At 41.4% G+C, this 122,658-nt stretch overlaps 1 protein-coding gene across 1 annotated transcript; it reads right to left on the bottom strand.

The window, feature by feature from the left end:
- Positions 1-3,111: 3,111 nt before the first annotated feature.
- gbe1b (glucan (1,4-alpha-), branching enzyme 1b) lies at positions 3,112-121,111 on the bottom strand. The gene is made up of 16 exons (XM_034207095.1): positions 120,827-121,111; positions 99,003-99,172; positions 96,473-96,588; positions 94,211-94,336; positions 92,788-92,923; positions 82,541-82,631; positions 80,213-80,422; positions 69,825-69,940; positions 68,768-68,895; positions 68,374-68,472; positions 58,662-58,772; positions 58,410-58,581; positions 40,754-40,938; positions 37,741-37,871; positions 25,729-25,846; positions 3,112-4,837 (listed from the first exon to the last, which is right to left on the bottom strand). The coding sequence occupies exons 1-16, from the start codon at positions 120,922-120,924 to the stop codon at positions 4,775-4,777; spliced, it is 2,070 nt and encodes a 689-aa protein (XP_034062986.1). The 5' UTR covers positions 120,925-121,111; the 3' UTR covers positions 3,112-4,774.
- Between the last annotated feature and the right edge of the window lie 1,547 nt (positions 121,112-122,658).

The following is a 122,658-nucleotide window of genomic DNA, read 5'->3' as shown; positions in this document are numbered from 1 at the left end:
GCAGTCCCTTCTCCTTTGCCTCCTGCCAGAGTGCTCCACTTAGACGCCCTGGCACAAATTATATCAATCACAATAAAAGTAAAGATTCAAATCGGTTTGACCCAGGAGGGACACGCATTCCTCCTTAAGCATTTGATACTAACACTCCAAAGAGAAGATTGATATCAGTTTTCATCTTGCTTTCAGAAAGTTGCGTTTGTGCCTCTCATGTATTACATTTGCAATCCAGACAGGGATAAGATCCTTCCTCCAGAAAAATAAATAGTAAATACATACTGATACTGTATTGATATTTGAAAACACTCTATCCTCAAATACTCCTAACCATAGATAACATATCATAAACCATAAAGAAGATTTTTAACCCTTTTCCCAAGGTGCTGCACTTTGAATACAAACAAAGATAGCCAAAATGGAAATGCCTATCATGCTCTATCTCTAGTGGTGTTACAATATATATTTGTACATGTATATAAAATAACTTTTTATATTTTTCTCATAAAAAGAGCAAGGAAATTCGGTTTGGGCTGAATAATTGTGAATTATGTGTTAAATAAAAATGTATGGTTGACTTAGCTCCTTGACTCCAATGTTATGGTAATACATGATGCTGGTTGCATGCAACACAATCAAATAACCATTGGGCCCTCATTGGCTCAATTTGCCATTGTGACTGGTGTGACCCCATTGCAAGATGGTCTCTAGTTTCATTGAGTGCTTAGTGTCACTAACGCAACGTTTAAACCACAATGTTGAGATGCTCGAGTCTTCAAAAATGGTCCCATCTCAATGTCTAACAAACAACCCAATAAATACTATCTTTAACCATATTATAGGAGGCTTGAATATGGATTGTTTTGCTATTCTAGAAAAAACAAATAGCTGTTTTGAAAAAGCACCAGCTTCCATAATGCGTGCCCCAGGTGCTCAAACCTGCAGGAGGTGATTGTTCTCTAAAACCACAGGCATTCCTCTACACAAACAACGATGAAGAGTACAACTGCTTTTCTTGACTATTCACAAGAGGAAAGAACAAGCACCTGTATGTATGATCTGAAATACAATACTCAGAATGAGCTCAAAGCACAGGTGAATAATAAATTAATTATATATATATTTGAACAGGGAATTTAAACACTTCACATGTATGCAATTTCTGTCATTCTAATAAAAAAGTTTATAAAATGTGTCATTCAAATCCAAGTGTCTGATAGCCTACTTGAATTCAGATTTCAACACCAAATGGCCCTGTGTTTTTTCCTGTAATGGTTTATTTGTTATTTTCCCCCAAAATGTCACGTGACCTAACAAACCCACTTATCCCAGACATTTTACTTGTTACTACCCTTTTTTTTTTAATACTGTTTTTACTATTCATTCTACCATGTTCTGTGCTGTTTTATATTGTTCTATGCTTACTGCTTGTAGCACTTCGGGATTTGTCTTCAAATATGAAGTGGGTTACAAATAAAACATATTATTATTATCTTACGGTGCAATGTCATTTATTGTACATTTATTTCTAATTTCTAGTCAGTATTTCTTTGGAAAGCTAAAGTCACAGAATAGAACATAATCACATTGTATTTTATATTGTATTAAAGCTGAAGCAGCGTGCATGGAATCCCTTACCGACTCGTGCAGTCTCCTGGGTCAGACCCCCAATTCTGATGTCGACATTGTCTCGTTCTCCAGGATTTCCCCTGAAGGCATCTCTACTTGTGAGCTCATAACAAAAAACCAAGCGTGTTTAAACAGAGGATGTCCTCCCATGGTTACCTCTAAAGCACATTATTTGTGTCAGTTATCTCATGGCAGGTATATCTACAGGGATGCACTCACCAAATAAACACTTGTAAAATTCAGTGCAATATTGAAAATGGTGAGGCTTGCAGTTGAGTTTGCTGTACCGTCAGAGAGGTGTTGATACAGTGGTGTTGCGTTTTGCTTTAGTGTTTCTGTAACTTTTTGTACAGTGTGAACACATTTGCATGGTAATTGGATTGAAATGCATTATATTGTATAAGCCATGTGCCATCACAACCCTATTATCTATTCATTATTATCAGTGACAATGATTGTTAAATGGCTGAGAGGAGACATATAATTACTGCAGAATTATGAACCCGAATAAAAATAGCATGTAAATACAATATGATATATATAACTAAATCATATACGTTTACATTGCAGCAGCCTTATACCATTTTAAATTGATTACTGAATTAACAAACTATAGCTTTTAAAATAGCATCATATGATGAAATGAACAATACACATACTATATGTGCCCCTGTGTACCATACACTCATGGACACAACCACACGGTAAATATAGATAATGGGAATATTGCAGTATTAAGTATAATGGTATACCTTAAAGCTGTTTCAGCCCTAGAGAAAAAGCCTGAGTGGCAAATTAGTGATTAAAGCATTTGCCTTTATTTGATTATTAATAGAGACCGGAAACATTGCAGAAATGTACCATACCTGTAACCCAACCAAGTGAGCTGCAAAATATAGGTAAATCAAATGTAAAAGCTGCTGACAAGTTTCAGACAACCCAGGCCAAAAAATGATCAAAAATAATATTCCAACCACTCCAAAAATGCAGCCTAAAGAATGACCAACGTATTGAATCACCACCTTTGTTAAACAGCTACACTGAGAATTTTTCAAACTGCATTTCATGTTGCAGCTGATATTCAAAAAAACTACTGGTATCAATGCCAGTGTATGAAGTAGCACAAAAGTGAGGATGCCTGGGAAATGGAAGTATTATGGTCTGATGAGTTGTCTTGCATACCCCTTACATCATGTTGTTGGACCCATTGAGGCGGTTACTCTGTATGGTCCCCTAACAACATTTCACAGCTTGCTTGGTCACCAAATGGAAACTGAAACTTTATGTTCAGTGTGCAGAAGGCAAGGTAGACTCTTTCTTTTTTTGTCCCAAAGATTTCCTTTTTTAAAGTCTGGTCCAGTATTCTCTTGTAGTTCACAGGATCCGTTCATGACCAAAAAAAAACTATGTATCAAATGCTTGGTGTCAGAGAACAATACATCAGCAGAAGAAAGCGATAGGAGAGGATTAGTAGTCAGACGGCACATCCAGATTTTCCTCGTGGCCTGACAGCCACTGATTTATTATCATTAGTCATAATGGAAGAAATATGCAGCAATAGTTACTGTGTATCAGACATCAATTTTCACTTCTGAGAACAAATGCATTTTAGCAGTAGTAAAACGACAATGACATTAGGTCAGATGAGGGATGATTTAACACTCCACTTCAGTCTCACAACTTCGGTGCTTGAAATGTATTCAGACGCATTCTGTCTGTACTTTTTGAGAGGTGGAGAAAAAGCATTTTTGAATGCTTTGGTGCACACACACAAAAATAAATGACATGTTCATGATACTTTTGGCTAAACACAGAATGATGGCCCTGCATATCAATGTGTTTCTTTCAGCTGCAGGGAAGGCAGATCAAAACCTGCCATATGCTACAATACACAGCTTAAATGGCTGAGAATCTGTATTAATGCAATAGGTGTGGATCACAGAATTACAATATCCATGGCAGTAAATCAAGGCATTAGCTTTATCTGGGTCGCCCAAACTCAGGGCAGTTCACAGTATTGCTTTGATAAAACGTGCAGAGAATGATGAAAGTTGGCCAAAAGACATCCATTCACGTGGCAACAAGGGAATTTTAGAAAAAGAACATTAATTATAACAGTAATTTGAAAAACATAACTTCAAGAAATGAAATCTCATGTGGACGGCCATTTTAATGAAATGTGTTGATTTCAGCAGTCACAGTATTATTTGAGTATAAGTCTTCCAACTGTAAAACACATGACGTATACTTTAATGGATAAACAGTAGGAGAACACCATTCATAACCCTTTCGTTAGGTGGACAAGAAACTGTAATTCAGTTAAACATGTAACTAGTACATTATGAAACACACTGTGATAATATTAGGTGATTTTATCACTTTGTTTTAGCTGCAAATGACTGGCTTCATAACAGGGCCGTAAATAACCACATAAATGCTCCCAGTAGCTGAATTCAAACATTACAACACAACTGGTTTGGATACACATTCAAAGTATAATTATTCAAAGCAGCTCATTACTTTGTGCAAATTGCAATATTTTAATACGTACAAGGTCCCAAAATGCAAATTAACAAAGATGGATCACCAATTATATGAGACTTTCTGATTTTCAAGAGCTGGTAATACTTTAAATCTCTTTGTGTCTTTGACACAATAATATCATCTTTATTAAAATATAAAATGATTGAACCAAATGAAATACATTTCCACATACAGAATATTCAAAAAGATTCAATTTTGTCTGAGCTTTTGAAATGTTTGAATGCTTGCTGCATTGCTTCCCACTACCACACTCGCCAGTCATGTGTTTCAGATGACACGCCAAATTCAGCAGAGCCTATAAATGGCTGCTGGCTTGTGGTGGATGGACTCGGCAGGGTTTTAAGTTTTAGCATCTAGCTGCTGGTTAGGTTGGCCGCTACCCAAATGGACCAATCTGTAGTAAATGGGGTTACACTGCTTCTATGGTTGCAGATGGTGTTTGAAAGCACCCAAAGCTTTTTTTACAATTTGGAAAAAAAGAGTTGGACACAAAAAGTGGGTTTGGGTGGTGTGCAAGGTTGACACTTTAAAATGAAGGTGATTGTTAACACTCAGTTTGAGGTTGGAATCCATTCTCCATCCTGGTCTCTGCGGAGACAATCATCCTCTAATAACTGTAATCTATCTCCTCGTTGGCCAGGACAATAGCTGTTCTGCAGGGGATGTAGACCTGAGAGAGAAAGAGAGACAAAGGGAGAGAAGAAGGGAGGGAGAAAAGTGAGTTGACAATTGAAGATTAATGACGTTAACGAGATCACCAATTTCGCTGATTATTGAATCTTCACGTTTATCCTTCCTTAGAAGTCAGACGTGGAGACACTCGGTGGTGCCTTCATGATCATTGCTTCTCACAATCAAGGTCGACATGACGGCTTTGTGAAGGGGAGGAGAAGGAGTGAAGAAGAAGAAGAGGAGAATGGGGATGGTGGGGTGTAATCAGAGAAATATTCAGATCTGAACAGAAAAATAACTCTTCAGAGGAGACAGTAGACAAACACCTTAGCTTTGATCCAAGAGGATTGTCAAGGTTAGAGAGGTGTATAATCAAAGTGTGACAGAGACCTCTGGGTGGCAGTGGAGTCAGCACATCTGTAGCTTGTGCCCGTGAGCTCATTCTGTAGCTTCTCATTTCAAGCTCTGCACTGTGGAGAATATGCATCCTGCTGTAGCTGGTGCTGAACATTTCTTGATCAGTGACTTAAACTGTCTGAAATTCATTAAACACTGCATTCAAAGCACGTGCATGCAAATGAGCAATCCCACTTTAAGTGGGGGCAGAGAAATAATCATAATTTTCAATTCTGAACTCTGCAATCAATGCAATTACTGTGCATTTCATCCTCTCCATATATTGGCCGTGCTTCATCTGTAAACTATGGATTCTGTGAAGATACATCTGCCAGTGGGCATAAGCCGAGCTAAAAGAATCTCCAGAGTTTTGGTGGACTGAAGAAACCAAAAAATATGTCAGCAAAAAAAAATAAGCACACCATGAAAAAAAAAGAAAAGAAACCGAGCCTGGAAATGTCAGATTCCATATATATATATATACACAGTACAAAGAAATCCTAGTGAGGGTGTTCGTTTGGAGCGGTGTAGCTAATAAAGTCTTTGATCAATCCTTTTGTTATTCACAGTGTCGCAAGGAGCCACTGTGTGCCATTACTCATTTCAGAGTTATGCCAAAGGAAAAGCCAAGCAGACATAAATGATGCTATATTTCCCAACAGAAAAGTGAAAAAGAGCGCAGGACTGTAAACAATTCAATCACCCCCTGAACTCGTCAAGACGCCCCTTGGCATCAGAGGATCTGAGCTCGCTGTGGATGTGTTTCTTTGGCAACAGTTTGTCACCGAGGGAGTCGGGCAGCGCGGTGCAGAAACACTGACACAGGCATTGGTGACTAATTAAACAGTCACAGTGGGAGAGTCTCATGCAGGAGCACTTCAGAGAGAGGCGAAGGCAGAATGAATCACTGCACCTGTTAAGACAAAAGCTACCACTGCGCCTAACCTGGAATATGTCAACAGCTTTTAATTCCAACAAATAGATAGCAATAGTGACACATTCCAAATCATTCTGCGAACAAAGCACAGCGGATAGTCCCAAATGTTGGCACTGTAATTAGTCGAAGAAGTTCTAATTAACATGTTAATCCTTACAACGTGAAGGTGTTATAAATTACAAACATTCATGCTCTAATACTGAAGGACCTGCTACGCATTCACACTTATAATTCAGGTTAATCAAAGAGGAAAAAAAAAGGGTGATATATTTCTTATCATATCAAATGTAGTCTTAATTATTCGAGGTTCCTGGTGTATCATATACGTAAATGTAAGAGCTGTACCAGTGACTTTGTAGATGTTAGCCCATCTACTGCAAATATTTTGACTTTATTTAGAGCTGACAATTTTGCTGCTGTGACCTAGACTTTTTAATGCATGCTTTTCAATTCTCCAGAAGAGCATACAACATTTAAATCTGTTGGCGGACCCCTGACACGTTTTTTGCTGATCATGATGACTATCAAGGGTTGGACCAGTTTTTAGTTTATGCCTTCTAATTTCGAGCTCCCTTCCATTCATCCTATATTCAATTAAAGTTTCTCAGGCATAATGTCACACAATTCCCACCAGTTTAGCGCAATTTCTGCTGCTTAAAAACAACCCAGTTTTTATAGCTTTGTCTGATTACAGTTTGTCCAAGCATTTTGTCCGAGTCATTTGGTAGGTAGGTGTTTATCAATTCTCCGACAGACATATATGCATGAAGCAGATTGCAGATCTAAGCACCAGCAGTTACTACCAGCAGCCAGATCCAAGAGCAGTAACAGTACAACAAAAACATTGTGTTCAAATCAGAGCTGAAACCCAACAAAAATTGGGGGAAGAGAAAGTGAAATAGTTTGTTTTCAAAGTACATGTATTGTATTAGTAGAAAGTAAGCCAAGGCCATGTTTTTTTTAAAACTTATTCTGTTTTACGGATGTTCTTGCGTTGCCTTGTATCACACTCTCATGTGAGAATTTCTACTCACTTCAAGAGCAGAGTCTAGCCCTGGGGCTAATACTCAATATGATCAATGTTCAAACACACTGACGAAGGATTCATGAGGTGCTTCTCAGGAATATATCATCCACTTGGTGCCTGAATCCTGACCCGGGCTGCTGGCAGGAGCACAGCTCGACTATCTGTGAGCTTTGAGTCTCCAGAGGCCTGGGGCCTATACTACGAAGTACGAATCAAGATTTTCGTTTAGCAAGCTAACTTCTGGGATCTCCGGTCCTACGAAGCTGGTTCACTTTTTAGCGGGCTAGATAACTTATTCTGAACGGCTAGCCTGCGCCGGAGCAGGATAGGTTCCAGGATAAGAGATCAACTGTGGAGTTCTTCTTCTTTGCTTTAATGGCGAATCACTTCCACTTGGAGCATATCGCCACTATACTGTTGATTTATTTAATGTATAAACTGCCCTGTGTTCACGTAAGCCTGCACATTGATTTTATTTTTCATTGAATGTAACCGTTTCAATAAGGATAAATCTATTCAACCCAGTCTCATGGCATTTCGTGTTCACCAACACGATTTTTAATCTATTGATTCGTGTTCACCAACACGATTTCCCCCTTTTTTTCGTGTTGCACAGCACGATTTTAAAAGCAATGTATTTCTACTGGTAATGTGTTTTGTGCCTGCAGCACGTCTTTTTCTCCGGTCGGGTCGTGGAAGACCGGAAGCTGTGTGGTTCATAAAAACATGTTCTTACTCAATATCAAGCCACAATTATTGCTTTTATTTTAAATCGTATAATTTCGGACCTTTGTTGCCGTCTGTGAGGAAAATAAATGGGGCTCAGAGCCTCAGAATACTGAAATCTGTATTTTTTAAATCTTTTTTTCCTTCTAATTTGTTATTCTTTTCAAAATAACACACTGTTATTTACTCACCAATAACCAGTGTTGTGCTAGTTACTGAAAACCAGTAACTAGTTACCATTACTAGTTACTTCATGTCAAAAGTAACGCGGTTACTTTACTAGTTACTTACACCCAAAAGTAATGCGTTACTTGGGAAAATGTCTCCCATTAATGCCCTTATAGCCTTCATTTCAGTACTGTTATTGCATTGGAGAATAATACAATCTGTTGATCAACTTGACATGCATTATATGCAATCTGGATTGCATCGATATTAGCTGGCTTTCCATTTTTGTATATTCTTTCTCCAGGTAGTTGGAAAAAGTTTTCCGTCCCATATGCCGTGTGCCGCCCGGACATGCTATCATGCTAACTAGCTCCCTGAAAGCGGGTGACTCCACTGTAGCAATAGCCTGCATGTGTTCTACAACATACCGTGCAATATGGGGTCAGAACAGTCTCATAATACACACATGCGCACAGAAGGATTCACACTTGTATTTCATGATCCGCAAAAGGATTCACACTTGTATTTCCGGATCCACACTTGTGTTTTTCAATGCACACACAAATGTATTCCGTTTCATATACATGTAAATACAATCCAAATACAGAAAAAAGTTTTACATGTGTATTTTTGATCCTCACATATTTGTTTTCCGTTTAAATCTCCTGGACCTGCAAACACAAACAGCTTTCTGTGCACGGATCGCTTTGCATTCGTGTGTGGATTTTTTGAGACTCCCCTGACGGTCAGCCGATTCGTACTTGTAATTATTTCTATCTATAGCCAATCAGATGTCTCCTCAATTCTAAGCCAATCACATGAGCGCACCCCCACGAGGGTAGATTTCTTGCGTTCATGACGTAGCGCTTCATGTACGCATTTTGCGCAGTCCGGCTAATCTCAGGACACCCTCCACTCTCAATACAGCGCCACTTTCCGAACAGGAAATGCACGCAAATACAAGCCTTTATATTATTAAGGTACAGCGCCACTTTCCAAACCATTGATGAATGCTTGTGTACACAAAAACGGCAGGCAAAACCGTTTTAAATGTGTGTTTCCTGTATGGCGAATACAGCTGCTTTATTTATGTCTGTATGAAGTTGTTGTGAGTGTGGAGGGAGCAGCTACAGGTTAGTTTAGCCTAATCGATCAGTGCACTACGAAGCCAGTGCTAGACAGTGACCTGTTAACGGGGGGGAGCCCCGCCGGTCATTATCGGCCGATATTCACTCTTAATAGTTTGATCGGTGCTCTCTATAAAGGCCGATCAGGAGAGCTGGATCTGATCGATATGGACATAAACGCGAGTGAAGTATAACCGGACGAAAGAGAGAGATCAGCTCAGCTGCTGAGTCTGATGGAGACACGCTGCTCTGCATGATCACCTGATGCTCCGCCCTCTGTTTAGCGAGCTGACCGGACTGCGCAAAATGCGTATATGAAGTAATCTTACCCTCGTGGGGGCGCGCTCATGTGATTGGCTTAGAATGAAGGAGACATCTGATTGGCTATAGATAGAAAAAATTACAAGTGCGAATCGGCTGACCGTCAGGGGAGTCTCAAAAAACCCACACACGAATGCAAAGCGATCCGTGCACAGAAAGCTGTTTGTGTTTGCAGGTTCAGGGGATTTAAACGGGAAACTAATAAGTGAGGATCAAAAATACATATGTAAAACTTTTTTCTGTATTTGGATTTTATTTACATGTATATGAAACGGAATACATTTGTGTGTGCATTGAAAAACACAAGTATGGATCCGGAAATACAAGTTTGAATCCTTCTGTGTGCATGTGTGTATTATGAGACTGTTCTGAGCCCATAGTGCAATGGCTTTATCGACTTTTCCCTGGCCAGCAGTCCCTTGGTTAAAATCCAGCCGCTGTTGCTTAGGTGGAGGTGGAGTGGCGTCGGCTGAGGCTCTGTGGTCTTAGCTACTAGCTTCGTCCCAGCATGTTGTTTTTGCAGATGTTTTAAGATATTTGAATTACTGGTTTGGGCAGTAGATATGATCTTTGACCCGCCAAGACACAACTTACATGTAACTAAAACGTTCTTTTCTTTGTGCTCGACAAAAGTGAAATAGTGAGAATATCTCCAGGTGGAGAAACTAGACTTGAGCTCCGCCGCCGCCATGATAGTCTTGTTAGTAAACAACACAAACACGCCCACAGCCCGTCTCCGCATGTGACACAGGAAGTATCTAAGTACATTTACTCAAGTACTTAAGTACAGTTCTCATCTCTGTTCGCCTGGCTGTTGACTATATAAAAAAACTAACGCAGTAACGGAGTAACGCACCATGTAGTAACGGTAACTGAGTTACTGAATATAAAAAGTAATGCGTTAGCGTACTAGTTACTGCCAAAAGTAACGGCGACTAACGCGTTACTTGTAACGCGTTAGTCCCAACCCTGCCAATAACACACAATTATCCTTGCTTTTATTTATTGGTTTAATTCCATAATCTCTGGCTTTTTTGGCGTCCGTCAGGAACTGAATTTCAAAATAAAAATAACCGGAAACAGACGTAGGCATTTCGAGCGATTACCCAAGATCCTCAGCTATGGTTTAATGCATGCTAGGATTTGGTGTTTATATGATATGAAATCCGGAAAACATTTTAAAAGAATCAAATAATACTTAATTCCGAGTGTTCTTGCTTTTCTCTTTGAAAGTCATCACATAACGGCATTGTAATACACGGTTAGGCTGCATTACATATTACAGATCTGCCGTAGTTCTTTATTTATAGAGCCCTGATTAGAAGACCTTTGGAAAAACTGGAAGAAATGCCGCCGAAACTGAATACTTGACGTGGATCATAAATATATCAACAATTAAACATCTTCAATTTCTCTTCACACAATACGTCTCATTGCAGTATCAACACTAATTCGGCTGACTTTTACATTTGATCTAATTCATAGATAGGTTATATTTACACCGTAACGGTGCACAGCTGATATAAAAGGACTTGTAGTTTTTAAAGATATTACTGATTTTCTTTGAATATAAGAATGTAAATACTTTGTCTGAAATAGTATAGCAATATGCTGTAAAATGATGTGAAAGCATGAATAAAGTAAAAAAAAGAAAAAAGTAAATGTAACAACTACTACAGTGCAACAAAACAGGAATATTAAATGTGGTCTCTTAAACATAAGATCTCTAGCATCTAAAGCAATATTGGTAAATGATTTAATATCAGATTATAATATTGATATATGCTGTCTCACTGAAACTTGGTTGAGACATGAAGAATATGTCAGCATAAATGAGGCCACTCCACCCAGCCATATCAATACTCATATTGCCCGAGGCACGGGCCGAGGAGGTGGAGTTGCAGCAATCTTTGACTCAAGTTTACTTATCAATACTAAACCAAAATTAAATTATACCTCCTTTGAAAGTCTCGTTTTTAGTCTTACGCATCCGACCTGGAAAACTTTGCAGCCAATCTTATTTGTTACAGTGTACCGTGCACCAGGTCCCTATTCAGAATTCTTATCTGAATTCTCTGAGTTTTTATCAACTTTGGTTCTTAAAACAGATAAAGTAATTATCGTAGGTGACTTTAATATTCATGTTGACGATGATAAAAATAGCCTTACTGTTGCATTTAACTCTATATTAGATTCTGTTGGTTTTTGTCAGAGTGTAAATAAACCAACCCACTGCTATAATCACACTCTCGACCTTGTTCTGACTTATGGTATTGAAATTGAGCAACTATTAGTCGAACCGCATAATCCTGCTTTATCCGACCATTTCTCAGTAACTTTTGAAGTACTGTTACGAGACTACAAAGCATTAGTCAAAAGCTCCTGCAGCAGAAACCTATCTGTTAGTGCTATAGCCAAATGTAAGGAAGAGATTCCACCAATACTTAACTCGATAGCATGTCTGCATGTAAGGGAGGAAACGTATACACAATGTACACCACCCCAAATTGATCATGTTGTTGATAGTGCTACAGATGCGCTGCGAAATAAATTAGACTCTGTTGCTCCTTTGAAAAAGAAGAAAATAAAACAACATAGATTAGCTCCATGGCATAATGCCGAAACCCGCAAAATAAAGCAAAAGTCGAGACAACTTGAAAGGATATGGCGTTCCACTAAACTTGAAGAATCTCGTTTAATTTGGCATATTACTCTCAATGAATATAAGAAAGCACTGCGTAAAGCGAGAGCAGCCTACTACTCTTCATTAATAGATGAGAATAAGAATAATGCAAGATTTCTTTTCAGCACTGTAGCCAGGCTGACAGAAAGCCACAGCTCGATTGAGCCTTCTATTCCCATAGCACTCAGTAGTAATGATTTTATGTGCTTTTTTAACGATAAAATTGTTACTCTTAGAAACAAAATTAATGACCTCTTGCCTTTGACCAGTATAGTGTTATCAACAGCTCCCGGAAACGTAAGTTCTAATATTACACTAGATAGTAAACTAGAATGCTTTTCAGCCATAAACCTTGAACAATTAAATTCAATGATTCTCTCTTCTAAACCATCAACGTGCATGTTAGACCCAATTCCAACTAAGCTGTTGAAGGAAGTTTTTCCATTAATTAGCACTTATTTATTAAATATTATGAATATGTCTTTATTATCAGGCTATGTTCCACAATCATTCAAAGTAGCAGTGATAAAACCGCTTCTTAAAAAGCACAACCTCGATCCAGAGGTTTTAGCCAATTATAGACCTATTTCCAATCTTCCGTTCCTCTCAAAAATTCTTGAGAAAGCGGTCGCAAAACAGTTGTGTGATTACTTAAAAAACAATGATTTATTTGAAGATTTTCAGTCTGGCTTTAGAACACATCATAGCACAGACAGCTCTGGTTAAAGTCACAAATGACATTCTAATAGCCTCTGACAAGGGACGTGTCTCTATTCTTGTTTTGCTCGATCTCAGTGCTGCATTTGATACTATCGACCATGATATCTTATTGCAAAGACTAGAGCACTTAGTTGGCATACAGGGAACTGCTTTAGACTGGTTTAGGTCCCATCTATCTGAACGCTCTCAGTTTGTACGTGTCAATTCTTCCACGCAAACCAAAGTTAGCCATGGAGTGCCACAGGGCTCAGTGCTCGGACCTATTTTGTTCACATTATATATGCTTCCGTTAGGCAATATTATAAGGAATCATTCTGTAAACTTTCATTGTTATGCAGATGATACTCAACTATATTTATCAATCAAGCCTGATGAAATGAATCATCTAAATACAATTCAAGACGGCCTTAAGGACTTAAAAACGGGGATGACCTTAAACTTTTTGATGTTAAACACGACCAAAACTGAAGTTATTGTACTTGGCCCGAAGAATCTACGAAACAAATTATCTAAGGATATACTAACTATGGATGGCATTCATTTGGCCTCCAGTGAGACTGTAAGGAATCTTGGTGTTATATTTGATCAGGATTTATCCTTTAACGCCCACATAAAATCAATTTCAAGGACCGCCTACTTCCATCTACGTAACATTGCAAAAATCAGGCATATCTTGCCTCAAAACGATGCAGAGAAACTAGTCCATGCATTTGTTACTTCAAGGCTGGATTATTGTAACTCTTTATTATCAGGGTGTACCAAGAAGTCAGTCAAGTCGCTTCAGCTGATTCAAAATGCTGCGGCTCGTGTACTAACCAGAGTTAGGAAAAGGGACCACATTACTCCTGTTCTGGCTGCCTTACACTGGCTCCCTATAGAACACAGGATAGAATTTAAAATTCTTCTTCTCGCCTACAAAGCCCTTAATGGGCAGGCGCCATCTTACCTTAAAGAACTCATTATACCCTACTGTCCTACTAGGGCATTGCGTTCCAAGAATGCAGGGTTGTTGGTTGTTCCTAGAGTCTCTAAAAGTACAATGGGAGCCAGAGCCTTTTCTTATCAAGCTCCACATTTATGGAATCAGCTTCCAGTTTGTGTTCGGGCGGCAGACACCCTATCCGTTTTTAAGAGTGCGCTTAAGACCTTCCTTTTTGATAAAGCTTATAGTTAGGGCTGATTAGATTCAGCCCCTAGTTTTGCTGATATAGGCTTAGTTTGTCGGGGGACATCTTATTTCTTCCTTCTCTCTGTCTATACCTGTGTACTCTCATGTTCCGATTAACCCAGCTTCCCCAAATGTCTTTCTTTTTGGTGTCTATATACGCCGGGATCCGGAGTCATGGATGATCTTGCGCTCCTCTGTCCTGGATCGCGAGCCCTGGATCTTGAGTCGTGGCTGTGGTCCTGGATGATAGGTCCTGGATGGATATTCTCGTGGATTCATCTTCCTATTATACACACATGCATTTCCAAACATTTGGACTACCTATGTTGCAAATGTATTATCTTTTCAATTTACACACGGCATCTATTGCACGTCTGTCCGTCCTGGGAGAGGGATCCCTCCTCTGTTGCTCTTCCTGAGGTTTCTCCAATTTTTCCCTTTAAACTGTGGGTTTTCTTCGGAAGTTTTTCCTTGTACGATGTGAGGGTCTAAGGACAGAGGGTGTCGTATTGTCATACTGATATTTTGTACAAACTGTAAAGTCCACTGAGACAAATGTAACATTTGTGATATTGGGCTATATAAATAAACATTGATTGATTGATTGATTGATTGAATAAAACTACACATCTTCAGATGTTGTACATACATAAGTGTCCTACACTAATAATACAAAGTTATTATGGCTGTGTGTACCTTGTGTGCACCGCCTAGTGGTTAAAGCACGTTATTGAATTATTGTTTTTATGTGTTATATTTGATTAAAAAAATATTAAGAGTACATACTTTCATAGGGGGAAAGTAGAAGGTCTGTGATAGAAATATAGAATATAAAAAATCAAGAAGATACTATAAGTGATCTCTACAATAAAACAGTTTAGTGCAGGATGTACAAAGATATTAATAGGAGGAGGTGCAAAACAGAAAAACAAATTAACCTTTATTTAAACATTAAATAATACTTTAGATTAAGGTCTTCTTTTAAATAAGAAAAAAGCTTTGGGGGTATCTACAGATAAATATTAAGCCTGACAAAGTACTTAACACAATTGCTTTCCTGCAATGTTAACTACGTTGAAGCACTTATTTTAACTGATATTATACATATGAATTATACTCTTATGTATGTAGATAGTATAAGAAATGTGCAGAATATGACAGTTTAATGGTAGAGGTACACACATATTGATAGATGTCTTGTAATACACTGTTGAGGAACCTGTGACCTAAGATTTTCATTCATTGCATACACCGTAGTTATGTATATGATTATGTCAATAAACCTTTGAAAATCTTGAAATCTTGAAAGGGATGTGCAAAATAGCCATAATATACAGTCTTTAATTAACTATTAGTAGAGAATAACGAGTAATGAATATACTTTATTACTCGTTTCCATTCATGTCAATTAAAGATAAATGTTTAGTCTTCTCAAGCACCAACTATCAAATATCTCTCCTGATTGTTGGCACTTGACAATCACCTTACCTGAATTTTACTGTAACTAAAGTCTGATTTAAGGGTTGTTTATATTTCACATCATTAATCAGAATCTGCAAAGTAACTCAAATAAGTGTAGTGGAGTAAAAATACCAGGTTAACCTCTGAATTGTAGTGGAGTAGAACTACAAAGTAACAATGAGCTGTCATGTGGGTATATGTTAATGACAGGGGCGGACTGGCCATTGGGAATAGCGGGAGTTTCCCCGGTGGGCCAAAAAAAAAAAAAAAAAAGTTTATACAAAAAAAAAATTCTTTTTATTTTGCCTTAATCCTACCGGCCCACATTTGTAAGTGTTCCGGCCCAGCCCAGTGGGGTGTGGCCAGGGTTGGGTTGTAACGGAATACATGTAACGGTGTTACGTAATCAGAATACAAAAATCAAGTAACTGTATTCAGCTCGTGTTACATTTGAAAAACGAGTAATCTGATTACAGTTACTTTCGTAAACCTGAAGTGAATACATTTTGGATTACTTATTGGAATTATTGGTGGAAAGATTTCCTCACAACATTTAATATTCATTACTAAAGGTACAGCCGAATCATCACAGCGCACAAACACTTTTACCGCCGCAGATGGACCAAAAAAGGGAGCGTTTGAAAAAAAGGGGCGGGTCCGCTCAGTGAAACAATAACAACGAAACATGGAGGAACAAAAGTTTGCTTTTAAGTCGTGTGTGTGTAGAGGTGTGTGTGGTTAAAACACATCAGCCTGTGGTCGCTCTTTAGCCTTTCTAATGATTCTGAAGGTAAACACAGTGAAGGCGGTGCGTGCCCTCCCGCTGCCTCCTGGTGCTACAGAGATTTCATGAAGTGAAGGAGGTTTTCCTTCTATAAAACAGTTGTGGGCAGCAGATACTGTGAGAGTCACAGACATGAATACATAGATCAAGGCAGACTGGTGCACACACTCTTCTGTTTTGCCAATCCGGTGCTTAAACAAATATAGCTCTACACCCCTGGCCGAAATGTCCTTAAAATGAAGTCCGAGTTCGACATTTTAATTCATGTCCTGCCAACACTGGCAGGACAGAAGGTGACACGCCTTTTCTAAGCCATATCCTCACATCCCAAGCTGCATCCCCAAAAAGTGTATTATGTTGTTACAACAGGGTTCAGGGGGAGTGGCTGTACGGCTGTACCCGTAGGATAAAAAAGGGGGAAGTGACGTCTGACTCAGAGGTCGCGCGGCTGTGGAGAAGAACGTGTTGCCCACATTCTGCTACTGAGTTTAGGCTAGTTAGCTAGCAGGTTTATTGTTTTGGGTGCAGTCACTTTTGCCTCCACTTGCTGTTCAAATACATGTTGAAAGAAAAAGTAAATCTGTTTACAGTGAAGAAGAAGAAGAAGAAGAAGAAGAAGAAGAAGAAGAAGAACAGTGACATGTGTTCTCTGCTTTTAACCCATCCTAGTGTCAGGAGTCTAGTACTAGGTGGGTAGCTATTGTACAGCGCCCGGGGAGCAATGAGAGTGAGGGGGGAAGGGGGATGTCTGGTGCCTTGCTCAAGGGCACCACGGCAGGAGGTGAACTGGGAACTCTCCAAGTAGACGTCCACACTCCAAATAGGTCTGGTCGGGGACTTGAACCGGCGACCCTACGGCTCACAGTCCAAGCCCCTACTGACTGCCATAGATTTAGTCCCTAATTTTGCTCTCAAAATGGACCAGATTGATGCATTTAACTTCAACATTAAAAAAAAAAATCTTCCCGGAGGAGCTTGCCCCCGGACCCCCCTAGAGGAGGTGCGGTCCACCACCTGCCCACACCCCCTGTTAAATTGTCTCACCCACATTGAGGATGCTTCCTACGCCCATGTTTTATTCCATGTGTCAAGTCAGGCAAATTGGGTCCAAATGTTATTGCATCAATGATCTGTTAACATTAAAATCACTAAATATATGCCATAACTATTTTGCTCTAGGCAACTCAAGGGCTCAGGTAATGTGATTACTATATGAATAATTGTCCAAAATAACATTAAATGCATAGGGGTTTTTGTTAAGTTACATACTTTCCTCGCCGGCCGGCCGATACATGCCGCGCATTAAGTGGGCCTGTCTGTCAATTAATCCCCGGGCCACTTTTTCCCCCCAGTCCGCCCCCGATTAATGCTGCGCATTATGGACACAAGCGATTTTCACCCATTTATTAATTATATGTTTTACATTTGATAACACCAATGTGTTTAATACTGGCAACTTCTAATTGTGGGAAAAACGAAAACGTTCAGTAGAGATGTCCCATAGAACATTTTGCGAAACACAAAAGGTTGTAACCTTGGCGCACTGCCACTCCAACATCCAATCCCAGAGTTTGAAGATTAATCACGGGGACTGTAGTCCTAAACGATAGCTGGGGATTATGGGTAGTGTAGTGTCTTCGGCCATCCTAAACTCAGAAATGTTGACAATCGCAATGATGCTCGAAATGTCCCTTACAGGCCTACGTCTGTTTCCGGTTATTTTTATTTTGAAATTCAGTTCCTGACGGACGCCAAAAAAGCCCGAGATTATGGAATTAAACCAATAAATAAAAGCAAGGATAATTGTGTGTTATTGGTGAGTAAATAACAGTGTGTTATTTTGAAAAGAATAACAAATTAGGACTTTTTTTTTTATTTTTTTTTTATAAATACAGATTTCAGAATTCGGAGGCTCTGAGCCCCATTTATTTTCCTCACAGACGGCAACAAAAGTCCGAAATTATATGATTTAAAATAAAAGCAATAATTGTGGCTTGATATTGAGTAAGAACGTGTTTTTATGAACCACACAGCTTCCGGTCTTCCACGACCCGACCGGAGAAAAAGACGTGCTGCAGGCACGAAACACATTACCAGTAGAAATACATTGCTTTTAAAATCGTGCTGTGCAAAACGAAAAAAAGGGGGAAATCGTGTTGGTGAACACGAATCAATAGAATAAAAATCGTGTTGGTGAACACGAAATTCCATGAGACTGGGTTGATCTATTACAGGTTGAGGTAGAAACCATGGTGGAACAGCTGATAACAACAGTGTGCAAAGTTTAAAGCGATCAAGTCCTATTACAGGATAAAGGAAATACAGTTTAAACTGCCGTTGCAGTTCAAATCACCGTCTGTGTGAAAATGAATAGAATATCCCCTCCCATCTTCAGAGCAATCTGACTATTATAATATTAGCGTTAAGAAAGCTTACTTAAATATCTGACACAACATAAGTAACCGGATCAGAGTAACATTACGTACAGTCCGCGGCACTGTGAGTGCAGACGTCGATGTGTCCCATTATCATTCATATCACATCATAATGTATCATATATTTCCTTATCTGAGTCAGCTGAGCCGTATCTGGCCGTGCAACACTTACAGTGTCACATACTGTATGCAGAAGTATTATTTTAAGCAACACATTAAGTTGACGAAACAGTCGAGTCAAATGTAGGCTAATTAAAGTCAGATCCACTCGTGTCTTGGACGGGGCAGTGATATCATAAACCTGTTAATGTACGCATTCAAACACTTTTTCTTTTGCCAGCTGTATTCACCTTGCACCTCACCTATGTGGCTTTTATCCTGGATAAAGTGTTTAAGTCATGGATGTTTAAAGTTTAACTTCTTCATATTTGACTAATATTATAGTTGACTTTTCATTCAGGAAGTAGACGCTGCGCTGTCAGTACGCTTCTCCATGTTTGTGATTGGTCGAATGCTCCAGATACCACCCCTTCTATGTGAACGCGCACCTAACTAGATAGGGCACGGCTGGCTTGAGCGAACGAGTTGATAGCCAGCGTTGTAGGACAGTTTAGCGAGAGCGGCTTTGTTTTGGATTAAGTCAACCGGATAACTCAAAACATATCCAGGATAGGTTGAACTAGATTCGTAGTATAGGCCCCTGTACTACGAAGCAGGATTTTCGCTTAGCCGGCTAACTTCAGGGAAAACTCGGGTTTTCCGGTTTTACGAAGCTGGTTCTCTTTTTAGCAGGCGAGATCTCCATGGTAACTTATGCTGAGCGGCTAACCTGCCCCGGAGCAGGTTAGGTTGCAGGCTAAGAGCTCAACTCAGTGAAAGCACTGCCTGCTGACCAATCAGAGCTCAGTGTGCGGAGTTTAAAGCGATCAAGTCATATTACAGGAGAAAGGAAATACAGAAAAGCTGCCGTTGCAGGAAAGACGGCCGGCAAAAATCACCGACTGTGAACGTGAACATTAATAGAATATCACCTCCCATCTTCAGAGCAATCTGACTATTATAACATTAGCGTTAAGAAAGCTTACTTAAATATCTGCCACAACATAACGGATCAGAGTAACATTAAGTACAGTCTGCGGCATATCACATCATAATGTATCATATATTTCCTTATCTGAGTCAGCTGAGCCGTATCTGGCCGTGCAACACTCACAGTGTCACATAGCCTACTGTATGCAGAAGTATTATTTTAAGCAACACATTAAGTTGACGAAACACTCGATTCAAATGTAATTAAAGTCAGATCTACTCGTGTTTTAGACGGGGCAGTGATATAAACCTGTTAATGTACGCATTCAAACACTTTTTCTTTTACCAGCTGTATTCACCTTGCAGATGCAGCTATGTGGCTTTTATCCTGGATAAAGAGTTTAAGTCATGGATGTTTAAAGTTTAATTTCTTCATATGTCTAATATTATAGTTGACTTTTCATTCAGGAAGTATGACGCTGCGCTGTCAGTACGCTTGTACATGTTTGTGATAATCTTGGTCGAATGCTCCAGATACCACCCCTTTCATGTGAACGCGCACCTAACTAGATAGGACACGGCTGGCTTGAGCGATCCACTTGGTAACCCGCGTCGTGTTTTGGATTAGGCCAACCGGCTAACTCAAACATATCCAGGTTAGGTTGAACCAGCTTCGTAGTACAGGCCTCAGGCATGTCTCTGTTTGGATCCATCAATCGCTTAACAAGGATCAACCCCCGTAAGGACTCGTGTGCATGCATCTAAGACTCAAGGTAATAACATGACCCAGACTTGGTAGGTTAACAGAGTCACCAACTGATTAAAGGATATTATCGGTTTCCGTTTACAATTTGTATTATGTAGTTTTAGTTGTTTTGTCACCATGTTCAGTGATCAACACTTAATTTATTGTTTTTTTTTGTCCTCCATAGTCACAATAAACAAACATTAAGCTCCTGAACGAAGGAACATTTTTTTCTAAAGATAAGGACGTAACAGAATTGTAACTTTCTGAGCCAACAGTATCTCAGTTTACAATACAGCTATTGAATAGAAAACTTTTAAATTGCGTTTCTATATCCCGACACACAATAGATAAATGCAAATACATTGAAATGCATTGTGATCTCCTTGGAACACTTTAAATGTATACTCAGTGTTTATTGTTCCATACAGTATACACAGTAGGATCTATCAGTACTGTATATTTGTACGTGCAGGTCCTGTCACAGTTTTATTCTATAAGTTCACACTTCAACATCCACCCTTAGATGTTTCTGATGGGAATGTACATCTTTTGATCATTTTCTACAAGCCTGCTTCGTTTCCCTCACTTTCTTCCTCACTTCAGCTTAATTTCTTTTTGTGAAACTGTCAGAAGAGACAACCCCTTTGATGCATGCAAAGTTTATCAAAAGGTTTTGAAGCGGCTAATTATTCATCAGTGTTTCTTAGCGTAACGTATTTGACATTATAACACTCCAATAAAACTATAAATGTGACAAATACCAGCACGTTTTTTTTCACTCGGAGAGTTTGATTCTCTGACTACACTACTTTTTCGCCTTGCTAAATTAATAAATGGTAATCGCTCAATCGCTGTAATCCTAGTTGTTGATGTGTGAGATTCTCATGAAATGCCCTGCTGAGTATATCAAGCTGTCAGTTCACTCACATGAACGCTTACAGTAGCTGCAACATCTTTTTATTTACACAAAGGGAAGAGTGCATTTTCCATACTTGTATTCGGCTTCATTGCAAGCTGTTCAAACATCTACACTCTTCATATTGCTAGGGATGAAATGAAATAAACCCTGATTCTTTTGTTATAACTAACAAACCCTACTTTAAAAGAAAAAACGATTAAAGGACGGTAAGAGTGAGTTTAAACTGTACATTAACTGACAAAGACAAAATAATAAGCTATACTGTAACTCACCATGAATCTCAGGAAAGCTGAGATTAGGAGGACCATACTCTGTAGGTTCATCGTCATGCAACTCTCTCACATTTCATACATGTTATTTTAAGTTATAAGCCATTTTGAGCTCAATAATATAGACCCCTACTCAATCCCTCAGAATAAAAGATAAAATAATTATATTACAATGAGCTTGTATTTAATGCAAAGAAGGATAAACAAGTAAATAAAGCCTACAGGCATTTTAATGGGACATGTGTGCCTACTGTTTATGTGATGAGTGCAAAGCCCCGGGTCTGACTGCACTGACAGGCTGTTCCTTGTTTTATTGGACACTGGGGATGAGAGTCAGCTAAAACACACATACTGTAAATGATGTTAACACTGAGAATTGATAGCTGTCTTCAACAAGCCGCCAAAGCTGTCCGTTAAGTTGTTAGCCAAGAAGGGTTGGGTCTGATTTGAGTTCTGTCGGGTTCAGACTCAGGCCTCAGACTGGGTTTAGGCTACAGATGGATCAGCATTTCTTTGAGCTCGGTTTACTGAGCTAAATCTTTCCATCGCTAACTCTGACAGTCACTGTTTATCGGAAAGTGTTTATTTTTTGTCTCTATCTTCACTTTTGCTGAAACAATGTCAATTTCCCCTCTGTGGGAGGAATAAAGGCATTCTGATTTGATGCGTTTCAATTTGTCTACTAAATATCCCTTCCCACTGTGCTTGAACTCAACCCAAACTCATCATTTTAACACATTCATCAATTATCTCAGCATCTACAATAAATGCAGATTATTTCATTTGACATTTGCGTGATACTTTAACTACTTATTAACCTAATAGCAACCAATAAACAAATGTGAAATTTGAATTATTTGCGACAATTTTGTATACTACTTCTAATAAGGCACTTTCTATTAACTAATGTTTTATTAAGCATATCAAAACCATTAGTTACAGCTCATACTACATTTGTAAAGGTTGACTTAGACTTTTGAAGTGGGAAATCAAATAAATCTAAATATGTTTTATAGCAAGCCATGTAACAGAAGAAGCATTTCATGTAGTATACTTTAACATCTTGTACATTTATTCATTTGTTATCAATTGAAATATTATTATTTTAGTTTGTTTTGAAGAAGATTTTTGTCTTCATTGATTTGTTTAATAATGGAGAAAAGAATTGAAAAAGCTAAGAGATGTAACACAACAACAGTTCAGCAGCACATTGGTAAACACGGTTCTGTTACATGATGTCAGCCTCCCGGGCCACGGGGATGCTCTCGGCTTCTTCCAATTATGTGCAGTCTGAGGAGTGTTGCATTCTTGGAGGGTAGAAAAGTTTGTTATTGCTCAAAAACGGGGAAGCTGGAGAACGGACGGACCCATTAAAAAGACAAAAGAGAGGAAGTTTTGCGGAGACTTTGAAGCAACAGTTGTTAAATAAAACATTGACGATGTGGGCAACTTGCGCTGCCCCCACAAAGGCCTTCTCTGATTATTCTTATCATAACCAGGTAGGTGTGAGGAGGAGGAGGAGGAGGAGGAGGAGGAGGTGGTGAAGCATTTTTATGCAAGACTACAGTCTCTATTTGCAATCAGGGTGCCTGTGAAGGAGATACAGTATCCACAGAAGGGTCCCCACCCTGCCGACTCCTTCCACTGCCTTTCATTCCCCATTAGTCCATTAGGGTGCCAACATTTGCAGATGACTTGTTAACTAAACTTCACATTTTGGCCAAGAGGGACGTGGGTGAAGCAGTGGTGTTTGAATTAATAAGAGATTTAAGAGAATGTAGAATTTGAGTCCTTATCTGATGAAACCTAAGCTAATACGATGGAGGATAAGTGTCTGTGTGAAAGAGGCAAAGGCTTTTTAAGGTTAAATAATGTTGAAACGATGCTCTAAATAATTAGAGATTTTCCAAGCAAATTCTTTAGGCTTCAAAGTGCTCGGTCCGACTCCTAATATGCAGTTAATGTAGAGTGATAACATTCATCCATTAACTGCAACACTTTAAGTATTGATCTGAGGAGGTTCAAGTTGAGTTCAGGTAAACAAACACCTTATCAGGTGCTGTGTCAACTCTTGTAATAACTGGAGCAGCTTAAGTGCACTGCATGGAGATATTTATTATTTGACTTAACAACCTAAAAAAAACAGCAGGGGAGACGAAGGCTTTCAGACCACTTCCCAGACATCACTGTCCCCACACACTAATCGGATTCATTAACATAAGATCTAACACATGCAATCAGCCCAGTTACAGTTGGAGTGTCTGGGTATCAGTGCCGATCCTCACTAATTCATTCCTGACCTTATTCATAAACATCTTAGGGCTTTTCAGCATTTAATCAAGGAAACAAATGACATCAGGAGGCAAAGATGAGGAAGATTTTCGAGCACTCTGCTTAACATGCACATCAGTGTGTCTTTCTATATCTCAAGTACCGACCTATTTCATGCTATTAGCCTAAAGCAGTCCCCATGATTGAAGCCCAGTGGTCTGTTCTCCGAGATATGTCTCTCCCCTCTGTGGGGCCTTGTGAGTTTAAGAGGCATTCACATAAAAATGTAAGTTCTAACACAATGAATAATGCACATTGTTTGCTGGAAAATCTGAAAGGGCTGTAGATATCAGACTCCCATAATACCTCAATGACTCCAGGATAACTGCCAACATGAGTAGGAATGCAGATATCATATTCATAAACAATGGATACCATCCCCCGATAGCCTTTTCTTTTAGAGATGCAGCCACATTTGCTCATTTTCTGGATTCCGCATTAAAGGCTGACCATATTAATGAGGAAGATACTAAATGATAGAGCAGTGGTTTTGCTGAGAGGCCCAGACCAGGGAGATGTTGGCTGTTTGCCAGAACAGCTCTCTTTCATGACAGCACACTTAAACCTTATTAGAATGGCTTCGAAAGGATCCTCTCACTACAAACTCCATTTCAAGCTAATTCAATTGATTTGTGAAATCAAACACGAAACATAAAAGGACAAAACATTAAAACACTGACAACCATTTTGTCATATTTTGTAATTGCTACAAGCAGGTTGAGTGTACACCTCTTATCCTGCTCAAAGAAAAACACTAAACCACTGCAAACCAACAAAACAATATCCACCTATCAATGAATAGAATAACTGGCAAGTTTGAGGGCATTACTTGTTATAAACTAATGGCAGTGCAGCAAGGAAAATGTTATGATATTTGATGTGAAGTACAGTAAGCTCACTAAAGTACATTTCAAATGGTTAGTAATGTTTATAATGTGTGAGACTTTCGGCTTCCTATACATATTTATCCTAAAGATACACACTTGTATTTGTAGCTCTTATAATGAGCATTTTGTGTAACATTAATTAAGGAATTATATTAAAGTGTACCAGTGTCAGGATCCAGGTTCTCATTGGTTAATGGCCTACATCGAAACAGTCTGCAAATACCACACGTTTCAATGCAGCTAGCACAAATTAAATGCACCTTTCATCCAATTTGTAACAATACGAATGAATGCCAGACATACGAGTTGGTAAAGCTATTGGCAGAATACATAAGAGAACAAAATGCTTGTCCACAGTTTTAATCCATCTTTTTTTTCTCCAGAGATACTCATGAAGCTGTCTCCTCACCACCCACTGCTGCTTTTGATACTTTTCAGCTGTGAGCAACTCCTTCATATGGGTACTGAGTTGAGGGAAAATGGCGTCAATCAACAGCACACTCCAAAATCATTTAGTATGCACACTGACATTTTTGAGTACACTTCATTTTGTCACTTTTTGCGGTGTGAATGTGCAACATCCTCCACTGTTAGAATTAGTATGCAGAATGGGATGGTGATACAGCATAGGTTATTAGAAAAGTGGCAGAGAGAAGGTAGTCGACAACAATGGCCCAGGACTTCTGATTGGAGTGCACTCCATAACAGTGAGGATAACAAGAGATGACCTTTGATAAGTCAAAAAAGATGTACCTTTATGGAGTTTTGGCGTCCATTGAATCCGTGGGCCTCTGTGAAGAACTCTGTGTTGTGGTTCAGCCGTCCGTGACCTCCATACAGAAGCTCATCCGAATCCAGCTTGATTTTGTATCTGACAGAGATTGACGTTAAGGTGCAATAGCAGTGGGAAACTAGATTATAAGATCTAAGACATAGGAAGCACAATAGAAGGTTTTTATCACCGGCACGTTTGCCGTTCAGATTTGGTTTAGCAGTGTTCAGCAGGTTTATATTCATTGAAGTCTTCGCATCCATCAGCATTCTTCTCCCCTCCGCAGCACCACAGAGTGACGGAGCGGAGCCCAAAGAGACGAAGAGAACGCTGCCTAAAATGAACATAAATACAAAAGTGATTCAGCCATGACCTAGACATCCTGCCTGCCTTCATGCCTGCATAATCGATCTAATGTACTGCATACATAATGAAATGCATCAAGTGTTCAATAGGAAAGCAGAAAATACACTGTCCTTAAAACATTCATTCTTCAAGGACTCTTTTCATGTTTTGTTTTTTTAACAGTGTAATCATTTTGCTTTTTCACATGGTTTTAGATATTGACACATTTCCATACTTTTATTATACTCACATTGATATTTAGTGGAGGCACCCAAAGGCTCTTCTGCATTCAGGTCCGATGTTTACTTCTCAAAATGCATCAGCTCTTTGCATCCACTGTATGTTTGTGTGGAATCTTTCTATGATGGTAAAACAATGAACCATGCCAGCAGTGTGTGGGAAAGAATCAGAATCAAGTTTATTGCCAGGTACGTTTACACATGCAAGGAATTTGCGTTGCTATCTGGTGGTGCGAACATAAACCATCCAAAAAAACAAGTTGCAAAGAAGGTAGAAAAAAAAAAGAAGGATAATACAAGATAAGTATTTTTAAGAAACAATTTAGCATTAAAAAAGTATTTACACCAAATGTAAATGTAACTATACAAATAACCTAAACAAATAAAAAACAAAAAATCTTAGGACAATGAGTATGGCAAACTACATTGTATTATATTATATATGTATTCTATTGTAAAGGGGTGGAGGTGTGAGCGAATGTCCCTTGCTTTTCGCTGTGCTTTTGAACAAGGATGCTCAGACAATGAAGAGCTGTTTGATGGCAGTTTCCATAATAAGGTTGCCAGAGTTTCATAAAATATGTGCGTTCTTGAAGAGCAACCAAGATGGAAAGACAGTGCATGAAATAAAATATGTAAATCAAGCCATATGCTCCAGTGAGCGCTTTAGCATATATGCACCTTTTACAGAATGACATATATCACATAAGGAATTATGCCCTTAGGTAAGGGATTCATAGAGTGCTGATTATTGTGATATCTGAATTGTTAGGAAAGAGCTCCCAAAGTCTGTCTAAATAAAATATGTCCATGCTCACTTTTGGAAAACCCCTCCTGCTTCTTTAAACTGCTTGACATTATTATAGTGCCCATAGTTGCTTGATTTAAAAACATAAAAGACAGATGTCAGAATCAGTTACAAAGACGTTATTAATGTCAGAGGAAATATTGAAGACATTTTAAAAGCCTGATTTAAAATGCAAGAAAGTGCATTCATATATCGTTCAATGTGAAAACTTCTCTCCAGCCAAATCATTTCAGATCTCATGCCAGTCAGAAATGCTTAGCAAAGCCTACACGTGCACCCTGATGTCTAATATAGAAAGACTTCTGAGCAGGAGCGCAATGCATTATTTACTCTACGAGTACTGTAACAAACACAAGGGAAGATGAGCAGACATGTAAACAGCCTTTTTATTGGCTGGCAGAATAATCATCGTATCTCCCCAAAGGCATCACGGCGACGTGTGATGGGACCCTCAAACACTACGGCGCCCCAGAGCTGGGGAAACTCTGCTTTGCTGCCTGCTTGTCTTCTTTGATAGCGATGATTAAAAAGAAGCTGCTCTGTGCATTGTTCCTCCTGAGGAAGAAGACCCCCCCCCCCCCCTTCACACCTCCACTGTGCTACTCCCCACTAGGGTGTTTTTTTGACAGAACAAAGTCCCTCTGCTCCAAAGGCTTTACAACAAGCATCAGAAGAATGTGGAGATATTCTCTCAGGGGTTTACCTTGCTTCTGGGAAACTGAAGATATGTCATCTCAAAGGTTAATCCTCCTAATACAAACAATACAATCCTTGACATTAAACATTCAGAAGGTGCTTGGAATGCCAATAACATGTTTCAGACGGGATGTGAGTGTAGTGGTGTTCCACTCTGCTTGTTGTGCTTTTCCAGTCTTGTGGATAGCATAATGTAAGTGTTCAAGTCTGTTGCACGCACAGAGCATTCTGGAAATAAGGCATAGTTATAGTCATTCAGATTCCCTGGCAAACTTCTCAGTAAAGGAAGCGAGGACCAGCATCAATTGGTAGTTGAAAGCTTTGAGCGATTACGTCTTTGTTAGTGGCTGCAACAACAGCTTGCAGGTCAGCTGTAAAGTATTGTAATCCATACAGCCTTTGTGAATAAAGGGGAAGGATTTAAGAACACAATCAATTTTGCCCAATGAGCAGGACAACAAAAGGCAGTCCGCAGCTTGATCATTAGAGCCATCGGTGAAAACAATCTGGCCACGACCATGATTGCGTGCAGGCTGTGCCACTTAACAGCACCCTGATGTGGGGGAGCAGGAGCCGAGCCAACTGCCAATACAAGTCTGAGGAATGTGGCATGGCCTTGCAATCGTTCCAAACATTATCCTGCCTTTCCAGGTTTGACTTTTCCCTGCCTTCCGCTCAGTCGGTGCAAGTCACATCAGAGAGGAAGAAGTGGCAAAACAGTTTCTGTCACAGTGGAAAACAGACCCGCTCACAAGTAGCTGCAACTCAAAGAAACTGTGGTAAAGTGAACCCTTAAAGACTTTTGCTTTCAAAATAAAGATATGTCCATCATTTGGTGGAAAGAGCATGGCAGCTTAAAGTTCTGTTTAACAGCCTTCAGTACACATGTATCATGGTAACTTTGTTGTACTGAATTGTTGCTAGAAGCTTATAAAAAAAGATAAGCATCATTTAAGGTAGTACATATGAAATGAAAGTGTACCTATTAAATATAACTAGCTATACATTTGAACAAAAAACCCCATTCTTGTTGGGAAGGGCTCACTGCTACAGTATGTATGGCTGAGTATAGGCAGCGGTCAAACCAATAGTTGAATACCATATTGGTCTTTTATCATAGAGCTAATCATCAAATGGACCAAAAATTGGTAAAATAGTTATTAAATAATGAAACACGTTTTCCAAAAAACCCTCATCCGCCAAATGTATTTGGAGGATTAAAAAAAAAAAAAGGTAAATGAATCAGTCAGTAGTCCTTTGAAGAAATACATCACGGTTTATATTCTGATGTATTGGACCATCTTCGACCTAACGCTGTAGTTGTGACCAATAGTTTCCCTGTGGAATGAGGGATTAATACCAACAGTTTTGCACATTTCCAATTTTTTTCCCAATTATTTTAAGAAGAGGGATTTCATTGATCAAGGGTTGTTGCTGATGATTTGTGGATGTCAGATTACAATCCTTTTGGGCATTCATTGTCTGATCCATTGAACCACACCAATTATTTCAGTTTAGAAAGGGAGCATGATTGTGTTGATCTCTGGTTGGTGGAGTTTGTACTTCTATGGAGATGTTATTGTTGTTGACGAGCATGCTTGTTTTTGGTGTGGTTTATGCTCTAAATTCAATTATTCATTGAGGAGTTTTGAGTGTAGCTGCAGATAATATTCGGGGCATCAGATATCTGCTTCATTTACTGGAAATGAAGCCTTAATGCTTAAAAAACACTCAACCCTCACTGAATGAATGGACTCACTCCATGGAAATGAAGAAGAGGGCTATTCTTCTCAAGTAGGACTCTTATAGATTTTACAAAGCTGTGCCGTCGTGTGGTTTATTTAACCTTCAATACAACTTTTCTATAACATACATAACATAACATAACCATGTCTGCAAATGAATGAATTACCTTAAAGCAGGGGTTTTCAAAGTGTGGGAAGGTGAGCCTCCCCTCAGAGAACATAAGAACAGCCGCGCCCCCCCCCCCAATTATTATTATTATTGTTGTTGCTATAATGCAGTAAGAGAACATGTCATTAAATGCTCTGTTTTCGCTGTCTACCTTTCTCTTTTTTGAGCACGCCATTTGAAATGACTTACTGTATGCACCGATTTTATTGGCTGAGTAGCGTCACCTCCTTAAAACATTAAACAACAACTTTTAAAAAACTTTTTATCTTTATGTTTTAAACTTTTTTTTAAACATTTTTAACATTTTCAACATCGTGGATGAATCCTTATATGCTCCCGGCAACACACTGAACGTCAACTTTGCCTCCTTATTACACTCACCCCTACTTTAGTGGGAACAATGAGTCTGCGTCTTTGATGCGCACAGGCGGATGACGCGGGGATGAAATGTAGACAGGAATAAACGCAGATCATCCTCTGGCTTCAGCCTTGACCGGTACTTGCTTTTGATCAAAGTAAGTATTATTACAATTTAAATAAAGGGCGGTGCCGGCCGTCAGCAGACCGGCCGTTCTGTGATTCTCCAGAACACACAGATGGCCGGTCCGCCCCTGCCAGGACTGGTCCATGAAAATCCTAGCTTCAAATAATCGTGGTCATACTTCCTCCGTTTTCTGCCAGACGCTGTCTCCTTTCTCACTTTAGGTAACTTCGCTAAAAATCGATCCATGTTGTCGCTCGCATAAAGTTAGCTGAAGTTAACTAGCTAGATTTCACTGTTTCTCGTTATTCTTTTCTCACGCTGCGCCTCCCCTGAAGCTCTCTGGCGCACCTCACACTTGGAAAACCGCTGCTTTAAAGTATTGTATGTGTTCTTATATATTGTGCAGTTTCAAAAATAGCTAAACAGGCGTATTTACAGAAATATATGTACAACATCTCTGTTATTATAAGGACTACAAAGAATTAGCTCTGGAGAAATGTTGGTAAAAACTACAAAAATAAGACTGAAGTTATAACAACATGGAGTGTCCCTTAATTCCTTAAAAAAATGCTTCTCCTATTTTTGTCATTTCAAACAGACAAAATGTGTATTTCAGATTAAGCCCCGGATTGATGAGGATGCTTGTGGATGATATCTGGTAGAGTTACAACCCACTGAGAAAATAAATGCTACTTTGTTTATGCAATCCATCTTGATGCATCATAAAGAAGGCTGTGGTTAAAGAAAATAGATGCATATTTGCCATTTTGTAAAATAACATATCCTGTATATTCTGGATAATCAGATTACATTATTGTCACCTACAGTATGCACGACTGCTACTTTATTCCAGTTAGTTAGTGTCACGGCACCTGTGATGAATGATTCAAAACGGCATTCGTGGAACGACACAGACAGAGGAGAGAAAGATGACCTGACATAATCTCACCTGCCTATTGGCACAGTGTAAATCAAAGAGCAATCTGCCCTGACAGCTACAGCTTTCATGACGGGATCCAACTGGGATTTCAGATACTCTAACCAGTCAGATAAAGCCTAGTGCCTGAAGAATGTGTCCACCATGAGAGACAGAAAATATTTTAAAAAACATTGACGGTTAGAATGCCTGTCGGAAAGCTGATGCATTTTAATGGCCAACATTTTGGGTGAGGTGCTCTGCTTCACTTTCTCTCGTTTCTCATGGCGGGAGGAAAAACAACTAGGGGTGCACCGAATGGGAAATTCTTGGCCGAAACCGATACCGAAAATAGGAAACAGTTGGCCGAAAACCGAATGCCGAAAATGATTAATAGAAATATATATATATATAATGTATACATTTTTTACCAATGTTGTTCAGCTACCTGATTATGGAAATAGACATGATTATGGCAAAACTTAACTTAAAATAATAATCACTATTATGGGTCCATAAAACATTTATTCAGCACTTTTGAATGCATACAGTACATTTATATATGTCATGTATTATTGCTAAAAAACATTATATCGCAGTCTTAGTGTCGCCAACTCGTTTCTAATATGCAAAGACAACAAATGCGTCTATGATGTATTTTCGATCAGACGAGATCTCTCTCCCCCGTCTGTGTGCGAGGGGGCGGGGCAGTTTACACACACGCAGCTGCTACATGCAGCGGAGCACACTGCGGAGATGGCGGAGAGAACGCGCTCCGAGGTGTGGTTAAACTTTACCCGTCTCGATGTGGAGAATACTTGTTACCATAAGTGCAATAAGAGTTTAGCATGTAAGCACGAGCAATTTGTCTAAACATTTAGCAAAAGTGCACCGCATGCAGACGGAGGAATGTACCGGGTTCGACCGTCTTTCTAGCAGCTCTGTAGCCCCATCCACGAGTAACGTTTCCACGTCAGGTGTTATGTATGCTAGCAGCAACACACGGAGTTAACTACATTATACAAACATGGGTTAATGATTAGAGGAAACTGAGTTATTTAGTTTGTTAAAATTTCAGCTATTCTGTTTACAGTCTGTCATCAGATTATTTAATACGATTTGTTAAAGGCTCAGGGCAATCTCGATGACAAAGGTCAATGTCCCCCCCCCCCCGTGAGCCAGCCGCGAGCATGGTCGCCGCGTCTTTATTACGTCATCACAACAACACGTTAGGTTACCAACGTAAGCCTGTTCTGACATTCGGTGATATTTTTTCGGCCGAAAGCCGAAAGGGCCTTTTTAACCATTTTCGGCCGAATATTCGGTGCATCCCTAATAACAACCCATTCAAAAGAGGACTAAAGCTAAATAAATTCTTGTCACTGTGCATCAAACTAAGGAATGGTGAGGAAGGACTGTGTTGAATTTTTATTTATTAATCTTAAAGAGGCCCTATTATGCTTTTTGCTGTTGCCCCCTCCTGTGTCAAATAGGTTTTTGTGAATGTATATGGGGTGCAAAGGCTAACATCCCAAATGAGATCAGTATGAGAAAAATAAAGACAATAGGCCGTACAATTCGAATTTCGAAGTAGTTCCACGAGGAACTCTTCTATGAACGTGCCGCTTTGTTCATCTTTACGGCCCGTCTACACTACAGGCATCAACAAATCTTGAAGCTGGGCGTGTCTGAAGCTTGGCGATTTATTGCGAGCAACGCGACCAACAACCAATCACATGAATCTCCCGCCCCCGACATACAAAGCAATAGCAATGTTAAAACGAAGTACACTGGATATAAAATCGCCAAACAGGCGAAAACCTACCAGTTTCACCCACTGTCTATGCCACCTCCCTCCATGCCTGGTTCCTCCGGTTTGTATCCCGGTAAATAGTTCTGGTCGGAAAGAACCGGGTGATTTGCTACCGTAATTTCTCGTTTGGAATATGAGGAAATGAACTGCGGTCTGGCTCTCCCAGCTTGCAGGCGGTTTGATTGGCTAGCGCTTGTACTGGCGGGAATTGCAAAAACGGGATTTGATTGGCTGACGCCAGCTTCGAGCAAGCATCGAGCCTCAAAAGTTGAACATTGTTCAACTTTTTGAACATTGTTCAACTTTTGACGCCGATAGACGCTCGTGATGCTTGCAACGCCTTGCCATGCTACCCACAATGCAGTTCGGCGAAGTTTGAAAGCGTTGAAAGCATTTTTTGACGCCTGTAGTGTAGACGGGCCGTTAGTTGTGTTCTCACTGTTCTGTATATCGCCAATAAATCAATCGCACGTGTGACGGAGAGGGGGTTTAGGGGGGGGAGGGGGTTTAGGGGGGGCGGGGTCGGTGTGTAGCAGGCTGCAGCAGGCAGCAGCAGTCTGCACTCTGCGCAGCCTGCGCTGCTGGCTTCCTCCAAGTTTACAGTAAAACAAACTGGTGGTGTGACCAATGGCCATTTACAATTATTAATACTATGACTATTAATAGCATTAGTCTATATTTTGGTTGAAACTAAGCCAGGACAAAAAAGAAAAACATAAATAATAATAACAAAATATATAAATTAAATGGAATTTTAAAAATAATTTTCGTTTATGGAGACTGTAACGAATATTCGAAAAATCGAATAATCGCTGGCATCCCTAGTTTCTATGTATGATTAAAACAACAAAACTATGCAAACTGCATGCCTTTTTAACAGGGCTCCAACCGGGCAACATTCTGCCAACCTCAGATGTATCCACACCGACAAGCAGTCCACAAAAGCATAGGCGGATTTTGCGGGGGGGCAGGGGGGGTATTGCCCCCTCCTAGTGGCTGAAATATGTTACAGCATTACTACGTCTAACACTGTTGTAAATATAGATGTAATATAATGATTGTTACAATACAAATCTGAATATATCATGTTTTGTTTGAAATCATTTCATTTTTGAGCAGTCGCATGTTGTGACGTGTGTGTGTGACGTATGAGGTTAAGGACACAAGTTCCCTCGCTTTTTTTTGCATACAAGTGATTCAGCTATTGTATTACAATAATTAGCAGTAATGGTTATGCGGCGATCTTTAAAACGTCCAATGTCTGGGACGTTTAATGGCGTCTACTTCTACACTAAGTAGGACACTGGTTAATAATATTGTAGCGTGTGCAAGTAACCAAGGGATATAGTAGTTATCAAATAAGTATAAGATGTGCACAGTTATACGTTGTACAGATGTAATGCACTGTGGTTGGGGGGAGAGACCGCCCCTTCCATATGAGTGTGTGTGTACGGCGGGCATGAGGCGTGCATGACGGGACGAATTGTGTTCGTATATGGAAAAGTCATACTCAGTGCGGTGAGCGCTGGCTTTATTGCTACTGTATCCGTAGCACCCCACGCAATAGTTGGGACTGTGTACTGACGTCAGTAAAAAAGGTTTGCCCCCCCAAGCGCAAATGTCAAACTCCGCCTATGCACAAAAGGTAACTTATATCCATAGGCGGAGTGGGCAAACTTTTTTTACTGACGTCAGTACACAGCAATAAAGCCAGCGTTCACCGCACTGAGTATGACTTTTCCACATACGAACACAACTCGTCCCGTCATGCATGCCTCATGCCCGCCGTACACACACATACACACACTCATATGGAAGGGGCGGTCTCTCCCCCCAACAACAGTGCATTACATAACTGTAAAACTTATCATAACTACTATATCCCTTGGTTACTTGAACACGCTACAATATTATTAACCAGTGTCCTACCTTATTAAAATATTGATATACAAAATATTTGTATTGGAACAGTTTTAGACGCAGTAATGCTGTAACATATTTCAGCCACTAGGGGGGGCAATGCTCCCGCAAAATCCGCCTATGGTTATATCCGTTCTTTGCTGCAGAAGGACATCCTCTGATATGAAATCCGTCTTGCCACATTGCCAAAGCAAATAACACCCTGTATTGGATCCATTTTCAGCGGTACCCAGCATGGTCAGCTGCATCCAGCTATTATTTCTAGATGGAGCAGTGGTGTGTGGCTCCACTGTGACATTCCTGACCCTTGCAGGTAGTAGAAAGTGTAAGTATATGACAGCTGAGTGTAATGAAAAACCACTTTTGGACTCTTTGAGCTCATCTTGTTTACCTTCTCTGCCTCTGAGTGGCACTTTCATCTGTCTTCGCCCCTAATTGGATCCTCTGCACACATTCCCATCGGAGAATCTGCATCTCCTCATGCACACGGCGCATTTACCTTCCTCACACACACACAGCAGATTTGCCTTTATGTGTTTACTGCTTCTCTGTATAATGACAGCCAGAGCTTTGCCCTCACATTTATTTGCATTTCCTCTCAACCCACCCAGTGTCTGAGACCGCTTCTTAGACATCAAAAGAGGCACCAGGAGGAAAAGATGTGGTTCCATCTAAATGAAAATAAACCCTCAAAAACAGTGTTACAGACAATGTGCAGAAAGGCTATTAGTGGTGTGCCCGGGATTCACCCCATCAAGGCAGAGCCGGCAACACGAGGCAGAAAGAACAATTACTGCACATCAAACAAGCTTATAATTAACGCATGATGTTAAGGGGGTTGCTACTGTTATATTTTAATCATTAAATTAACTTGATTATTGTTCAGGGTCACTATTTACAATCAACAACATGTTTTTGTTGCTTTTTGTGGATGGTGATTAACACTAGCAAAATATATTTCTATATTGTTCTTCCGTCAGTGACATTATAATCTAAATATCTATGTAATAATTGCCAGATAATGTAATTGAAGCAAAATGCAATATAATTCCCCTTAACTGATGTCAATGTTATAAAGCATACCGCTTGTTAATATAATGATATCATCTTGCTGATACTTAAATTAGGGCTATTTCATTTATTTTAATTATAAGAAATACTTAACTTATCTTAGCCTTAACATTTAAATGACACAAAGAAACTAATGTTGGAATCAAAAGGAACCACTGCTGCTTAACAGCCTTATTGTCAGCCAATCGAATCATCATCATTTGAGAGTAATTGCTCATGTGTAGAGCTTTCCACCACAGGCATCCAGAGGAAACTAACAAACTCACCATCATATTATTTTAGTCATAGCTGAAAAAGCATTGTATCCAGCCGGGAAACTGTTGGCGGTGTCCGTTATAATAAATACAAATCTGTCAGCTTCCTGTCCCCCCTTCACATCCCTGATCATGAAGCCTACTGCAATCAAAACTGTGGGACTCATTAAATTCCTCCGCGCTGCTCGCTGCGAAGACAGACGCCAAATACCGCTAAAGAAGCCGCTTTCTGAATCACTGGGCTCTGCTATTATTTCCCTCTGATAGCATTACCACACTAGTTCAAACCACTGACCTGTTCCATACCACAGTGACTGCTTAGAATATATCGCTAAAGTATTGGCTTCAAAAATAATACCGCCATTACAATTCCTTGTGTTCACAAGTCATATTTAGTTGAAATAAGTCAGACATATTGTTTAGATCCCTGGTCCACATGTCAGTGCAGAGCAATGCATATTCTCAGAGATTGTTAGCATCTTCAATGCCCTTTCAAATGTATTAGTAGATTCACTTTGAACCATGTCGAGCGTTCAAACTCATATCAGCAATTACAAGTGAAGATGACTGGTGAAACTATATAAGGGAAAACTCATGTACAGTATATGTTACTGCCTCAGGGACCAGTTAAAGTGCAGCTAAACTCCAGTGTCTGACGGACAGCTATGTATTCAAGTAATATTATTTTATTGCAACTCATCTTACTCTAGTATGTAATACTAAAATAGGAGTTAAACACACTTGCTACGTCCTAATGGTTTGTTTTTTAGATCATTGTTGGATTACATTATGTTTGTATTGTTGCTAAAGTTGTGGACTTAAACTAAAATAAATGATGACTTTTGGTTTCACACAGGAAAGGATAAGTTGTCTCCTACTGTAGGTTATAGCTTGACCTGCAAATGTGTTATACTGCAGATCAAAATTTAATACAAATATATATGTTTATGGGAGCATTCTGTATGCCTTTTCCCTTGGCTTTTTTGTAGACGTTAAATACAGAATATTGCTACTCTTATCATTTAAATGTCTGTGCAGCCACAGTAGTGGCATTGTAATGTTAGCAAATGCCGATCTGATGAGAATGTGGCCACTGGCTTTGGTGCTGGAAGAACGTAAAAGAAGAGCTAGAGTTGATAAGATATATCCAGTGGGGACTATTAATGTATTTACTAAAAAGTTGTTGACCTACTTCATCTCACTCTGGCCCAAAGCTCTGCACATTCCCAAAAACGTTAACAACTTTTTCTTAAGCTTTGAAAGTGTTAGTGTGCACACTGCACATAAATCATACTTCCCACCTTACCATTGCTGCCCTTCTGGAGTTTTTAAAGGACATTTACTGCCTCTGTTGAAATATTTAGCAGTTAGCGATTTTGTCAACCCTAAAATATTAGTCACGTTGTTGTATAGAAATAAATAACAAAGCCCTCTTTACTTTAAGAGGCCTTGAAAGTGTGATAGAAGAATGCCAATTCCTGAATATTTAAAGGAAAACAAGCTTTGCCATGACAGACGAAAGCTAAAGGATACGTTCCTGGAGTTTCTACAGCCACCCTGTAGTCCTGGAAGCTCTTACTGGCGTTGAAGTTGAAGATAAAAAGCACACGTCCCCTCTCAAACACAATGACCTTGTCCTCTTCATGCTTGGCGCTGACAAAGGCCTGGAGGGAAAAAAGAGAAAAAAAAGGCTCATAAATTAGTTTGTCATGAATAGTAACCCCCTTCCCCATCTTGAATTTGGAAAATTGACACGTGGACTATCCTGAAATAGGCTGAGTAACATTCCTACATCACATTTCAGGTGGCACTCCTCAGCAGAACATGGCAGTTCAGGACAGTGCGAGACACACACTGTCAGCTCTAGACAGCTGCACATTATGAAGCCACCACTCTCCTGTGGAGCGGGCTACTGTTAACGTGTCATTAGCAGAGATTATCAATGTCACCCAACCTCCTATTTTTAGTGCCTTGTTCCTCGAGCCAATTTCAGGGCAGCATATTCACGGCTGAACGAGAAGATAAGCACCCCAGCAAGGTTAGGGATGAGCTGAGGAAAATATGCATTCTCACCTTTATAATTGTGATTACATTTGGAATCTGTTAATGCTTGTTAGTTTCTATTGTTTTAATTACCCTGCCTCCAGCATAAGTCTGACCTGAAACAGCACCTTTGGGTAAAATCTTGGCCAATCAGAGAAAGGTAAATGCTTACAGCAGCACCATTTGTGACCTTGGCACTGAAATCCTTTTGCAAAACCACAGTTGGAATGTAATATTTCTACAACCCTCCTTCCTGGCTCTTTTTTTCCCACTGGAATGTAGGTTAAGACCGTTGCCGGTAGAAACAGCACAGTTGGTGGAAACATGGTGATGAAGTCTCTGCACTAACAGGAGCTGCAGTTCATGTCCAGAGTTTGGCCTTTTGAAGCTCACAGCTGCACATCTTCAATGAGGCGTTCACAAAAAACACTTTTAAGCAAAGTCCCTGCATGTTTTAAAAGCTCTAAATGGTTTGGGACTGGCCAACATTACAGGCTCTCTCTGTCATTTTATAATCCGGCAAAAACTCTCAGATCTTATGCTGCTGGGTTTTTAAATACACACAATTATACACACAGGAAAAAAGCAGCAGATCTTTTTAAAATATTTTTTTTTATCTATGCTCCAAAGCTATGGAACACCCTACCAAAAGCTAATAGAGAAACTGGCTCTATTAACTTTTTTTTAAAGATAAAAGCCTCTTGATTTATTTGGCTCATAATTAATATAATTCTTATTCCTTTATAAAAACATTTAAATCAAAATGTGTTTTTAATAAAAATAAACTTGACATTTTTTAATATTATTATTATTAATGTTCCCTCTTCTCTCACCTGAAAAAATAGACCCTCATCTGCTGCTCATTTCAACTACATAACGCCCTTGGGTCCTCCCACCTCAGTGTATTATTGAACCGAGCTTAAAAATATTCCCACTAAGCATGAAATCCCTGGCAACGTCATTGAGAAGCAGAACAGAGGACTCAGACTTATCTGGTTATTACAGCAAAATGTCTGAGCAGTTATTACCGTAATCTGTAAGTGATGTTCTACAAAGTATTTTGTGATATTTTATCAATTCCTGAATAAGCCATTTTTGTCTCCACTGTCAGATACCGGAGCACAGGGTCAGCCACAGAAACAGATGTATTATGTATTACTTCACACTGCTTAGGTTTTACAAAATACGTATATTAATATTTGCGCTTACCTCACCCCCGATTGTACCTTCCAATATAGGATTTTAAAAACATATTTCAACTCCAGCTGGTCTTTTGGCACCAACAGTTTACAGTGCTATAAGCTGATTATTACATTAACAATACAAGTATGTCAAAAACATTGTTACCAAAATCTTTACTTTATGATCATAGTAAAACACTAAATGTATGCAGATCCTCTCTGGCCTCCCTAATCTCTAACTGCCCTAATTTGGTTTTATGCTCAAGGACTGTTCAAAAGATTGGCCTCTTGCTATGGTCATAAACAACAATAATACTCAAAATAAAAATCTAAGAATAATAAATCAATCAAAAATCTAAATAACATGAAATCTTAAGAATATGGTGTAATCCTCTATATGATTTCACATATTGAAGGCATATAAACACCACCCTATGTGTAGCAGGTCAGCACTGCTGCCAAATGTATGCGTCTTCCCTGCCAGTAGCATCCTTTGGGATCTGCCTTTCCTTTCATTCCCCCAACAGGGAGCTCAGAAACCAGCCAGGTTCTGCTTTCCCTTTGCCTTACCTCCAACACTCTGTTTAATCCACTTGTAAAGGGTGTTAGTAAGTTAGAACACATTTGTCATTGATGTACCAAGGTACAGAAATTAAACATGTGAAAAATACTAATTATGCTCTGTGATACATTTCCTTCTGGGCAGCATTCGTGTGTCTGGCAAATGAGAAATACGCAGGTCAGAGTGTAACGCAGCAAGGGGAAGTATAGCTCTGATCTGAGGACTCATTTCCAGGTTTTGAGGGAGGGTATTTTTTTGAATCAATTACACAGACTCACTTCTAATCCCTGTCAATTTAGCCACACTCCCCATTTGCATTATCCCATTACTTTGCAACCAGCCCCTGAAGAGAAAAACACTTATTTTTGTATTCCATAGACTTCAAATCTAGGCAAAGAGAGAGGCTGCAGGATGAGAGAGAAATCTATTACTGTTCACCTTGACAGCAGCCACAGAAACGGGGACATCTACAAAATGAAGTCTTTATGGAGCATATATCTCCACCTGAGTACTCTCCAATATGAGAAATTGTAAAGGTGTGTAAAGATGGGGGACAGAAAATACATTTATCCTAAAAAGAAATAATCATATATAGGTTTAATCATTCATAAACAATTGGCTTAGACACCAGAAGTGTTTACAAGGAATACATATCCTGTAAGAGACTGAAGAATGGTGCCTTGCCAATATATTTGTATGGGGTTTTGTCACTGAGAGTGTCAGCACAAAGCCTACTGTACGGAGTGTGTGATGTCCTTACCGGGGGGGCAGCCAGCCAGCCGTACTTGTCTTCAGTTAGGTTCATGTCTCGGTCAAAGACGAAAAGCTGATGGTAGCGCAGGTTACCCATATCCAATAGGTTAAACTGCCGTCGGGCATAGTGGTAACTCTGATCGTTCCCCTCTCTTGGGAAATCCAGCCACTCAGGATGGCCGAACTCATTCCCTGCAACACAGAGAAGGTTATTAAAGAATGTACATAATGAGGGGGAAGGTGCACAGTCTGTGAATTTGAAGACTCTATCATGCCATGTTATGTGAGGTTCTTTTCAGATTTTGTGCAATTTTTAACAAGATAAAAAGAGAACGATCAAGAGACAGGAGTCTGCGACAGTTTCCGACCTTCTTGTAACCCCAGCAGAGGTTAGTGATTTCCATATTAAAACAGAACCACGATGCTTCTGCCACTGCAGCGTGCCAACCTTCCTGTCACCCAGGATCATGAATAAAACTTGCAAACAAGTGAAAACATTGCAAATAAATCCCATAGCTTTCATTTAGGTCTCGTATATTCAACAAATATATGCAAACATTATTCATCAGGATATATTTATATATTATTTCTGCATAACAGAGAGCAAACTAAAAAGCAAATGGGTAGAATTTCCAGAGAACTATTCATATGTCCGACACAAAGAAGGACTCTCTCTAGACATCTCCAAACTGTTGTGTAATTAATATCTATTAAAGCATTTACTTATTTCTTAAATATTCGGTCACCTCAGAACTACTGACTACTCAGAAAGATCTTAGCTAAACATGTTTGTATTTCAAAGGGAAACAGGAAGTGTTACAGTAAAGACTTCAGACGGGCAGCTTGGAGCAGAAAGGGTTACACAGTCCAGATGTAAAGCTGAATGCGTACTGCTGTGGGAAACAGCGGTCCTGTTTCTACAACGCCGTCACGCTGGGAGATGAGATGATGAATCCGTCATCGGATGTCACCACAACATCAGAAAACAACAGCCAGGATAATTGAATTCCCGGCAGAGGAAGAAACACACAGACGAGAAGCAGAGGAAGATGCATGACAAAAAGAAGAAGAAGAAGAAGAAAAAATACAGGCTAGTTTTTTTTATTTGCTGCTAAGAGCCCCCGACCATTAAAAAAAAAAAAGAGTGATGGGATGAAGTGGAACAGACAGGGTCTGACAGCGGATTCTAATGAAATACATTATGTAGGTGTTAAAGAAGTAGCAAACAATAAGGCATGGACTGCCAACTGAACAAGCCCACTGCAGCACTGAATTAGGGCAGCAAAGACAGGCAGAAAGAGAGGAGAGAAGGAGAGAGCCTTTTCTTGTGACATCTGCATGAATAACAAGCCTCCCACGCAGCTGAACTTCAAATGCAAAGGAGAAAATTACACCTCAGACTTGCAACACTTTCAGTCAGAGGCAGGTTTTCTTCCCTGCACTCCAACAAGAACAATGTGTACACTACACATTCATTGTGCATTGGAAATGACTGTTTTCAACAAGCCTCATCGTGCACAGGACCCATATTTTTTTCTAGATTTGTGAAAACAAATTAAAATTGTACGCCTCACACATTTAATTACTGAGTGGATATGTCAAGCGGTTTCTTCAGAGATCTACCTAAAACACAGAGGCCAAGTCCATAACATTTTAACGTTAAACATTCTTAAATATAAAACGTTGATTAACTTTCCTTATTTTTTAAGTTGTAGTCACCACTATTTTTCTAAAATAAAGTAGAAGACCAAAGTTGAAGGAGATGAGTCATACATTACATTTTGCAATCGAAAAAAACAATTACAAATGACTGTTATTAAATAAGGGCAATACAGCATGTATACAACACAAATGAAAAAAGCTTAGAAAACAACATGTGTGGCTATGTTAGTACCAGACCATTAGATGAGAATGTTTTCTTCATAGGTCATAAAGTCAGAAAAATAAACAATATACTTGTCAAAAGTAAAATCGGATATATTTGTGAGACCATTAAAGGTTTAGCCTTACTGAAGTGCAAGAGAGAAGGTCAAAAGATCAAAACCATTCGGTGTGGTTCTTTGTGGGAGTTTGAAATCGATACTGTATATTATCATTTACACCATGTGACCATTCATTTTGAGTGAGATGACGGTTGCACATTGCACATGGATGTGTCTCGAAGTGAGAACAAATATATTTTAAAGCACACCATGGTGTTTTATGGATAATAATAATGCTGCTTTGGATAGCTCTGGATCATTTGGTGTGACTATCTTAATAGTTTCATGTTGCCTAAAAAAGAAATTAGAGGATGTAATGTAGTTCCGTTTCCAGAGGGCTGTATTCCCAATTCCTAGAAATAACCACAGACTGTAATTAGCCTGCACTGCATTGGTTCAGCCAATCACAATGGGTCTTTCGAACACTATTGGACAGACCCATTTCCAACACTATTGAATAGACCCATTGTGATCCTATACAGGTTATCTAACCAGTGTCATCTCAGTGCCGAGCACACTGCAATTAGGACCGAAAACACGCTCGTGAACTATCAGCCGGAGGGCGGGGGGAGCAGTGTGTGGACCTGTCAACGAAACTTACATGATGCCGAATTTAACAACCACATTTAAATAATTGGTTTAAACGGCATAATAATAATAAGGACGATCGTCCGTTCTGTGATTCTCCAGAACACACATGTTATGATATTAGGGTCATGCAGAGTGAGATGAGATCGCTGTCCCTTCAAAAGAGAGAGGAGAGAGAGAGAGAGAGAGAGAGAAGAGAGAGATATAATCTAGAGATATCCTCGATATATCTCTATATCTCGTACTATGCTCCATTCTCTCTTTCGTCATCTCACTGGCTCTCTTCCTTCTCTCTTCTCTCTCTCTCTAGATCTCTCTATCTATATCTCTGCTCTCTCTCTCTCTGGCTCTCTCTCTCTCTCTCTGCTCTCTATTCTCTGGTATCTCTCTCAATTATGTGTGGCTTGTGCCATGTGTGTGTGTGGATGGCAGAGTGACAGTTGAGGGAACGTGTGTATGTTTCTGGAAGTGAAACGAAGGAAGCAGAAAAACAGAGGTCTGTGGTGATTTTTGTGAAACAGAAGAACAGCTAAATAAATGCAACGGCCTCCCAAGAAGAGCTCGCCTCTCTCCAATCATTTAGAGCTAAAGTGGGTTATTGAACCTGAAGCTTGTTGCTTCTGCCCTCCTCGACCACGGTCTGGGAGCCGACAGGAAAATTCAACACACAGATGGGCCAGTCCGCCCCTTTGTAGCATATTATTTCGATGAGAGATGAGCAGATCGCCACTGGGCTTTCAACTAAAGACACAGCCACGCAAAAAACTATAGGTTACTTGCGTAACCCCAGTTCTCAGAGTAACACGAAGTGAGATGTCTCACTATGGGATGCGCCTCATCGCGGAGCAAACAGAAGCATCAATCTCATTACGCCAATCCTGATTGGCTGGAGATCTTGACGTCAGCGTCAGGGAAATCACCCCCCTATAAGTAGCTTGCGCCACAACGCATGCGCCCATTCAAAATAAGCACCTCTTCTCGCTTCACCATAGCAAGGAGGGCCGTCTGGTGAGACATCTCACTTCATGTTACTCTGAGAACTGGGGTTACGCAAGTAACCTATAGTTCTCATTCATAACACTCCGTTCGATGTCTCACTATGGGAAATTGTAGCTCCCGTATTGCCAGACGAGCTTATCTCGAAAATCACCAAACCAACCAGAACTTAACAGGTAGAGCTCTGACTCAACCAGGTGCCCAGCACTGCTTGAGTCACACTGGGAGCAGAACGTCCAGCCTGTTAGGAGGCAGACAAAAGTGAGCGGCGAGGACCAGCTCGCCGCTGCACCAATGTCTTTGATGGAGACATCCTGGACAGAGTCCAGAATGCAGCCAGACTCTGAGTCGAAAGCGCTCGCGGACCCGAGGGGTGCCTGCGAACTCTGACTCGTATGAGCCCCCAAAGCAATTTGCTTCCACAGACCAGTGGGAGAGCCGTTGCTTAGTAACAGGCTTGCCCTTATAAGGGTTAGCCCAGGACAACAAGGGGTTGGTCATTATGACAAAGCACCTTGATCTGTCCCTGTACGTGCGTGAAGCACGGGCTGGACACGGCAAATCCGGCCGCTGTACCCCGGAGGAATACAGTGGCGGGGAGGATGCCTTAATGTCAAATGTGGTATCCGAACGACCGCCTTAAGATAAAGGCAGGGTTAGCTTCAACCACACTCTGTTTTGCCCTGGGGCAAACTGAGTGCATGTAAACTGTACAGATAGTGCTATGAGTGCCACTGGCTCGCTTGGCAGCTGCCAGGGTCAGCGTCATGTCACACTGCATTTTAGATTGTACCACTCACGGGCCAGGCCCATAGAGCCAAGCGCTCTGGGTGTGGGTTGAATAGATCGCCCCCCCCCGCTTGGGACAGTATGTCCCTGCGTAGTGGGAGCTGCCATGGCTGCCCGCCACAGCAGCTGATTATATCTCCGCTAGCCAGTACATAGCTGGCCAGTGCGGAGCTATCAGGATGAGTGTGTGGCGTTGCTCTCTCACTCTGGCCAGAGTTGGGGGTATCAGAGCCAGGGGGGGGAACGCGTACAGAAGGCCCGGGGGCCAATTGTGCGCGAGTGCATCCACGCCTAACGGTTTGCATTTAGATCGCGCATCGAAAAGAACAGCTGACACTGAGCGTTGACTTTCGATGCGAACAGATCCACCAGCGGCTCTGCCGTAACGCACCCACAGCTGGCTCACAATCCTTGGATGTAGAGTCCAGTCTGCATAAAGTGGTATACCTCTGGCCAGTAGATCTGCCCCGAAGTTCCTCACTCCCGGTACGTGCGTCGCTCTCAGAGAGAGGAGACGCCCTACCGCTCCATAGGATAAGTTTGCGCGCCAGTGTGTGTAACTGGAGAGAACGCAAACCCCCTTGGCGGTTAATATACGATATTGTGGTCGTATTGTCTGTCCTCACGAGGACGTGATGTCCCCTGAGGAAAGGCAGAAAGAAGCGTTTTAGGGTGAGAAACACCGCTAAAAGCTCCAGGTAATTTATGTGCGCCCGCTGGAGGGTCTCTGCTCCAGAGACCCCTCACCGGGCGACCTTCATAAATACCTCCCCATCCTGTCAGACATGCGTCCGTGGTGACCACTTTCCGTGAAAGGACAGCACCCATAGGCACACCTCGTACTAGAAAAGTCGGGTTGCAGCCAGTGGCGCAGTGCCATTACGCATTTCACAGTAACCATCACTCTCCGCGCGCCATGGCGCGCAGGGTTTAGTTTTAGGGCGGCCACCCAGCGCTGAAACTCCCTCATGTGTAAGCGTCCCAGTCGTACGACCAGGATGGCTGACGCCATGAGCCCCAGCAATCGCAGGCATGATATGAAGAGAACATGTTTGCGCAGCTGGAAAAGAGCGAGACAAGCTCTGAAAGCTTTCACTCTATCCGCTGACAAGCGAGCTGAAAAGGGCACCGAGTTCAGGTGTAAACCCAGGAAGAGTATAGTCTGCGCGGGGCACAACATGCTCTTCTCTGTGTTTATTATGAAACCCAGGTTGAGGCAGGTGCTTTACGAGGACATTTGTCTGCGTAACAGCCTCCTGCTCCGACTGTGCGAGAAGCAGCCAGTCGTCCAGGTAGGTCGCCAGGCGAATACCCTGTTGTCTTAACGGGGCTATCGCGGCCTTCCGTACATCGTACAAACACCCTTGGACTGAGAGACAGACCGAAGGGGAGTACTCTGTATTCATAACAGATCCCCTGAAATGCGAATCTCAGATATTTCCTGTGTGGGTAATATACTGGGATGTGAAAATACGCATCTTTCAGGTCGACTGATGTGAACCAGTCGTCTTGTCGCACGAGCCGCAGCAGAGATGTGTGAGTGAGCATTCTGAACTTATATCTTCTTAGATATTTGTTCAGAGCCCTCAAATCAAGTATTGGCCGAATCCGTTCCTCCCCGTTTGGGAACGAGGAAGTACTTGGAATAGAAGCCGCCCTGACTCTGCTCGGCGGGTACAATATATATAGCCCTCTTTTCTAGGAGAGAGAGAATCTCTTTCTCCAGAATATGGGCTGACTCTCCTCGGGCCTGCGAATGCAGAATGCCCGAGAAGTGAGGGGGGGGTGACAGCGGAATTGGAGTCTGTAGCCCCGTGTTACTGTCTTGAAAAACCTCTTGGCGGGCTTGTTTATTGGTTTTATTGTTTTTCTTATCATTTTTTTTAGCTGCGGCCCTCGGCCTGAAGCCTGGATGCGTCAGCGGCAAATGTTTAATGACAGAGGAACAAATAGATTTGTGACATTGTGTTTTTGCGGACTTGAGGATGGTGTTGAGGCATCTCTCGAGGCGGCGGGGAACACATTTAGAGCTGGGGAACCGTGGACTTCCAGCTCTGTCACGGAGGGGAGAAGGAGGGGCTGTCACGCCGCTCGCTTCTTCTTCCTCGCCTGCTGGCCGAAATTCTCTGGGTTGGCTGCGCCTGAGCTGCAGCCGGACCGGAGATTTTCTGGGCCAGCTCGCCCTCGTCTCCAGCCTGGGCTGGGGACTCGGGGCGGGCTGCGACCTCTGCGTTTTCGGTGTTTTAAACCGAGCAGGGTCAAGGCAGCTTGGGCGAAGGACTGCTGCTGCGAAGGCAGCGGCTGGACCCTTCGAGGGAGGCAGAGGTGGAGTGCCTCGTCCTCCCTCTTTTTCGACTCACACCTCCTTTGCATGGAAGCAAGAGCGGAGCCGAAAATTCCCTCGGGAACGATGGGCATATCCAGCACATCCTCCTTTTCCCGGTCTGGGAGGTTTGTGAGGTTGAGCCATCTCGCTCTTTCCTGCACCACCATGATCCCCATTGCCTTACCCGTGGCCTGGACGCGCAGCGTTGGACACGGAGACAGATGGTCTGTGGCCGCCGCCATCTCGTCCAGAGTGGCTGCACCCGGGTTACCCGACAGGTCCTCGCAGAGCTCCGCTTGGTAAGCGGTTAGCAGCGAGGCCACATTCAGGGCCCTGGCGGACAACGCTGCGGCTTTGTAGGACCGTTCAGTCATTGTCGACTGAAATCGGTCCGACTTTGCCGGCAGCGTGGGGTTCCTGCTTGGTGACGGGCCCATCCTCGGTAGGAGGTGGGCTGCTACCAGCGGTTCCATGGGCGGTATGCGGAGCAGGCCGAGCTTCTCCATTCGTCACAGTCTAAGGAGGAGGCACCCTGGATTGGGACCTTGTTGCTGAAGGGCCGGTCTCTCCACGAGACCGACACCTCATCCAACATCTCCGGGAAGACCGGAAGGAGTTGTTTCTTTGTCCGCGCTGCTTGGGGAAAATGTTTCCCTTCGTAGCGGGACCTGGAGGGTCTCCTTGGCCATTTCAGGCCACGGGATGTCGAGTCTGGCCGCAGCGCGTTTTGCACACGGCCTGCAGGTCCATACTCAGACAGGGCGAAGCTGGTATGCTATCGTCTGGGAGAGCAGCCCTCGCTCCAGGCTTTTGCAGCCTGAGCCGATGACATGAAGATGTCTCTCTTCATGTTCATACCGACTCGGACAGGAGGAACACCGAGGCGTCCTCTTCGTCCTCGTCGTAATTCAGCTCGAGGACATCCTCCGCGGGTGAGACCATGGTGAGGTCTAACTGGGAGCCCCAGCTCGGTAAAGCGTGGGGTCACCGTTCCCGCGTGTCTTGCCGCCACCGGGTCCCGGCCTGCCAGGGCGCGGGAATCCGGTTCTGCGGCCATCGCAGATACTGAGCCCCAGACCGGACATGGAGAGGGGTTCACTCTCTGTGGCAGATGCCCCCCGCGTCTTGACTGCACGGCCGGCAGGTCAGAGGACATGGGGGGTTCCTGCTCCGACAGGCTAGCTTGGCGTGCTAGGCCGTCGGCGGAGGCTCTTTACGGTGAAGCGGACACAATGTGCGCACGAGCCGGGGTTGTCGATAGCGCCTCGGGCGGTGTTCCAGCCCGAGGCAGGACGAGCAGACCTGGTGTGTGTCTGTGCCCGAGATCTTCAACCCGCAGCCGCAGAGTCGAGCCACCGAGTCCCTGACTCCTCTGGTTGTGAGGGAGAGGGGCGTCCATCTTGTTCGCCCCGTGGCGTGGAGAGGACCCGCTCTCAACAGGTAGGTTGGGAGAAAAAGAGGTAACCACCCTGTCCTTAATCCGGAGAAAAGGACGGTGTGGGTCTTTTATTCCCAGAGAATACTGACTGGTGGTGGCAGTATGCTCCTTTTAATCCTTTCCTCCTCCGTGGGGAAGAGAAAAGAAAAGACTTCCTCGCTACCGTGGTGTCGGTAGTGAGGGAGCAAGCTAACGCTAGCTTGAAAAAATCAGACCTAGCTTACTTTCCGGGGAAAGAGAGCGGCGAGGTCGATTTCAACAATAACTAGCGTTAGTAATTACCGTCTTCCTGCGAAGCAGAAGGAGTAGCCGGCAAGCGCCCGTCGACCGAAATGGTTATTTGGGTTCAGTCTGTGGACCGTGAAGCTTGTCCGGCTACCATAGAGATGTGCTCTGAAGCGAGAAGAGGTGTTTGAATGGCGCATGCGTTGTGGCGCAAGCTACTTATAGGGGGTGATTTCCCTGACGCTGACGTCAAGATCTCCAGCCAATCAGGATTGGCGTAATGAGATTGATGCTTCTGTTTGCTCCGCGATGAGGCGCATCCCATAGTGAGACATCGAACGGAGTGTTATGAATGAGAACTGCGGCATGTGTACAGCTCCTTATCTACTGCAATTAGTGAAGTGCTTTCCTCTGTGGTGAAACTATCAACACTGCACCACAGAGGAAAGCGGCAGAAAGTCACCTGGAGTTAAAGAGAGCGGGGCTGCGGGGTTGCGTTGCGTGCATGGCTTCCTTCTGCAGGTAACGGGGAGACGCCTGTGCTATGTCATCAGATGACAAGAAGAAAGTTTGCGATTATAGCTTCCAACACCTCATATAAAGCTCAAGAGCTCTCACAAACAGGATGGACAGGAAAGAGGGATGTTATACTGTAGTGTGGCAGCAGTTATGCAAGGCAGCACAGAACCTTAGCGCTGTGTTAGCAGATGAAGACAACTCCTTGATACTTGGCAGGACTGAAGACAATGCCCTTCTGAAATGTCGGTGAGAGTTTCACAGTGTTCTGAAGTCTAAGAACATCCGCAGTAAGCTGCAGCATTGTTGGTAGAATCATGGCAGGAGTCCCTTAAAAGGTTAAAGCTGCCAGATTAGACCGAGTTGTTTTTGTTCCTGCCGTAGCAACACAAATGAGCAATTTCACCACGGATGTTACAGCCGCTGTGGGCTGTGTCACGGCCCTGACCACCAGTCAGCAGTTTATATGTCTAGTAGGCATGGCTGCCCTCAAGCAAAAAGACAATGAAGTTCTCATGAGTGTTCTTCCGTCCCCAGAGGGTGTCAAATATCAATCTCCCTGTTGTCCTCAGAGCCCAGAGGATGAAGAAGCTTCCTCAGCTGTCTGAATCATCCTCTTTCAATAACAACAACACCACTGTGCGGAATCGTTTGGTTACTAATGTGTATTGACCTGAATGTCTTGTATTGAACAATTCAACGCCCTTTTAGACAGTGAAGGAAAGTAACAAAGTACCTTTACTCAATAATTGTACCAAACGAATGTAAGATACTTCTACTTACTTAAGGGTTTAATTAAATAATGATTTCTATTTTAATCTGCTCCATTTCAGAGGTAGTACTCTGTGCTTTTTACATCAACACTTTTGCATCCCATATATTACTAGATAATTTGCGAAAGAAAGATCCTACATTATAATGAGCATTTGCAATACAATGTGTTGTTCTACAGTATAATCAACCACACACAGTAGATAACTAGTAAGCCTTTTTGCAACCAGTTACATCAAAATGCATCTTCCATGGTTCTGCATGGATAATAAACTAAAATATGAATGAGTTATTTTACTCTCATACTTTAAGTAGATTTCCTTAATTTTACCTGGGGGTTTTTCTCCACGGGTGCTAGGAGTTTGAACACTTGTAAGATGTCAAAGTTTGACAGTCTTTGTTGAGAGTTTTCTTCTATACAACCTCCTTATTTTGGCCGTTGCAGGCTTTCAAATATATAGTATGGCTAAGGACATGCTACAATTTGACAACCTTCCTTCAAGAAAAAACAAACACATTTTCTTGATTTTCCTTCCTTTTTTACAAAGGCAGTCGTAGTAAGCTGCTATTCTCTGGATTCAGTTGCTTTCTCATGATATCAGGATCTCAAGAGGGAGCAATGGCATACAAGAATACTCTCAAACACAGTGCTAGAGGCTCCTCCCTTTAAATAGCACCTAAGGAATAAGCCTCATTATTACCTCGGGGAACACAATCTCAAGGAGAATATAAATCCACATTCAGATACTCTTTCACTGCCAGGCATCAATATGAGATGCTCGATGCATAATTTACTGTTTTGGTGTATCTGCCCCCAGTCTGACTCGACAACATCTACAGTACGTTTGAGTTCCTTCATTTCCCAGAATGACTTTCGACACGCCCTAGGGAAATGGTCTCTGTGTTGCACTGTGTTGCATGTAGCAGGTGAAAGAGAGCTCACTCACACTAGTAATAAACATTTAATGATGAAGTAAAAGTGAGAGATGGATCAATGTGTGTAATGCACTGTTAAGACTGCAAATGATATGGTTGTAATTCACACGACTGACAACACAAACATGAAGGTGTAAGGGCTGCGTCCCATTTCCATGCAGGTTTTGAGGACGCATCGTATTGATATAAGAATGCTAAAACTACTTTGTCAATGTGCTGTTCATAGACAAAGGAACCTGTGGAGTAACTCGCAGCTGCAAAAACTAATTTGGGATGGTGATAAAAAGTCTCAGAGAAAACTTCACAAAACAAACTAACAAAAAACTGGAGAAGCTGTTTGCTTTCTCTTGAAGTTTAACGAGCTGCAGTTTTCCAAAGCGGAAGCTTGATTGACATCTGTCTGCACACGTTGTTTCGCCTCTGGGAAAGGATCTGTAAAGTACTTTGATTTCTTATCATGAAAATTGAAAAAAAGGATACTATGAAAGTTTATATAAAGTGCGCACTGTATACAATTAGTGTGAGATTTGGCGTTTGCTTCTGGGAGCTTTGTTTATCCAGCCAAATAATGCAGCGTGTAATTTTGCCAATTTACTACAGTCTCTACTTTCTGGTTGAAGATTCTCGTCATTAGTAATTGGGCTCAATTGAACTAAAACTAGCATTTAACTCTCAATGACACATGATAACCGAGCAGGCGAGGCATTGGTTCCCTTGCACTACAATGGCCTGTGGTGTGTCACCCTCTGATATGTTAGAAAGGTGAGAACGCTGGCTTTTATTTTATTGCTCTTCTGATTATGGTTCGCAATTGTATCCAATGAAATAATGGCTCCCTTCTCTCTGCTCTCTCCAGCCTTCTTTCTAGTTATATTCTGAACTGCTGCTCATGACCTTTCTCTTTCTGTCAGCTTTTTTTGTGACCACCGGGAAATAATTAAAGACTTCAAGCACGCATGAACACAGCGTCTCTTGCTGTCGGCACTGAAATACATCTTGTTGAAATTTTCCCATGGGCCCACGTAGCGCTGATGATGCAGAATAGGTCACCGAAACTGTCCGAGTAATGAGAGTTACTGTACTTGTCAGTGTACGTGATTTTATGTTCACAACTCTTGCCTTGTTTGTAAAAAGTCGGTGTGAACAAAGAACCAAAAAGCTGCAATGGATCTTTTTTTTTCTTTGGTTTAGAAACCGAACAACAGGGATGAACAAAAAATAATGAGCATTTTAAGAAACTGTTACTGTTATATGATACATTTTGATCTGGTCCAAACTTGACCGGCGCAAATAACAACACAAACACATGACAAACTGTTTCATGCCAACAGTGTGAAAACTGTGTTTCCATTAATGGGCTTTTCCTTATTAACCAAACTCTCTGCGAGTGTGTGTGCGGCACATCGAGGCAGGGAGGCCATGTTGCTACATACACAAATGAATCTGAGTGTAAGTTAAATCAGGATGACTATCTTTGCACTTCATTCTCTCTCTCTCAACTGCCACTCTACAAATCAGCCGATTAAGGGCAATTCATTATTTTACTTAGAATACCCGTAATTTCAACCAGCCAATCATATTGCTTCTGTCAAACTCTGAATATGTTCTCCTCCCTTCAGTCACCTGCCATTTTGGGGTAAAATGGCTGCACCCCATTAACTTCACCACCTCCAGTGAACAGGTGGAGGTCCTCAGAAGTCATTCATAATCATTTCCAGATTTTCAATATTCCCATTATCCTACTACTACCACCACCAATGTTTTTCCCGATGAGGGAAAAGGTGTCCTTTAAAACATAAGGCGATGTGGTCTAATCTCCCAAAACATAATCTTTATATGTTTGTTCACATAGCGATACATCAGATATGTTCAATGAATTACCTTACGATTGAAATGAACATAGCAATAAGTGTTGGAAAGAAATCAAAACAATGTCCAAAACAGTGTGGCCAGATAAGCTGAAGCTTTGATAAAAGCCCTCAAAAGAGCTACACTTCATTAACCATGCAAGTGCATCAGCGTCTTTCCTCTGTATTTACTTTGAGTTTCCTAATGTTATTATTTTATAAAGTCTAGCGGAGATGATTGATTTCCTGTACAAGTTCATTCAGTGCCCGTGGAAGACTTTGACTCTTCTTTTCATTTCAGCTTTAAAGAAACACATTGGACACACCTCCATTAGGTGATCATTTCCCTCTACGATAACACGGCAATGTCTCTCCCATATGCCTGCATTAATCACCATAATAATAATAATAACCTTCCTCTGCCTCCTCGCAGCTTAAATAAACCAGATAGCACATTCTGTAACAAGGATGAAATATGATGGATGCTCACCATAATACACACATGAATAAAAGCATGATTTGTGTCATATCTTGGGCACTGTTATCTATGATAAAGTACTGTTAGGAGTTCTACTCAGAAATATACAAGGATAGTTTTATAAAATCAATCATTAAAGGCTTATTGCATTTTTTTTTTACAATGTTTGACTACAAAAAAGTCAGACAGGTCAAGAAAAACTAGTCAAGATAATGAGGTTGTAAACAAACCTACTGTAAGCCAGAAACAGCTATAGACTACAGTTAGTAGTGTAAGTAAGTGTTTTACCCTATAGCCACATGGCTTTGTGGTTGGCAATGTGGGTAGGTCAATCTAAATGACTATTGGATGTATTTCCATGATATGTAGTTATGGTCTCCAGAGGATCAGAGACTTGGGTGATCCTCTGGATTTCCCTTTACTACCACCAGCTGGTTTACATTTATGTTTTTAAATTAAATGTTTCATTAACAAAAAGTTAGCATTGAGCTCAAATCACATTTGTGCCTCTATCTCACACAGCAGCTAGGATTGGCTTTTTCTTTGTTTAATAAATAAATACAATTAAAATACAAATTGGTTATTACTAGAGAAAATAAGCACTTTTCTCAATAGTAGAGATTATATACTGTATAAGGGATTGATAAAAGGAGCATTCATAATATATAATAATAACCTGTATGATCTTTAAAATGCATGTTGCCCCGTTGGTCTCTGTCCTTAAGATGTGACCACATTTCCTGATTTCAGTAATTAAGGTGTCAAATTGATTTATATCATAACCAATGATAAAGGCTATCTGAAATACAAAAAAAAGGTTATGGCATTTATTTTAATTTTGTTGCACTTTCTAGATTGATCATCCATGGTAAAGGGTGAAACAGTAACTAAACGTGTGTTGGAAAATATTGATGCTTAAATGTATGGTGCTTCCAATAAAGATATGATTAATGGGGGGAAACCATGTTTACACAAGGTTATGTCAGACAGATTTTCAGCAGGCACATCCCATTACTCTCTACACAGCCCTGCATCAGATAAGGGCCTGACAGTGACACAGTCCCCTCAGTAATTAGCTGCACAAGAAGGAGCCAAGGATCAATTTGTTTTCCATTGAAGGGATTTTGGCAAAAGAAGATCAATGACGGAATCAGAGGGGAAGGGAAGGAGAGAGTAACAGGTTTTAGGGGAGTGCAAGGAAGAAAAAACACATAAAGCTGCAATCGTGATGCAATGATTATTTGCACTTGCTTGATTGATTTCTTGTTACTGTGTTAATGTACTCTCCCGCTCACATTTGCACATTAAATAAGCATTACTGGTCAAACAGCAGTGGTGGGAATGCCTTTTTCATCTAACACCACAAGCCTGAAAGCACAGTAAGCTCTCTGTGAAATTATCCATTTGAAATGTATGAGGACGAAGCGCTGGTTTTCAATTCATTGGCCAAGGCTGCAGCATAATGGCTGCCTGTTGCATTGTAGCAAACATGAATACAGAGTGCAGGGAGAAGTTTTTTAGCTCAATGATTTAGACTGTAAAACTGCAAGGTTATCTTAAGTCTCTGTGAGCCCTGAAAGTCAGGAAGTGCGAGCGCTTCCATTCTGTCCCTGCTGATGTAATGATAAAACCACTGAGGCGTTTCATTACTGCCACGCCACTTGGTGCTTTAATGTCATTGACACTCCAACATCCTTCCATCTCTCAGCAACTCAAATAAGGATGCTCCCTCTGTCCTCTCACTTGGTGGTGGTCATGAGTAAATAATGGGTTTTTCTAGGCAAGGCACTTCAAATTGAACGATTTGCTCTTGCTCAGCACTGACTAAATGACTCCGTCGTCATTGATCCATTGACACGGCATGTCATCTCAGATCGCCTTGATTGTCCATTTCCCTAATGCTTGCCCAATGGCCTGGACACAGGGATGAACTCCAGGGCGCTGCGACTTTGTCGATTTTGAAACTTTTTTTCCAGCTCCCCGATTTTGTGTTATTCAGAGAAAAGCTTTTAACTTTCATCCTTTATTACCGTTATCAAAAGATGATAGCGCCATTCTCTTTGTCAGCTAGACAGCGATTCTCGAAAAAGAACAATATTCCTCCTTAATAATAATACCGGTCTCCTGTACATAGCTGCTGTTCAAACCACTGAGAATAACCTGAAAGAACCAGACAAACTCGCAATTCAACTTTAATTTAAACACTGATTTGCGAGTTAATTTGTCTGAGTAATTCTGACAGCTTTGATTTGAGGTAATGGAGCACAATTAGGTGTAATTGTTAAGTAATTATTTTTAAAAGGCTTTTTAAAAAAAAGGATTTAATTGTATTTCTTTGAGTTCTTTTAATGTGCTCTGTTCATACTACAGAGAACTTTGAATTGACTATGATACAAACAGCTACAAACAATAACTGACAGACTTGATGCATGAGAGGTTTCTACTAAAGTAAAAATGGAAAGTTGTAATTGTCTGTTTGAATCAAAATCATAATTGAATTAAATAATTATTTACATCGCCACTTTAAATAAATGAAAATAACAGAGGGAGTGGAGGAAGAAGCATGTGTCATAGTATCTTGAAATACAAATTGGTAATAAAAGGCTTGCTGTTCAGACTGGGGAAACTGCATGACGCAGGATCATTAACATCTTCCTGTGTTTCATTTTAACCTCTCTATTTGTACTTAATTTACAGGATAATAATACACATAAAGGTCTGATTAAAAAAAATGCAAATGAAAGTATTTACAAATTTGATGCCAATGAGAAGTTTGAACAAATGTACTACTACTTAGACAATACTTTGACTATAATTATTCTGGTTACAAATCTGATGTAGCCTTGCAAGAGAAAATGCTACTACTGAACATTAAGCAACTGAACCTCAGCTAAGCTTAATAAATTCATTGAGGTTTTACAATGAGTTAAGTACCTTTATCACGCTCTATTATTATTGCCTTATATAGCCATATTGAAGCATTTGAATATGTTATTGACAGGTTCAGGGCCCTTTCTAATGTGTCTCTCTCTAAGTAAGTCATCAATTCAGACCATTGATTGATACTATATACATGTATGTTGATTGACTACATGTAATAATACTGATTGGCTGCGAGTCAATGTGGCTCCGAATCCATGAGACACGAACCACCAAGATTACAGCTTAAGCTATACACCAGCCAGAGAATCAGATATAATTAGGATCGACTGTCCAACTGCCCACATGGGGTCTCTGACATCCTGTTCATTATGAGCTTCCCTGTTATGATTGTCCATCGAGTACATCTGCTTTGATTGTATCCCTCCTACCCACACACACACTGAGCAGAAATTCAAAGCGTGCTTCATACTCTTTCATCAAATAAGGCTGGACATTTGTGAATACTGAATAATAATGAATCCAAAGAGGCAGCACAGGCACTGTAGAACATATTGAATTGTTTGGACTCAGATCACCTAGTCACCAGGTGGAGCTAAAATGCTGTATATCAGAGTGGCTCCTCCGAGGAAATACGTTCCATCAACCAAAGTCAACTTAATTAATTATTATTTTATTATCTTTACCGGCAGGCCACCATAAAGCATAGCACAGATGATGTGTTGAAAATGAGAAGCATCTCAACAGAAACTGAGAATAGGGATCAATTTAAGGAGACAAATAAAATGAACACATCAGATCTTTGACTTAGCCGTCTGTATTTCACCATCAGCTCTGGAAAGTGAGTAGCCTACTAATGTCAACCTCACTTCAAATGGTTCCGTTGATGCTTAAAATCAGCCTTGACTCATTGGTCGCAAGCTACTCTAGAGATATATCCATTAAATAAAAATATAACAACTGAACCAAAAAGAAAATTAGTGACAAGGTGTATTCAAGCCTTTTTGAATGAGGATACATTTATTATTGCAGAGTCTTACCCTGAAGCTGATATGAATAAAGATACACGTCAACATAGCACAAAAGATAACACCACTAACAGTAGTGCAAATGAACACAGTAGGGATAGCTCATCAATTCAACATTTAAAGTGAAGCCTGTTCCTGCCGGTTGCCTGTGGAGGACGTGGATGGACAGGAGAATAAATGCGCATTTATATCTGTTCTGTGAACACTTAGGTTTATTTTTGTTTCTGCCTGAGGGGAGAGGATCCAATTCAGGAAGAATATATTACACTTAACAAAAATGCACCGAACAGGAAGATCATACCTGTTTCTAAACCGCTCAATGTCACGCACAATTATATATTATCACTTGACCACAACATTTGAATATACATGGCATATGTATATAATATATACATACATATGACACACGATGTGACACACAATGTGAGAGCTGAATCAACAAACACAGTATGTATATTGTAAGATAAATTGGAATTGGAATGTCTGTTAATAAAATTCCTCAATGCAAAAACCTAGTTACAGTATATAATGTATACGGTATATTTTTACTACAGGCTTATCTTCTAATCATTATTTAAAATAATATATTTGTTTTTTTAAAACATAAAATTACATAATTTACAATTACAAACAAGAGTGAAAAGAAGCAATTCGTCACATTTTTGCTTTCCATGTAATTAAAATAAGTAATACATTGTTATGGATTCTTTTTTGTCAATGGATTAATTGTCTTAACACAAAAATGTCCCTCAGGACTTCTTTACCTGCACTGGAGAAGGAACATTATATGTTTCTAATAGACTGCTAAATATTATGTATTCTATATGGTATACTTTTAGGTGTGTGTTTCCATGATCACTCACCTATGAAGTTGAGGTAGCCTTCTCCTCCCAGACCATGAGTGAGGAGGCGGATCATTTTGTGCAGCTGTATGCCGCGGTCGATGACGGGTGTCATGGGAGTCAGGGAGCTCATGTTGGTGTACATCTCCTTGTCCATCAACCAGAAGGCCAGAGTCTTATCCCCAACCAGAGCCTGGAGAGGAGGGACATGTTTTATGACCCACAGCAAGATAATCCACACTATGAAATGGGATCTTGTAGAAAATACCTTACCTGATCATGACTTTCTGCGTAGGCTATGCATTTCTCTCCATGGCGCCTGTTGGTCAGTGTGTGGACGATATTGCCAATATCCCAGTCCTCATCCTTACACTCCTTCAGGATCTACACAGTGACAGAGAGGGTTTATTGAAAAGGCCATGATAGATGTGTAGCTGAGAGATCCATCCAGGCTCTGACGGATGTCTAAAGCTTAGTATTTCAGTTCTGGCACTCTTTCTACCCGTCTTAAGTTTACTCTGGGTTACACTTCTGTCTCAGATCAATCTCTGCTGTGACATCTCTACATCCGCACTATGAGTTATGTCTACCTTTGAATGGTGGTAATGGAGTTTTTTAATAACTTCACTACAGCCTATGGGTAGTATGGCATCAGCCCTCTCCACCTGAGATGGGCAAGGTCAAAGCCTCTCATCCAAACGGAGGGATTCAACAATAAATTCAACCATGGAATCAATGCCCTGCCAGTGGACCGCCTACATGCACACTTCCTGCCACGGGAGGCATTTTTACAGGTCAGAAAATAACAGGGGCCACCTAAACCAGCATCTTGAGAACATATGCCCCACAGTGCTGCAATACAGTCCTGATCACTCAAAGTTAAACAAGCAAATAAGAGCACAGGGCACAGTAAAGGTAACCACACAGAGATTATTTAATACGTGAGAGATCAGAGTATCAATATCATTCCTGAATGGAAAAAAAACAGAGTTTATGCCCTCCAAGAACCACTGATGATTGACATGCTGGTTGGTGGGGGAGTTGGAGAGCACATCTCAGTGACAGGCTGGAGTCTGCTCAGTGGAATTTGTTGTGACAGTTGATTGACATGGCAGGAAACCTTTATATTACTCGCAGAGCCATAATCCTCTGAGGAAAGAAGGTAATTGTCGATCAATATGTCTGAGATGAACTGGCTGGTCCACCTAAATGGAGGCTCTCCCGCTCTATATATCACCATCTGTTCACATTCACTCTGCCTAACCTTAGCCTTGTGTGGCCATATTAGTCATTGCCAATGCCACCAGACAACCTCAGCGAGGCACATCTCATCTACATGTGCTGCAAATTCTCTGACCTTTTAACTCCGTCTGAGCCAAGGACGTGACCAGGGCCAGGCTGTTTTACCCTGAGCAGCAACCATTCGCCCTATATGAGCTGGAAAGTTCAATTGTTGCTTTTTTGATGGCATTAAGCCAAATTAAAACATTATATAATTGAATTTTTTTTTAAAAGTGTGCCTCTTATTGCGCTTTTTCCCCCTCTCTTTTGGGCAAATGAATAGCACTTGAATATTAATGTAGGCTTTTTTATCCCAATGTTGGTGGTCACTACAAATGTTATGTTAAAGACAGATGCTAAGTTTGATGCCACATTTTAAGCACAAATTCAGACAGTAAATACAATAAACCAAATGTAAAGCATGACAATAGCAAAGGGGACTTATGTACAATATTTCCCAAGAAGATAGTAACAATGTAATGTACATAGATCAAATAAAAAAACAATAGTATTTATTGAAAAGGTAACATACTTGGCATATAAATAAGTTAAATGTGTTAAATAGAAAAATAATATTTTACAGTTAAAACTCTATATTAAATGTTAATGTAAAGGGCCGTACTACAGAGAGGTCAATACAAGTCTTTGCATATCTAGTGAAATATGAGTCAAGGTTGGAAAATTGATTGAAAAAATGATAGAAAAACGTAGGAGAGATAATAAAGTAGCTACAGCCAGATACACATAACCCAAATATGGTGGAATAATATCACTGGGAATAGTATGAATTAATAATCAAGGCCAGATGGGTTGAGAGGTTTCTATTCTCAAGACAATTCAAAATGAAAAGTATTGTGTTAAGGTTGACTCAGTTAGTAGAATTATGGACCATCTATTCATATAACAGTAAACATGTGCATACATTGAAAGCGTTTCTTTCCTGCAGATAAACTGAAAATGCTACAATAGCTGAAAAGAAATCAATCCTCTAAATGCTGCCTCCTATTTTCCCCAGCAGTTCCAATATAAAAGCCAAACAACTGAATCTGCAGGCTATACCCCGGAGATCATCCCCGCCGCCTCCACATCCACGTACAATCAGACAATTTACACTTCCTTATGAATCATTATAATTCAATTCAACCGCAAAAGTGGTATGGGAGCAATTAATCTGGGAGTGGGACTGTCGGAGCGGAAACAAGAGTGACTGGGTTGACGACTTCTCTACCAGAAGCTCACCCACATCAGCCCCGAACAGCCGAGCTCCCTGGCACCACTGACACTCCACTTCATCAATGATAATGAGCAGTGCACAAATCTTACTTTACAAGCCTGCTGTCAGGAGCCAACCAGAGTGCCGGGATTAATTAGGCAGAGCCAGAAATAAAATAAGAAAAAAATCTAGCGGAGCTGGATGAGGTCATCTCGCTGCCACTGACATGCTGTGGCTGCTTGAAGAGCCTATCTCTGAACATCACATGGTGCTGGGAAGGATTCAGAGGCTGTTTGGTGTAAAGCTCTTGTTTTACATTCAGTGGCTGGCCCCGAGCATTCTTCCTCTCCTGTCTTTGCAAACACAAGTACAGGTGCTGTGTTTGCATTGCTATGGGGACATCCTCCTTTCACGTATACGGTACTGACCCCAGAGATGAGCAGTGGGCGGCCCTCAATCCCACGGATCAAGATAATGTCTCCCTATATTTATATTTTCAAAGGCTTCTTTGGAAATGAATGAAAACCCTGGGCATGCAGATGTCTCCGCCGGAGGCTAAAAGTCACTCCTTAGCTCACCTCACAATTTTCCTGTAAAGAGTCTAAATCCTGCAGTTCGAGTTAAGAGCATACACGGGAGGTTTCAGAGTGCAATTAGCTAATAAAAATAAAGCGGGATGAAAACTGAAATGCTGCCTTTACAGGAGTCAAGGGGAGGGTGACTTTGGCCGAGGGGGGTCAAAAAGAGTGGGCGAGCCTCAAAGGCTGCCGATGAAGCAGCCGAGTTGTTGACATAAACAAGCTGGAGTCCATCATTGCCTGCCCGCAGCCTGAATTTTATTAAGTCATGTTAATTGAAAGTGTTTCCAGTATGATGGACAGAGCAAGTGTGCAGACCAGAAATTGATTTCCCCCCCCCCTACATCTAATAAGGAGAGAGCTGTGCAGACTGATATTCTCATTCAATTAAAAATAAATGGAGGAACAGAAACACAAATCGGGACAATTGACTCGGAGGTCACCCAAATTGAAGAGAGAAGCGGAGAGATACCGGCGAACTCTCGGCATCGCCTTCTCCTTTCCTTGCCGCGACCAGCGAGCCCTCTACTTCCTCCTACTCTAATTTTTTCAATTACATCTCAATCTATTGTAGCTGGAGGGAAGGGTGCTTGTTAAATTAGAGGGCTTTTGTAACATTATCCATTAGGAGTGACAGAATGTTATGGTCATAATCAGATCGAATCATCCAAATGTGTGCTCTACGCCTTATCTGGTCCTCATTAGGATATCTTAATTTCTCACAGCCTGTTGTTCCTAACAGCCTTCTGCAGCCAGAAAATGAGTCATATCAATCAGTCATGCTGGGGACCAAACACAGCGTGAGGCCCTACTTGAGGAAATGGGAGAGATTCATCGGTGCGCACATGTGGATCTATAAATAAGCACACATCCATGTTGCTCTTTCTCTTTCCTTCCGTTTCTTCCTGCCTGTCTGTCCGTCTGTCTGTCTTCTTGTAAGCCTTTCCCTTCTGGCTCCATGTCTCCTTTTCTGCAACAGACCTCTCACTGGAGGCTCCACTTCAGCCCATTCAAATCCCTCCCTAATTGACACTCTGAGAGAAGAGGCTAGTTCTGAGTGCACTTCACTGACTACGCCAAGGCATCTTCATACGAATGCTCCCCTGCACGGAAACACATGCATTTTTCAACCTCTAGCTCGCCGTCCCTCCAGCCTTACAGTTTATGTGACGTCATGTTTCCGCAGGGAGTCCACAAATGTAATTGAAAAATAAAACATGGGACGACGGGAAGTATCTAAACGAATATTGCATAGCAGGCAATATTGTTTGAAAAAGTAAAAGCAGCAACCTCTCCAGAGGCGTCCCGAGGATAATCCTGTGAAACCTCTGGATATGGTGGAGGAGGCTGCGTCTCACAGCTTTCGCAGGCAACACAGAGGAAGGTCAAGTCTGGGACTATGCCTCCCTCTCCACCTCTCCTTTCCTCTGCCCCTCTCCTCTCATCCCTTCATCCTCGCTGCCGAGTAAAAACCACCGCTGTGAGAGACAGACTTGATTAACGATGCATAGACATCCCCCATTGAGAAACACAGGAAACTGTAGTGCAAGAGGATGCACGCGGCACCGAGGTCACACACTCTGCTTTCTCACAAAAATAATCAGTAAATATAACTTTTAATATGGGCTAGTGTAAAAATAAATTGCCCAGCTTTATGTAAATCGTAGAGAAGATAACCTATTTAGGCCTTCTACAAAGAGTATTTCCCCTCAAATATCAAAAGTCCTCTACCACACACACACACACACACACACACACACACAAAAACATTCCACTTTCCAGCTAGCCCAAACAGACAGACATATCTCCAGAGATAACCTGCTGCTTGCCTGCTTTGCTACAAATGTGCTCTCTAAAGTATTACTTGCTTATTTTATAAAACCAGTGTTTGGCGACGAATATGTGACATTTTTACTAACACAGGCTTTGGGGAAACACCAAGGGGATCAAGAAAATAAATTAGGAGTTGAACCGATCAAGAGCACAGCAAATCCATGGAGTTCTCCAATAGAGGCAAACATTGCTCCAAAACAAGGTCGGAAAAAAGCTCTGCTCATCTACGGCAGGGCATTAGACATTACAGCAAGTTTCAGATAAGTAAATACATGTTATATTCTTTATTTATTTCTGCATATATGGCTCAGTATGATTGCACTTATGTCTGTGCTACTCCTCGAAATCAGCATCACACAAGTATGGACTTTCATATCTGGTGACTGCGCAGTTATCAACAATGTTTTCCCATTGTGGGCCATTAAATACTTTCACAGTGGCAGTTTGGGCTGAAGAGCGAGCTAAAGGGTGCTTCAACTGTTGTTGTTGAAGGACGGAGAACATTTGGCGCCAAGAATTTCCCATCTAGTCTGAAGCAGCGGTGGATATTAACGCATCACTGATATTAAATATTCAAGTTTTTCCTGCTGTTAAAAAAATAAATGTATTTGTACTATTGTCATTAATACTGCATGATACTGGGACCGCCATGTAAATGTTCTAAAAATCTCTCAGGTATTTAGATATTTGATATGTACGTATATACCCCTTGTTTACATTTGATCTGATATAGAGCGGAGTAAAGAGCTGCACCGTATGCTGTGTACACCATAACTGATAACCTTGAACAAACAGAGAAAAATTAACAGTTAATAAAACTGGTCAGCCCAAATCAGCATTTACCTACAATACTTCACTCTTCCAAACAGGTTTGTCCTAAGTACATAGTATACAATATAAGTTAAACTCAAGGTAAAAGACCATGTTATTAATATGTCAAACAGTTATGACTCTACTGCATAGTATAGGACAAACACAACTAAATTGAAGCAAATAAAAACAACGATAAGGTAATTTAAGAGAGCAAAAGAATAAAAGCAATACAAAACAGACTTCACATTATATTCTCATAAAAGCTTGTCCATTTCAGCTTTATGTATTGCTATGATGTATCTTCGTGGATCAAAGTAACAAAACTCCATTCACACTGAGGTGAACACAGACTGTAAAGCCCCATACAATTAGCACATATATTCGGTATAATAACCCCTTCACAAATAACACTGTAAACATTGATAAGTTGAAGCCACTAAATGAATGTCTGGATTTTAGGACTATAAACTGTCATTCTCAATTGCCATTCAATATAATATATTCATGTCAAATTCATAATGTTTCAATTTAAAATAACATTTTCCAAATGTCTCCACAGCTTACTGTGCCTGCTGTTAGAGTGGAAAAGTTGACCCTTTATTCTTGAATGTCATTATAGCTCAAATGATCCTCTCTACTCGTGAATGAGTGGAGTCTGATAAACGTTCAGGGAGGTTTGTTGTGGAGAGTGTCCCTGATCCTCAGCTGTTCTGATTGTCTAACTGGTTGGGAACAATTAACAGAGCATTGAATTCAAACTCCATTATGTAAAGCCACCCCAAGGACAGACATTACAGACGGAAATGTGAATCAAAGTGAAATGTAAAAGGTGAATGTCAGCCTATTTAAAATCATACACACAAAAAAATACAACATTAATTTCATCTTGGAAGAGTGACTAGATGACCTTTAAGTTAACATGTGAGGCTTGTTTTTCTTTTACTGCTTTTATTTTTAATAACAATTGTGTCTCTTCCATCATTTATTCATAACTCTGTGTCTGAAGGGATACATAATGACCTTCCCATTGCATACACAGCAGGTAGGATTAAGAAGGGGAAACAAGAACAAATAAATTAGCACTGCTTTAGAAAAAGCACAAAGACCTTCATCAGTTTGATTTAAAACAAGAAAGAGCTATTTAATAGCTAATGATGTCAAGGAAATAAATGTGGCCTGTCTATATCTGTGATATGATTAACTGTGAATGTGGCATTATGACTGTAGAACTAAAGGTATATATATATACATTTTATTCATTGGGATAAACCTCTTGAGATGCACTATCTCGTTTTCAAGGGGGTCCCGACAATAGTAACAACTTACAGACATACATAAACAAAAAGACAAAATGCAAAACATGACACACAAGACAAACCACATACAGTCTGTTAAGTGAAATTCAAGCAATGCACACAATCATTACAATTTGAGACAGTCAAGCAAATCAGTTTCATCAATATCAGTTATAACAAGTACAGACCAGTTGAAAGTGAGATAACAATGCATGTTTAAACAAACCCAATGATGCAAGAGATCTAATAGCAGCAGGTAAAGTATTCCAGTCAGTTGGGGCTTTAAACATGAACGCTCTTCTGCCAATCAATTTTTTTGCAGAGGGGACAGAGAAATAAATCTGAACAGAATGTCTAACTTGATGAATTGGTGAGTAGGGTACAAAATACTGCTTTAAATAAGGGGGATAGTTAAGATAAATGCATTTAATATCAGCTGAAGCCAATGCGTGTCTTCTTACATTTAAAGAAGGCCATTTAAGTTGGTTATACATTGTGCAGTGATGTGTACGAAAAGGACAACCAAGAACAAATCTGCATAGTCTATTGTAGGCTATGTTGAGTGGAGCAAGATCTGATTTATGTGCATTTTGGTAGACAACATCACAATAGTCCATAATTGGAAGAATAAGTTGAGAAGCAATTCTCTTTCGGACACTGAGCGTAAAACAATTGCGAGAGTGGTGTAAAACACTGATTCCGTAATTGACTTTTTGTATTACATGCTTTATATGTAGTTTAAATGAAAGTTCAGAGTCTAGCCATACACCAAGATATTTAAAGCTATCAACTTTATGCAGAGAAGTGCCATCCTTACATGCTATTACTACATTAGGTTTGGATTTGAGCTTCTGCCTGGTACCAAAGACCATGGTATAAGATTTTGTTTTGTTAAGCAGTAGTTTATTGTGTGATAGCCAGTCCTGTAAGATATTAAATTCCGATTGAAGAGAGATCTGAATTTGTGAAAAATCTGATTTGGATGTATATATGACAGTGTCATCAGCATAAAGGTGAGTACAACAATTAATGAGACAAGAAGATAAATCATTTATGTAAATAGAGAACAGAAGTGGGCTCAGAGTTGATCCTTGGGGTACACCCTTTTGTTGGATCAACAGGTCAGACTGTTTTCCATTAACAACCACACATTGCTTTCTACTGTGAAGGTACGAGTTAAACCATAACACTGTATTATTAGAAAGGCCAATGCCGTGAAGTTTATCCAAGAGCAGATATCGATCAACGAAATCAAAGGCTTTTGTCAAGTCAATAAAAATGGCACCTGTGAGTTCACCATCATCTGCAGCAGAGTACAAGTCATTTGTAAATTGAAGTAGGGCAGTTGTTGTGGAGTGATTAGGTCCTGAAACCAGATTGAACCGGAGATAAAATATTATAAGTATTGAGATAATGTGACAGTTGATTATAAATTATTTTCTCCAGTATTTTTACACGTTTCTTTGAAATGGAATTTTGTTAGCTCCAAAAAATATAGATATACATCACCACTTTTTTCATAGTCCTTGTAGTCAGTATCAATCGGTTTGGACTTGCATTATATAAAACCTTTTTTTATTTATTATTCTACTCTAAATATAATATTTTTATATGCTTTTTTTTTTAACTTATTACTTAAATATAATTTGATGTGAAGCCTATTGAGCAGTTGAGACAGGTACAAGAAAATGAAAGTTTTATATTATAGAACATCAGAGTTTAACAAGGCAGTCCACAAATATTGTAACATAAGCATGTGGCGCAGTGGACTAGTGCGTTGGTGTTTGGATCAAGGGAGCACAGGTTCAAACCCCACTGCAGTCAGCATGTGGTTGTGTCCCTGAGACACCCCAAATTGCTCCTGTGGGGATTGCCCACAGTATTGAGTATGTAAGTCACTTTGGATAAAAGTAAAATGGAATGTAACACATACAGTTTTCTCTATAATAAGACAATTATTAAATCTAATATGTTATAGTACAGTATCTTTATTATTGAACCAAAGGAATTCATTTCAGTACAGCAAGCAATCTATGCCCAGTACTATCAATGTTTAAATGTAGTGAACGCTAAATAAAGTAGTCAAACACCTTAATATAATATTATAAAATATAATGCAAGCTAATGCAATAAAATCACCCACTACAAGTTGACATAATTGAATATTTTGTTGGCAAAGAGTAAACACAAAATGAATATTATAAGCTTCACAAAGATAGTCCATGATTGTACCATTCAATAATCAATTCAGATTATTATGCAATTTAGTCCATTGTGCAGGTTGTTGTATTTTCTTGTCAATGACTGTATTGTGCAGGTGTAAAGAAGAACCTTTCTAGGGATAGAAGCACTTACAGTGAGCTCCTATTTGAACTACAGTATATGTTACATTGAGTTTCTATGTGTATTCAGGCATCTCCGCTGTATAAGTTACAACAACAGCATACAAACACAGGGCAACCTCCTCCTTTCACTATATTCCTAGACATGTTATGCTCTTGATAGCTTCTTAAAAGGATCAAAAGCTTAGCAACTGGCTCAGTTGTAATATAGCACAAGAGTGTTTAATGCCTCCTAACATGCCCTGTCATTGACTTTGTCTTTCATCCCCGTTTACACAGCCTCCAGTTTCTTCCCTGCGGTATAAAATGTTTTGATTCCTTTCATCGGTGGCCCTTTACGGACTTAAGGAATACAAATACTTGAAAGATTGACACATATTTGAACTTAAAAGACCCCTTCAAAAGGTAGGGAGACACCACTTTTTTCTTCATGTTTACTATGTCATTAATCTGAACCAGTTACTTTGCTGCGTAAAATAAACTGAATGATTGAACGGAGGAGAATCTAACCAGTGTGACGGTATTCACAAAAGTTATATGGAGCCCAAAAGTTTGACGGTATGTCTGTATTTATGAAACTTTTAGATATTAAATAAACTTGGAGCATGAATAAGAAGTAAATCATGTTACCTGAATCCACTTGTCAGGAATGGCCATAGCCAGTCGGTAATCAAAGCCAAGTCCTCCCTCCTCCACTCCCCTGCAGAGAGCAGGCATTCCCGACACATCCTGCAGAGAAGTCACACTATTTCATTTCACATCCTCCCTTTATGTGCACACGTTTTTTCCCCCCATAAGTCTGCCAAGATCACACCAACACCACTCTAAAACTCACACATTAGAGGGCAACAAATCCTACATCACAGGCAACAAAAGAGTGACATCCCATTTTATTTTGCTTTACTTCTTAATTACACCTAAGAATAAGTAAGTAATCTATGCCTAACTAATAAGTGCTCTTAATTAAGAGTAGCTTTGGTCAGTGTCATTGCAAAGTAAGTGGATGCTGAAGGTGTGTTTTTACCTCTGCAACAGTGATGCAGTCGGGATACAGGGTATGAAGTATGTGATTGGCAAGCATCAGGTAGACCAAAGAGTCTTCATCCACCTGTAGGCCAAAGTACTCGCTATAGTCCCCTGAGAAGCCTGCGCCTGAGGAGTAAACACCCATACATTCAACACTCATCGTGTTTTCCACTTCTAAAAAAACCTTCATTCTTTTTTTTTAAGTGTTGAAACTGTTTTACTTTCTTTCTAAAAAGTCCTCAACAATAAATCATAAAAGTAATGCTCTTTCAGTTTAGAAACTATGCGTTGATTCACTCTCTTCTCAAGTGCTGCACAGTAAGATGCCACTTTAGAGGTCGTAAGCACATACCAGTACTTGTAAATAATACAAGTACTTGTAGGATATTAAAAGAGAGTTATGATACAAACATTTACATAAAACCTTGAGGATTATTTCAGGTGTTTTTGTCCCTTTTTATATATCTGTTGCTCCCAGAACAATAATTCAAAATGTATGCAATCACCACAATGCATTAGGTGCATCAATAAGACCTGACTTACATGCTCAATGCATTTCCTTGCAAACAAATTCATAATAAAAGTTGAACATGTGTTATATATACTTGAATCCATGTTCATTTGATTGGCTTTCCTCAATGAATAATTGCTAGAAATCTGTCAATCAGACAGCATTGTAGCAGAAGAAATTGCACACTTCAGTCAGAAAATCAACCCTATTCAAAATACTTTTTAGGAACATGTTTTGTCAACAAGGCTCGAGTGGCTGTTCTGCCTAGTTTATTTTTTGTACTGTATTTATATATAAAATATAACGTTTCTAACTGTGGTTAATTCATGGGGCAAGAGTTACACTTTTGTGACCTTTTATTTTTGATTGAAGCAAGATTTTCATGCATGATGTCTGGGAACTGTCAAACCTCTCAACAAAACTCCTTATTCTTAAGTCTCTGTCTCTGGTACATACGACATTGCATGTTTCAAAAGAGAGGATGATGACATGCTTTACACACACTTCAGTCCTGAAATACAAGATGCAAACAAATCAAACTTACCCATGCCATGGTGATGGTACAGCATAGAAGTAACACCATCAAATCTGAAACCGTCAAAGCCGTACTCGTCCATCCACCATCGCAGGTTTGACAGAAGGAACCGCAGCACTTCCCAGCTAGCAAAACACACAGGCACACACACACACAAACACTCAAGGTCAGATCAACAAAAAGCTGTGAATTATTCACACATCTCATCATGCACTTTACACACCAGAAATTAATTTTCACCACTACAGGACATTCCCATATTGATATCCAAAGCTCCATTATGTTGGAGATGGAGTGTCAGTGACAGGACATGGTGTTTTCATTAACTACACCATAGAGAGGGCACCGTCTGTCACGTATCCTGTTGTCAGGATTAGTACATCAGTGGCTTATATTTCAAGTTTCCCGATTTCCATCAGACCACTCGCATGACCACTGGGAAAGCATTTAGTATAACCCGGCCCATCCTGAGGTATTTGAATTGATAGGATTTCATGCTACAGTTGGGTAAACACCATGCAGGGGATTTGAGTTCCCTGTCCTGAGGATGAAATAAATCAGATGCTTACATTCCCTTTGGCAGAGATGGCAAAAGTACACACAGCCTTTATTCAAGTAGAAGTACAGATACTCATTTAAAAAAATACGCTGGTAAAAGTAGAAGTACTGACTAAACGTCTTTACTCAAGTAAAAGTAAAGAAGTATGGGCTTCAAAATGTACCCATAACTACCAGCTGTTTTAAAGAGTAACTGACCTCCCTTTATATTAATAGAACAATAATGTCATTGTTAGCTAATGAATGTTTCCATGCTGAACAACGGCAAAATGACAACGTTTTCATTGGTCCCTCTTCTTTAGAGAAGACCAGGAAATGATGGATACACGAATCGTGTTAAAATCAATAGGCACGCAGTGACTCTAAATAATAATGATCACGCCAGCAAACACAGATTAAAACTAAAGAAACAAACCTGTTGTAAATGAAAATGTAAGAAGTAAAAGTACAGATATAAGTGTTAAAAATGTAAGAAGTAAAAGTAAAAAGTCGTCAGAAAAATAAGTAGTGGAGTAAAGTACTGATACCAGAAAAATGTACTTAAGTACAGTAACGAAGTATTTGTACTCTGCCGTTTGGCAACCATCTTCAACGTATGACGAGCTCCTCTGTTCTTCAAGAGAGAGCGCAAATGCTCCAAAAAAACAGAACAAGCTACCTTAAAATGATAGTGTCATTTCATCTGGGGTTTCTATGGCCCATGGTGTTCTAAAAATCATGAAAATGTTCTCTGCGCCTGTTGGCTGTGCAGCGCTGGAGGAGGCTGGAGGAGGCGGATTCCATAAATGGCCCTGGCCCCCGTTTCTGAGCAATGGGAGAGTCATCGGGATGTGAGCAGCCACTCAAGGCAAAGTACACTACGCACCTCACCTCTTCCTGCTTTGGTGGTGGGTTGCCATGGAAACACCATTAAAACTTAAGATTTGGTTGTCTCTCTGCATTGTGCGTAATGAGCACCAAATTAAACATTGTACACATGGACGCCGTGCTGGAAAGCAGCAGCGAGGCACAGTAGTTTCAGGCCAATGACACATGCATGACACTGATTAAACTGTGCTCTCCGTACAATCAGCTCTAACCATGGCTGTAATGATGTGTGTCTGGTGTAGCTGGATGTATCGAAATACATTTTCTATTTTTGTGAGAAGATGCTATCCATGGCATTTCTATGAAAAAAATAAAGGATCAGTTAAAGCAATACAGGACTTGGAACCTTAAGTTATTTCTCACAATTTATTTTGATGTGATTCTAAAAAATATAAAAAAGAATACAAAACATCAAAACAACAAGTCAAGTTGAGGTCTTTCTTGGAATTGCCTTATAGGAAATTGTGAAAACTATTTGTACTATGTACTCTCCGTGCCTAGATATAATGGAGGGGTCCACAAATGATGCTGTTGAGAAAAGGCTGAATTTGAATGATTTGCATAATTTGAAATGTAAATTGATAATGAATGATTTTTTCTTGCTTCTTGAATGTAATTGTAGCAATTTACAAACCTCATTCAGACCCTAAATTACAAAAGTTAGACACAGAATGTTATTTAGGTTTATTTTTTTCAGACACCACACTAAGGGGCAATCCAACATGTTTTGCTTCAATGATGCAATTTCATCATGTCAGAAAGTCGGTGAAGCAGCGAGGAGTCCCAGATTCATGCTTCAACAACGCTTCAATGACATCTCAAAGTACAAAAATCCATCCAAACACTACACAATCCTCGCTCTCAATAACACCTCCTCTTTAAATCGGATAATTGATTCCCCCCTCTGAATGCTCCGACACTAAATGCTAAAGATTACATTCTCTATGGCAAAAGACAAAATCCTATGTATTTTTGTCCGAGTAAGCCGTGACACAAAAATACATATGAATGCTTCGCCTCCTGTGCTCCATTCCTCAGGGATGACCAACCTCAGCACTGTTTGACAGGTGTGAAGCTGCATGTTACATTGGCGCTTCCTCCTTCCCTTGAGGAAGAGCACAAGGGAGCCTGCTATGATCCGATATAGCAGCCTGGCTGGGTGGTCACGCAGACCCTGTGATAAATAGATTAGGTCCTCCACTGCGCAGAGCCAACAAAGGCTCAGACACAATGTATCCTCATGGGATGGAGATAATAGCCAGTGAGAGCCAGAGGCCCAGGATGAAACCATACTGCCACATTAGGACCCACAATGCCATTCATCATCAAGTCCAATTACAGTGGGAAAGTTAGATCTTTATACTCGATGCAATACGCTGCTTATCTATGCAGCTCAATGAAGTTATCATCCGGCCTGTGGTGTTGATACAAAATCTAATTGTATCTTACACTGTCCTCATGCTAAAGCAATGACAGTGCAACCTGGTTAGGGAGCTCTAATAGAGTAAAGCTCTAATATTGCTGCTTGTAGAGTAAAATAATGTAATCTATCATAGGTGTCGTTGTTTTTTTACTGCAAGTACACACTACTACAAAAGCCCCTGACAAGTCAATACAAATAACACGATTTGTTCACCTCACCTTCATGCTTAGTTGCTCCTTATCAGAGCTCATTTCCGCCTCCAGCTGAACATGACTGTGACCCATATTGTGGTATTTGTGTTCTGTTGCAGCAGAGCAGATATGGAAGCATTCTGCCTTTCCACAATTCAATTTTGCATAAGGGGTCAAGGCATTTGTCATGATGGCAGAGAAAAAGATTTAAGTCCCCATTTTCACAACATCACAGGTAACTGCAGATAAGACCAAATAATAATAAATAAAGACCCTGACAGGTCATTCCACAAGAAATGTGATGCTCAAACAACGATGCTCGACAGCCAGATGGATGGTGTGCATTTGTTGCACCAAAAAGGACAAATAAGGTACCTCATTTAAGGCATTACAAACTTTTCTCCAATCCCTGAAGCCATTAATGCATCTAGGACAGAGAAATTGACAGGAGCGACACCTGAAATGAATTCGCATTTCTTGGTTGAGGTTTGAATTATTTATTTATTCAGTCATGGAATAATTCATCCAGCTTCTGGTGGGTACATTAAATACACATATGCCGCACCGCAGGTCCTTGAAGGATATGACTTGCTGATGTTGTATAATTTATTTTCTATTACTTTTGTGAATAAAGGTAGACATTTTAAAATCGTGTTAGGTGTCACATATCCTTCCTTTAAATCGGCCTTCGTCTGGTAAAACAGGGTTCCTTCATCATATCAGCAACTTGTGTGTCTTAAAATACAAATCTGTATAAGAAAAACAGCTTCATACGGCTGTATCACATAAGCAGTGCTGTAGGCAGTCTGGTGATGCTGGCTGCCTGGCAGGGTAAACTCTCATCTAGCTTCCTGACAGACTGTCCCTGTGTTGCAGTGCTTTGTGTCAGATATCTGCCATTTGTCTGGCATTCTTAAGGCTGCCTGGCATCTAGTTGCTTTCGCTCGGCATCCTGGGATATTCTGCTGCCTGTGAGACTGTTTGTTTAGCAACCTGTAATTAGCATCACCTTGTACTTGCTGCCTTCAGAATTAAATTGCATTGTGGCAGGCCAATTCTGCCCCCACAGAGTTTTCCCTGGAGGGCCATATTTTAGTTTTGGAGGATATCTTTCAAGGTGGATGTTCTCAGAAAAACATCTCTTTTGAAAAGGAATGACCACTTTTTGATATAATAATCGGTATGTATCCAAAATTACAACTGGACATTTAGTTAGCTGGATGGTAAGGGTGACCAAACCCTTACCCTTAAAGTATTTTATCCCCTGTGCAATACATTTATAAAAGCAGAATAATGGCATCGGGAATCACTTGCGGTTAATACATGTATGTGCTTTCTTTAATTATTTATTGGCTTTACCTGCCCATTCAACTTTTGTATCTTGTATTCTGTATATTTGTATTTTTTGTGTATTGTGCCTTTGCTGTACCTGAGCAAGGGGTACAACAATCCCTCCGTATTTTCCCAAAAAACTTGACTAAAGCTGAGATTTTATTAGCTATAGCCAAATAAAACAATACATAGTGATTGTTATGAAACATGATTCTAGTGTTGCCCACATATAAGCATTAGTATGTATAGAACACATATGTTATGGCTGTTGGACAGTACTGGATTATTATTTTTACTACGCCCACCATGGCCACATGACCAGACCCACCATGCAACTCCCCGGTCCCAAATTTCACTCATTCTCATCTGGTCACCCTATGGCTGGCTAACACCACCATCTCAAGTTGCAATATGCCAACAATTTGCTTGATTACAAAAAGAGATGGATCAAAACCTTCTGGTCATGTAGGCGGGTGCAGCCTTACAGGCTCAGCTGAGGGAGTAACAGCCCCCAAGGGTTGGTGAAATAGAAGAGCCACAGCAGATAACATTTCAGTATTAGTGGTTACTGGCTTCCAGTAACTGCTAGAATCCACTTCAAAACAATGGTACTTGCGTACCATGCTGCGAATGGATCTGGCCCTTCCTACATCCAAGACATGGTTAAACCGTACACCCCAGCACGTGCACTTCGCTCTGCATCAACCAAACGGCTCGCTGCACCCTCGCTGCGAGGGGGACCCAAGTTCCCATCAGCAAAAACACGTGGGTTTGTTATCCTGGCTCCAAGATGGTGGAATGAGCTCCCCATTGACATCAGGACAGCAGATAGCTTTCGACTCCACTTTGAGCGATAGAACTATTAACAAAGCACTTATATACTAATAAAGGACTGGCTTATCTAAAGCCAGTTGAGTAGCACTTGAAATGTTTGGCTCTATGAAACCTGATGTACTTATATGATTCTGTTTTCTTCAAGTTTGTATCTTCCTGGTTGAATGCACTTATTGTAAGTCGCTTTGGATAAAAGCGTCAGCTAAATGCAATGTAATGTAATGTAGAAAAAAGTGGTTAGTATGGGATTTGAGGCCAATTGAAGTCTGCTTGCTTTCTAGCTTCATTATTTGGAAATAAAACATTCACTAGCCAGATTTTGCAAAGCTTGAAAACCATGTAAAAATAATTTATCAGTATGATGCGAAATAAATGAGAAAATGACTGATTCAACTTTGGCTCTTATCTCTCTCCACTGAAAAATAAATCTACGTATTTAAGGTCATTGCCTTGTGAATACAATTGCAGTTAGCACTTAAACATGTCTTTATTGAAAATATAAAATGTATTTTCAAGAGGTAGTTCATTTCATCTCAAACACTGACTGCAGAAAGGTTTTTGCACATATTACTGCATGGTACTTTTTTGCTATTTGTCACATAGTTTTAGAGGGCTGAAGGGCATGAAGGTGCAAAGCTGCTATATGTTCCTATCCACTGACTCCATCCAGCACCTAGTGGAAGCACCACAGGGAGCTCCAAGCAGCCACCATGCACACCTCCAGCTAAGCTGAGCTCATTAGCTGGAGCTCACCAGAGGGGAAAAACAGATTTTCTCCTTGCTGTGTGACTTGATGGGGCAGGGGCAATAACTCATGGGTACTAAATACTCAAATGACTGAATTTGGACTGAGTTGACATTTCAAATGTGAGTTTATTGACCGATGAGACAGCAGCCTGGCCACAACTACAGTCCAAAGTTGGCCCAAGTATGGAAGGTCCAAAGGGAGGAAGCGATCAATTTTCTTTAAAAATGAAATCCTGACATTTATCATTTTGAAGATTCTTTGCTTTTCCTAAATGACAGTTTTATTATTTATATCTATCTAAAGACTGTTTATCTGGCACACTGTAGGCCCAAAATCTAAGAATAAAAAAAGAAATAGTTCTCACACCGTTAAAAGTTATGCCAATGACGAAATCTGCTCCATAATTTGTTCTATTTAAGATAAGTGTTATTGTACTGCAAAATAAAGACTACAATATTATACATGACTAGCTTTTCATAATGAAATGTATACCCCGGGATAAGATCATTTTTATAGGAGTGAGAGTAGGGTTACATAGACACAAACATGTACCATGAGCAACGGATTTAGCACAATGTCATACATGAGAGAACATAAACAATTTGATTCTGCTTTATTTGAGCCCTCATACAGTATAACATACTTTCAATCCAAGCAGTGCTAATCTCATTCAGTGAGTGTCTATAAACTATCTTTTGTCCTCATTCATTTAAAATCAAAGGCAGCACAGACTCACAGAAATATTCACTATCTATAATGCCCCATCCCCACATCATTAACAAATATTTGAACATAATAAAAAGACACGCATAGAATAATCTTGTCAAAGAGAGAATTATTGCTCCTTGGTCCTCAAACTCAGAGCTGATGTGTCAGCATGAAAACACGGAGAAGAGTTAAGAAGAGTTTTTTTTTTTTAAAGCCTGGCCCTGGGCCTATTTTTCATATCTTAAGAATTCACACAAAGATTGATGAAAAATGGATGCAAAGGATCCTGAGAGAGGTGGGGGATTACAGAACAAGCCCACATTAAGCTTTTTAGAACCCACACATCTGAAGGCCCTGAGCTGCAGAAAGGCTCGGCTCCTCTGGCTGCCAACCCCGAACACGCTGAATCAACCACTGGCTCCATTCACTCGGTCACCGTCTCAAGGTGACTTTCACATCTTTGAAAAGGTTTATGAAGGAAAAGGGTGCTAATAAATAGTGCAAATACCCATCTGTTTGTTTTGTGCATATCCTCATACGGAAATAAAAAAGTATTTATCCAATGGCCAATTGATTTACAAGTAAAATACCCTATTATGTTTCAAGGACATTTTTCAGCTGAAATGCTCCAAATAAATAATGTATTACCTATTCCTCTATTATACCAAATGATTCATCCATTTAAACTATTTAGTTAGCAGACACAAATGCTCCTTATGCCTAGAACCTCCTGACAAACACCAACCAAAATGGCAGCAAGGGTAAACGCCTGCAGCATGTGTCCTAAAATGCAGACACATTTCACTCAGTCAACTCCAGGTACCAGTTGGATAGCAGGCATCTATCTAAACAGCATTATCTACAGAGTGAGCTGAATGTTTTATGAGGCAAAGTTGAAGAGAAACACATACAAACTAAACAAGAAAAAAGGCTCTCCTTGATAAAGATGCAGAAGTGAAAGTGGAACAGAAGAGGCAGCATCTTCGCCTCGATAGCCAGTATCAGTAAGCTTCCGTCAACCTAATAAGAACATCATGGTCGGACTGTGATGGCTGATAGCGCTGCTGCTTGATTAAAAGCAGCCTGTGTTTCACACTAGGATCAGGGCTAGCCTCTGAGGTTCATTTCCTTCCAGAGGGGGTAGCAGAAAATCTTGACACAAACGACAAGACCAAACAAGCGGTGAGAGGCAGAGAAGACAAATGAACCGGCTGTGACATTGCAGCGCCCCTTTGGGCTTTTACAAATGACTCTTCATATGCCTCCCAGTCTCGGCACATGTCTGCTTCGTATCTAATGAGTGCTTTGGATATGAGGAGAGTTCAATAAGTAATGAAAGAAGAACCTTGTTCTCTTATTATAGCCCCCTTGCCTGACACTAAACATTGTATAATGTATTAGAAATTGCTGCACCACGACACACGCTTATTAAAAGCGAGCTTGAAAAGAGGCATTTGATACACTCAACAGTGGCTGTTCCTCTTTAATGTGCACTGGGATCATATTCTGGGTACAGAGGCAAGAGAAGAGATGCTTAATTAACAGGGCCTACAACAACAATCAATATTTGTGGTGTACACTAAGCACCAACAGAGCCTGCAGACTTAAGGCCTTTCAAGTTTTCCCTCACACTTTTCTAAATTAGCTGAAAATATGAGCTTTGCCAAAGACTGCCAACACTGAAACATCAAACCATTACTCATAATGCATTAAAATTCAACACCTGTCTGGACCAATGTGTAAAAGGTAAAATCAAGAGCCTTTGAGGAAACTTACATCCACCATTAATAACCCATTCTACGTTTTAGGAATATCAGATTAACAGCGAATCTGACTGCATGGCCATTTTGGTGAGCGATGTAATCTGTCATTTTTAGATCATGTCTCGCTTTTGACCTTGAACACATCACGCTTTATTAGATAGTCTGAGTGAATATAAAGAGTGGTATGTCATCTCCTATTTGGCCTCATTTATCAATCTCTTCATATGTTGCTAATACATTTTTATTATAAATTGTGAAGCCCCTAAATATTAGGGCTCATTCATCAGCCTTGTTTTCAAAGGTAAACACATCTGATGCAGCAACGGTGGCTTTTTAAGTCTCTTTCATGAGTTTAGTATCATATGCAGGGGTGCACATAACTGGTACGCAGGTACGCAACAATCTGAAATGCGTACCGTCACTTGTGTCACAAAGTGCATTTGCGTACCGACGTACTTGTGAAGCTTTTCCAGAAGGCGGTTAGATCACCGGACGACAGAGTCGGTCTCCGTGTGCACAGACAGGGCTGCTGTTAACGTCGGTCTGTACAACGTAATTGTGCCAAAACTACGCCAACCGGTTGCGGAGGGAGACTCCCCCCCTTCACTGGAGAACTGCGCTACAACAGCTGATCACAACGTTCACGCTCTGTGGTCACGAAGTACTCCACTAGCCTCCCCCGTCGACTTTCCTGAAGTACTCCACTAGCAACCGCCCCCCCCCCCCGTTGACGTTCGCGATACAGGGGGCTTCATCAAATAACTGAGTGGAGCCAGAAGTTGGAGTACCAAACACTGACTCTAGGTACTCATCTGAGTACCTCACTGAGAAAGCTATGTGCACCCCTGATCATATGTAACATTTAAATGCAGCTTTTAATCCCCACAGTATAATTTGGAGTTGAACTTGCTGTAATCAGTGGGCAGTTTCCTGGCTTTTGTATTCTGGACCCCACTAAAAGGTTCTGAAAAAAACTGAATGTCATTTAATTGCAATACAATTAGAGTAGCATCAAGTCAATACAAAAGGAAAGAAGTCCCGCCATGCTGGTGTAATGCAGGTGTACAGTGACTAACACAAAATGAACAGCAGGTATGCTAGAACTGCTACTGTGAAGCAGGAAGAAACTAGAATGTGATTTTTTTTACATACATGGAGCACAACTTTCTGTATTACAAAAGAGCTTATGTAATAAGAAACTTCTATAAAAGACTTCATGAGTTGTTATTGCTCAACTTAAATTGCGGTTTAAAATACTAATGCCATAAATAGACTTCATGCAAGTTTAAACCATGTGCTTTGATTCAAATCACCAAACCTATCCATGCACAACATGTTTTGATGCAGATACCTAATGCTAAAACTAACAGTTGGTCTTGATTATACATCTTAATGTGAAGTATTACATGAATAAATGTCTTATTACATTTTGACAAACATATCTCATATAAGTTTATTTTAAAGTTCAACCTTTTAAAAGGTCCCCTATTATACTGTTTGTCTTCAATATATTATAGGTCTCAGATATATACAAACATGTCTCTGAAGTGTTTGGCTGAAATACCAAACAGATCGTGCATTGCAGCATCCCATAAACCCCTCTGTTTCAGGCCTGTTTAAAAAAATGCTGATTCTCTGTCTGTTACTTTAGATGAAAATAAGGAGCCACTCCCCACGCCCCTCTGCGTTTAAAAGAACAAAATGGTGCTCTAGGTGGAGATTCAGGTGACAAAAAGTGAGCGAATATTTTTTCCTGAAACTTTCAGAATCTTTTACACAGAGGGGAGTCAGGGGACACATGTTTATGTATAAAAGACATGGAAACGTGGATTTTGCATAATAGGGCACCTTTAAGGACTGAACCTTGTGCATGCAAACCAAATCCATACATACTGTACGGTACACTACAGGGATGCATTTAAACAAACCTAAAGATGACGTCACAGTAAACTGTTGAATCAGACGGTGGGTACCTTGAGTAGTTGAAGAGGCGGCTGTCCCACAGCTTGTGCTCCCCCCTGGGTGGAGAGTGGAAGAAACACGAGTCGGAGCCGTCAAAGCGGTTCAGGCCGTCCTCCGTGTTCTGTGAGGCGTGGCTGTGAACGACATCCAGCAGCACCACGATGCCCATCGAGTGGGCCACATCTATCATCTGCTTTAGCTCCTCCGGGGTGCCGTAGCGACTACAGATACACACATACACATATTTGTATTAATTAATAATTAATAATTCCTTACATTTATTATAGCGCTTTTCCAGATGCTCAAAGCGCTTTACAAATACACATTACACGTATCATACATGCAATGGACATGTACTGTGGACAATACCCACAGGAGCAAGTTCAGGTGAAGTGTCTTGCCCAAGGACACAACGGCTTTACAGACGCAGCAGCGGCGGGTTTCACCCCTTGATCTGATGATCATTGCACAGCGCACTGCGCCACACCGTCCATCTTCACGCCTCGAAGTCATCGAGGCGCTTTTACAAGTACACATTAGTATCATACATGTACTGTGGACAATACCCACAGGAGCAAATCCGGGTGAAGTGTCTTGCCCAAGGACACAACGGCCTGATGCAGTGGCGGCAGGAGCGGGTTTCGAACTGGAGTTCCCCAGCACCACCCTTGATCTGATGATCAGATGCACAGACCACTGCGCCACCCATCCTTAAACCCTCTCCATTTCTTGGCCTTAACCTCAAACATACCTCTAATCCTTTTCTTGACCCTATATCAGAATCCTCATGTCAGAGTTACCCTTAGAGGATGAATGGACGACCAACTTCCTGACAACACTTAACCACTCAATCTATTTCTAAAGCCTAACCAAAATACTAGACCTGTATTTGGTCTAGCCTAACCAAAATACTAGACCATAATACCTCACCTGTCTCCTAAAATAAACCTGGTTTGTCACTTGTGCAAGGTGATGATGACCTACACATATGTCCTTGGCTTTGAGTTTATTTTTCATTACATTTGCATCACAGTGACAACACTATTGGATAAAATGCAAGGGCACCCACTTGATTTACATGTTGTCATTAATATGCATATTTTCCCTGGATGTGGATTCAAATGTCCAGATGTCTATATTCAAAGAGAATATTATTCTGCAAATGTGATCTTCCTTTTAAATAATTTTTTAGTTATCCATTCTTTCATCATCATTTTCAAAATGTGTAGATCTTATGTTGTAATAATCATCAATTCAACTTTTTGATTCAGTTTACATAGTGCTTTTATAATGTGTACAGATTATTCTTGCTTTTTAGAGAGTTTTCTTATATGGCATTGCACGGCTCTACGTGCATCTGCTAATTGCCCAACTGGGAATACGATTAAATTAAATGATAACAGTAAGCATTTTATGGATTTCGAATAATTTGATATCACTTCTATAGCATTTAAATGTACAGTGTCATAAGAAACACACTATTGAACTCACAATACACTCCACAGAGTAACAGTATGTATATTCACCTCCATATACTATCCTACATATCTTTGTGTACACTGCTCATATTGTCCAAAAAAAGTAGGTCTGTCATTCCGGCTATCATTATATCAGCCTTCTTGCAAAACAGGACACAGCGACAGTATTACCCCGCTTCCCGGTATTTGGCTGCTCGGGTTTTAAATGACACTGAGAGATCGATCATGGGTGAAATTACACTATATACATTACACTCTGGGTTTAGGCTCAACTCTAAGCAAGGGAGGAGCAATCTCTGAGAGAAGATAAATACTCGTCCAAGACTAGTCCACTTTTATCTACTCCTTCCACTCTCTGGATTAACAGCAAATGTATTTACAGAGAGATTATTGCTGGCGACTATTTTCTATAAAGTTGGAAGTTGCTCGCTCAGTTTTTAAACCTCACAATAACACACCCATTTCTCTGGAACCATTTATATTAAAGGGGCATTTACTGCAGGTAACAAATGTTCTGTATAATTATACTCCTGGTTAAGATGAACGGAATCATCTTGTTACGTTGTTTCAATAAAGAAGACCAGAAACGATGTCTCCCGGCACGGTAGCACTGAACTCCTGATGGAATGTTGCCTTCCATAGAATTTAAAATGCACACTGGCTAAAATGTACATGCATTGTTTCTTCTGAATCTCTCGATTTTGGTGAAGGAATGGTGGACTTCACCACAAGTGTTGAAAACGATATGACTTGAATGGCTCACGCTGAAAGAAAGCTTTACACATTTTATTTGTACATAACAACTTTGCAATCAAGAGTGAACAAAATGTATTAATCATACAGAATTGTACACACAGTTACCTGGAAGCAGCAAAGAAACTTGTGATCTGATAGCCAAAGCTTGCATAGTAGGCGTGCTCCATGATAGCCATCATCTGAATACAGTTGTAACCTGCAAAAAGAGTGAGGAGGGACATTAAAACAATATTCTTATTCGTCTAAATGATAAGAATATTTTCTTATCATTTAGAAAATGATAAGAAAACTAAATCATGTTTAATCATAAAAACGAAATGATCATAAAATATGTGTTCATAACATGTGGCAGCATGATACAATGTAGACATCTTGGTGTTTTTTGTTTGTTATTTAAAGCATTGTATCCTTTCTATTTGGATAGCCTTATTTCCTTTATTAACTGTTATTCTCATCATCTTCTCTTTACTTAAATGGTAAATGGACTGTACTTATATAGCGCTTTATCCAGTCTTTAAGACCCCTCAAAGCGCTTTTACATACTACATGTCGTTCACCTATTCATACAGAGCAGTGTATGTTAGGACATGCACTAACATGCATACACATTCACACACTGTTGGCCATGCCATCGGGAGCAACTCAGGGTTAAGTATCTTGCCCAACGATACATCAACATGTTGACTGCATGGGCTGGGATCGAACCCACAAAAAGAAAGACGACTGTACTCCCTCGCAGCCACAGTCGCTCTTAAGATTTTTTTTAGAAGTAGATGGGGCCCACCCCCACAAAGGCAGTACTCGCAACAGGAAAATATTGCATGTTTCCGCCCCTTTGATTCAGATTCCCTGCAAACGTTTGTTTCTTCCCACAAGTTTGATCAACATCAGGTCATTAGTACATCAAGTACGCTGTTGGTTAGACACAAAAGCTAAACAAATAAGAGCAATATGTTTATAAAAAATCGGTTCTGATGTGATTTGTCTCATTAATATGATACAGCCAGCATGTGGTAACTGTAGGACTCAATACCATTTGACCAGTGTCAGTCATACTGTATAAGTGAGCTCCAGGTGTCCTTTTTTGACACAAGCTCTAGTATCCTAAAGACAAGCAGCAGCTACAGGGAAACACCAGCTATCAGAGTCAGGAGGTCATGTACAACATTTCAAACAACCCACCAAAACTGCTTCTATGAATAAGAGAACAACAGGCTTTTAAACTCTCACTGAGCACTCCATAGGGAGGCCCTGCGGTTCTTCACTGTTGTGTGGAGCATATTTTTTTATTTATATATCTTCTTTTCAGGCTGGAGAGACAGAGAGAAAGAAACGCTGGCTTCTGAAATGGTGTGACAAAGCACTGGGGTGAGCTGAATTTTTTTATATTTATATATACAGAGCGTATATACTCCACAGTGGAGAAAATGAAAAGGCAGGCAGAGGCAGCCGTCACGAGAGACAGTGGAGTTTAGCCTCCTGGAGAATCCTATTGTGCAGATTCGCTCAGCTGCTGCAGGTGGGGTTTTCGACAGAATTTACTCTGGCAGTTCTCTTTCCCACAAAACAGGATGACACTGCCAAGGAAACAGCGTTTATCAGATTGCTCCTGGTTTGCTATCTTTACTTTTTAATAATGTGTGTACAGCAGGCTGCTTTAAATGCTAAATAATGCCACATCTCATAAGAGCAGGATTGCAAACCAAAACAGGGATATTTTCCTTAAGGCTGAATTCACATTTAAATCTTGAGCTTTAGACTTCCAGTCTGAGCAGAGCCATGTGAGGTCGCATTTCTCGAGCTCCTCGCCAGAATCAGAATATTTATATTAGACAACTACCCTCTACACTATATTCAAGCAACTTTAATCTAAGCTGTTCTTCCTTGCCTCCGCCCAACAGTTTCATTTGAAATATGTCGTCTTCCTCTCGCAAAAAGGCGTCTGCTGCGCCAGATCCGAAAGCTAATAGTGCTAGCCCGGCTAAAGGTGCTGGGGCAGGGCCCCTAGCTGCTAGCGCAGCACGAGGTGATGAGACCGCCATTCTACGGGCCATTCAATCTCTCTGACCTGCTGAAGAAAATTGATGACAACGCCGAAATGCAGTCTAAAGAACTACGACGTGAAATAAGCCAACTGAGGGACGAGCTGAGACCCGCCGTTGACCGCGTCAGCAGCCGCACCAAGTCTTTGGAGGACCGGGTCGAGAGCCTGGATACTGCTGCTAATGATCACTCGGACCTCATTACCACTCTCGAACGAGACGTGCAGCAGCTAAAAAAGGACATGAAAATCTTCTCTGACAGGAGTGAGGACCTGGAGGCGCGGTCTAGGAGGTGCAACCTCCGCATCACCGGGATACAAGAAAAACGGGAGGCAGGGAAGAACCCAACTGACTTTGTAGCTAAACTACTCCAGGAAACGCTGGGCTTAGAAAAAGAGCCACTACTAGACATGCCATCGCACCCTACGGGAACGGCCCCAGGAGGACCAGCCACCTTTGTGGTGAGATTTCACTATTACCGGGAGAAGGAAGCGACCCTCCGCAAGGCAGCCACGGCCACAGATCCGACAACGTCACACGGAGACAGGATCAGAGTATTCCCCGACTATACCCAAGCAGTCGCGAAGCAGAGAGCCGCCTTCAGGGATGTGAAAGGTATGCTAAGAGGCTGTGATGGTGTCAAGTACGGACTGTGGTATCCCTCGGTTTTGCGGATCACAACGGCCAATGGAAAGCGACATAGTTTCACAGACCCGGGGGAGGCGAAGGACTTTGTTTTGAGGAACGTGGCTAAACAGAGCGGCTAAGATGCTAGGTAAGCTGACTGACGGACTAATGCAGCGCCGGATAGCGGCGTTGAATTTTCCACATGTACGTATATGGGGCTGTGGGCTAGGGCTTGCTACGAACGTTTGTGATTTTTCTTATTATTGTGTAATTTAAGCCAGCTCGCGCTGCTCATAGTAGCCCACATTTTATAACAGTCAGTTGGCTTACAGCCCGCTAGTTCAAGCAACTGCTCTCCTATACTCCTGGGGAGGTTCACGTTTTTCTGGTTCAACAATCAATACTGGATGTTTGCATATGTTGTCATAACTGGTTAATAAGTATGTTACTTTTACTGAGACCATGTTATGAATGTTCAACTTAGAGGTTTGTCTATATCTATTAGCACAAGGTTTATCTAAAGCTATTGATGGTTCTGGTGGGGCTCGATCTCGCCAGGTAAGCTGTCCACGTTGAGGTGCGAGTGTTATCGGGGGCGGGTAGCAGTCCGTCAGTTGGGGAGGGACCAGATCTTTATTGTGAATGTTGTTTCAATCACTTCAATTACAAATGGACCTTCTATTTTAGGTTCTCAATGGTGTTTATGTTCTTATTGCTGTGTGTTTTATTTCAGTTTTTTTAAGTTGACCCATCCCCCCTTTCCCTCCCTTCCTCTCCCTTCTGACAGGGGGCTAGATTACTGTCTAAGGTCCCACAATGACCCAGGCAAACAGGGCACCGAGTGTGGGTAAGGCGGCAACTACTTTGGTTAGCTGGAATGTTAGAGGTCTCAATCATCCAGTAAAGCGCAGCAAAGTGTTTTCCCACCTCCAGAAGCTAAAGGCAGACATAGTTTATATCCAGGAAACTCATTTACGTACTTCTGATCACTCTAGACTCAAGCGGGGTGGTTTCTCTCACATTTTCCACTCCAAATTCAACACCAAATATAGGGGTGCAGCGATCCTGATATATAGGCATGTGCAGTTTGTGGAATCTAAAGTAATTGCAGATACAAATGGCCGCTATATCATAGTGCAAGGTCAATTGTACAACACACCTGTTGTGCTTGCATGTCTCTATGCTCCCAACTCAGATGATACCGATTTCTTTAGCAATTTCTTCTCTCTGCTCCCGGATTTGAACTCCCATCACCTAATTTTGGGGGCAGACTTTAACTGTGCCCTCAATCACACTCTGGACCGCTCCACTGTCTCCTCTAGACCACTGTCAAACTCAGCTCGAGTGGTGAACTCCTTTGTTGAAGAATACGGGATGGTGGACCCATGGCGATTTAAGAACCCAACATCTAAACAATTTTCATTTTTTTCTGCAGCTCAGCAGTCATTCTCCAGAATAGATTACTTCATTTTAGACAAAAAGTTACTCTCTGTGCTTGAGGCCAGTGACTATGAGAGCATTGTTATTTCTGACCACAGCCCAGTGACCATGAAACTTTGTTTTCCAAACCATGTACCACCACAAAGGATCTGGCGTCTAAACCCACGATTATTATTAGATGAAGATTTTATTAAGTATACTTCCACGCACATCGATACCTTTCTTGAAATAAACCGTCAACTAGAGATGAGTATAGGCACTGTATGGGAGGCCATGAAGGCTTATCTTCGTGGGCAAATAATATCATATTCAATCAGTATTAGCAGAAAAAAGACAAAGCGAATGACAGAACTTGTTAATCAGATCAGAGACATTGATAGAATACACTCAACAAAGCCCTCTGCTGAACTGTATAAGGAACGCATTACAGTGCAGGTAGAATATGACTCTCTGGCATCCACCTACGTAGAGGACCTTCATCTGAGATCTAGGCAGACCCATTATGAACATGGGGAGCGGGCCAGTAAACTACTCTCCCATCAACTAAGGCAGTCGGCTGCAGACAGTTTAATTGCGGAAATTGGACCGGTAAATGGGGACACCATTTCAGATCAAAGGGGCATTAATGATCAATTTAAGAGTTTCTATGAAGATCTTTATTCATCAGAAGTCTCGGATGACTCTCTGACAACTAACTTTCTAAAGGACCTTAAGCTTCCAACACTAGATCCTGACGGTGTCTCGGCTTTAGAGGGGGACATTTCTAATGAGGAGATAAATCGCGCTATTAAAAGTATGAAAAGTGGAAAATCCCCCGGACCGGACGGCTTCCCTATTGAATTCTATAAAACATTTGCCGGCAAACTGACGCCTGTGCTGCGCGAAGTATATGCAGAGGCACTCCAGCAGGGTTCACTGCCCCCCACATTAGCTCAGGCGGTGATAACAGTCATCCTTAAAAAGGGCAAAGATCCAGCGAAATGCGACTCCTACAGACCAGTAAGTCTAGTCTGTTGTGATAACAAAATTCTCTCCAAAGCTTTAGCTCTGCGCCTTGAGACGGTTCTGCATAGAATCATCCACCCGGTCCAAACAGGGTTTGTAAAAGGCCGACAGCCTTTTGGGAATCTTCGGCGCCTATATAATATAATTTACTCAAATCCAGGACTCTCTCCAGAGGCCCTCATCTCTCTAGACGCACACAAAGCCTTTGATCGCATTGAATTTGACTACCTATTTGCAACTCTTGCTAAATTTGGCTTCGGCCCATGCTTTATCTCCTGGATAAAGGTCCTCTACTCTGCACCTCAGGCAGCAGTTCGCACTAATAATATAATTTCGAAATACTTCCGGATTCAACGGGGCACAAGGCAGGGATGCCCCCTGTCCCCCCTCTTGTTTGATATAGCCATAGAACCGTTAGCAGCTGCTCTCAGGAATCGGTCAAATTTTACAGGCATTCAGCGGGGAGGCTATACGCATAAGCTGTCTTTGTATGCAGACGATGTTTTACTGTACTGCTCCGATCCGCTTAGATTCATTCCGGCTGCACTCGATGTAATCACCTCTTTCGGCAAGGCTTCTGGGTATAAGATCAACATGACCAAGAGTATACTCTTCCCCATCAATGAGACTGCGGCCAAGCTTTCATTTAGCGAACTCCCCTTTAAAGTGGCCATTGACTCTTTCACCTACCTGGGAGTGTGTGTGACACAGGACTTTAAAACCCTGTTTAAAAAGAACCTGCAACCAGCTCTGGACAAGGTTAATGAGGACCTGAATCGCTGGGCGTCACTCCCTATTTCGTTGGCGGGCAGGGTGAACACCATTAAAATGGTTATTATGCCACGTATATATTGTTGTTAATGGGAAACAGTCTGACCTGTTGATCCAACAAAAGGGTGTACCCCAAGGATCAACTCTGGGCCCACTTCTGTTCTCTATTTACATAAATGATTTATCTTCTTGTCTCATTAATTGTTGTACTCACCTTTATGCTGATGACACTGTCATATATACATCCAAATCAGATTTTTCACAAATTCAGATCTCTCTTCAATCGGATTTGAATATCTTACAGGACTGGCTATCATACAATAAACTACTGCTTAAACAAAAAAAACTCTTATACCATGGTCTTTGGTACCAGGCAGAAGCTCAAATCCAAACCTGATATAGTAATAGCATGTAAGGATGGCACTTCTCTGCATAAAGTTGATAGCTTTAAATATCTTGGTGTATGGCTAGACTCTGAACTTTCATTTAAACTACATATAAAGCATGTAATACAAAAAGTCAATTACGGAATCTGTGTTTTACACCGCTCTCGCAATTGTTTTACGCTCAGTGTCCGAAAGAGAATTACTTCTCAACTTATTCTTCCGATTATGGACTATTGTGATGTTGTCTACCAAAATGCACATAAATCAGATCTTGCTCCACTCAACATAGCCTACAATCAGAGATGGGGTCGTTACTAAAAAAAAGTAATTACATATTACATTACATTGCATTTAGCTGACGCTTTTATCCAAAGCGACTTACAATAAGTGCGTTCGACCAACAAAATACAAACTTGAAGAAAACAGAATCATATAAGTACATCAGGCTTCATAGAGCAAAAACATTTCAAGTGCTTCTCAACTGGCTTTAGGTAAGCCAGCCCTTTATTAGTATATAAGTGCTTTGTTAATAGTTCTATTGCTCGAAGTGGAGTCGAAAGAGATGAGTTTTCAGTCTGCGCCGGGAGGTGATATTACATATTACTTTTAAAAAAAGTAATATATTACACTACTTCGTTACTCTACATAAAGTAACTCGTTACTTTACTCGCAGGGCCGGCCCGCCCCTCCCTACAGGCAGATCACGCAGACTGCGGCGCACCTACAGTGTAAGCGCGCCACAGTTTTGCCTCTGCGAGACTCCACTTGCACCCCCAATTACTATTGCATTAAGGAAGACATAACACAAGTCTTTCTTTTTATATGCTCTAAAATAGGCTACCAGCCACACAACAAGCTAACAGTCTGTGAAACGTCAAGACACTAATTAATGAAACCAGTTCAAGACGCATTATTCTTATCATTCTTTATGAGCGCAGTAACGGTAAGGTATCTAATGACTTATTTATTTAGTATTCCATAACTTAGTAACAGAGATGGTCAAACTAAAGTGGTAGAGACATGGCAGAATTCCTACAATGAAGCGGGACATTGAACTGTTCACCCGTGAGAGGGCGATCAACAAAAGAGAGCGAGCGGCCCCGTTGAGGGAGTTTACAGATGAAAAGACTCAGCCATGTTTATGCAGCACTGCACGTGGAGATGTGGTCTCACAAGTCGCGCAGATTACATAGGCCTACATGTATATAAACCTGCGGCGGAAACCCCTCTTGTCTGTCAGTGAGTGTGATTATTTTATAAAAGTAACGAAGTAACGCGTGTCGGGGCAATGTTAGTAACTGTAGTGTGATTACAGAATTATAAAAGTAACGTGTTACACTACTCCAGTACCAACAAAAACAATATTATTACAGTAACACGTTACTTTGAAAGTTACTTTGTAACGCGTTACAAAGTAACACGTTACTTAAATGGCCTTCTTTAAATGTAAGAAGACACGCATTGGCTTCAGCTGATATTAAATGCATTTATCTTAACTATCCCCCTTATTTAAAGCAGTATTTTGTACCCTACTCACCAAATCATCAAGTTAGACATTCTGTTCAGATTTATTTATCTGTCCCCTCTGCAAAAAAATTGATTGGCAGAAGAGCGTTCATGTTTAAAGCCCCAACTGACTGGAATACTTTACCTGCTGCTATTAGATCTCTTGCATCATTGGGTTTGTTTAAACATGCATTGTTATCTCACTTTCAACTGGTCTGTACTTGTTATAACTGATATTGATGAAACTGATTTGCTTGACTGTCTCAAATTGTAATGATTGTATGCATTGCTTGAATTTTACTGAACAGACTGTATGTGGTTTGTCTTGTGTGTCATGTTTTGCATTTTGTCTTTTTGTTTATGTATGTCTGTAAGTTGTTGCTATTGTCGGGACCCCCTTGAAAACGAGATGGTGCATCTCAAGGGGTTTATCCCAATCAATAACAATTTCTATATGTATGCTGTATTATTTTCAGTCAATTCCTGTTTTTCTCCCTAAAAAGGTTTTTAAAGACCTGGACAAATATATTTCCACTTTTATCTAGAATAAGAAAATTCCCCGTCTGCGTAAGGCATTTCTTGAGAAGAGAAAGTCAGAGGGGGGTCTTGCATTACCACATTTTTTACACTACTACTGGGCTGCCAATATCCATAAAATGGCATTCTGGATGAGTCATTTCCGGGAAGGGGGCGGTCCTATTTGGTCTAGCATGGAACAACACTCGTTCGAACCACTGGCCCCTGCCTCCCTGATGTGTGCTCCTTTACCACTTAGTAGAAAATATCACTCGAACAACCCTGTGGTCAATAGCTCTCTTAGGATATGGTCACAGTTCAGGAGGCATTTTGGATATAGACAAACTATCTCCTCCATCCCCATAGTTCGCAATCCGGCTTTCAAACCAGCCCTGATAGACTCCGCTTTCCAGGTCCCGGAAGGAACTTAAGTGTGTTGCTGATCTGTTCTACGAAGGGGTATTCACATCCTTTGAACATTTAGTCAAAGAATATGACATCCCAAGGAATCATTATTTTAGATATTTACAAATTCATGATTATACAATAAAACAATGTCCCTCCTTCCCGGCCGCCCCACCTGGTGGATGGATGGAAGACTGCCTTGGCCTCAAACCTTGTCAGGGAGGCTATATCTCAAAGCTATATAATATTATTCAAGAAATCTCTAGCCCTTCCCTTAACCACCTTAAGGGTGCCTGGGAAGAAGAAATGGGCATAGAACTAACCGATGAGACCTGGCGGTCTGCAACTGAGAACATACATAAAGCTTCCATCTGTGTGAGGCATGGAGTACTTCAATTTAAAGTGTTCCATCGATTACATCTGTGCAGGAGCAGGCTTGCCAGGCTGTACCCTGAGGTGGATCCCACATGCCAGAGGTGTCATTGTGCCACGGCTACCCTATTGCACATGTTTTTCTCCTGTCAGTCCATTGCCCCATTTTGGTCTTCTATATTTGAAACGTTTTCATTGATGTATGGCCAGAACATACAACCAAATCCCATAATAGCTGTGTTTGGAGTAGCCCCTGAGGGGGTCTCCCTCTCTAATTGCCAGTCAATTCAAGCATAATTTCAATCCGTTTATTAATGCATGTTCTCTATATATTATAATTTAACAAAGATGAGATAAATATTATCTTGAAGAAATATGTAGGAAAATGTTTATTTAGTTGAGTTTATGTTCACAATCACCTCATGATAGTTTGTTTTCATCTGATAAAATTCAACTGAGTCGAAATGGCAACATTCAATACATAAAAAAACGGAATTTGACATTAAACTGAGAACAGCTGTAACTGTCAGTCATTAGCATATTTAACAGATGTTACACCAAACAATAGGCTCAAAGTCAAGTCCGGACAGCCAACATCTCTGAAGGCTATACTGAACTAAAGCAGATAAAGAAAATATATATATATTAACACTAACAGACAAATTGATTGAAAAAAAAAACAATTGTCATAATCCTTTTGTAGTCACATTTTCCAGCCCTACTGTAAGTACAAGTCTAAATGATGCTCTCTTCTCTTGGAAGATGGAAAGTAGACAGATTATAAATAATAACTTTGGTTTGGTTCTTTAAAAAACATTGTCCAATCATCAGTGAGCCCTTCAGGTCATGCGAGTAAAAAGGATGTTGACTTGCTGTTGTGGCTTTGTGGGAATGTGACAGCTCTACCATAGAAAATACAACTACTGTACAGGAGAAACGGCTAAGGACCAGTGTTGACAAAGATGGCACAGGACACTGGTAGTTATACAAAAAATGTCTCTCAATCTCCTGGAATAGGATTTTTCAAACTACATTGCTGGCTCTGATTTAATGTGTACGGAAAAACACAAACATCACCTTTATGGTTCACTTACTCTTCGTACTTGACTTGAGAAGGTATAAAATGTTCTCAAGTTGAGTAAAAAGAAAAAGCTCTGGCTGACACTTATATGAAGGGGATCAGAGCAGGATGATGTTCTTGTAGTTTTTAAGGACTTGAGTAGCCAACTAAATAATAGGGAAGTCAAAGGGAAGAGAGTAATCTCAGGGTCTTATGTCTTACCGGCATCTCTTATATGAGGCAGCACGTTGGTTGTGAAGTTGGTGTACGTGGCAACCTTTCCCTCGGGTGAAGCGATGCCCACGTGAGCCTCATAGATTCTCAGGCCCTTGGGCTTCTTTGGCCGAGGGTGGATTTGCTGGAGAGGGATTCAAAATCATGACAGCCATTTTCCTAAAAGTACCTTGAAATACAGTCCATTTTATGAGTAATCATGAGCAAAAAGGTCAAAGACACAGTGTGGGTTTTCTGGGTCTCATCCCACCACAGAGGCTGTAAATGGTTGTGCACATGTTCAAATGTCTATGATTTAGCCTGTCTCTGTTACACAATAGGAAAATGATTTGTTTTATGTAAAGCGCTTTGAGCATCTGGAAAAGCGCTATAATAAATGTAAGGAATTAATTAATTATTATAATTTATACATAGACCAAATGTCCTGATGGCTACCCACCAGACCTTGTGAACAGGCTATTTGAAGTACATGATTGAGCCACTTGTAAATAAAGGGAATAAACACCCAGTAAGAGGGCTTCTCTAATTAAAATGGTGCCAAATAACAAGCGATAAAGAAAGTAAATAGCCTCTTATTATTTTGCTTGTCGACACTTGTGATGAGGGCATCTAGTAGCATTGAGTCACATTCAGACCCTCTCAGCATCAAGCAGCACTTTAACCACAAATAACCTTTTGTCTATCAATTATTCACCCTTTGTTACCTAGAAAACTGGAAGAAAACGCTTTTCATGCACTTATCCGGAGAATGTTATGCACACTAAGCGGAGGAGTCTTGATGAATGGAAGTGAATAGGGTCTGCGTTTAACAGTAGCACATTAGTATCAAATCAACCCTTTTAGTATGATCCAATTGTGATTTATTCAGTATTATGGTCAATACTTTCAACCCATGTTTGCCAAAATCTTTTGCATACACAGGCATTCGGATACACGTTTTCTTTAAGAAATCAGGGTATCAAAGGGTTAGTAAATAATAAACAAATGGTCATTTTAGGGATGAAGTATTCCTTTAAGAAAAGGCAACAACAGTATATGATATACAATGCTGATTTTTAATGTTTAAAGTGTTTGTTCCACACTGTAAGAAATTAATTGATTTAACGTTTTCACCATCAAACCAAAAAAGTTTTGATGAGGTTTTTCAAATGAAGCCTCAATGTTTTCACCCCCCACAAAATCTGCTCAAATTGTTTTCAATGCTGGCAGCTCAGAATGCTCCTACTAACAAAACATGAAAAATAAACTAATCGCTCTAAGATTGATTGCACAGCACTGGTGTTTTTCAAATTCAGAATTTCCCCCAGGGGTTTGTATTTTTTACTTTGTTCTTTTCGGAATAAAAAAAAATTGAAATATGAATAGAAATTTAAAACGAAAAACATAAAAAAACATTCAAATCAAAACTCACAGTGTAGGGATTAGGTGGATCCCAGTGAACCCAGTCGTAGATGACAGATTTCTCATCTCTGGTCACATATTTAGCCCAGGGCGAGATGCGGTACAGACGTTCACCTTCCTCCGTGTGAACCACCACCTGGGAAAAGTAGACAAATGAGTGTTATGTTATGGCAAGGGCACTTAAACAATGACAGAGAGAGGGGACACTTTACATAAGAGGAAGGTCACACACACGTTGTATAATAAGCAGAAAGGATAGGGTCCGCAATAAACATCATAAAGGATGGAGGACTAAATAAAAATAGCATTCAACTGAAAAAATATGATTGCAATAATGCAAAGAATGTATCATCATTGCAAACTAGTTTAAGAGGCCTAGCCACAAATCAACAGACGCTGCGATGTCTTCTGGGTCTCCTGTGTGTTTCAGTCCCTGGACATTTTTGATTTTAAAGTCAGCATTTATTTACATCTTCCAGCCATGAAATGCTTACATCATAAAACTGTGCTGCTCCTCCCCATCCATTACACAGAAAAGATGGTGCAGATCGCTCAACCAATAAACCAAACATCTTTCAAAAGTGCCAACATGAAAACCACCCGTCTTCCAGGAAGCTGCTCCCTGCTCTCCAATGCAAAACTCAAACCTATGCTCCCATAGAGCACCGAAGACGTGATATGGTGTAGAGGACAAAAGGCTACAGTATTGACCAGAACAGTTGTTGTGGTGAATCTAGATTCAATGGTAATTATGGATTGTTTTCTTTTTTTCCTGTTGGTTTTAACACGGTCGGGGAGCCAGGAAGCAATTTGAAAATCTAAATCATTATCCTTTGCCTCTCATCTATTATGTCTGCAATTTAGGATTGGAAGGGATTCAAATAAGAATAGTTTGCACATCTAACTGAAAAGTTACTTTCCCTCCATCAGTCAAATAAGAAAGGAGAAAGCCAGCATGAGAGTTGGATATACCCGGCTAGAAATCGATCCTGCAGTGTTACCCACAGTATGTGTTCGCCCTGTTTGGTCCCCTGCAGAAACCGGCATTAGAAGAACACAACTAATTCTGGCCATACCATTGTAAAGTAATGACCGCTCCAATGCCAGACCCCCCTCTGGGGTTTTTTCATTATGGTCAGGCCACCTGGGGTTTAGCTGCCTGGCTCCCCTTATGACATGCTTCACAGTTTATAGGATTAAGAAAAGATAGTTGGATAAATGGACTGGCAAAAAGCCGGACAGAGTGGTGGTCCTTCAGACAAATTGACCAGCATTAGGAATATTAAAGACAAAAGAGACTGGTGGGCAGGCAAGGGGGGGTGCTTGAACAGGAAGAGCCAAGCAATATGCGAGAAGTAAGGTGTGAATTAAAAAAAATAACAAAAGGGAGCGAATTGTTTAGATAACACCGCGGATCTCTAAAATCTTGCACGCTCTCAACAAAAGTAGATCATTGTTAATACTGTACCCAGACAAATGCTTGTGTATGGAGATAAATTGGACCCTGAACAAAGGGGGATAGAAGGGTAAGCTGCTCTACATGAGAGTGATTGGAGCTAGGCTTGTGCTTCCACGAGGGAGTGCTGTGGAACTAATTCTAAAGTGGAGCTCACAGCAAGACAGCCATTCACAGGCAGCGGGGGTGCACAAGGAAAGGCCAGGTGCCAGCTTTTCCATCTGCTTCTTATCGTCCTCAGACTGACCTCCGCTGACAATGGGAGCCGGGCAGCCTGTCCAGGGCGCAGAGGAGCGCCAACGATGACCCGGTCCCAAGGAGACTGGTGCCACGGTGCCATCCATCCCACGCCTGGCAACGCATGTCAGGATTAATTCTCATGCACACCGTTTGCTTGGGAGACAATGCATAATGGGGAGGTGTATCTTTTGCATTTTACCCTGATGAATTATTACAAGAGCTAAAAACCAATCATGTACCCCCACAGCGGGGAGTGTTCTGCTCAGACCAACGTGGCACAATGTCCTGAGGGATACCTGCCGCAGACAGGAGATGAAATAACTGCCATACGTCGGGCTCTTCAGGTGTATCTACCCTCCACTGTGCACCTTGTGTACATACAGTCTTCTCCCCTGTGCGCGCTGTAAGTATGACATGCTGTTGACGGCGACCTGCCAGGTTTTCACTTGGTCCATAAGACACCGTACATAACAGGGAATCTCCCTCACACATTGCGATGACAATCCCCGTCACACCACGGCAAGATGACACCCTCTGAGTGTGTGAAACTAGGCACAAAGATGTTCACTTCTCTACCTTGAGTTTGGAGTTGTGATCCACAGCTGGAGAGTTGTCATGCTTCGGAGGTAGAATCAGTTCCCACTTGCCAAATTCTTGCTTGGTGTAGGGGTGGGTGAATTTCTCCCAGGCATCTGTAGGGGAACACAGCAAGGAATTAATCACAGTGAATGTATTGGTTTACAACTTTGCCTATCGTCAATTAGCTCTGAACTGATCAAAGAAATCACTATGATTATTGATGGCAGAGCAGACTAAGCCAGTGCATTGATACCTTGTGTCCCTTTGGTATCCTTATAGGAAATAATCACAGAATTTTTTTATAATTAGTTGGTTTTTTCCATCTTGTTTATTACCTTGCGAGTCATGAGGTCTTGACCCCAGGATGAAAACAACAATTTCTTGTCTCCGTTTTGTACTGCTAATTTGCTCATAAGCCTGGCATACTTTTTATATAAAAACAACAGCTGTGCTGTGGGCAAAATACAAGATTTTGGCATCAAAAGCATTTTTATTTTTAAGTCTGTAGTCTGAATAGTGTTGACCAATAACAATTGAACATATTTTGGTTGCATGTCGTACGATTTAGCTTTTTTGGTCAACAGTTCTAGTCACCACAGTGGCTCTATTTCAATATTCTCCTGTGGGCCACTTAATTTTTCTGACCTCTACACTCTGTCTTTACACAATGTCTCCCTCTCTCTCTCTCACATGTTGTTTTTGTAGTTTTGCAACAGCAAGTAAAGCACCAGGCTCACTCATCTAAAATTCAAACTTAGCTGTTCATTGAATTGTATCTCTGAGGGAATAAACGAATGGTTTGCATTCATAACCTGCTGATACTGAATTACCAATTTTGATTAACTGACAGGAATATATCAGACATTAAAGCAGACGGCTTAGCATTACAATTTAGGATGTCATATTTTTCTGCCAGCCATATCTGTTTGCTATTCATGAGCAAAAACAACAGCAGGACAGAAAATGAATCACAGGAGATGCTTCAGGAGTGACCGGGCACAACACCAACACTTTTTACAGGCAGGCCAAGTCATATTTCTTCACAATTTATTTATCTCCCTTTGCTTAAACTTCTCTAAAAAAAGAAAAACAGTGCATTATGCATCCAACTTGCACCATATTCATGAATAGGGCTGCTGGGCTGTGTCCACATTTACTATGAAATTGAAATCAAATAATATGACTGAGCCGTGTCAAAATGTAATCTCTCGCAGAATTGAATGTTGGAATTGAGCTGCTGCCCAAGGTCCTCGGAAGATAATTAAAAAGGGAAAAGGAACAGGAGAAATATGGAAAGAGGGAATGGCAGCAACAGAACTAACTAGCACAACAAATGTGTAGGGACAATAAACAAATAAACAAATCTCCGGTTTGCACACAGTATCAATCTGAAGGTATTACTATTAGCATTTGCTTTCCTTTATCATCACCTGCAGGGTGCCAGTTCAGAAGGGATGTGGCACAGAGGCAAGTGTGGGTGCACTGCTGTGGCATGGCCAATGAAATCTGAGTTATGTGCACAGCTCTGAATTATTTCACCAGCCTTTTGTTATTCTTTTTTTTATATTTGTTTTGTTATTGTTGTTTGTCTGTTGAGGGTAAAATATTACTAGTGGCATGTGTAATAGATGCATTCATATATTTGATAAAGGAAATAAATGACACTGAGGGCTTGTATTACCTGGTACAGTATATATATTTGATATATGAGGGCAGGTCTCATTTAATCTTGGTAATGACGACAAAAATAAATGATCTCGCTGCATTTTCACCGCCGATATTAACTGGAAATAACACTCAAAAGACTATTAACCTGAAATTACTTTCAAAGTCGGGGCCGAAGGGAATACAGATTTCAGTGCAAACACAGAGGTTGCACTCTCTCAACAACTTTGCAGGCGATGATGAAATAACCAGCTACTAAAATATTAACAAACACATTCAAAAAGAACCCCCTTCAGTATGCAAGTTTATCTTTAGTAATCAATATTTTCCACATTTTCTACTCCCAGGTTGGTTCATCAAAAGGGCTGATAGCCTTGCACCAGGGTTCTCTATGCCTTTTCTTAATTTTTTTCCCCTTTGTGTTCAAGAGTTCAGAAATTTCACATTTCTTATTTAGTGCACTGTGAAGATATGCAACATTCCTGTTCGCAAGGAAATGTCTTTGTCCATTTTGGTCCCAACAGCGTTAGTAGCTCTATATTAAAGTGTCATTTCCTTTTTAGTTATCCGATTCAACTCTGAAATTTGTTTGCTATTATGCAATAAGGCATATTTATGATCTATTAGCTTGTTGCATGCTTGTTTTAAAAACACTTGCTGTGCCAAAAACAAATTTCTTCAAGAAAAATAATCACTATTTTCTAAAAAATTAACTGAAAAAAATATCTGTGGGAGGTTTAAGCTTTAGTTTTAGGGTGTTATCAACAACACCTTTCGAAGGAAGTGTAACTTTAACCAAAGAAAATGCATCCGACTGCTGACATGTTGTTCAGGAGCCGACAGCTCTTCTCAGGATACTTACTGAAGTCCCCGGTTAGGAAAAGGGCCTCTGCAGCCGGAGCCCACTCCCTAAAATGCAGGCTGTTGTCTGGCTGCCGCTGCACACCGAAGGTCTTGTAGCTTTGTGTGAACTGGTCATAGCCTCCTTCTGTCTCCTCCAGCTTGGAAAGCTGCTTCTGAAGCTGCTCATACCTTCAAACCACAGGGAAAACACACACATTATGAGTTAAATGGAAAAGCCACAGGTGAATACACAATCTGTACAATGAAGTCTAATTGATTTAAGTAATTGGCGATTTGATGACCCCCTGAAGAACCTATATTGCATTTAGGTCTGTCTGTTACACATGGAAGGGGGGGGGGGGTTGAATTAATAAAACATGTAGACAAGTAGTTTACGCAGCTTTCTTTCCAAACTGACTGTTACAGTATATATCAGGCCAGTGAGTTCAGGATTTGGTTTAGTTCTTATAAAAAAAAAAGATGATATAATATTGTGAACTATTAATAAAGTGTAATAGCTCACATCTACACATATGGTACGCCAATGGTGTTTGCCTCTTAATAATTGTTAATGTAAATTATAAGTATATTGTTGGTTTGGTAGCCACACACACGCGAAGATGTTCATCAGTTATTACCAGTAATGCTACAAGAAGCCGCCCCTCTATTCGACCCTGTCAGTGTTATCACTTATCACCCATTAACAGCTATTCATAACAATGCAGTTAGTGGTGAAAGCACTACCATGTCATCCCAACACAATCAGAAATCTAGTGTGATTCATTATTTCCACTCATTTCTGTGTCATTAACTGTGTTAAATTGAAGGGCTTGCCCATTTTTTTAAATAGTTATGACATTTTACAGTAGAGTTTTCTTTTAAGGCAATAACTAATAATCAATAAAAGTGATTTATCTTCAATAATGATGATTGGAGCAGGCTTTCTAAACTGAATGGATACATATTACTATAAATAAGCAAGTTTCTGATAAATGTAGTATTTGTGTCTCATAATAAATAAGTCACAAAGATTTTGAAACAAATTCAACTATTTGTTTTCTTTTTGCCCGTGTTGGAAAATGGTTCTTAGTTTGCACACATTTAAAACGTTTCCAGAACTTTGATGCACATTCGGTGCAGCAGTGTTTGGTAATGTGTCCACACTAACGTTATCTCTAGGAGGTCCTTCCTCGGGATGCAAACCTGCCGCCTTCCCTCAAGAATGTGTGGCTACAGGCCTATCCTGAGAGATAAACCTCTGTCTGTTACCTTCAACTGAGAAGGATAGACTAACTACTTTGCAATTTATCTCACTTAAGTTCCTGCAGCCAGCTGGTGTCCATATCAGATTCCCCCAGGTACAGAAAGCCTCTTTCTGCCAGCTGAGTTAAGTGCACTCTCTCCCCTATAGCCCTGAAGCCAAGCTCAGACTGGCCTGTGAATGCCCTGGGGCTGGTGATGATGGGCTGAAGTAACAGCGCCATTTCTCAGCAGCTGCTCCCTGTGTCGAGCATAGTGGATACAGACAGAACTTGCCAAATGTAAACCTTTAAAGTCCAACCAATGGTGCCACATGCTTCCTTTGCCACTCTGTCACCATTTCAAGAATATGCTGAAAGGAAGGACAGTGGGAGGATGCGCATAAGGGCAAAACACCACTGCCACAATATTAATAGGCATGAAAGTCATGCCTATGATTATAACAAGTGAGTTCCAGAAGGTTGGACCATTGGGAATAGTGAGACAAATCCTGTAAAGCTGCAGCAAGCAGGCAGGCAGGATGAGACCACACATCAATTGTGCCAAAAAGAAATATCATCATTGTGATAACAATGTTAGTTGAAAAGGAAGTATCGGTAGGAAACTGCACTTTAAAAAGCAACTATTATTGCCTTTTGTGTTCAGTTACATTTTTTATTTCTTCAATGAAAGAATATTTTAACAACAGCAATAGGATGTATTTAAGAGTGCAGCAGAAAGGTAGAACATAATATACTTAAATATATGTTTCTTTTATCTCAAAAATACCTGTTGCAATACCTTTTGCTTTTTTTTCTAATTTAGCGCAGCCCAGAAGCTATTCATTTCAGGAGGGGTGACTTGACCAGTTAAAGCACATTATAGTCTAAACTTTGATTTATTTTCTAATTATTGATGATCGGACAGAATCTGTCTTCAAGTACACTTTCCTGTGCCTATATTTGGATTTTTTTTATTATGATGAAGTTGTCACTTATTTCTTTCCTCCATGCCTGCACTCTCAGTTTACGGTTTTCAACAATATCAAGCGTGGCACTGCACATGGTATCCATAGGCAACCTTTGGCTGTAAAACACTCTCCCATCAAGCTGCAGAGAGCAGAGTCTCAGAGTGTGACCATTTCATCACATATGGCAGGCCTTTTTCTCAAGCGCTGTCCCTGAATACCTAATAGAAGCAGGACAATGTTAGAATAGAATAGCAGAACAGGAACTCAATACCTGTTCTCTTCAGTTAGAGAAGAATAGAAGGCAACATGCACACCACAACAAAAATGTTCTCACTAAAAGTTGTGTTTTTGTCCGACTGACTCCAATGTTCTTTCTGTCAACTCCTGAAGAATAAATATTTGCACTTTAGCAAAATGAGTCACTCTGTTAACCGGCTTGTTGCTACCTGTGTCTGTCTGTCGTTTGGAGCTGGGTCAGAAGCCTAAAGTCGGTTCATCAGAGTTTTTTTGTTGAAAATAGCTGCCTGCTGTGGCTATAAACAACACTGCAGAAAAACGTTACTAGAAGAATACTATACTGTAAAACCAAACAATCTATAACATTCCTTAGATCTGAAAGGAACATCACTACAAGCTACTCCAAATGTTCATAATGGCAGATTTATGAAATACACAAACGTATAAGATCATGACCCAATGTTTAAAAAGAATGATCTTATCCCCACTTCTTTATGGAACAAAGCAATTATTTCAGTTTCACTAAAAACACTGCTGCTCATCGTCAGGGAATGCACGACTAGAGACACAAACAATCCATGTGGCCAAAAATTACAATATAGTCTCGTCCTGTTCCCTTTTCAGTGGTAATAGAGCGGCAGGAGATTATAGATGTGACTCACAGATAACAGTCCTGGCTCTCTTATCTCCAGGTTTGGAAAACTGTTCATTATCAATGAAGATAGAAAAATATCATATGACAGAAATAAGATATTACCCTTACAGATATTATTAGAAACAGATCAATTGTGTGACATAACATCTAGAAACATTTCTGCTTCTTCTCAAACTATCAAGGTAGCCCAATATTCCTTGTAACTTGAAGACAGTTCATGTTTATAATACACCATTGTTTTACTTCTGTTTGTTCCAGACACATAAGATAAGGAGAAGTGACTAAAAGTGGGACTTGTGGAGAAAGCTCAGGTGACACTATTGAAAAAGCTATTTAGTTAGCAAAAGCTCTCCTGAAAAATCAAAGCTTGGGATGGGGAGGTGCTTGGGAGGGATGGTTAGTAAAGGTCTCATTGATGATGAGAAAGCTGGGGCTCAGGAGGGGGCTCAAGATAGCAACCCCGCTGGGGGACACCCTTTGGAATAAGATAAATATGGCTCAGTAACAGCTGGAGTTCTAACTTCAGTTCTGAAGCACGGTGAAGAACAGAAGAAGATCCGACAAACAAACTCTGCAGGAGACAGAACTGGAGAGAGAAAAGAGGATCAACATGATGTCCAAGTTCTTTCTATGCCTGGACCTGGCAGTAGAAAACCAGAAGTACTTTCCATCCCTAACCTTCAGTGGCAGTAGGATCTGTGTTTTCATCCAAGATCTTTTGTAGATTACATGTAGTGTTCGTTGAGGAGTTTTTCTTTCCCATGATTCTTACAAAACATTAGGGATGCTCCGATCGCCAATTTCGGGGCCGATCGCCGGAATCAGTATCGGCCGATACCGATCGCCGATCCGTTCGAGTGGGCGGGGCCTAAATGGAAGATTTAAACTTTAAATCTTCCATTTAAAGTGATGTTTAAAACTCAGTTAATGGGGCTCATTCACTGGAGCTTCCACAAACAATCAACTTAATTATTACATTCAAATTAAGTACATTATTCAAGTTTACATTCACTTTGGATAAAAACACGGGAGAAATGAGCGGAAGCGCTCTCTTTTCCTCTCTCCCTCCCTCCTGACAGCCTGTCAGTATCTCATGCAGCTCACTGATCCAGTAATGAGTGACCCGACAGTGAATAATAAATATATTTATAACTAGTTTAGCTTGTTCCAGAGGTAGATAAAATAGCTAAGTGTGTTAGGTCTAACTCTTATGTGTTTCGCTCCGCTCACCGGTCCGGCGGGCGGAGCTGCAGGATTTCTGCTTCACACACGTTGCATACCGCTATTTTACTGTCTTTTTCGGACACCTTAAAATAATGCCAGACCGGTGAAGCCATTTTGACGAGCTTGTTTTGCCGCACACAGAGAAAAGTGTCATGTATTTTACGTCATGCGATCGGCTCTTGCGATCGGCATGTTTAGAGAGCAACGATCGATCGGTAGAGAGCGAGTATCGGCCGATCTCGATCAGTGACCGATCGATCGGAGCATCCCTACAAAACATGGGCTGGGTTGAGCATCTTCATTCAATGGATGTCTTTAAAATTGGATAAAAAACATTCTTGACTTAATAGCCTACAGTCAGACTCATTTGTCTTAAAGTGCACCTATCGTGCTATTTTAAGGGGTATATTATGGGTCTCAGGTATATAAACATATATAAAAACATGTCTGATGTGTTTTGCTCAAAATACAAACAGATCATGCATTTTAGACATCCCTCATACCCCTCTATTCCAGCCCTGTTAGAGAAACGCAGACTTTGGGTCCTTAGCTTGAACAAAATAAAGAAAAGGAGGCGGAGCTAATGCCTGATCAGAATTCTACCAGAGATAAAGTTAAATTCTGCTGTGATAAAATGCCATCCTGTTCTAAACCACATCAAGAATTATTTCTGAAACAGTATGGAGCTCAAATGCTTTTTCTTGCGGGTTTATCACAAGGTGAGTTCCTTTTTTTATTTCCTGCTGTGCTCTCCAGTACAGGTTAGCTCTGAGTGTTAGCGAGGTTTGCTAATGTAAACAAAGACGAGATTACGTCCAAAACACGTCAGGCACTGTTTCTGATAGCAACTTTCTGTGGGTCCACCATCCGAAATTACGTCATATCGGCAGCAAATCTGAATCCGTTCGTTGTACCCTCGTTTTTTTAAGATTTGGGTACGGAGGAAAAGAGAAAGGGTTTTATTTTCTGACGCTGTGTGAGTTCCCCGACGCACCGGGGACACATATTTACGTATAAAGACATCAAATAGTGCATTTTACATGATAGGTCCCCTTTAAATCAAATAATGCCTGTGCATATCATTTCCTACATTGTTACTGAAAAGTGTAAAGGCTGATGTATGGAGGGAAACTATGAAACTTTGGTGATTAGGAGCAAATAAATATAAGGTGTTGCTGCACTACAGAATATAAGCATGTTACATTTCTAAGCTAATACAATACATAATCGAGCACAATGAGGCAAAACTCCAACTCGGATTTTTCATCCACTGTAAAACTATGTCCGAAGAAACTTTTGATTTGCATGGAATTCCTCAGGTAAAATAAAAAGTTCACGGAATACAGACTGGTCAGTTTCAGCCAATTCATTGGGATGCCACTCAAACTTCAGCCAAAAAGGGATGTTTGTCTTCCTTTTTCACAAAGTTAATCTTATATTCAACAGATGTGAAAGGAAACATTTTGTTTTCTTTTACATAGCTTAGTTATATAACATTTGGTTATGGCTTACAACTGGCAATGAGAGGAGATAGACATCAAAAGTGAGTCCAATAGAACTTTCAAGGTCACTGTACATTTTGCAAACTAGATGAGAAACACTGTATGGAAATGTTTACGCTTTTGAAATTCTTGTTGTGGTCTAAGAGGGACCTCATTAATCAAATAGATGGATTTGAATTAGAACAGGCGGATAAATCAGAGAATATTTGTGTCTGTCCATGTTTATATCTTTCAACTTTAACTCTTCAGCAGCATGTTTGAATGTTAACAGCAAGTTAATTGTAACTTTCAATTGGTTTCCATAAATGTATTGTTCAGTGTTGGGTTGTAATTGGCTCCACCTTGTCCTGTCACCTCTAGTTCCAAAAAAAACTAAATGTTGACAGCAAAACGCCAAACCTGAGTCAAATAGATGACGTCAAGTTCACCAATATAATAAAAAAATATATATCAAATGTGTATGTGTATATAAAATGTGAATATTAAAAATATCAAATGTGTTAAGGCTATATGAAATGTGAATATTAAAAATAGTGCTGATATTTCTCTTTAATTTTGTTTTATATACCCACCTTATCCACTATTTAAAATTCCTCACACATAGCATCTGAACTTTGTAACCTGTTTCTACACTAAGTGTTAGACAATCGGGCATCTATATTTAGAGTAGGGTTCAGGTATGTTGCTTTGTGTGCGACTGAGGGTGACAGCTGAAGCACACACTGTACGACAAAGTTTCTCTCTCTCAGTTCTCAGCTTGCCAAAAGGGTTTCTGTATGACCTAGCAACAAGGTGACTTTCAATTAATGCCATTAATGTCCTTCATTAATGATGCTAACGAGGGTACTAAACATTGAGGTTAAAAGATGAAAAGCTAAAATTCCCTGCTAACCTTCAATATTTGTTGACCCTCAAGCAAGGCGACAGGAAGATATACGGCCAAGGCTACCATAAAAGCAGGTTCCTCCTATGAAGGAAATGTAAAATAATTCTTCCACTTATCTTGAATTCCTGTATTTTAGCTTGTTACTCGTCAGAGCATGTATGGGCAGTCATAATTTCCAAGTCAGTAATCAGTTTTGCTTAAAATATATTGCATCACCTTCATGACTCATTGACTTATAGCTGTAAGTTTACTTTAAAATGACATACTCAAATCTTTGCTAAGAAAACTCTATTTGCAGTAATAAGGGGCAGTCTCAACTCTCGCTTTTTTCATTTGGTCCAATTTAGGAGATACACAGTGCCATAAACTGCAAAATCCTAGCAGCACTTCCTGCCGTTTGCGCAACAGGAAGGGTAAATAATGAAGCATGTCAACAGAGCACTGCTAACTGGGGCTGTAACCTGCGTTCAGCAAAAAAGGGTTGTTTTCCATTTCAATCTGAAACTACCATCCTGATGAAATAAAATAAGGGCTGTCTACAATCATGCACTAATTTATTAAAATGGGAGGCTTTCAACATATGCTGGAATCATTTCAACAGTCCGTCCATACCGGCTATATATGGTCCGAACCAAAGTTCAACAAACCTGAGATGCGGGCAGCCTTGAGCAATGACATGGAGTATTTGCAAATGATCTGAGTGATCACTGTGTTGTAGCCACAATTAGGGACACTAAGGTCCAAAAGGTTAAACCTCACATTATCATTAAGAGAGACAACAAATATTTTGTGGAGCAGGGTTTTGTGCATGATGTTTGATTGGGGTAAAATCGATCTGTGTGCTGATGTAGAAACCGCATGGTCTTATTTTTATCTTGGTTTTATGGAGATCATTGATAGACATGCACCCCTGCGTACATTTAGAGTAAAGGGACGAGACAATCCTTGGTTTTCTGCTAATCTGTCCAGTCTCCTTCATGAGAGAAACAAGGCCTGGGCAAAGGCTAGGAAATCAGGCTCAGAGGTAGAATGGCTGCATTTTAGGCAGCTAAGGAATAGCTTCACATCGCAAATCAAAAGTGCTAAATCAAAGTACTATCTGTCAGTAACCACAAAGAATCTGAATAATCCTGGAACATTTTGGGAAGCCATTAAATCGTTATCCACCGGCGATATCCGTAATGAGCTACCTCCGTGCATTACCACACCATCTGGCTCTATATCGGACAGGGCTACTATGCTAAATTGCTTTAATGAGCATTTTGTGTCCTGTGGTTCTCTATTTGATTCTGTCACTAACTCTGCTTCTGTGAACACTACAGTATGTGACTCTGAAAAACGTGTGTTGGAAAACCCTTTTAGTTTTACCCCTTTTACTGTTGATGTTGTTCGTGAAGCTTTAACCAAGTTAGATCCTAAGAAACCGGCCGGCCCGGACAACCTTTCTTTTTAAAGTTAGCTGCAGATTTTATTGCTCCACCGCTCACTACTCTTTAACCTCTCCCTCAGCACTAACACAATTCCAAAATTGTGGAAGTCAGCGTATGTCCTGCCTTTGCTAAAAGGAGGGGAGACCACCTTATTAAATAACTATAGGCCAATCTCTAAGTTGTCAGTTCTGGCTAAGGTTCTTGAACGCTTAGTGAGTGAACAGGTAAAGGTGTTTTTATGTACAAATGACATCCTGTCTAAACATCAGTCAGGCTTCAGAAAGCAACATAGCACCATCACTGCCACAATGAAAGTGGTGAATGATGTGGCGAGTATTTTAGATAATAAGCAGAGTTGTGCAGCTCTTTCTATTTCATACCTACTGACCGCCAGAGGCGGTGCTTTAGCACTGGATATCTTCTGTCTCGCGCATGCGTAGGTCGAATATTTATATCAACAAAGTCACGTGTGACCTCGTACGACCCGGAAGGCATAAGTTCCGGTGCCGTCGACGAGTTCAGCCCTTTTCATCTTCTCGCAGCGTAGGTTACTACTTTATGAGTAGAAGCCAAAGCTAGCTTACTGAACAATTAAGATCCTAGCTCATCGCTATCTGTAGCCTTGTGATCGTTAGATCGGAGCTGCGGGCTAGAAAGACGCTCGCCCTCCAAAGGCTGCGACGAGCTAGCTGTCCGTCCTCCCAAGGGAGGGGACCGCGGTGTTCACCGCTCGGATCTTAGGAGCTCCGGATCGGTAAAGAGCGGACCCTCCTGCACGTCAGCCGGCGCTACCGGTTTTGCTGTTTGTGCTATATATTCTCAAACTAATGAGATAATTGTAACTGTTACTGCACTGGTGAAGAGAGCGTCTACCGCCCTCATCTCACTACAAACATTTGGTTACTTAACCGATTCTATCGGCCAGTTAGCTGAGTGCTAGCCCGTTCAAGCTAACTGTTACTGCACTAGTGAAGAGAGCGTTTCCGCCCTCTTCTCACTACAAACATTTGATTCTATCGTACCTGATTCTATCGTCCAGTTAGCTGAGCGCTTTCGTTCAAGCTAGACTGTTACTGCACTAGTGAAAGGAGCGTCTCCGCACCTCCTCTCACTACATACATTGGTTTCTTATCTGATTCTATCGTCCATTTAGCTGAGTGCTAGCCCGTTCAAGCTAACTGTTACTACACTAAGTGAAGAGGGCGTCTCCGCCCTCCTCTCACTACAGACATTTAATTCCTTACCTGTATATCGTCCAGTTAGTTTGAGTGCTCCCGTTCAAGCTAACTGTTACGGCGCTAGTGAAAGAGTGTCTTCGCCCTTCCACGGCGCACAATTGGTTCCTGTGCCATCCTCCAGTTAGCCGAGTGCTCTGGCTCATAGCTAACTTACTACAGCGTTAGTGAAGAGAGTGTTTCCGCTCCCCTCTCCTTGCACACAGTTGGTTTCTGTTCCATCCTCCAGTTAGCTGAGTGCTCTCGCTCAAAGCTAACTCGCTACAGCGCTAGTGAAGAGAGTGTTTCCGCTCCCCTCTCCCTGCACACAGTTGGGTTCTGTTGTATCCTCCAGTTAGCTGAGTGCTCTCGCTCAAAGCTAACTCGCTACAGCGCTAGTGAAGAGAGTGTTTCCGCTCCCCTCTCCCTGCACACAGTTGTCTTAAGAACCATTCCATCTCATGTTAGCAGAGTGCTTTCGCTCAGGCTAACTCGCTACGGCGCTAGGGAGAGAGTATTCCCGCTCTCCTCCCACAGCATACATACCACTAACTGACCACACACTTGTTCGCACCCCAGTTAGCAGAGTGCGTACGCTCACGCTAACTACTTTGTGCTCACTCCCCTCCATTGTGGAGTTTGTTTCCTGGCCAGTTATTTACAGTCAGCTGAGTGCTTCCCCTAAGAGTGGCGCTATGTTTAACGGCTGTAACACCTGTATGGCTTCTCTGCAACCAGAGGATGGCCATGACCTTTGCCCCTCTTGTCTTGGCCTCGAGCATCTGAGGGAGGGCCTTTCGGAGGACTCGTGCATGAATTGTACCATCATGCCTCGTGCGGTAAGAGCTGCTAGACTAGCCAGGGTTGAACTACTGACTGAGGGTGGCCTTCCCCCTGCACAGTCGACTACATCCCAACCTACCCGTCCTAGGCGTCGGGCAGCAGAGGCTGCAGGTGACCCGCCCAAGAAAAGGACTAAGCCTGATAGGCTGTCCTCTAGGGTGGACCGACTCACTACTGAGGTTGCCCAGATGAAGTCAATCCTCTTGGCTCTCCATTCTGGTGTCCGTACAGAGCACGCCGCTGCACCCAGTCCACCCAGCCCACCCATGCCTGAACTGATTCCAGAGGATGATGTGTTCTCATTGGCAGCTTCAGCCACTCAATTTAATGAGTATGAAGGAGAGGGCCCGTCCCAGGCTTCTGGGCCTGGCTCCTGTACCTCAGATCATGCATCCTCGGGGGGGGGGGGGCGGATGTCGGCTCCATGAGTACCGCCATCCGCATGGCACTGGCTCGCCAGCAGATGGATGTACAGCAGCCCGAAACAGTGCGTTCTTCAGGCGCACTTTGGCACCCGCCACCCTTGCAGTTCCTCCTTCTTGTGAGTATCTGAGGGAGTTACATGCATGCTGGAGGGACACTAAGACTTTTTCCCGTCTTACGTCCGATGGCCGAGCCCTAGCAGCCATGCAAGATGCGGCAAAGGTCGGCCTTGATCACATGCCGGCTGTGGAGCCTACCATTGCTTCCCTCATAGTTTCCCCTGATGAAGCTCTGAGGTCGGAGGCCAGGTGCCCTCGACCCCAATGTCGGGTCACTGATGACCTGCTCACTAAGGCTTACGATACAGCGGCACGTATGGGCCGTATAGGCAATTCCCTCTCTCACCTCATGCTCGCCCTCTCAGCTTCCCTGCAGCAGGAGGCTCTTAGCGCTTCTGCTACCAGCCTCAGTGACGCCTCATTACAGGCGTTTGCTCTGATGTCAAGAGAGCTTGGGCGCCTGATGTCCACTCTCGTCCAGACTCGTCGCCAGGTTTGGCTGGCACAGTCACCTTTATCAGAGGCATGTAGGAGGACTCTCCTTGCTGTCCCAGTGGAGCCCGGGGAACTGTTCGGTTCAGCTGCCATACAGGTGCTTGAACGGACTGTCCAAGCTAGTCAGACCAGGCAACAGTTCTCAGCTCTTCGCAGAGACATGCCCCCCCCCCCCCGGTAGGCCGAGAGGCTCCGCATCTGCCTTCCGAGGCCGCTCCCGTCCACCAGCTCACACTGGTACCCGCCAGGGACCTCGGTATCCCACGAGGGGGCCGGCCCGCTACGGTCCTGTTAACTCGCCACCAAGGCAGCCTCGATATCCGGTGCCTAACCATCGCCCCCCCAGAGCCTCCAGAGGCCGGGGGGCAAGGCGCTGAGGGTCTGGGGCCGGCTATCGGTTATTTCTCCCAGCAGCAGCTCAACTACTGGGTAGCTCAAGCTTCAGACCCCTGGGTGGTTTCCACCTTAACCCAAGGGTACAAGCTTCAGTTCCGACGCCGACCCCCAGCCTTCAGCCGGGTCAAAATGACCACCATAAGCGACCCGGCAAAAGAAATCGCCCTAAACCAGGAGCTGTCAGTCCTCCTTGCCAAAGGAGCAATCGAGCCTGTAGACCCCATCTCAAAGCCCGGGGGCTTCTACTCGACCTACTTCCTGGTAAGGAAGAAAGGCGGTGGACTTCGCCCAATCCTAGATCTAAGGGGACTCAACAAGTTCCTAAAGATCTTACCTTTCCATATGCTGAGCACAGCGGACGTTCTTCGTACCGTTGCCAGGGGGGAATGGTTCACGTCCATCGATTTAAAGGACGCTTATTTTCATGTGCCTATTGTACCTCATCACAGGCAGTTTCTTCGCTTTGCCTTCAGAGGCCGTCATTTTCAGTTCAGGGTGCTCCCATTCGGACTCTCCCTCTCCCCAAGGGTGTTCACCAGGTGTGTCGCGGCAGCCCTATCACCCCTGCAGTCTCAGGGTATGAAGATTCTGCCATACTTAGACGACTGGCTAATCTGTGCACCGTCCCGGTTGCAGTCAACCCAGGACACGGCTCTCCTTCTCTCTCATGTCACCCGGCTAGGCCTCAAGGTGAACATGGAGAAGAGTTATCTGAACCCCTCTCCGAGCCTAACCTTCATTGGGGTGGCTCTGGACACAGTCACGATGCGGGCCTGTCCATCTGCTCAGCGCCTGGACAACATTCTCCAGCTTCTTCCCCTCTTCAAAAGGGGCAGGTCTCTGGCATTTATCCGGTTTCTCCGCCTCTTGGGCATGCTGACAGCTGCCTCAACTGTCATTCCCTTGGGCTTGTTATCACTGCGCCCCCTGCAGAGATGGCTGAACGGCCTCCACTTAGACCTCAAGTTGCACAGGCACAAAATAATCAGGGTGTCACAACAGTGCCTCTCCACTCTATCCCCATGGAGGGAGAGGTCATATATGTCGAGGGGCGTGGCCATGGGCTCCGTCCCTTTCCGCAGAGAGACCGTTACGACGGATGCCAGCCTCTCGGGATGGGGTGCGGTGTGGCAAAACAGGACAGCCCGGGGGCAGTGGTCTGTTCTGGACGGCACGGAACACATCAATGTGCTAGAGCTACGAGCTGTGCACCTAGCACTCAGGCACTTCCTGCCATACCTAAGGGGGAGGCATGTGCTTGTCCGCTCGGACAACACTACAGCGGTGTACCATATAAACCACCAAGGGGGCACCAAATCTGCACGCTTGCTAGAGGTGTCCCAGACTCTCCTGACCTGGGCAGCTCCTTGCCTGGCCAGCCTACGGGCAATGTATCTGTCCGGAGAGCAGAAGCAAGTCGCAGACTTCCTCTCCCGTCACAAGCCCCCACCAGGGGAGTGGCGGCTTCATCCAGAGGTGGTGGCCAACATCTGGGGTCTCTTCGGCAGGGCAGAGGTAGATCTCTTTGCCTCGAAGATGTCGACCCACTGCCTCCTGTGGTTCTCCTTGAGCGAGAAAACCAGCCCCTTGGGTCAGGACGCCCTGGCTCATTCATGGCCAGGGTGTCTTCTCTATGCCTATCCACCCCTCCCTCTGATCCTACCAACACTCCTCAGAGTGCTTCATCAGGGCCACAGGCTTCTTTTGGTGGCCCCCTTCTGGCCAGCCAGGACTTGGTTCTCCCTGCTGCACAGACTCTGTTGCGGGACACCTTGGCGTCTCCCCAACAGGAAGGACCTCTTGTCTCAGCTGGAGGGTCAAATATGGCACCCCGACCCCTGCCGCCTCCAGCTGTGGGTCTGGCCACTGGAGGGCCCGACCCACTGCTGAGCGACTGCATAGAGCCTGTCAGGAGGACTATTCTCAATGTGAGGGCACCATCTACTCGTAGACAGTACGAAAACAGGTGGAAACTGTTCTCTGACTGGTGCCAAGGGCGAAATGAGGACCCAGTACATTGCTCGGTGCCTATCCTTGAGTTCCTACAGTCCCTCCTGGATGACGGCCGGTGTCCCGCTACCGTCAGGGTGTATGTGGCTGCTATATCAGCCCAACATGCAAAGGTTGACAACAGTACAGTGGGGAGCCATAGACTGGTATCCCTCTTTTTAAGGGGAGCACTGAGACTTCGCCCCCCCGAACATCCCAAGGGCCCCTTCATGGGATCTGCCCTTGGTGCTGGATGCCCTATGTTCGCCTCCCTTTGAACCCTTGTTAGAGGCAGAAATGAGGTGGCTCTCAGCCAAGACTGCTTTTCTTCTTGCCATCACCTCAGCAAAGCGTGTAAGCGAGCTTCATGCCTTGTCTGTAAACAGCTCGTGTCTGAGGTGGAACTCAGATGGCTCAGGTGTCACCTTATGGCCGAACGTAGCGTTCCTCCCTAAGGTGCTGACACGCTCTCACTTTAAATCGGCCTATCCATCTGGCAGGGTTTGACCCCCCATCAGGAGAAGGGGAAGAGAGGTCAAGACTCCTATGCCCGGTGAGGGCCCTTAGAGCTTATGTCCAGACTACCGCAGGCATGCGTCAGTCTGACCAGCTCTTTTTATGTTACAGTGGTCCTAGAAAGGGCCATGCGCTCTCAAAACAGCGCTTGTCCCACTGGATCGTGGACGTCATTGCCCAGGCATACAGGGCGAATGACCGTCCCTTGCCACCCAGAGTAAAGTGCCACTCTACCAGGAGTGTCTCCACGTCATGGGCGACCTTGAGAGGTGTGCCCCTGGAGGACATATGTGCTGCGGCCACATGGGCATCTCCGAGCACATTCGCCAGATTCTACAGGGTGAATGTTGCCGCCCCTCACCCGCTGGGTGTGGTCCTCCTGCAGAGTCCGCCTAGACCATCCTTATAAGGTGAGTATTCAGACTTCCTCGTGACTCTGTTGGTATAGGTCATCCAGTGCTAAAGCACCGCCTCTGGCGGTCAGTAGGTATGAAATAGAACGATAGTTACGTATGTAACTACGGTTCTATGAATACTGGATGACCGCCAGAGTTCTTGGTCACTCGGAATTTCGTGTTTCTGCGAGAAGATTCCATAGGACTGAACTCGTCGACGGCACCGGAACTTATGCCTTCCGGGTCGTATGAGGTCACACGTGACTTTGTTGATATAAATATTCGACCTACGAATGCGCGAGACAGAATATATCCAGTGCTAAAGCACCGCCTCTGGCGGTCATCCAGTATTCATAGAACCGTAGTTACATACGTAACTATCGATTTATTGACCTTTCAAAAGCCTTTGACACCGTCGATCATCACATTTTAAAGCAGAGGCTAGCCAGTATAGGCATGTCCAGCCATGCAGTGGGGTGGTTTGTAAACTACCTCTCTGAAAGGTCCCAATGTGTTCATTTTGATGGGCTGTCTTCTGAGTGGTTGAACATTGCAAATGGTGTTCCCCAAGGTTCTGTTTTAGGTCCACTTTTATTCTCCATCTACATCAACAGTTTAGGTGAAAATGTGGATGAAGCTACTTTACATTTGTATGCGGATGATACCGTGATGTACTGTGCAGGTCCCTCCATTAAGGAGGCTGGTGTTAAATTACAGGCTGTTTTTAACATTATTCAGACTCAGCTCTCTGAACTAAAGCTTCTTTTAAATGTTGAGAAAACCAAGGTAATGCTCTTTTCTAAAGCTAAAAAGACACCAGAGCCTGTTTTAGATATTGTAACTACGCAAGGAATAAAACTTGAAGTGATTACCTGTTACAAATACCTTGGTATCTGGCTTGATGATTGTCTCCCTTTTAAACTTCATGTCAATAACCTGCTTAAAAAGCTGAGGGTTAGGCTAGGTTTCTTCTACAGCAGAGCTATTCAATTACACATTCAGTTGGGCCAGATTTTATAACTACAAAATTCAGCTGGGCCAGACATTCAGCGGCCTGTAAAAAGCGGGTAATGACACATTTTAAACCAACACATATTACTGCGATGAAAAACATGCCATTTTTATTCATTGTTCATCTAACAAAGGTACGTCAAAAAGTGCATAAAAACACAACAAATTAGCATTCATTTAACAGAATCTGAAAAAAGTGCACAGTTGTAGCATTACTTTTGTTTGCTTTAGAAGTCAAATATTCAGTTTTTTTTTTTTGGAACCAGGCACATCACAAAGTGCATTTAACTGAATACAATAATAGCAGTCTTAATAAATGTCCTCAGATACAAAATAAAATTGGATACATATGACACATGCACATCAAAAAGTGCATTAACAAACAGTTAAAGAGCTCCAATGTAACACAAAGAGGTAGTAGCCTACTATAGCAATACTATTTTTTCACTTTTCAAGTATTAACAAAAAATCATACGTTTTGGTCACATTTGACCCAGACACATTACAACGTGGGAAAGTTTGGGGCTCTCTGCTGGAACTGCTACCCACGCGACCCGACCACGGATAAGCGGGAGAAGATGGATGGATTACAACGTTCATTTAAATGAATACAAAAAGAACTGTCAAACCCTTCAGTGCACAAACCCATAACAAGGGATAAGGGTAACTATGAATGAATACTACACTACACGTCTACTATAGTAAACTAGGTGCTTACTATCACCCCATTTGTGATTTGTCATCGCTGACTTTCTCAATGGGAGAAGTGACATTTTTAGTTTTGAACAAGAGCAGTGATTTTTGGCTCATAGGATGTCAATGCAATCCTAAGACATTGGTGAAGAGTGCTGTCAGTCAGGGAGCAGCGAGTGCTACTTTTCTTTTAGTTCATGTGTGAAAAGCTTGATTCACATGTGTATGTTGATCCAAACATACTGAGCACACAGATCGCTACTTTCTGAACGTTAGGGAACTGCTGTTTTTTTACATCACTCCAAAACTTCGCTGGCTCGTTAGTGCGCTGCTCTTGTGCCATGGTTACGGATGAATGCATGTCAATAAGTTCCAGTGTAAATGTCCCCTCGTCGATGCAGGGGACCACTTATTTTGCTCTGGTTGATACGTCCCCCTCTATTGCAACAGTGAAGGGGTCTCTGGCAAAGCCCATCACCTCTGTGGGCAGAGCAAGTCCATCCAATCGACCGGCAAAGTTCTCTTTCAACCTCGCAATGAAATATGTCATCACATCCGTGATTTGTTCCGGGGATGTAATGTGTTTGTGGAGCGTCGGAAAATGCAGCATCCGACCCGTACTCAAGTCGGTCGCGAAAAGGTCCAGCTTGACTTGGAATGCGCGCATCTGCTCCACAAGATCAATGACCGTTTTGTCTCTGTTTACGCTTCAGAGTTGAGAGAGACATGTTTTAGAGTTGCCATCATCACCGTTACTAGCAGCACCACTAGATGCACTTTCAAAAAACGTGCTGCGTTGTGGTTTAGTGGTTTCTATAGGCGCTTTCACACTGCGGTACTTTTCCCACAAAGGTTCATGTGAACTTAGTTCATGTGAACTCTTTTATCGCGTTCACACCAAAAAGAGCCGGTACTAAAATTAGTTCATGTGAACCTTTTTACCCCCTCGAAAGTCCCTGCTAGAGAGCAGGGACTTTCGAGCGGCTCTTTTGTGAGAAAAGAGCTATATTTCTGATTGGCTGGAAGGATTGCAAACCACGCCCCACAAAACTCCCAAAAAGTTTTGTGAAGCCGCCATTTTATTATCCTCGCATTAGCATTATTAGCATTAGCATTAGCCCAGCGCAGAAACGGAGAGAGAGACTAACTTATGGCAACACAAAATAAAACATGGGAGCGGTGGAGATGAGGAGGTGTCGGCGTTCTGGCGATTTACTCGGAAGGCTTCAGTAGAAGCTGCTGGGACTCCCAGCAGCTTCTACTGAAGCCAGTCCCTAACTCCGGGGACTTCCGGCCGGGGACTTTGGGCGGCAGTATACGCTGTGAAGTGGTTTGCGGCCTGCCAGTAAACCCAAAGCAGAAGAAGAACAAGTGACGTCAGCGGCTTCATTTGCCTAATCCACCCCCAGGGACTTTTTCCAGTGTGAACGCGATCTGTACTTAGTTCATGCGAACTAAAGAGTTCACATGAACTAAGTTCACATGAACCTTTGTGGGAAAAGTACCGCAGTGTGAAAGCGCCTTATGCAACGCGGAGTGTTGCGTTCATGGTCTGTACTAGTGTAGGAATTTGGCTACGGGTGGCTGGGCCACTCGGGAGTTGGTTCTGGGCCGCATCTGGCCCGCGGGCCGCCATTTGAATAGGCCTGTTCTACAGGAACAAGTCCTGTTTCTCGCTTGAGGCCAGGAAAAGGCTAGTCACTGTGACCTTTTTACCTGTGCTGGACTATGGTGATTTGATGTAGGCTATATGAATGCACCTGCCAATTGCCTGGTCAAGTTAGATGCTGCGTATCACAGTGCACTAAGATTTGTGACAAACTGTAAAGCATTAACCCATCACTGTACCCTGTATGCAAGGGCTGGTTTACTTTCACTAACTGTACGGAGGCTCAGTCACTGGTACATTTTTATATACAAAGCCATGTTAGGGAAACTTCCATCTTATATCTGCTCCCTGATCTCACGGAAAATTGTAAGTGGCTACTGCCTGAGATCGAATGCTGTGGTTTTATTAAATGTGCCAACTGCTAGGACTGTCTTAGGGAAGACAGCTTTTAGATGCACAGCTCCTCTGTCTTGGAATAGTCTGCAAATTAAATGGAAACTGAACAATCTGGTGCCACTAAATGTTTTTAAAGCTCGGTTGGATGCTAGTCAATCGGAAGCTATTGGTACCTGTTTATGTGGATAATTATGTAAATGATGCTGTATGATGTCCTTTTGTTGTTCTATTTATGTTTCATGTGGAACTACTTGAGCAGGTCTCCCTTGAAAAAGAGATCAATGATCTCAATGGGATTTATCTGTATAAATAAAGGTTTGAAATTAAATGAAATGGCGGTTAAACCTAAATAATCTTTATTTTTGGTCAGAGGTCTCTTTCTGATAGGCCAGCTGAATTCTTAACACTGTGCAGCTCGGCGAGGGGACTCAGCGTGGCACCTTAGTCTGAGAAAGCTCACGATTACCATGCCTGTGTTGGTGGTGTGGTGTTTGGGCTCTGGGCCTGAGGACACTGGGGGCTTATCAAGAATTAACCTTCACACAGCAGTGCTCCTATATGCAATATAATTTATGTGCAACTTTCATCAGCGTGACAGGTGTTTGAGACACGTCTGAGGCTCTGTGAAGCCCAGCGATCCCAAGCTGTGTCTGAGTTGGAACTCACACTCTCTGGAAGACTAGAGCCCTGCTCACATGCTTCAAATACACTTACCTGCAACATTAGAGATAAGATCTGACATGGTAATGAAAGTCAATGGAACGATATGGCCCCTGGGCAGAGCTTTTTTAGGCCTTGATTTGGGGGCTGCTCAACAGTGAACAGATACTGTAAAAAAAACTAGCAATGTGGGCTGTAGATCATTATAACTATCGGTTTGCTTCCCTTTTTTTTTTGTTTAATGTGATATAAAAATGAAAAAAAATGAACATCGAATAATCATTGGAGCTTTTTTTTAAGGGCACCCCTTGACTTTGTATCGGGTTAAAACAATTTAAAACAACAATTTACAAAAATTAAAAAGACCAAAGAGATAGTATCAATAAAAAAAACTGCACAATCTATTGATTTAGAGTGTTTATTTACTTTTGGTGATTAGACCAGGGGCCTATACTACGAAGCTGGTTCAACCTAACCTGGATATGTTTGAGTTAGCCGGTTGGCCTAATCCAAAACATACGCACTCTCGCTAAACTGTACTACGACGCTGGTTATCAAGTGGATCGCTCAAGCCAGCCGTGTCCTATCTAGTTAGGTGCGCGTTCACATGAAAGGGGTGGTATTTGGAGCATTCGATCAATCACAAACATGGAGAAGCGTACTGACAGCGCAGCGTCATACTTCCTGAATGAAAAGTGAACTGTAATACTAGTCAAAAATGAAGAAGTTAAACTTTAAACATCCATGACTTAAACACTTTATCCAGGATAAAAGCCACATCACCTGCAAGGTGAATACAGCTGGCAAAAGAAAAAGTGTTTGAATGCGTACATTAACAGGTTTATGATATCACTGCCCCGTCTAAAACACGATCTGACTTTAATTACATTTGTCTCGAGTGTTTCGTCAACTTAATGTGTTGCTTAAAATAATACTTCTGCATACAGTAGGCCTATGTGACACTGTGAGTGTTGCACGGCCAGATACGGCTCAGCTGACTCAGATAAGAAAATATATGATAGGCTACGTTAAGTGATATGCCGCGGACTGTACTTAATGTTACTCTGATCTGGTTACTTATGTTGTGGTAGATATGTAGTAAGTGTTCTTAACGCTAATGTTATAATAGTCAGATTGCTCTGAAGATGGGAGGTGATATTCTATTAATGTTCACGTTCACACAGTCGGTGATTTTTGCAGGCCGTCTTTCCTGCAACGGCAGCTTTTCTGTATTTCCTTTCTCCTGTAATATGACTTGATCGCTTTAAACTGCGCACACTGAGCTCTGATTGGTCAGCAGGCAGTGCTTTCACTGAGTTGAGCTCTTAGCCTGCAACCTAACCTGGTCCCGACCAGGTTAGCCGCTAAGCATAAGTTACCATGGAGATCTAGCCTGCTAAAAGAGAACCAGCTTTGTAGGACCGGAAAGCCGGAGTTTTCCCTGAATTTAGCCGGCTAAGCGAAAATCCTGCTTCGTAGTATACCCCCCAGGTCAATACAGTTAAGGTATTTTTAGGTCTCTGTAAGGTGCTGCACTGATTTAAGCATATTTGGATTTCAAATGTGTTTCAATGTTCATAATAAGTAGGCAAACTTTCCATACCTAGTTTCTTGTTAATATTCCCTGTATTCATTTGAATACCTTTGTTCTACAGAAAATTAAAGGACTTGAGAAAATCATGTTCACATGTTTAGTTTATATTAAAATGTTTGGGTAATGGTGGTGAGCCACAATCTCTCTCTACTGCTTATTTAAAAAATCATGTTACAAACAGGGTTACAAAGAAAAATCTTAAACATGTATAGGACCACTTAATATAAAGGGAATACAATTATATAGGCTCTAACATAAGTCACTTTACGATACAAGAAGTGTTTTGATCACAATGGTTATCCTCTCAAGTAGGATTGTTGTTCATTCAGGCACTGTGCGGCTCCCACTGACAATAATAAGAGGGCTGTTATATTATTTATCAGAACTTCCCGCTTTGGTTTGTGCATTACTGGCATAAACACTTCACTCAATTAGGAAGATGCATCACGGAAACTTCTGGTCTGGTCATAAAATCTTGGAGCCTACTTATGCATGTAGTTTGATACCATCAACCATCATTCTTTGGCAACTGCAGAGAAAGTGATTGCAATTTGTGCTGGACATAATCCCAGATTAATAATACCCTAGCCCCATACAAACAGATAAAATCGGCTACTTAAGACTTCCACCCTAAGAATGAATTTGTATGGAAGCCAAATAAAGGCTGAAGGGGGAAAATCATACAGCTGCATAAAGTCAATTATTGTCTAAGGTTATTTGTGTTGCATTGCCTTTCACACTACAAAACAAACCAATCACTGTCCGAGTTGGAAACGTCCAATGTTGGATTCAAATCCAATTTTAAAACATATTTTAGTATAACTGATGACACGATAACAACCAGGCACAACGGAAAACTCATTATAATGAAGACCAGAAGGCAAAAGGCTGTTGATGATGGACCACCGCAGTGCACAGGCTCCAGCATCCCAAAATACAACAGGCGTGGATCAGACAAGGTTTCAGCCCAAAGCAGCACCTCGCGACGCACTGTACACGTCATCTGACTGCGAAACACATGGCCTACTCCTGAACTGTCAAACGCAGGAAGTTGAGACCACACGATTAGACTCTTCAGCAACTTGTAACATAAAATGGTAGCGGTTCATTAATGTTGCATAAACTGAACCTCCGCCCAACACTTGTTATGCAGAAGGCAGGAAACAGGGAGGCAGTGCATGAGAGGGGAAACGCAGCTTCAAATGCGACCTGTCCTCATACAATGTCAAACCTGAATCCAGAGGGCGATTGTCTGTTGTGTTGCAAAAAACATCGCTTTGTATTTGTTAGTTGTGTGTTTTTAGTTAAAGACACGAGTGCTAGCATAAACATTTCTTCTGCTAGCTTTAGCAGGGACTGATTTGGGGACAAGCCGTGCAGAAAAGCGCCGTTTAAGCCGTGTTTTACCTCCTCTTGAAGTCCTTCTCGAACGGTTTTAGATAGGGATCCATTTGGACTAGGTTGCTGAACTCAGGAATTGCAACATTATCCTCTAGTTCTGCCATCGTTCCTCCAGACCAAACCAATCGAGCACCGACTGCTGCTGGCTCTGGCGCTCTGTGTCATGAACAGAGGACACTGGAGCTCGGTGCGACCTTTTATTGTCCGGAGACAACAACGACTCAGACTGCTCTGTGCCAAGCCCGTCCCCTCATAACATGCTTTGTTTCCAGTGGGTCAGGGATAATAAAAAGAGTCGGGCATTGCTGTGATACAGTGTAACTTTAAGATGACAGCAGAGAAGCATATGGCGCGTCAGAGGAAGATGACTTGGATTTGGATGAAGATGTGCCGATTTCCAAAACTCTGCTGCCAGGATTTAAATTCGGGCTAGGAAACATGATCACAGTACACCGATCTTAGATTACTTACGATGGCATCATGTTGCCTTTGAATTGATTTCAAGATATGATTGATTTCAAGTTATTTTTCAGATCTCCCTTCCTGCACCGTGAGATCCTCGAATAGTGTTCATTATTATTAATATATTAATGGTTTTCAATAATAGGTGAATTATTAGATACCTTACACTCATTATTGCATCTTGTATAGGGCTCATTTCATTACATTTAGAACACCGTTAGCTTTAGGTAGTTAATACTTGCCAGAGGGGTTACTATAGTGTAATTTTATCTTAAACTGTACATAAAATATAATAATAATAATAATGTAATTGTTTATCATAATATGAAGTATTTACCTGAATCAATAAAGTAATTAAGAACTAAATAAATAAATGTAAGATCAAAACTGTCTTTGATCGACAGGTCCATGACCTACAGTAACCTGAGACTCACTGGCTAAAATGTTGTGAACTATAAATACTCACAGTCCCATGATGATAAATTATGATGATGTTAAATGTACTGCAACTTCACTCTCCTAAGGGGATAACCCTTTTTGATTAGAATGACCACTTAGCTGTTCATCTTGTGCTTCCCACAGGACCTTTTCATCCCATCTGTTAAGGCTCTAAAACATTAATTTCAATAAATTATTCATTCAGTGTCAGTTTAAAATTAAACACATGGCTTACTACAAAACTAGTCTCACAGTTATATTTAAAAACCTTTTATAGGATAGACAAATGTAAATAAATGATTGAAGAAATGACTTGAATGTGCAATAGAGAATTGTTATCAGAACAAACTGCATTGATTTATGTATCTTGTTATTCAGTAAAAAAATAACTTTGGTAATACATGAGGGGAAACAGACGTCATGAAGCAAGACCCCATTGATTCGAGCAAAGTGTAATGCAGACAAAGTTTGTTTAATGTCAAGGCCTGCTGTCTGTTACACAACTGGATGAAGCTGCCTTTATCACTGAAGCAGACTATGTGTGTGTGTGTGTGTGTTTGTGTGTGTGTGTGTGTGTGTGTGTGTGTGTGTGTGTGTGTGTGTGTGTGTGTGTGTGTGTGTGTGTGTGTGTGTGTGTGTGTGTGTGTGTGTGTGTGTGTGTGTGTGTGTGTTTGCACGCAACAGACTTTGTTCCTTTCAATATGCACATCTGTCTAAATGCAACACTTTGATCTTACTATCTTCTTCACCGCAGTGGCAGAAAGAAACTAGCTTTCCTTCTTCTTTTTTAAAGTTTTATTGGTGACAAACAAAAACCCTCAATAAAACAAAGAGCACTGTTTACAAGTACGTTTTTTTTTTTTTTCACCCACCCTTCTGGCAGAACTAACTAAATGACTTGGAGAAGGATAACCTTGCTTACATTTAGATTGAATCCC

This window comes from Gymnodraco acuticeps, unplaced genomic scaffold (genome assembly GCF_902827175.1).
Source record: "Gymnodraco acuticeps unplaced genomic scaffold, fGymAcu1.1, whole genome shotgun sequence".
In the NCBI taxonomy this organism is placed as follows: Eukaryota; Metazoa; Chordata; class Actinopteri; order Perciformes; family Bathydraconidae; genus Gymnodraco; species Gymnodraco acuticeps.
This window is presented reverse-complemented; position numbering and strand designations above follow the sequence as displayed.

Coding starts and splice junctions, on each gene's coding strand:
- gbe1b (XM_034207095.1), bottom strand. CDS start 120,924: ATGGCAGAACTAGAGGATAATGTTGCAATTCCTGAGTTCAGCAACCTA. Junction 80,423..82,540: donor AGTTTCTTTGCTGCTTCCAG/GTAACTGTGTGT, acceptor GTGTATCTGTAG/TCGCTACGGCACCCCGGAGG. Junction 25,847..37,740: donor GCTGTAGAAACTCCAGGAAC/GTATCCTTTAGC, acceptor AATCTCTGTCAG/ATACAAAATCAAGCTGGATT.